Source organism: Grampus griseus (assembly GCF_964374135.1).
Source record: "Grampus griseus genome assembly, chromosome: 5".
Taxonomy (NCBI): domain Eukaryota; kingdom Metazoa; phylum Chordata; class Mammalia; order Artiodactyla; family Delphinidae; genus Grampus; species Grampus griseus.
The window spans coordinates 65,274,609-65,418,787 of record NC_138998.1 but is presented as its reverse complement, the minus strand read 5'-3'; positions in this window follow the sequence as shown (position 1 = coordinate 65,418,787).

Below are 144,179 nucleotides of genomic sequence, written 5' to 3'. Positions count from 1 at the left end.
AAATACCTAGAAACAAATGACAATGAAAACATGACGACCCAAAACCTATGGGATGCAGCAAAAGCAGTTTTAAGAGGGACGTTTATAGCAATACAATCCTACCTTAAGAAATAAGAAACATCTCAAATAAACAACCTAACCTTACAGCTAAAGCAATTAGAGAGAGAAGAATAAAAACCCCCAAATTTAGCAGAAGGAAAGAAATCATAAAGCTCAGATCAGAAATAAATGAAAAAGAAATGAAGGAAATGATAGCAAAGATCAATAAAAGTAAAAGTTGGTTCTTTGAGAAGATAAACAAAATTGGTAAACCATTAGCCAGACTCATCAAGAAAAAAAGGGAAAAGAATCAAATCAATAGAATGAGAAATGAAAAAGGAGAAGTAACAACTGACACTGCAGAAATACAAAAGATCATGAGAGATTACTACAAGCAGCTCTATGCCAATAAAATGGACAACCTGGAAGAAATGGACAAATTCTTAGAAATGCACAACCTGCCGAGACTGAATCAGGAAGAAATAGAAAATATGACAGAACAATCACAAGCACTGAAATTGAAACTGTGATTAAAAATCTTCCAACAAACAAAAGCCCAGGACCAGATGGCTTCACAGGTGAATTCTATCAAACATTTAGAGAAGAGCTATCACCTATCCTTCTCAAACTCTTCCAAAATATAGCAGAGGGAGGAACACTCCCAAGCTCATTCTACGAGGCCACTATCACCCTGATACCAAAACCAGACAAGGATGTCACAAAGAAAGAAAACTACAGGCCAATATCACTGATGAACATAGATGCAAAAATCCTTAACAAAATACTAGCAAACAGAATCCAACAGCACATTAAAAGGATCATACACCATGATCAAGTGGGGTTTATCCCAGGAATGCAAGGATTCTTCAATATACGCAAATTAGTCAATGTGATACACCATATTAACAAACTGAAGGAGAAAAACCATATGATCATCTCAATCGATGCAGAAAAAGCTTTCAACAAAATTCAACACCCATATATGATAAAAACCCTCGAGAATGTAGGCATAGAGGGAACTTTCCTCAACATAAAAAAGCCATATATGACAACCCCACAGCCAACATCGTCCTCAATGGTGAAAAACTGAAACCATTTCCACTAAGCTCAGGGACAAGACAAGGTTGCCCACTCTCACCACCATTATTCAACATAGTTTTGGAAGTTTTAGACACCACAATCAGAGAAGAGAAAGAAATAAAAGGAATCCAAATCGGAAAAGAAGAAGTAAAGCTGTCATGTTTGCAGATGACATGATACTATAACATAGAGAATCCTAAAGATGCCACCGGAAGACTACTAGATCTAATCAATGAATTTGGTAAAGTAGCAGGATACAAAATTAATGCACAGAAATCTCTAGCATTCCTATAAAATAATGATGAAAAATTTGAAACTGAAATTAAGAAAACACTCCCATTTACCATTTCAACAAAGAGAATAAAATATCTAGGAATAAACCTACCTAGGGAGACAAAAGACCTGTATGCAGAAAATTATGACACTGACGAAAAAAATTAAAGATGATACAAATAGATGGAGAGATATACCATGTTCTTGGATTGGAAGAATAATCATTGTGAAAATGACTCTACTACCCAAAGCAATCTACAGAGTCAATGCAATCCCTATCAAACTACGACTGGCATTTTTTAGAGCTAGAACAAAAAATTTCACAATTTGTATGGAAACGCAAAATACTCCAAATAGCCAAAGCAATCCTGAGAAAGAAAAACGGAGCTGGAGGAATCAGGCTCCCTGACTTCAGCTTATACTACAAAGCTACAGTAATCAAGATGGTATGGTACTGGCACAAAACCAGAAACATAGATCAATGGAACAGGATAGAAAGCCCAGAGATAAACCCACGCACACATGGCCACCTTATCTATGATAAAGAGGCAAGAATATACAATGGAGAAAAGACAGCCTTTTCAATAAGTGGTGCTGGGAAAACTGGACAGGTACATGTAAAAGTATGAAATTAGGACATTCCTTAACACCATGCGCAAAAATAAATTCAAAATGGATTAAAGACCTAAATGTAAGGCCAGACACTCTCAAACTCTTAGAGGAAAACATAGGCAGGGCTTCCCTGGTGGCGCAGTGGTTGAGAGTCCGCCTGCCGATGCAGAGCCCCGGTCCGGGAAGATCCCACATGCCGCGGAGCGGCTGGGCCCGTGAACCACGGCCGCTGAGCCTGCGCGTCCGGGGCCTGTGTTCCGCAACGGGAGAGGCCACCACAGTGAGAGGCCTGCGTACCGCAAAAAAAAAAAAAAAAAAAAAAAAAAAACATAGGCAGAACACTCTATGACATAAATCACAGCAAGATCCTTTTTGACCCACCTCCTAGCAAAATGGAAATAAAAACAAAAACAAATGGGACCTAATGAAACTTCAAAGCTTTTGCACAGCAAAGGAAACCATAAACAAGACCAAAAAACAACCCTCAGAATGGGACAAAATATTTGCAAATGAAGCAACTGACAAAGGATTAATCTCCAAAATTTACAAGCAGCTCATGCAGCTCAGTATCAAAAAACCAAACAACCCAATCTAAAAATGGGCAAAAGACCTAAATAGACATTCCTGCAAAGAAGATATACAGATTGCCAAGAAACACATGAAAGGATGCTCAACATCATTAATCATTAGAGAAATGCAAATCAAAACTACAATGAGATAACATCTCACACCCGTCAGAATGGCCATCATCAAAAAATCTAGAAACAATAAATGCTGGAGAGGGTGTAGGGAAAAGGGAACCCCCTTGCACTGTTGTTAGGAATGTAAATTGATACAGCCACTATGCAGAACAGTATGGAGGTTCCTTAAAACAGTAAAAATAGAACTACCATATGACCCAGCAATCCCACTACTGCGCATATACCCTGAGAAAACCATAATTCAAAAAGAGTCATGCACCAAAATGTCCATTGCAGCTCTATTTACAATAGCTAGGACATGGAAGCAACTGAAGTGTCCATCAACAGATGAATGGATAAAGAAGATGTGGCACATATATACAATGGAATATTACTCAGCCATAAAAAGAAACGAAATTGAGTTCTTTGTAGTGAGGTGGATGGACCTAGAGTCTGTCATACAGAGTGAAGTAAGTCAGAAAGAGAAAAACAAATACCGAATGCTAACACATATACATATGGAATTTAAGAAGGAAAAAAAAAAAAAAAGGCCATGAAGAACCTAGGGGCAAGATGGGAATAAAGACACAGACCTACTAGAGAATGGACTTGAAGATATGGGGAGGGGGAAGGGTAAGCTGTGACAAAGTGAGAAAGTGGCATGGACATATGTACACTACCAAATGTAAAATAGCTAGTGGGAAGCAGCCACATAGCACAGGGAGATCAGCTTGGTGCTTTGTGACCACCTAGAGGGGTGGGAGGGAGACACAAGAGGGAGGAGATATGGAGATATATGTATACATAGAGCTGATTCACTTTGTTTTACAGCAGAAATTAACACACCATTGTAAAGCAATTATACTCCAATAAAGATGTTAAAAAAAAATACACTAACAGTGGCTACCACTTACTGGGCACCAACGATGTCCCTGATATGTTGTATATTTGTTTTTAATGACCCTGACAGGAGGTGTCACTATCCTCATTACACAGATGAAGAAGTTGAGGGTGATAGAGATAAAGAACCGTGTTCAAAGTCACAGAGGCAGTGAATGACAAAAATAGGACCTGAAGCTGGATCTGCCAAGGATCACAGGTAACGACATGCTTATGATTCCACATCTAGAATTTGTCAGAACTAACTTGACATAGAGCACTTGGAAAATAGTTGTTTAATTAATTGACAAGAGAATAATAATTTCAGGAGATGAATAATGTTAGACTACGAGGATATTTCAGATCAAATCCAAAATCCTCATTTCCCAGACCACAGAACTTTGAAAAGTAAGGTGACCTATCTAAGGAACAAAGCAAGTCAGTGACAAAGCTGATATGAAAAATTAAGTCTCATGATCCCTGTTCCAACTGTTCCCTAGATCCTTGGACAAGACCACACGCCAGGCCCATGAACTAGTCTTTCAGCTACAGTGACCATGAGGTGCCCATCTTGGCCTTCCCTCTCCTTCTCTGGGTTCTGCTGGTTCTCCTCTGTTGCCCTCAAACCTTCTAGAAGAAGCCTCACCGTTGCTGCTGTAGCCCTGGTCAGAACGCAACATTCCAGCCACAGTGGTCAGAGTTTCCAGCCTCTGTCTCCAGGGCTGTGCTGGCTTCCAGGCAACGTCCGTGAGAAGTGCCTCTTCCACAGCTCAGTGCTACCCTTGGTCACCTGGGCCCCAGTGGTTCTGCTTATGCCAAGAATCTCACAAAATAGTTTTTAAACAAGACCTGCCAGCTTCCTCCACCCTGCCTACCCCAGTCCACACTAATTATAGGCACTCAAAGCCATTCAATGGAAAGAATGAACCATGCTGTCTTCTTTTTCTTGTCTTTCTCTTCCCAGACTCTGTCCCCACCCAAACTTCATCTCTCTCTCCCCCCAGTTATGTATGTGATAAGACACAAATACCCATAAATATTTCCTCCGTGTGTGTGTGTGTGAATGTGTATAAACGCAGCAGTGATGCTATAAGCAGTCAAATATTCTGTTATGCTCGGTATTAATTTGCTGGCCTCTTTTAAGGGTCAGTCACACAGTTAATGGCTACCACAGCTGCCTTTATTAAAGTTCTGACCACTGGAATTTCTCTCTCTGAGCTCAGAAATTCAAAGTAAATTGTAAAGCTTGACACAGAATCAGTCCGAGAAAAGGGCAGTGAGTGACAGGGCACCTGAGAGTATTTGTCTCTGTTGCTCAAGTACTATAAGATGTCGCAAGTCTTGAACTGGACTTGGAATCAGTTGTAGGGACTCCATTAATGGGGGTGTGTACAGGTAAAGCCCAGAAGACTTCCTGCAACCTTGAGGAGTTAGGCAGAGAATTCACCAACTGCTGTGTGGCCTTCTGACAAGAAGCCTAACAGGTTTCTAGGTTTTCATCTTACTGGGTGAAGTATATTAAAAAAAAAAAAAAAAAAAAAAAGAGTTCCACATATTCATCTTCCCTTGGTAGATCCTCTCAAAAGCTATGTAAGGTCCAGAGAGGTTAATTAATGATCTGTCCAAAAACATGCACCCAGGGATGGCAGAGCCAGGCAAGGACCCAGGTCTTCTCATGTGAAATAGCATGGCTTTCCTGTGCACATACTTACCTGCAGACCTTCTTTCCACATATGAGACACTCCCTCTCCTATTTTCCCGTCTTGTCACTCACCACTAACAGACGCCTCTCTGGAGAGACAGTTATAGAGTCTACTCTTCCCACTGAGCTGAGGCCAGTAGATACTGATAGCTTATTATCAAATGGCCTCCAACTCTTTAGAAATGAGTTTAACTCCCTCCTAAGTCTCTTTTTGATCTCAGAACAGAAATTAATTGAACCTAGATGACTCCCAGGCAAATTTCAACCTCTGTAGGCAGATAAATAGTACTACAAAAAGGAAGTTTCATCTATATGGAGTTACAACCAAGGAAACCTAAAACATGTAACACCATTAATGTTGTAGGACATTGTAAATTTTGACATACAGTTTTCACAAGGAAAGAAACTGGAAGAGAAGATAATTACATTGAGTGTGTGTATGTGTGTGTGTGTGGTGGATTTTTTTAATGGAAAGAAATACATCACTACATTTTAACAAAACTTGAGAATAGAGAGGTAATCTTTGTTACTAAAGGATACAGAGTAAATCCAGCAAGAGGTCTTCTTGGTCTGCATTTCCACCAAATTCTCTGTATCATTCAACACTTTATGACCATACTTTGTTCTTTTCTTCTATTCTTTCATTCAAACACGAATTTTGGCTTGCTTATTATGTGAGGACACGTTACCAGTTGAACCATATTCCCTGCCCCTGTACAATACTGACTCCTCAACATGTCCTGACTTGTCTTTTCATTTTCCTTCTTAAATTCTACATGTCTTCCTACCTTTCTAATTGCACTCTGTTACCTTTATGTCAGAAAGAGAAAAACAAATACTAACTCCTTTTTATCTCCTGCTTCTTAGGACATTTGCCAAGGCTAGTCCTTTGCTCTCACAATAATCCCTCTCCCATGCATTCTCTTTTCATCTCCTTTTTATTCATTCTCCTAGCCAGCTGATGACCTCCAAAACCACACTGCCACTTCTGTTCTTTCAACTACGTGCCAGTAGTGTGTCTGTTTTCCTAGATTTGTCTGTTTATATTTTGCCATTATCTCAAATCCAACTCATCCAAAGGGTATACATCATCTTCTTTCACCAGCTCATCTCAATTACAGTTATTCTTCCAGTTAGTCAGGCTGAAAAATTGGCATCATTTTTAACTTATTCTTCATTTTTACCTCTTATAATTAGAAAAGTCTGTCAAACACTGAAGTCTATTTATTCCTCTCTATACCTGCTGCCATTACCTTGTGAAGACTTGCTGGTCCACATGTGAATTATTGCAGTGGCTAGATTTGTGGCTTCCCAGTCTCTGGTCTCTTCTCACTCCAACCCACTCTGCATACCCCTTCGAGAAATTATTCCTTCAACACCATTTTCATCATGTCACTCCTCTACTCAGTTATCTGTAATGATTTTTTTATAAATAATTCTGAAGCTCCTTGTCAAGTTTTCAAAGCATACCATGTCATGGTATAATCCTGTTGACTAGATTAATCCCAGTACTACTCTACATGCACTTCCTCATCTACTCAGAGTGGCTTTCCTATTCTGTCATAAATATGCCACACACCACTTTGTATTTGCTCACGTAGGTCCCATTTTCCACAAGTGGCTCATTCTTGACCCTTCAAGTCTTGAAATTCAACTTATCCTTCAAGACCTAACCCGTGCTCCTCTTTCTTTAGGAACCTCTGTTGGTCAGCTGACAGTTTGCTCCCGGGTCCATCCTCTCCCTTCCCTTGTGCTTCCTGTATCATTACTAGGGAACTAGGCTCCTTTGCCCTCAAGCTCCTAGGTAGTTTTGGGCCCCAGAACCCATAGGAAAAGAGTAAAGGGGAAGAGGAAAACTAGCAGCATTTTTCTTTTCTTTCTTCTATGCTTTCTGTGATGTCTCCAATAATGGCTATGTCTCCTCCATGGCTCTGGCTAATATGGACAGTCCCAGCTTCTTAAGTCTGGAAACAACAACACCTTTCTTTGGTCCTACCAGGTTAAGGGTGGTTTTTGTTTTCCGTGTTACCTCAACAGACCCTGTTTGGTTTCTCAGCTCTTCTATCACAGGTATGGCCAATTCCCTACATTGAAATTCCCTCTATTTAAATATTTAGCATTTCTGTTTCCCTGTCCAGACTCAAGCAAAGTTGAACAGATAACTTTAAACATCCTTCCTTGCTCTAACAGTCTTTGTCCATTACCACATAATGTAGCCCTTTGTTATATAGGGGTTGGAATTGTGCAATACTTTTTCTCATTTATGCATTCATTCAACAGATGTCTATTAATATATATAATGTACATTCAACCATATCAGGTCTTGGAGGTTGAAGGGTGGGCACAAAAAACTATTGGGTACAAACCATTTATAATCTTGGTGGCAGGGAGAGTTATCCACACACAGGTCAAGCACCAACATAGCAGTACTTGGATAAGGGTAGAGTGAATGCAACAGAAAATGATCGCTGTCCATATTTAAATTTTTTGCCCTAAGAGATGGGGTTTTAAATATGTGCTTAGAGGATGAAGTTTATGTCCAGAAGGTCATTAAATATCAACTGGTTTATTTTTTCACTGTAGAAATTGCATATGGTATTACTGGGTTATGGGAAGTATAGAATGTCAACCAAAACCAAGAAAATCAAAAAGATTTATTTATTTGGCTGCTCTGGGTCTTAGTTGCAGCACATGGGATCTTTAGTTGTGGCATGCGAACTCTTAGTTGCAGCATGCATGTGGGATCTAGTTTCCTGACCAGGGATCGAACCCAGGTCCCCTGTATTGGGAGTGTGGAGTCTTAGCCACTGGGCCACCAGGGAAGTCCCTCAAAAAGATTTTTAAGGCCAAGAATCAAACACCAATTAATCCTTTCAAAAATTATTATTAGGTTGCATGGCTATTGAATTAATAATGAAAAGAGATCCTTAAAATGAAACAAATTATTTATTCATTTATTTTTGAACTATACTGGGTGCTGGTGAAAAAATGTAAGTCATGGTCTCTGCCCTTGAGAAGCTTACAATCTAGTATGGGACACAAACAAGTAAACAAACAATAATGTATAGCCTGATAATGATAATAATGGCTACCTACTATGTACCAAACATTACACTATTACTTTAATTATAAAAACAAACATTTTTGCAGATATTATTACCACATATCACATTATTATTGTACAAGAATAAATACATAAATAAAAACATAGACTCAGAAATTGAAACTTTGTTTAAAGGACACAGCTAGTGTGTGCTGGAGCCAAAATATTTAAACCTAAGTATGACTAAACTCAGAGTCATGAGTCACTAATTACAGTGCTTCATACTGTATCTGTCACCACCAGATCATTTTCCTTCATACAACCGTGAATTTATACAGCAATAAAGAGCTTATAGGACTTACCTTACAAAGGAGTTTAGACTACAACCTAGCTAAGGGAAAGAGCTTTCATTGCTAATCTCATGTTTCCTCTTCTTCCCTTATTCAGTAGGAGGTATGTAGGAAATTAAGAATGCATTTGTAGGACATTCTAATTATAGAAACACAATTTTAAGGAAAAAGGTTTCAGGAAAAATGTAATGAGACAGTGTTCTTCAGAGTAGATTAGCTGGAGAAAGTTTCTGTGACCAACTTTGTTGGGAAGAAACCAACTTTGTTAGCTTTGCTTGAGGAACATTGCATTAAATTTGAACCACTATATGTTTGGTTCTGTTCAGGTACAAAGTTGACAGTGCAATTTCTCAGTTCTCCAACTAAAACAAAGTTCAAGAAAACATGTAGTAAGAGATATTTGTGTTTCAACTAACCCATACTGAGTTCTTGAAAAGTGTAAGGTGTGAATAGCAATAGGCTGGCTCGACTGGAATTTATGTTTCTCTATGTCATTTTTTAATTGAGCTATAATTAACATACAATAAAATGAACAAATCTTAAGTGTTCAGTCCATTGAGTTTTGACAATTTTATACACCTGTATAGTCACCCCCTCAAATAAAATACTGAATAATTTCACCATCCCAGGAAGTTCCTTGTATCCTTTTCCGTCAATTCTTTCCACAGAGGCAACAACTTTCTAACGTCTAGCCCCATAGATTAGTTTCACCTGTTCTTGGGCTTTGCCTAGAATCAGATAGTATGTATTTTTCTTTTTCATGTAGCTCTTTTCAGTTAATATATTTTTTATGTCCACCCATGTTGTTATGTGTCAGAATAATTCATTATTCTTTATTGCTAAGTAGCATTCCATTGAATTAATATACCACAGTTTGTTTTCTTATTATCCTGAGAGAGGCATTTGCATTGTTCCCAGATTTTAGCTTTATTAATAGGTTTTCTAGAAACATTGTTGTTTAAGTTTTTGTGGACTTATGCTTCATACATTTTTGAGTAAATACCTACAGATGGAATTGCTCAGTCATGGGGTACATACACATTTAACTTTAGAAGAAATTGCAGAACATGTCTCCATAGCCGTGTACCATTTTACACTCCCAATAGCAATGTATGAGAGTTCCAGTTGCTCCACACCATCACTGACAATTTACTGTTGTTAGTCTTCTTGATTTTTGCCATTTATACCTTATCTCACTGTGGTTTTAATTTGCAGTAAGCACTTTGTCATGTGATTATTAGCCATTAATACATATTCTTTTGTGAAGTGTTTGCCCATTTGTCTACATTTAAAAAATTTAACTTCTTATCTAGTCTGATTCAACGTCATAATATTTAATTTGATAGTTCAGGTATTCATATATCGATTCCAGAATAAACAGTGATAGATTTGCCTAGGTGGTCCATTAGTGTATCCTTGGAAATTATTGGGCATGTTTTGCTTAGTTACATGACTTTACCTCTTCCAGTAATAATATATATGTATTTAAAAGCAGGGAAGGAGAGATATTAGCCCAGGGGTTAACAGAAACTTCCGTGTGGAATCATTAAATCACTTACTAACCATCTGCTTTTGGTGATGAGCCCATTCTGTTTTATTACAGAAGGTTTTTTGTAAAGAACAGTCTTAGTGACACATAATGCACGTATCTTAAAAATAAGTGATATTTGACAACCTATAGCTTGTTGAGAAAGGAGCAAACTAAGGTGATTCAAAGACCATTACAGCTGGAAGGGAACTTAAAGCTCATCTCAGCCAAACCACAAAGTTCTAGAAAAGACTGAGGCCCATAGACTTAAGTAACTTCCCAGCCAAGAACAGAACCCAGGTAATTTTACTTATAGCCCAATGTCCTTTCACCGTATTATGATGCCGTTAAAGAAAAGAAGTACTCTCATCTCATTTATAGTCCAAAGTATTAAAGAATGTCTAAACTCAGTAGAAGTTTAGAAAAATACTAAATGGAGAAATAAAAGCCAACAGAAAGGCTACTTGGAGTCACTAATAAAAATGTGGAATCTGAAGCCAGGAAACCCGGATTTGAATCCCAGCACTTTCACTCATTAACTGCACTTTAATATCCTCAACTGAAATTTGAGGTTGATGACAATAAATATGTTGTTGTATTGAGAAACAGAGCAGAAGTGTAAATTGGGAAGGGGATGTTGAAACAGAAGACCTGCTGGCCTCCAGAGCCAGAAGTCAGGAGTGGCAAAGAATAATGGGATAAAAGTGTTTTATGTAAGATGGGTGACAAAAACTAGGCTCACTGCTTGAGGCTAGGGATTTGCTGTAGGGGGTGTCCACATGCATAAGGGACAGGGGGGAAAAGAGTTGACAGTTTTATCCCTGAAGCTATGTTTTATAGTTTATAGAAAGCTGTGGAGCCAAGGAAGTAGGACTACAAAAACACAGCCTGATGTGGAAGTGAGCTAGAAACCCACTGACTCAAAGATTGGATCTTGGACTCTCCGGGTGGTCCAGTGGTTAAGAATCTGCCTGCCAATGCAGGGGACACAGGTTTGAGCCCTGGTCCGGGAATATCCCACATGCCACAGGGCAACTAAGCCCATGCGCCACAACTACTGAGACCGTGCACCACAACTACTGAATCCCATGTACCTAGAGCCCATGTTCTGCAACAAGAGAAGCCACTGCAATGAGAAGCCTGTGCACTACAACGAAGAGTACCCCCCACTCACCACAACTAGAGAAAGCCTGAGTGCAGCAACTAAGACCCAGTGCAGCCAAAAAATTAATTAATTAATTAATTATTTTAAAAATATTGGATCTCGATACCTCTAAAATCCCATAGAGCTGAAACCTTAAAATGCCATTATAATATCAGGCTTGGGACTGGGTTTATAGGAGAGGTAGTTTCAAAGGCCTGTGAAAATAAAAAACTACTGACTATGAAGAAAAAGAGACAAAAATAATCCCTCTGACTCAAAATTGGCCCATTAGCCCAAATTTGAAATGAAATGATGAAATCTGTAGCTAAGAAAGACAACCAATGAAATCAATGATTAGAACATGAATTAACTCTTTGTAAAATTAATTTTAAGAGACAGTGTGAAAAAGACTTAAATAAGAATGTTAGCCTAGCCAGAGATAAAGGAAGGCATAACATAATTAAAATGAACCAAAGATATGAACAAATGATAAATAATACAAGAATAAGTAGATATGACAATATGCACTTAATTGAAAAAGAACAGAACAGAGATAACAGAGATATAGAAATAGAAATATTAAAGAACAGTTAAGAACCATGGAGAATAAACTGAGATGCTCCAACACACATCTAATAGGAGTTACAGAAGAAGAGAAGAGAAGAAAGTTAAGAGAAATATCAGAGAAGTTTCCCAACTTAAAGAATAAAATAAGTTCTTAAAATAAAAAACACTCCAAATACCAATGTGGGTTAATAAGAACGAATCTACACTACAACACATGAAGCTGCAGAATTTCAGGGACTAAGAGAAAGGCCAAATTCTACAAATAACAATTATACTAATGGCATGAATGAAAAAATAACACATATTTGTGCTTATATTTCCTAAAAGAAACAAGGAAAGGATAAACCAGAAAATAATCAAATTGCTTACCTACCAGGGACACAAGGGACAAGGGAGAATGACACTTCTATGAGTATCCTTTTTTTGTAATGTTTAACATGTGAGATCATGTTAATTACCTACAAATTCAAAACATAAAATTAAATCAGCAAAGATGGGAAAGGGAACAATAAAACCAAGTACAAACAGAAATCAATGAACATAAGTATATCAAATGACTCACATAATCACATTAAATGGGAAAGAAAAAGAGCTTATTCAGGTAACTTTTGACACTGTCCTTTGTCTATATATCTTTCATCTAAAGAAAAAAAAAGAACTGGAAGCAAATCTTGAATTTTTTAAAATTGGTTTGTTTTCATAGTGTTATAACAATATTTAAATAATTTTTTTGTGTTATGGGATTGAACAAAAGAGTAAATATATTGAAATTTTGGGGAGCTAGCGTTCTTACTTGGAAGGAAGGGAATACAAACATGGAATGTGGGAAGGGGAGGATTAACTCTGTGGGGGTGAAATGGAATTGGAGGAACCAGTTTAAATTCATGATTTCATATGGATGTCTATTTCCTGGACCTGTCCACTGAAAGGTCTTGAAAGAATGACACTCCCATAGCAATGAACACAGCTAGTGCCCAGATCTTGGATTCTAAATATCATTCTCATTAAAGAAACCAGTGCTCCTTGGGAAGAATGGCTGATTCGAGAACTGGAACAGGGGAAGTACAAAATAAGTATGAAACATCTTGTGCCAGAAAGTTAAAAAGTATCTAAAAAATGGAGGCATATACAAATACATAAAAGTCTACTTGAAAGTGCTACCATTTTAAAATCTAGGACAATTTGAGTGTAAAAATTAATAAGGATTGTTGTGGATTATAACCAGTTGAATATAAGAATCCATCAATCCATACTAATAATAAATAGGCAGATGGATAGATAGATATAGTTGGATGGATGGATGGAAGGGTAGACAGTTAGATAGGAGAAATGCTTCCTTACAGATGAATGCCAACTGGTAAATATAGAAGAAATGATGAAATTGGAAAATAACAGTTTGAAACCATTATAGTAAAAATTAAATTTAGGCAAAAAGCAATAATGAATTTTGGCTAGAGGAAGGTAGTTTTGTGAGTAACAGGACATTTACAAATCTAGAAGTATATCACTACAAATTACTTATAAATTAAGAAAGGAAAAAGCTGGAGAAACCAAACACTTTACCCAAGTGATCAAAATTAACCTTACCAATGAATGGGAAACAAGACATGTGTGTCTGGATGTGAGGTCCCTGAGAAAGACACAATACCATTTATAGAGTAAACGAACCAAAAGGAATATTATCATGAGGGAACATCTGAAAAATTCATATTGGGGAACAATCTTTGAAACAGTGGACCAGTATTTTTCAAAATTATCAATGACATGAAAAACAAAACTGAAGATTTGTTCCCAATTAAAAGAAAATAAAGAGCCATGGCATCTAAATGCAATGTATGACTCTAGATTGGATCCTGAACTGGGGGAAAAATAACAGTTATAAAGGACATTATTAAGGCAGTTGACAATTCTAGAATATGATTTGTAGATAAAAGTATTGTATCAGTGTTAAATTTCCTCAACATGTTGATGAAAGAAGGGAAATCCTTGAGTAATAAGCTCATCTGTTATGCCTCTTCCTCCATATAGTTTAGAATCCAAGTTCAGTAAGAATATTAAATATTCATTTTCCCCCTTCATCACTGTCCAGTCTGCCTGATGAGGCCCAATATGGCCAACATTTCACATTTCCTGATCACTACTCCTCAACTAATTGAGGCTTAGCTGTATTCTTTACACACATGCCAAGGAGGAGAGAGATGATACAGGGCTTTAAGAGTCTGCAGCCTGCCTGAACCCAGCTCCGTGGAGACTTTCATAGAGATCCAGGTCCTGATTGTATTCGTGGGAACCGAAGCTGGATTGAATTGAGCACACAACCTAATTAACAGATTTTGAACCTTAGAAACCTTCATTATGCTAAAAATCCCACATCATCTTTTGAAGCTAAAAAAAAAAAAAAAATGTAGCTCTATTCATTACTTTATTGCAATAAGTGCATCATCTCTGCCTTTGAATATTCTGAGGCTAATGGTATGCCAAAGTATGCTGAAAAGAAAGATTCCAAATGTAAAATAGATAGCTAGTGGGAAGCAGCCGCATAGCACAGGGAGATCAGCTCGGTGCTTTATGACCTCCTAGAGGGGTGGGATAGGGAGGGTGGGAGGGAGACGCAACAGGGAGGAGATACGGAGATATATGTATACGTAGAGCTGATTCACTTTGTTATACAGCAGAAACCAACACACCACTGTAAAGCAATTATACTCCAATAAAGATGTTAACAAAAATAAAAAGGATTCATAATAGTTTTTCTTGTAGGGAGTTCTCTGTATGTATACACATATGCCAATGTGAATGAAATTTTTTATACCTGTGTGATGGCCTCTTTCAGCAGTGTGTGCACAAGGAGGTGTGTGTTTACAGATGCACACTGGTGTTTGTGGGTGTAGGTTCATGCCTCTGCACAGGCATGTGGACACCCCTGCACTGATGTATTTCTGTGTGTACATGAAAACTTACACACTGCTGAGTATAAGGTCGATAAACAATATAACTATTCAGGATCTCACAATTGCAAATGACATTAAATCAAACTGAAAACTGTTTAAGCAAAAAGGAAATTTACTGACACATTTAACTGAATTGTCCAAGGTTAGCTTTAAATCCCCATTTGGGAAAGGGAGAAGTAGGGACCCGCACCTGGTGGTGACTAATTCTCAGCACAATGCTGCTGAGCAGGAATGCCCAGGATTCCCTGACCAGGAGTTCTTGCTTTTGGTCAGCTGATCTGGGAGCCTCCGCTGAGCTCTCCCCAAGGCACTTTGCATTTTTTGAGTTTTAGGCTCTTTGCTTCTGGGGAATTCCTGGGGCAAATAAAAAATACAGAAGTCTTATCAAATCACCATATTTGAACCCAATAATTGGTCAGGGAATTTCTGTTTCCTAGCAACAAGCCTCTCTTCATCCCCTTCACCCTCAGCTTTGTGGTCTGTCTTGATCAGTCAAAGGCCAGTTTGAAACAGTGGTCTCCCAGGGAATCAAACTTCTTCAAGCCCTAATTTAATTTCCTGCCATATTTCTTGGGCCACTGCATTTGCTCATACTAACTGAAGATGAGGGACATCTGTTTTTTCAACACTAAGACTCTGGGATTCCTGGGTACTCAGATATCTGAAATTTCAAGTTATAGGTAGAAAGGGTTTTCAGAGCAGAACTGTATTGTCATTCTCTCTCTCTCTCTCTCTCTCTCTTTTCTTTTACTATGTGTTTATATAATTTAAATTATTATTGAGATTATTGTTGATTTACATGTGGTTATAAGACAAAGCACAGAGATATCCTCCAGACACTTTTCCCATTTTCCCCATTGGTAACATCTTGCAAAATTATAGTACATTACAATCAGAGTGTGTGGACTTTGATGATATAATCAAACCAATCTTATTCCAATTCCTCCAGTTTTACTTGTGATTATTTTTGTGGTGTGTGGTCTTTGGGTGTGTGTGTGTGTGTGTGTGTGTGTGTGTGTGTGTGTGTAAGAAAAGATGTTCAACATTACATCATTAAGGAGTTGCAAATTAAAAGAACATGGAGATAACACTATACACCTATTAGAATGATCAAAATTCCAAACACTGACAACGCCAATGCTGGTGAGAATGTGAAGCAATGGGGGCTCTCATTCATTACTGGTGGGAAAGCAAGATGGCACAACCACTTTGGCAGTTTCCCACAAAACTAAACACATTCTTACCATATAACCCAGCAATTATAATCCTTGACATTTGCCCAAATGAGTTGAAATCTATATCCACAAAGAGCCTGAGCATGTATGTTTATAGCATTTTATTCATAATTGCCAAAGCTTGGAAGCAAGCAAGTTGTCTTTCAATAGGTAAATGGGGAAATAAATGGTGGTACATCCATACAATGGAATATTATTCAGCACTAAAAAGAAATGAGCTATCAAGCCATGAAAAGACATAGAGGAAACTTAAATGCATATTAGTAAGTGAAAGAAACCAATTTGAAAGGCTACATATTTTTTGATACCAACTATATGACATTTTGGAAAAGCTTAAACTATGGAGACTTAAAGCAATCAGAATTTGCCAGGAGTTGTGGGGAGACAGGGATGAATAGGCATAGCACAGAGGATTTTTAGGGCAGAGAAACTATTCTGTATGATACTATAATGGTGAGAACATATCATTATATATTTGTCAAAATCCATAGACTATACAACTCCAAGAGTGAACCCTAATGTAGACTATGGACGTTGAGTGATAACAATGTGTCAATGTAGGTTCATTGATTATATTGTTATTGGTACAATAGCAAATGTACCACTCTGGTATGGGATGTTAATATTGGGGGAGGCTTTTGCGGGAGAGGGCGAGGAGGAAGTATGTGGATTTTCTCTCTACTTTCTACTCAGTTTTGCTGTGAATCTAAACCTGCACTAAAAATAAAGTCTATTAAAATAATTAGTTCGGCATATTTGTGTGGGTCTATCTCCAGGTTCTCAATTCTGTTCCATCGATCTATGTGTCTATCTGTCCATCAAAACCACACAGTCTTGATTACTATAGCTATATGCCTTAATAGAATGATTCCTCTCACTTTATTCTTCTTCACAAATTCCTTTGCTTATTCTAGAGTCTTTGGATTTCCATACAAATTTTGCAATAAGCTTGTCTATGTCTACAAAAGACAGTTCTGGGATATTGAAAGAAATACCATTTTAGGAGAATTAACACCTTTAAGATGTTGAGTCATCCAATCCATGAACACAGTATGCCTCTCCATTTATTTAGGTCTTACCTGATTTCCTTCACCAACATTTTGTAATTTTCATATTCTTACAAAAATTGTAACTATGTGAGGTTATGGATGTTAACTAAACTTATTGTGGTAATCATTTTACAATATATACATACATCAAATCATTGTGTTTTACACCTTAAACTTATACAATATTATAGGTCACTTATTTCTCAATAAAACTGGGGAAAAAACACCTGTTTTGTTAAGTGTAGACACATAAGTGTTTTATTTTCTTTGGAATGATTTTTGATTTGCAATACCCAATGAAAACTTTGAACTTTTAGGCTCAGGCAAGTTTCCTTGACAGATGTTTTACATATGCAGTCACAATTCACTGCTGGAGGAATTAAGTGCATCCTGTGTGACTGCACTAGGAGAAGACTCTTAGAAGCTTGTGCCTGGTTTCCTTCAAACTTTGCCCCATACACCATTCCCTTTGCTGATTCTGCTTTTTATCCCTTCACTATAATAAACTGGAACCAGGAGTATAAAAACTTGAGTCCTATGAGTCCTTCCAATGAATCACCAAACCTGTTTCTAATGTAAGCATTTTGGTGCTATAAATTTTCCTCTCAGGACTGTTTTAGATGACTCTTACATATTTTGGTGTATTGTATTTTTCAATATAATTTCGTTCTATATATTTTTTAATTTCCTTTGAGATTTTCTTTTTTACCAATGAATTATTTAGAAGTGTGTTATTTAACTACATAGTTAGAGATATTTATTTCCATTATGGTCAAAGAACACATGTTGTTAGATTTCAATTCTTGTCAATTTATTGAAATCTATTTTATGGTCCAAGATATGGTCTGTTTTGGTGAATGGTTCACAGGCACTTGAAAAAAAATTGTTTATATTCTGCTGCTGTTGAGTGGAGGATTTTTTTTTAATATGTCAATTAGATACTATTGGTTGATTATGTTATTCACATACCTTATATATATAAGATACTTTCTTATATATACTCTCTGATTTTCTGTCTAGGAATTCCATTATTTGCTGAGAGGAGGTGTTGAAGTCCTGAATTACAGATTTAACTATTTCTCCTTTCAGCAACATAAGTTTTTGCTTCATGTATTCTGAGGTTCTTTTGTTTAGTCTGTACACTCTAAGAATCATTATGTCTTGCTGGTGGATTGATCCTTTCATATGTAATTTAACTCTTTTTCCACTTTATCAAGTATTAATATACCCACACCTGCTTTTTTGTTTTGTTTTGTTTTGCTTTGCTTTGCTTAATGTTCTCATAGCATGTCTTTTTCCATACTTTTATTTTTGATATAGCTATGTCATTGAGTTTGAAGTGTATTTCTTATAAACAGTGTAGAGTTCTTATGTACTTATTTTTCTAATCAGCTCTGCCAATCTTTGCCTTTGATTGGTATATTTAGACCATTTACATTTAAGATAATTATTGATGTGCTAGTATTTAAGCCTGCCATTTTATTATTTGTTTTCTGTTTGCTTTCTGTGGTTCTTCTTTCTCTGTTTTTCTTTTCTTGCCTTCCTATGGGTTACATGAACTTTTTTATGATTCCATCTTGATTTATTTACAGTGTTTTTGAGAGTATTCCTTTTTATGGTTTTTGTAGGATTTCTTTGGGTATTACACAGATCATATATGGCACATCACATACTACTGGCATCAATATTTTACTACTTCAAGTGAGGTGTGACAACCTTTCTTCCATTTAGGTTCCTTTACCTTCCTCACTTTTAAATATCATTGTCTTGAGTATTAGATGATGTTACATAATGTTCTAATTTGTCCTTATGTATTGTTCTAAGAATACAATAACAATACAGGTAACATGTAAGAACCTCTGGAGCCAGACTGTCAAGGTTTGAATTGCAGATACACAGCTATGGACTGTATGATCTTAGAGAAATTATATAACCTCTCTATGCCTCAATTTCCTCATTTGTCAAATTGAAACAATAATATTATCTCTCTCACAGAGTTGCTGTAAGGATTTAATTGAGTTTATACATGTGAAGTTCTTAGAACCATGCCTAGTACATAGAAAGAGCTCCGTAAATATTATTGTTATTGTTAAGACCTCCTTATGTGCTAAACACTTGGGACTATGTCATATAATCCTCACAACAGACCTGTGAATTAGATAATATCATTATCCACATTTTAGATATTAGGAAACTGAGGCTTGACGTGATTAAATAACTTGCCCAAGATCACAGAGCTAGCAAATGATGGAGCCAATACTGGTACAAATCTGCCCTGGCACATCCTAATGATCTTGGAGTCTTTGTGCTAGTGTGCAGAGGGGCAAAACTAGATATGTTCATAGAAGGAGGATTGTCCTCATAAGACTTTCCTCAGCCTGTGTTTGCTACATCTTGCTCGTGAACTGGTCTCTGCACATATGGGCCTTCTCAAAGCCTCTGAGTGTGTCCTCTACTTAGTATATTTTGAGGTCCATTTCACCAATGCAGCCTGAGCAGCAAAAGCATAAATCATCCATCTCTTCCCCAGCCTCAGGAGTAAAGACGAAATGTGTGTGTTAAATACAGCTGCTGTAAGTTAGCCACATCCTGGGTAAATCACCTTTACAGAGAACCTACTGCTTTGCCAAGAAAGCATTAGCTTTAAAAAACCAGCATTAAGGATTATTTTTCTTAAAACAGTTTCATGATGCATGCCTCTTTCTTGAGGATGCTTATCTGTGGAGACTGTGTTAATCCTAACAGTACCTTGACCCTTCTAAATTCACTGATCCAGTGGGATGCTCTATGAGCCCCACAAAGTGGTCCACACACAGATATGTATGCATAGAGAATAACTTAGTTAGGTAGGATGTTTGGTACTATGTTATAATAACCAGCTAAATTCTTCATTTTCTACCTATTACACTGTCAGCTGAGGCCAGACCACTTTGTGGAGACTTTTTATGTCCCAAGATTACATGCTTTGATCACACAGAAGGAGTCCATTGATAAACTGGTCAGAGTTGGCTTCAAGGAGAACAAAACACAGGGTGGTGGGAAGATCCCAGGCTGCGAGGTTAAAACCTTGGCTCTAGCAAATATTTAAATTATTGTCAACTCTAAGGCCTCATTCTTCTTGTAGGAGTTGTGTAGGTGAAGGTGTATTAGGTAATATCTAAGGCACCTTTCTGGCCCAAAATCTGTGGGTGCAGAGCTCACCATCCAGGTAAAGAGTAGCCCAAATCAAATGAGTTTCAATTAACACTTTGGAGGTCCAAAAGTTCCTGACATACATATATTCTTATGTTAATACACATATAGAGATATGAACTGTGCCTCAGAAATAAGAAGCACAGTTGTTGTTGTTGTTTGGGTTTTTTTTAAATTTATTTTATTGAAGTATAGTTGATTTATAATGTTGTATTAATTTCTGCTGTACAGCAAAGTGATTCAGTTACACATATACATACATTCTTTTTCATATTCTTTTCCATTATGGTTTATCACAGGATATTGAATATAGTTCCCTGTGCTATACAGTAGGACCTTGCTGTTTATCCATCCTATATATAATAGTTTGCATCTGCTAATCCCAAACTCCCAATCCTTCCCTCCCCCACTCTCCCTCCCCCTTGGCAACCACAATTCTGGCGAATAGCTCTCTCTTGTCTTCTATCAGTGGGTCCATTTCTTCTGGTGTTTTATTTACTTATTTTTTTTTCAGCGAAAGGTTTGCCCACAGCTGTTAACACTTTCTCCCTTGGGCCACACAGAAGGGTGGTTGAAGAACTCACAGAAGGTGATGGGATTGTAAAAATGAGACCATAAAATGTGTAAAGAGCGATCATGTCTCTGTAGGAAGTGCATCTTCTCGCACATGCCGTCTTATTATCATCTCTGATGATTTTCTTTTTTTCTTGCCTCGTGTCTAGACAAAATAAAACTGCTGGAGGTTTCTGAAATAATTTCCAATCCGAAAATCTTCGTTTTCAAGGTATAGCCCAGAGGAGTTATTTTCTACTTCAATGATTTAGACCCAAAGAGACATGGCACACAAGCAGGCACCTCATGGCTGAAGCATACATCATATGCTGGCAACACAAACAGTAATAAGCCCAGGGCTTCAAATGCCACTGTATATAGAACATTTTTGGATTCACTCACTCATTTCCGAGGAATATTTTCTTGCTCAGCCTTTACTATGCTCCCAGCAACTCCCCAATCCTAATGGGCCTTAGAGAGCTTACAGAAAGCCTGATAGATGTGATGTCAAGCTGTTAATTTAGCAATGCTCCAAGGAAGAAGAGAGTGATTAATTCTTACACTTCAGAAATTATCCCTCTGGGTGGGGAGGGAGGGGGGAATCTCAAGATGCCGTTGGAAGAAGAAAGAGTTAGTGGGAGTAAAAAGCTTAGGCAGTTGAGATTACATACCTTCTTCGATATTCACCTGGCGTTGGTACTTCCCAAAGGTTCTGCCATCATTTTGATTAGTAGCCCCAGACAGTGCAGTCCCCAAAGGAGTCAGCACGAACCAGAGTAAAAACTAAAAATCCCGTCCTGGTCCAGGACTATGTATTCAAGCTGTCCATCTGTCAGCATTGAGAGAATGGTTCAACCATTCCAGATGGAGTTGCACACAAGCGAGGGAGAGAGAATAAACAGCCATACGTCTAGTATTACAACAATGGGAGTAGGCATGAAGTGCCCTGCATGTCCTCCTCTCCTTCTGGGTCCCACTTCTCTATGTCCTTCTGGTTGCTTCTGGAAACACTTCCTTTAAACTGGCTTCTTTAAAACTGAAATTTTGCCACCTGGTCTGCTTCTGGGACCACAACCCAAGTAGGGAACATTACTTAGAAAGAAGATGCAAAAGGAGATGACACTAAAGGCTGTGGCATTGATGACTTTAGACTGGAAACTGGGAGATGCTTTCCCATAGCCAATTGGTAACCTTGGAAAAGCACTTCCTACTTCTGGCCTAAGTGTTCATACACAGAACTTTTAATTTGGTCCAGAGAAACTACATAACTAAATACCAGGTAAGATTTCATAGGGAAAATGGATATTTATAGAAGACCACACATATATACATGTCTCAGTAATATACATGTTAAATCTCTTACATTGATATCAATTCTTATAGCATCCTTCTCCATCTAGTTGGCCTTGACAGAAAGAGCCATACCTATATTTTCAGAATAAAATAAAATAAAGCTGCCTGGATTCCAAGATCTTTCTCTGCCTTAAACAGGGGCTGTACTTGTTCCAATACTTTTTTTCTTCCCCTCGGGGTTCAATGAAGACTCAGGTGTTTTTGGTGGTAGTCTGGTGGTAGTCTGAGGTGGTATTAAGGGATGCAGTTGAAAGTGTTGACTAATAGCCATAAAACAAAAATTGCCTTCCCTGGACAGCTTCCACCACAGGGAAAGAAGAATGGAAAATGTCTTTAATCTTCAAACTTTTTAGAGAAACCAGTAAATCTTTTCAAGAAGCTTTAAAACCTCTGTTGTAATGTTTCTGTTATACAACCTTTGGATTTTCCCTGGTTTGTCAGATGAATCATTCCCTTTTCACTGTATTTCCCTGCTGGGTTTTTGACTTAAAGAATTCCCTGCATAACTACTCCCTACATCTCAGGCCAGGAAATTTTTCCTAGATATTTCCAAGAGAAACAGCTAACTCTGCCTCACATATTTAATCATTGGATCTTTGCAAGAGTCCTGAGAAGCAGACTTGATCATCCCTCTTACAGGACTGCATCGTGTTCTCTGAGCCCACACGGGCTGTGTGTAACTCAGTGCCCAAGAGGAACAGAGTTTACCAGCCATATCTGTCTGCCAATCAGTGGACTCTGAAATTAAATCTTACTGTCACTAACCTAGAAATTCAGTGTGCACACGAGGAACCACTGATCCCCAACCAAGACTCAACTGGGCTTTTGCCTCAGTTTCCTCAACTTGCTGATCCCCGCACCCTGCCTCTTCACAAGGCCCCAGGAGTCTGCTGACCTCCTACCAGTTCCATTCTGGGAGCGGTGTCCTAGCTGAGACCCTGAATCACTATGCTTGTACACCAGAAACTCACACAACATTGTAATTCAACTATACTTCAATAAAAATAATTTTTAGGAATTCCCTGGTGGTCCAGTGGTTAGGACTCCAAGCTTCTACTGCAGGGGGCAGGGGTTTGATCCCTAGTCGGGGAACTAAGATCCCACACAAAAAAATTATTTTTAAAGAAAAAGAATTTAATATTAATGACAATGATAATGATTAAAATTCTACCATTTAGCAGAGAATTACTCTCTTCCGGCTCCTATTCCATGCACTATACAAATATTTTCCCATTTTACAGATTAACAACTCAGGTTTAGAGAAATCAAGAAATCTGTTCCAGTATTACTGTTATAACTGACAGAGTCAAAATTGAATCTAAACATCTAATTCCAGTATCTGTTCTTTTTTCCACTTATACCACAAAATGTATAAATTCTGATCTTATTATTTAGAACATTTTGAGACTTATTGCCCTTCTTTCTCCTAGTGACCAATAGCCGTTATACAAACCATTTGCCCATGAAGATGAAATGAAAAACTGGACCCAGACATCAATGAATCTACTGTAATTCTTGCAATAGAATGCTGTGCAGTTGGCAATTCGATTGTATTAGCGCTGAACATAAAATCGTATTTTATTTGGGAAGTCCTTTTGTTTGGGAAGTCCTCTAGTATCCTTAGAACTGAAATATCATGTTTGCCATTCACGATATTTATCTTTACTGTAGTGCTTTAAAAATATATATATGAGCATTGGTTAAAAATAGACCTTAGCCAATGAAGGGCACGGTTAATAAATAAGCTCTCTAAGGGTATATTTCTGCTTATGCTAGATAAATTAGATCTTCCAGGGTAGCAGTTTTATTTGGTCATTTTCCAGGAGTACTAATGAATACTCTGATTGCCGGAAAGAGTTCATTTTCTTCACCCAGGATGAGCATTACACTTTCAAAGAACAATCAATCCCACTTTGACCTAAAATGTAATACTATGGCCCTTTTACGGTATACTAGCTTAGGTTTAAATGAATAAACTCTAATCCTTTGTTCTGATCACAGCCTGCCCCTTCTCAAAAATGTCCAGTGGCTCTCCACTTTCAACAGAAGTCCAAAGCTTCTGTCATTCTAGTTTCTTCTCAAGACCACCACCAACTGACTTGATTTCTTCCCCACCTCATGTAACCTAGACCACAGCTCTTTTCTGCCCAAAATAGTTCCTTCCGGCCTTTGCTATGCCTTTCTTAACCTGGGTCTCCTCTCTTACTCTTTACCATTTTTACGTATGAAAAACATACCTGTCTTTCAAGGCTCAACTCAAATTCCTTCTTTTTCATGATGTCCCATTTAATCTCTCCAGCTCCGAAGTCCCTGGGATACTTATCTCTTTCTTATAGTACAGGTCACAGGCTACCTTGTATTTATTAATTTATGTCCATGTCTCCTCTGTCTCTTTCCTGTTAATTCTTTGAGGAGATGTACTGATTTTAGACATCAAGATTCATTTATTTATCCAACATTCCCTAGATATCAGCTTTGTGCCTACTATTTATAGAAAACAGACACCAATGAAACACTAATATTGGGTCATGAGATAGAAAAATGAGACATGAAAAAAGTTCAGTTCCTTGTGTTAGTTCCCTCTCCTGGGTATAGCTCAAATGCTATAGATGGCACTCATCATTCAGAGACTTCATTATTTCGAAAGAGCCGGCTTTCTCCTCTGGTAATGAAAGTCACTTCTTGCAATGGCATTCTTGTGGAAACTTTTGGCTCCAGTCAGTAGCCATCTTTGGATCACAACCCAGCTACTACTTTTAAAGGGCAATTCAACCACTAGCCCCAAGCAGAGATGCCAATGTCACCGTGCCCTTCTCCAATTCAAAAGAGTGGGCGTCATAGAATTCCAGGGCCATTCCAGCACCAAAATTGAGGTGGTGAATGGCATGATCTCAATATACACAAGCCAGACCCTGCAGGAAGTTGTCGCCCAAAAAATTTCAACAAGCTAAGCACAGGATGGACTTTGGTGACAGACTGCTTCTTAGTAAATCAACAAATTGTTCTTTCACCTGGGGAAAATATGAAAAATAAAGAGAATACTTAATGTCACAGAAGGTCAAATCCCATAAAAGGCCTGCGTGATATGTGGTTCAAACTTGCCATGTTGGTGGATGGAAAAACTGAGCCTCAGAGAGAAATGGCTTGCTCTGGGTCACAGAGAAAGCCAGGGGAAGTGTTGGGAGCCTCTCCACAGCCTGACCCCCCGATTCCCCGTCTTGGGGTCGTTACAGTGCTCCTTTGTGTCCCTTTTCCTTTGCACCCTCTCCATATTTTTTCCTCAAAGAAAGAATCTTACTTTTGTAAAAACTCAGACTTCATTAGGCCCTATTATATTCAAGCCAGTATTTGATGCTTATCTCTTAGTTTGGATTTAGTCTGTGTATATTCTGGCCTCTGTTTTCTGAGCAGGACCCATTTATCTGTGACCTTAGAAGCGAGATGAAACTAGAAAGGCCTTATAGTTAGTAGGTGCAATAGTATTCTCTGTGGCCTGACAAAGGAGACTAAACAGTGGATGGTCAGTGTCACAAGTGGTGGTGGGAACCGGGCCTACTATGGCTAGTTGCCATTGTCCCCTTTATGTAGGTCTTTGGGCCAAGACCAGGGTTCTAGTGCCCATCCTGCTGGTGAGACACCGTGCATCTCACACAAGTAACTCTCCCCCTCTCTGGGCATCGGTTTCCTCCTCTGTAAAGTAAGGTTCCTCCCAGCCTTAGCAGATCATATGTTGTGATATAAAGCTTTATCTAAATGTCAAAAGAAACTATTGCATTTTCTATTTTTTTGGCATACTTTTCTTTGGGCAAGACTGAGTTCATTTTCACCAGGGATTGTCAAGTGTGCCCTAAGCAGCTGAGATATAAAGAAGCAGTCAGAAGCCCTGGACGTGAGAGTCAACTCTGACACTTGCTAACCCAGTTATTACGTAACCTCTCTAGGACGCTGTCTGCTCATCTGCAGACATGAGATGACAGACACCTTCCTCCTTGCTCTTCATTCAAAACCCATTTATTGAAAATCTACAGTGGACCAGGGTTGGCGTGAGGTTTTTGAGATGTAGCTATCTAAATAATCTATAAATTGTGAAACACCTTATAGATGGAAAATGTTACCAATATTTTTATTCACTTCTAATTTAAAACTTTTTATGTGTCTAGCAGACTTGGATGACTCAAAGGGGGATAAAATACATGCTAAGATGGTAGAAAAATAAATGCAACCAAAAAGCATGAAATTGGCAAAGACACTTATTCTTGATAACTTAAAAACTCATTAAAGTTGCAATCATGTCACCAAACTTCATCTTCTTTTGGCTTTCTGATACTTATTTGACCTAGGATAGTTTCCAATTCCTAAAGATGAGAATATTTTAGTGTTTCAATGTTTGGGGCCTCTTAAGGACATAACCAGCCCTGATACCCATCAGGTAACTCAATTCGCTTCAACCGTTGGTTATGGAGCACCCCACTACGTCAGGCCTCTAAGGCTGACATTAATGACCCAGAAGGATCCCAAGCTTAGGGGAGGGGGTGTTGATTTTTATAGCAGAATCCAGATTATTAGGCTTGAGATTTATGTCTGGATTTGTATCTGACATTCAGCATTCTAAAGAAATAAACAGACCTGAAGCAACAAGGACAAGACGGCTCTGTGTGTAAAGGTGAGGGCTCTGTGCAAGGCAGTTGCAGAATCTGCTGGGTTCCTCCCCCATTTGAAAGCCTAGCAGAGAGTAAGCTCAGGTGGTCCAGAAGAAGTTACTCTTCTCTGCCACCAGAGAGCCCCATCACCAGGTAATAGGGCAGAATATTGCCAACATCTGTGTGAATGACTCAGACTAGGAAGTTCCACCTCCCCACTTAAAGGTGGTAATCCATGCCACGAGCACCTCACCCCTGCCCTGTGTGTGATTTTGGTTCGCTCCCTAATTAATAACGGAAGTATCTCCCGCATATTGGAGGCTCCATGACATATGTTACTTAGTTAATCCTCACAGTAGTCCTGTGAATTAGGTAGTATTGCTAGTCGCCTTTGACAGAAAAGGAAATTGAGACTGAGCGTGGTTAAACAGTTTGCCCAAATCACACAGCTAGAAAGGGATAGAGTCAGGATTGGAACCGAGGCTGATTTCAAAGTTCAAATTCTTAGCCATAATGCTGTGTTTTCCCTGTTACCTGGATAACTCAAGCAGCTTTTAGTTCATCATCTTGGACCCGGCAGTGAGTTCAGAAAATGTAATGACCATGTTAAGTGAAACTTCAGCTTGTGAAATGATCCAGTTTCTAGAGGAAGGTGAACTCCTCTTTAACCAAGTGAGAGAAAGCAGAAAAGGGAGGAAGGGAGACGGGTGCTGTCCTAAAATAGCTGCGGCTGCTCTGCACTTCAGTAACCCCTCCCCCATTCTGTTTTCATCCATCATATCTAGAGCTGTGATGTTATGCAGATAAAGGGCAAAGGGGTCCCAGTTCAAGCTGCAGCTACTTTCAGCCTAAAATTGAGACAAGTCTGGAGAAGCCCACACCTATATAGAGGGGGTGCTCAGGACTGAACAGACCTGAGGAGTCTCCTGGGAAATAAGTCAGTCTAAGGAATGTTGCCAAAACCCAGGCAGAGATGCCTGAAACTGCATCTGAACTGGAAAGAGGAATAATATTGAAGACCACTCTTCACTCAGCTCAGTCCCCAGGGACTTGTGCCCAAATCCTGGGGAAAGAAGACTTGCAAGTAAACCTTTAATGGGACGTTTTCACCCATTGTCGCCATAAAGTTTTGGGTGTAAGGGGATAGATACACCACCATGGAAACAGTGTAAGAGACAAAGGCACAAAGAGGGGGAAGGGATTTTCTCCATCTCATAGACATCAGCAGGAGTAGCACCAGTATCAGTAGTGGTACCAGCTTTAGAAGGCAGGTAAAGAAATGCTCTTAATGGTGGACAGAACGGCATTTTGATTCCATTGGTGGATGCCAAGGACCTCGGCCACAGCAGGAAGGAAAGCAGTTTGCCTGAGGTGGGATTTAGAGGACAAGAGAAAAGCCCAAGAGAACCCTTGGCATAACTCTCTTGGCACCATCCACAGGGCATACCAGCAGCAGGGGCAGTGATGAAACTACCAGGGAAATGGGCACTTTGGCAACCATGACTGAGGAGGCTTATTTTTGCATCCGTAGGTGTACCTGTGGGGATGCTTAAAAATAATTGGTGGATGGTTAGAGAGTTGAGATCCAATATCTCACTCTTTTCTTGAATTTCTAGGGAGAGAGAAAAGTCAATTTAGTCTTCATTAATTCATCTTCATTAAAGTTCATTTTATTCCTCACCACGATGAGGACATCATATGGAAGATAAGATTTATAAGAAATGTGATCTCACTTCACAGAGGGAGGTGAGATCCGAGAGTTATAACCAGGTCCCAGGGAAACTCTCTTAAGGATGGGACAACGTCTCTTAAAGGAATGGATCAGTGGCCTGATTCCAGTGATTCTTGAGATTAACTTATTAGGGAATGCATATTTGTGGAGAGAATTCCATAGCAGGCTAGAGCTATGTTAGCTAACTTTTTGGAAGCCACTTCCAGCTCTAATGTTCTATGGTTCTTTGAAAAAAAAAAAAATCTGGAATGAGAGGGAGATATCTGAGAATGGTCTCCTTTCTGAGGTTCCCTCTGAATTGAGAGAAACTTCACTTATTTTCTTGGTTTTCCTGAAATGACAGGAAAACAAGGAAAATTTTTGTTTTAATAACTTGGTGTTCAAAACTAGATTTGTGGGCTTCCCTGGTGGTGCAGTTTGATTAAGAATCCGCTTGCCAGTGCAGGGGACATGGGTTCGAACGCTGGCCTGGGAAGATCTCTTAGTTGCCGCAGAGCAACTAAGCCTGCGAGTCACAACTACTGAGCCTGTGTGACACAACTACTGAAGCCTGTGTGCCTAGAGCCCAGGCTCCACAAGAGAAGCCACCACAAAGAGGAGCCCGTGCACTGTAACGAAGAGTAGCCCTCGCTTGCCGCAACTAGATAAAGCCTGCACAGCAATGAAGACCCAACACAGCCAAAAGTAAATAAATTAATTCATTATTAAATTAAAAAAAAAAATCACAGACCATTACTTAAAAAAGAAAAAAAAAACTAGAGTTGTGCTAAAACTGAAAAAACTTTGTGGCTCTTGGTACATGTTTTCACAGCCATATTCACTTACGGAGTTGCTTCCCTTTCACTATGTGAAGGGAAAGAGCAGAAGGGGGTCTCCAAACTTCTAAACCTCCTGTGGGCACTCAGAGATGTCATGGATTTCTCTTATTTGGCTGTCCCTGAAACCTATATTCTATCACCACCATCACCATTCCCCTGGGTTAAGAATTGCCTTCATCCTGTGCTAACAACACTTTTTTTAAATGCTCCACTATATTCCTAATACTTTTGATGTATTTAACTTCCTAGATAGTTTCCACAACAGAGCACTGAAAAGTTTGGAGAGTGCCGGGGATGGGGCAGTATATGGGCCTTGACAGTGTCCTAGGGCTAAGGTAGAATGGGGCAATTACACTCCAGATCCAGCAAGGAATACAAGCCTGCACACTCAGGAGAGCCTGCTCTAGCTTTATTATGTTTTGTTTCTCGCTGTTGTTTCCACCAAGCAACATCTCCCGACCCAAACTATAACGCTCTATCCTTGTATATGCCATCTATGGCTCCGTGTAAGTTTCTCTAGGGTATAGATCCAGAAGAGGAATTTCTGGCCATGAGATTTACACATATTCAATTTCCTGACAGATTGCTCTACAGAATGGCTCACCAGTTTACACTCCCACCAGCAGTGCATGGGGATTCTCATTTCCCCACATCTGTGCCAACAATGGTACCATCTGACTTTCTAATTTTTACCGATCTGGTGGGTGTAAAATGAGTCTCATTGTAGTTTTAATTTATATCCCTCTCATTGCTCGTGTTGTTGGGGATCTCTTCATGAACATGTAGGTAATTTGGGTTTCCCCTTCTGTGAATTGCCTATTCATAGTCTTTGCCAGTCCCTCTCTTTTTATTGTTGATTTGCGGGAATTGCTTAATTATTCTAGATATTAATCCCTTGTCAGTTTTAAATGCTGTAATTATCTTCTCCCAGTCTGTCTCCCATCTGCTACCTTTATCTACAGTGTCCTTCGCTGAACAGAAATTCTTAATTTTTAATGTAGTCAGATCCATTTTTCTCATTATGGTTTGGACTTTTTGGGTACTGTTCAAGAAACATTTCCCACCCCAAAGTCACCAGGCTGTCTTCCAACGTTTTCTCACTAGCTTATAATTTATCTATAAATTTAGGAGTTCAATGCATTAGAAATTTTATCAATTCTTATTTTTCTCTATTTATTAAGCCACTTTTGGCAATACTATATGCTAAAAAAATCCATCTTTCCTTCACTGAGTTATTGCATCAATCTAGTACATATAAGGACATCTAATCATTTATAATCCAAACTGAGAGAGATTTGAGAGTAAAGGGGTCTATTATTTGTAATTTTAGTAGGACAACAGGCACAAAGTTAGGACTTTGCCAGGCAAATTGGAATAGTCACCTTAATTTTATACCATGTATCATAAGGGACTGTTTATGGCTCTTTAATCTTTTCCATTATTCTATCTATCTGTTAATGTTACAGGCCGCATTGTTTCTTTTATGGTTATGTAGTAATACAGAGTACAACAAATATGCCCTTTTGCTTTTCTTTTCCAAAATTGTCATTTACTTGTGGACTTTTATTTTTCAAAATATATTTTAGACCCAGTATTTCAGATGTCTCTGCAGAAGTCTTGCTTACAATTCTAAGTGCAGTTTATTTAAGTTGGGAGAAATTTGACATCTTTAAAATGTTAAGTTATCCCATCCATGAACATGGTTTATCTCTACACTTATTTAGATCTTCTTGTATGCCTTTAGATAGAGACATTAATTTCTCCAAAATCATCTTATACAATTTTTATTAGGTTAATACACATATTTTAAAATTATATTGGTATACTGTGAATAACAAACACATTTTACTTATTTATTCCTGGTGTGAAAAATGCTGTTGGTTGTTGTATCCATCATTTATCCAAATTATGATTCTACACCAAATAGTATAAAAGGTTGTATTAGTTTCCATAAACGGTTATGTCATCTGAAACTCTTTCTCTTTCCAATATTGATCTCTCACTGTGTTTCCTGCTTTATTATACCAGTTATATTCTGTAGCATTAGGTTAACTAGTAGTGTAAATAAGGCTTTCTTGTCTTATATGAAACATGTCTAAAGTTCCTTCTTTAAATAAGATGTTTGCTGGAAACATTTCATATATAGCTTTTAGCTAGTTAGTGATGTACTTTCCTATGCCTATCTTTGTGAAAAAATTGTATAGTATGTAAAATTTGAATTTTATTCAGTAATTCTCTACCTCTATTGAATTAAGCATATGATTTATTTACTTAGTAAACTAATATGCTATTTACATTGATAATTTTTTGATGTGAAAAAGTTCCTGCATTGTTGAGTTAAACCATATAAGATCATAATGTGTTTTTTTTTAATTCATGTAATTTGTGATCTAATGATTACTTTGGAATTTTTACATCTATGTTTATAAATAAAACTGGCCTTTTTTTAACATATAACACTTTTATACAGTCAAAAATCAATGCTACACTAGCCTCAGAAAATAATTTAAACACTTCAGTCTTTTTTATTTTTTCATTATCTAGGACACCTGTATAAAGAGGATTATTTGTTTCTTAATTTTTATTTTAAGAAATCACTTACAAACTGTTTAGTAGAGGATAGAGGTTGGGATGGGGACTTTTCCAAGAACCATTTCAGTTTCTTTTATGATGTCTGAATGTTTTATTTATTTATTTTTGGCTATGTTGGCTCTTCTTTGCTGCATGTGGGTTTTCTCTAGTTGCGGTGAGCGGGGGCCACTCTTTGTTGCGGTGCGCAGGTTTCTCATTGCAGTGGCTTCTCTTGTTGCGGAGCACGGGCTCTAGGCACGTGGGCTTCAGTAGTTGTGGCATGCAGGCTCAGTAGTTGTGGCTCACAGGCTCTAGAGCGCAGGCTAAGTAGTTGTGGCTCAAGGGCTTAGTTGCTCTGCGGCATGTGGGATCTGCCCGGACCAGGGCTCAAACCTGCGTTCCCTGCATTGGCAGGCAGATTCTTAACCACTGTGCCATCAGGGAAGTCCCTATGATGTTTGAATTTGAAATTATTTTAATTTCAAATTTTCTATTTCTTTTTCTGCTGATTGTGGATTTTTTTTACAAAAATTTAATTATTCCATCTAGGTTTATCAGTTTATAGGTCTTTCATGTATTTACTGTTTTTGTAATCTCCTTTACACATATAATTTATATTACACTTATAATTATAATCATACATCTGCTCATTACATCTATAGTTATATCTTCCCATTTTGTATTTTTCTAACTTTTATTTTCTTTCTTATCAATATTACCAAGTACCTATATATATATTATTTATCTTATCAAATAATTAAAATTTATTTGTTTATTTGTGCTTATTTATATTTTTTTATTGTTTCTTATTTCATTAATTTTATTTTCTTCTTATTATTTCTTTCTTCCTCACTTATATGGGATAATATTATGTTGTTGCTATTTTTCTTCTTCAGTGGAAAATAAGTTTTTATTTTTATAGATGTTTTTAAAGCACCAAATTTCCTTCTAAATGCTGTTGTTCCAATCTTTTATTCCTTTTCTTCCTTTCATCTGTTTTAACTAAGAGTTTTCAAGGACTTCCCAACTCCAGATATTAATTTACCTTTATTCCACCATAGTTCTGTCATTTGTTGCTTTATACATTTGAACATACATTGTTACGTTGGAAGCAAATATGTTTATGATTGTTATATATCTTCATCTGTTGTTTGGGTTACCAGTATGTTACATCTATCTTTTTTTCCTGATGATAATTTTTCTCCATTTCTAATTTGTTCAAGTTTGAAATTGCTATTCTGACTTACTATCAGATTGTATTTGTCTAGTGATTTTTATGCCTTATTTTTAATCTTCCTGTACACTCTTCTTTAAATGTAGCTTATACAGATAACATAATGGTGTTTTTAATCCAAACTGAAAAGGTCTGTTTTTGGTGGGCAAGTATAATCATTTACATTTATTGTAACTACTACTTCGTTAGAACGTACTTCTACCAAATTGTTTTGTGTTTTTTATTTATAAAAATTTTATTTGTTTCCTATTTTCCCTCCCAATATACCTGTCATTGGATATGTCAAAATTTCTTCTGGTTGTTTGGAAATTATGCATTCGATTTTTAATATCCTGAAGTAATTCTTAAATTTTCAGGACACATACCTGTATTTAAATCACCAACAATTTAAAAGCTAATCAATATCTGTATATTTTCCTCAACCAGACAAATGCTTTAATGTGCTCTCATGAACCTTTTGTCTCCCCCTGCATCTCCCCAAACCTTGTGGGTATCACTGATAATCTATACATAGAATATTCTACATCTTTTTTCTTTTATTAAGAAGGATAGCAATTTTACTGTTACTTGCTTAGTTGTCTCCAATATCTGTTCTCCCTCTTTCCTATAGTGAGAGAACCCTGGCTTTTTTTATTTTATTTATTTTTTTTGCGGTACGCGGGCCTCTCCCTGCTGTGGCCTCTCCCATTGCGGAGCACAGGCTCCGGACGCACAGGCCCAGCGGCCATGGCTCACGGGCCCAGCCGCTCCGCGGCATGCGGGATCCTCCCAGACCAGGGCACGAACCCGTGTCCCCAGCATCGGCAGGCGGACTCCCAACCACTGCGCCACCAGGGAAGCCCAGCCCTGGCTTTTAATTGAGCACACAGCTACTCAAAATAAAGACTACATTTCCTAGCCTCATTTGCAGCATGACTATGTGATAAAGTTCTGGCCAAAGATATGTGAGAAATTATGTGTGCAATTTCTGGAACGTTTACTTCAAGAGAAGGAACATGATTAAATAAGTGGTGCTGGGAATGCTGGACATCTACATCTAAGACAATGAAATTAGAACTTTTTCTAACACCATATACAAATATAAACTCAAAATGGATTAAAGACCTAAATGTAAGACTGGAAACCATAAAACTCCTAGAGGAAAACATAAGCAGAACACTCTTTGACATAAATCGTAGAAATTGGGGGTGGGGGGTGGGGAGGGAAGAATCTGTCTCCTAAAGCAAAGGAAATGAAAGCAAAAATGAACAAATGGGACCTAATTAAACTTAAAAGCTTTTGCACAGCAAAGGAAACCACTGACAAAGCAAAAAGACAACCTACTGAGTGGGAGAAAATATTTGCAAATGATATGACCAAAATATATAAATAGCTCATACAATTCAACCTCCAAAAAAAAACAACCTAATTTAAAAATGGACAGAAGAACTGAATAGACATTTTTCCAAAGAGGAAATGCAGATGGCCAACAAGCACATGAAAAATGCTCAACATCACTAATCATCAGGGAAATGCAAAACAAACCCACAATAAGATGTCACCTCACACCTGTCAGAATGGCTATCATCAGAAAGAACACAAATAACAAATGTTGGTGAGGATGAGGAGAAAAGGGAACCCTCCTACACTGTAGGTGGGACTGTAAATTGTTGTAGCCACTGTGGAAAACAGTATGGAGGTTTCTCAAAAAACTAAAAATAGAACTACCATATGACCCAGCAATTCCACTCCTGAGTATATATCAAAAAAAAACCCCAAAAACACTAATTTGAAAAGAGACAGGCACCCCAATGTTCATAGCAGCATTATTTACAATTGCTAAACTATGGAAGCAACTTAAGTGTCCATCAGCAGATGAATGGATAAAGATGCGGTATATATATATATACACACACACAATGGGATACTACTCAGCCATAAAAGAGAATGAAATTTTGCCATTTCATTCTGGATGGACTTGGACGGCATTATGCTAAGTGAAATAAGTCAGAGAAATACAAATACTGTATGATATCACTTATATGTGATATACAAATATAAAAAATAAAAGAAACTAGTGAATATAACAAAACAGACTCACAGATATAGAGAACAAACTAATGACTACCAGTAGAGAGAGGGAAGAAGGGAGGGGCAAGATAGAGATAGCAGTACAAAGATAGAGGTACAAAGTATTATGTATAAAATAAGTAAGCTATATGAATATATTGTACAACACAGGGAATATTGCCAATATTTTATAATAAATATAAATGGAGTATAACCTTTTAAAATTGTGAATTACTATGTTGTACACCTATAACTTATATAATATTTTATGTCAACTATACTTCAAAAAAGAGAGAGAGAAGGGACATGACCTTTCTTTTCCTTTTCTTTCATCCAGCTGCTTGAAACATACTTTAGTTTTGAGACATTTTTGATCATTAATGTAACCAACATTTTTAAGAGGAAAGATGAACAAGCTATAAGCAGCCAGGATTCTTGACAATCCTGTGGAGCAAAACCATCCCACCAGTCCTGTACCACCTACCACTTGATTCTTCTTAGGAAAAAAATAACTCATCCCTTGTGTATTCGTTTTCTATTGTTCCTATAACCAACTGCCACAATCTTAGTGACTTAAATAAATTTATTATCATACAGTTTTGAAGATCAGAAGTCACAAAGTCATGGTGTAGACAGGGCTATATCCCTTCTGGTGGCCCTCAGGGAGAATCTGTTTCCTTGCCTTTTTCAACATCTAGAAGTTACCTGCATTACTTGGGTCGTGGACCCTTCTTTGGATCACTCCAATGTCTCCTTTGGGCATCGGATCTCCTGTTCTGACTCTGAGCCTCCTCCCTCCTTATATTACACTGGGCCCATCCACATAATCTATGGTAATCTCTTTATTTTAAAATCTGCAACATAACCCCATCTGCAAAGTCTCCTTTGCCAGGTAGTAACAATAGTCACGTGTTACAGAGATTAGGATGTGGACATCTTTCCAGGCACCGTTAAAATACCTATAATACCTTATTTAAATAACTGTTAACTTTGGATCAGTTTTACACATAGCTAGACCTAAATTCTAATATTCCCTTTTTTCCCAAACTCTATTAGATTCTTCTTATTATCCCTTGTTTTTATTATTTTTTTTGCTTCTTTTCTTGTTAAGATACTTCTTCCAAGAGTGCCTGCAGAGAAGATTGTTGTTTGGAAAACTCTCTTTGACATGTCATGTACAGTCTCTGTCTCCCCACTTCTCAAACAAGAGCTGCCTGAAATTTCCTCTCTTGGTCTTGACCATCCCTCCACAAAGCCAATCATCAACAGTATTAATAAAGAACCCAGTCTGTGAATATTTATATTTCAAGAGCCTAAAACAGTGCCTAGAACACACTACTTACTCAGTAAAATTTTGCTAAATGAAGCACTGAATTTGTTTTTATGTGACATCCACAGCAAAAAGAGAAAAGCCAACAACATAAGGGATATGGCAGGAGAGACGCTAGAAAAAAATATTCATTTACCTCTCAATATTGCATGCCTGGACTTCCAGAGATATGCACATCTATATAAAAAGGCTTGATATAAATGTATAAATATATATAACATCACTCACGCACATATCAAGTACATGTATACCATATATCCTGTAGATAGGAGTTGTCTTGCCCACTTTTCAACTTTACATAGTTTTCAGTGCCTTTTTTAAATTTTGTATTGAATATTTGCTCCAGCAATTGGTGATGGAGTGTCAACATTGACGACAAGAGACCTCTAATATTGTGGTCAAGGGCACAGACACTAGAGCCAGATACTCTGGGTTCAGGTGCTGAGTTTGTCTTTTACTAGCTATGTGACCTTAGATAAATTACTCAACATTTGTGTGCCTTAGTTTCCTCACCTGTCAAGTGGGATGACAGTGATAATAGAAGCTCATTGATAGGATTTATGAAGGGTTTAAATGAGTTAATAAACATAAAGCATTTAACTAGTTGCAAGTAGTAAGCTCTATAAGTGCTAGCTATTATTTTTTTAATGGCATTTATGAGGCCTTCAATCAATTTTAAGTGAGTAAATTAAATCACTTTTCCCTTATACTGTATTGTGAAGTTTGCAGGAGCAGCAGCGAAATAGAATCCATCCCATTCCATGAAAGATTGTCATAGACGATAATCTGCCCATTAACCTTTCTTTATGCCTCTAAGAGCAGTGGTCCACTCCCCTCCCTAGGGTGGACTAGAGTGGGGTGGGGAATGGGAGCATGTTTGGAGTAAACCCTCCAGCTCCTCTCTTTGCTTCTTCCCCTGCAGGGGGATTGCCTGCATTTAAATTTTAGTAATTTTAATTGGGAATAATCGTTGCAAGAATGGGAAACTGGTTGTAACTCAAAGCCAAATTATCCAGTCCAGATTTATTAGGGAAAATAAAAAGCTGAGCCCGGTGTATTTTGATTCCTGAGTCCAGTGACTATTCAAAACTCATCTGAGAAAAGGGTATGACTGACACCTCAGAGATAGTGTTGCCAGATAAAATAGAGGATGCTCAGTTAAATTCGAATTTAAATTTAACTATGTGTTGGTTTTGTTTTGCTTTTATTTTCGTCTTCTGCTAAATCTGACAACTCTATTCAGGAACTCCAATAATCATCTTACTCAATTCCCTCATTTTATGACGGGGAAACTGTGACATTGATGATGAAATAAAGTCTCTTCCATCTAGCAAATGGGGCCCGAGAGTCAAACCCAGGTCTTATTATGTCTTTTCTTAAGTGAAGCACAAAAAATGTCAGGAGTATTGAGGTTAAAAAGCAAGTAAAGGGGGGGAGAAACATCTCTGGTTTCTACCTCTGACCTAAAAATATCTTAAATTTGGGATTCAGCTTCCCAGTCATTTGTGAAGCCCTATACTACCTTATTGTTGTTCTTAAAATCATTGACCCATTAATTAAGATCTTGTAGGCCTGCTCTGGAAAAGCTTATTGAATTGCTTTTATCTGTTCTACAATAAACGACAGACAGAGGCAGTTTGACATTAATTACGTTAAAGCCCTATCCATCTCTATTGATGTTAGCTCCCGTGAAATGTTTTATAACATCAATATTTTATACTGTTTATTCCCTGCTCTTTTTATCAGAAACAGCAGCATCATAAAACACTGCACCTCTAAGTGAATCACATTTCCACAAGCCTGTTTTTGACTGTGAAATCACACCTCACACATAAACTGATTCTCTGTTTTTCTCCTTGAACAAATTTAAATTTCAATAAAGAGGTATTATTTTCTCTGGCTCCCTTAGCACAGGCTAGCAGACATTATCATATTAACAACTTTAGGACAGAAAAAAAAAATTTAATTTTCATTGAACTTCTTCCACAACTGTTCAACCCACCTAAAATAAATTCTCACATCCAACCCACTAAATCATTTTGTTTTTTCCATCGAAAACACTTATTCGATTCCATTTTCAATAAGAAGTAGACCATGACTGGGGACATGCAGAAACTTAAATTAGTCTCCCTTGCTCCTCTATTCTAAGATTCTTGCTGTTTTCTCTAAAACGCTTGTCATAATCTGCTCTGTAGGCAAACTATTTATGCATGTGTCTGTCTTGTCTGCTGGAATGGGAGCTCCCTGAGGGCACGGGCTATGTTGAACCCCAACCCACATAGTAAAAATAAAGTATTGTATTTGTTTATCACTTCTCTGTTTACAAAGACAAATGACCATGCTAACTGCCGTTTATTGAGCTTACCACACTTCAGGCCATGTGCTCAGCATCTTATCCAAAGTATATCACAACAATACTGAGTAGTGAGAAATATTAGCACACCTCCCTTACAGGTTAAAAACAAAACAAAACAAAACTGAGGCTTCAGGGATAATTCAAAACAACTAGAAAATGCTAGAGCAGGAATTTAAATCTAGATCTCTTTGCACCAGAAGTTCTTTGTTTGCTTAATCGTTAGTTATAATGGGTTATAGACCTCAGATGTGAGACCATGACTGTGATCCTTCTCCATCCTTCACTTGGTACCAAGGAGTGCAAAAGCAAACGCATAGAGAGTGATGCTAGGGCCCTGGAGAAGAGATCATTAAGTGACACGACTGGTCATCTTCCAAGGCTTGATTATCTGACCTTTCACTGTTTTCCCCACCTTTATACAGTGGGCAATATGAAGAATGCCCAAGGGTCTACCTCAAGCGCCAGTGTTACGTGGCAAGTAGGGCACTGGAATGGGGATCAGGGAGCTGGAAGCCTGGTCCTGACACTATAATTTACCAGAGTTTCTCCATCTGTAAAATCATGAGATCAAACTGTATAATCAAAATATAGATAACAGCTGTATCTTCCTATAATCCATGGGAATATGAGCTTCCTGAGAAACCCAGCAACTGGCACACAGTAAGTCCTCAATAATAAATACTTGGATAAAGTAATGAATACATGAGTGAATAACAAAAATATGGCTCTTACTCCACACAGATAAGGTTTCCCTTCACTTCAGTGCATGAGAGAGGATGCGAGCTCACTGTTTGCAATGCTGGTGTTTTTAAGCCTTCCAACACACTTCCATCTGGCCCTGGTTTTCCATTTTTCCAATCTGAAACAACTTTTCCCACTCACTGGAATCACTTCTTATGTTTACAAAACAGATGATTTGGTGATTTTACATAATTCATCCTAAACATAGACTAACTCAAACTGAGTCCAAGTGCCATCCACCAGCAGCAGGGAACATTGCATTGGATGTAAAAAAAAAACGATTCTGTATGCCTTTGAAAACCTAGCGAAAACTGCAACCTGACAATATTTTTAATCTCAATAATGTTGCCTCTGTGAGCTTGTCCTGCATACACCCTGCATGCGTTTACATTCCTATACAGGGTTTATAGTGTTTTGGTCCATTACAGACGGGTTGTTCAAGTGAATCCAGAAAAATGAGATTTTTAAGCATAGTTCTGGCTTTCTATTTACTTACCTTACTTAGTCCAGATGTAAACTTTTAGAACAGCTGCATCCCTGATGCAAAGGATTTACTGGTTGCTTACAGGCATTCTGGGTTTCTGGTGGGGTATATTTTGAGTTTCTCTTGGCAGGGTCAGCGGAGGCAGAGTGGAGCAGGCTGAAATCTAGTTGTTTACAGAAGTAGGCCTGAGAGATAAATGTAGTGGAACCACAGGCGTCATTAAGTGAAAAACTTTTATTTTCTGGTTGGTCAGGGAAAAAAGAAAGTGTTGATTTGGGATTTTTGTCTAGTGCTTTCCCACCTTCACTATATAAGCAAACATTTATAGAGCATGCCAGGTACCTTTCTAAGCACCTTACATATACTGACTCATGTAAAACTCATAACACTTTGATCAGCCCTGCCTTTTTTTTTTTTTTTTTTTTTTTGCGGTACGTGGGCCTCTCACTGTTATGGCCTCTCCCGTTGCAGAGCACAGCCTCCAGACGGGCAGGCTCAGCGGCCATGGCTCACGGGTCTAGCCGCTCCGCGGCATGTGGGATCTTTCCAGACCGGGACACAAACCCGCGTCCCCTGCATTGGCAGAAGGACTCTCAACCACTGCAGCACCAGGGAAGCCCCTTTGCCTTTCTTACAAAGAAACAAAAGCCCCGAAAAGTAATTCCATTTGCCAAAAGTTATTCAGTTATATAAGTGGTATAAATCAGGTTTGAAACCAGACAGCCTGGTTGACAGTCGATGCTCTTACCAACCATACCGTACGTACCAAGCTGTATCTGGACTATCCATTCTTGATTATTTCAGTGGCTTCCTAACCAGCCTCCTTACTTCCCACCTAATACCCACACCTTCCAACCCATCCTTCACCAGCATAATCTGCTTATAATGTAGCTTTGACCCATGTCGTTCCCCAGCTCAAAATTCTTCAGTGGCTCTCAGCCATCTTCCCAAGTCAAGTGATACATCCTCACCCTGCTACTCCAAGGCTCTATAACTCTGTCCCACCTCCTTTTTCAACCTATTTCCTGTATCTCTACCTCCACAAGTATTCTGTTCCAGCTAAACTTAAACCCTACTTGCCACTCCCAAAACACAGTTTTGATTTTTCTATGTCCATGATCTTGTCCATAGGGCATGGAAAACCCTCCCCAATACCAAGTCTAATATAAACCTCACCTGCCTTCCAGTGTGCAAAAATCCCATGCTGTCTGTCATGGTCTGAATTAAATCCCCCTAAAATTCATATGTTGAAGCCCTAACCCCCAGTGTGACTATATTTGGAGATAGGACCTCTAAGAAGGTAAGTAAGGTTAAATGAGGTCATAAGGCTGTGTCTAAATCCAATATGTCTCATGTCTTTATAAGAAGAGGAAGAGACACCAGGGATGCACACGCAGAGGAAAGGCCATGTGAGGACACAGCAAGGAAGCGGCCATTTGCAAGCCAGGAAGAAAGGCCTTCCCAGACCTCTCTGGCACCTTGATCTCAGACTTCTAGCCTCCTCAAGTATAAAAAAATACATTTCCGTTGTTTAAGCCACCCAGTCTGTGCTATTTTGTTATAGCATCCCAAGTAGACTAATGCACTCTCCCTTACTCCTTAAGGTAGGGATTCTCAATCTTGTGTTCAGTGACTGTTTTTGAGTCCTTTAAATTTTGGTAATGCCCTAATAGCAGACTAAAAATTAAAAAAAAGAAAAAAAACTCAAAAAATCACTATTAAAATCAAAACGATCACTTCTGAGGAAAAAGTGTCTTTGAATGTTTAAATATCACATTTTTTTGCACTTTTTCTGGGTCGTTGTACTGAGCTGTATTTGTTTTTATTTTAGACACGTTGACTGATCTGATAGTACTTTCTTAAATATTTGGAAGACAACATTCTTACATATTCTAGAGAACATTCCAGAAAGCAAGCACAGGATTGATTATGCCAAGTCTCTTCCTTCTCACTGTCAGTAAGTTTCTCCCTGCTCTTACCCTTATTTCAGGTGAGATGTCAATCACTGGAGTGTGTGTAATCACTAAGACCACAATTTAGTTTAACACTGTTCACATTTCATCAGCACTCCTGAAAAGCACACCAGCAAACCAGTTAAGAATTACTGCATTTGGGCAATGACCATCTGAGAATCACAGGATAACACTATAGGTAAATATTAGGCATAAATATTAGATTTACTTCTCTTGGCAAAGGACTTTGCATTAATAAATGAATAGAAACAAAGGACCAGAAAGTGTTGGTAAGTAGAAGGAAAGATTACAGGGTGATTTTGGTGTAGTTTTCTTTTTTTAATGTCTCTCTGCATTTCCAAATTTTCTCTGGTGATCAAGGATTACTTTTAGAATCATGGGGAGGGGGAGGGAAGAAATTTTTACTGAATAGAATTCCTAGCTCTCTAGTCTCCAGGGTCCTTCCTTATAGGATGTCAATGGGTCTTCCTTCCATAATTAGCACGTTTCTTGCCCTGCTCCTTGGTCTAGCATCCACCCTTAAGCATCATTTACATTCACCAGGTCAATGTCCTTTCCCTCAGGTCAGTCAAATAATTTACCATATTAATGGGAACTAATGAATTAGTAGGGTTCAGTGCGCTACAACCCTGATTAATACATCTGAATTTTGATCATGTCTTCAAAAAACACCCCCCAAATTTGGATTTTCTAGCCTTAGTACTAGCCAGTGGTCCATGAAAGTATGGGTGGGGCTAGAGCAGCCTTCTAATCACTAACCAGAATGTGGTCGCTTATTCAGTAGCTCTTCTCTGTGCTGGAATAAATCATTAGTCCTGTGGTATCAAACAGACAGCTGCAGCACCACGCCAAATTGCAAGGCCCTAATTAATTCCCTTAACCTTTCTCGTAACCACTTTTGCTGATCCACTCACTGTCAATCTGGAGAAGTCAAGAGGCCTTAGAGAGACAAGAGAAAGTATTGAGATGTCTATGCCTTACCCTGCTGGGACACAATAAAGCATAATGCTTAAGGACTCTATTCAAACAAACAGATTTTGTTTTGATTTGTTTTGTTTTACTTAGCACATCTTAAATTCCAAATGGACTTGCCCCATGACTGTTCCCTTTACCATACCCATTTGATGCCTTCCAGAGCCCATACACCCTGCCATGCATCATGCATGGAGCAAGAACAATCTCTGACAGCAAAGAGCAAACCCAAAATAAGAATGACATTACTTTAGAGCCTGCCAGGCATCCTCCCAGCCCAAGGAAGACAGTAAAAATTCTTGCTTTGAAAGAAGGCAGAGGATACCAGTTAATTTCTCATTGAGACATTCCACTATTTAGTTAAAATAAAATAGTGCCACAGCTTGGGTTAGAACTATATTTCAGAAGCCCAGGCCAGGGTTACTGTCACCACATTAATGATTCTCAACCTTGGCTGCACGTTGGAATTACCTATAAAACTTTAATAATTACCAATGTCCAGACACACCCCAAGAGATTCTGATTTAATTGGTGTGGAGTATGGCCTGTGTATCAAGACCTTTAAAAGATCCCCAGGTGAATCTGGTATGCGGCCAAGCTTGCAAACCACTGATCACAGTGTACTGCCTCTCCTAGTGACTAATGGCCAACCATCCAGGTCCCATAGATAGTGAATGAAATAGTAGATGGACCTACAATTTTCACCCCAGCTTCCCCTCTCTGCCCCCTCTCCCTATTCGCATATGTGCATGTACATACTTAACAAAACGAGTTGTTTATTTAACCAGTGGCTGTTGCATGTGTCATTGCATTTGGTACAGTGGCTTTAATTTAATAGATGCCCAATGCTGAAGGAATTGAATTAGTTTACTAATGATTTGTTTATATAGGCCTATATTTAAAATTTCCTTCTACTCTTAAGCCTTTTAAGAGTAATAAAAATATCCCCAAGGGTAGAAGAGAATTAGATGACTTTTTTATAAAAAGACAACACATAAAGGGAATTTCCTTCCCAACTCAAAGTAGAATCTCCTTGGCCAAGTGCACATGCCCAGAAACACTTTTGTTAACTACTTAAAATAAGGGAACATAACTCCCAGCTGATTTCTCTTCCTTATAGAATCGTTAATGCTTAAAAGGTCACAAAAGCAAAGCTGTCAGCAGGATTTTCCTGGATGTGTAGATGCTCAACTTTGGCTGAATCATCAGTAAAAATGATAATTTCCTCTTCATTTAGAATTTTTCTTTGAACACACCTCAAAATACCCCTGGAGCGCCCTGAAGAGGGTCATAAGTTCCGCCTCAGAGCCTGATTTGCAGATACCTCACCCCAGCTCCCCAGTCACCTCTCACCTGCTCCACTGGGAAATCAGTAATTGCTTAATTAAGACTATGAGCCCCCACTATGCATCAGACACTTTACCGGACACCGAGGTGATGAAAGATCTATGAGTTCAAGCAGTTTATGATCTGATGCATAAGAACAGATGTACAATTCTGGAATGGACTCTAAAGTATTCTATGGGGTGTTGGCTTCAAATTCCAGAGAGACAGACAGACAGAGCAAGGTGGGCCAGGGTAGGCGGAGAAAGCTTCCAAGGGCAAATTCCCAGCTCCAGACTTCTAGTGGTATGTGTATTTGCACTGAGTACAGGCCTCTGGGCAGGCATTTGAGGAGATAATGGCTAGATGAAAAGGAAGAAGCTTTCCCAGCTGGCTCGAAAGGACATCTGAAGAGCAGGTTCCTAAAGAGTTCTGCTCCATGCAATCATTGAGGGTCCATGCTATCTTGTGACTCTCCCCTCCTCTGCATCCCTGGGTTCCTCACCATTCAGCCAGATGGTGAGTCCTAGGAGAGATGGGATCAATGAGAAAGGTTCTTAAGGGCCAAGCCTGGAAGTGGACACATGACTTCTATTCTTATTCCATTGGTCATAACTCAGTCATGTGGTCACCCTGGACCACAAGATGAGAAAAATTTGTCTCCAAGCTCAGGAAGAGGAGAATAAATCAATATTAAAGACTAGTAACAGCTTGCACCACAGTGTGCTGTTCTGGCCATCAAACTTCCAGTTTACTTTTTTCAACATATTGAACACACTTACATCCTCCCCAAAAAACACAACACCAAGTCCCATCCAGTCACTGCACCAAACTCAAAGTCCAGGATGTCTGAATCCATCCTCTCTGTCCAATCTCGATATATCTCCTCGTGGTCCAGCGACCTACAAGCTACATGGAATATATAATAGTGAATAAGGAAGGATTACCAAAATAGAAATACTCACTCAACAAAAAAGAAGAATGGGAGACATGCAAAAGTGACGCATCCACATTAATTCCTAAATCTCTCTAGGAAGGCATTTTGAAGGCCTCCTACTATGCGGGTGGTGAAGGTTAGTTGACTAGATGTTGAAGCTGCCCTTGGGAAGAGCTCTCCTGTCTATTTGTTTCTATGACAGCTGGCTCCCTCTCTGGGAAGTTCTTGCCTGTCCACTACCCTATGGCCATATCTGAAGTGAATGTGCTCTTTTGGAGCTGTCCAAATTTCACAGCCAATTCGCTGCTGGTATAAATATGAGAACCTGAAGAAAATAGAGCAGCATTTTCAATCCTGGATCATAGTTTCTCTGACATTACAATGCACTAGAAAATTTGATAGGTTTATAATCTATTTGCTTCTTGTCAGTTCCTCATGCAAATACACACACTCAAGGTCTTTCCTAGAGAGAGGAGAGATGAATGTTGGTGAGCATTACTGGTTTCTGCTATAACTACCCAGTGTGTAAGAAAGGGGGGGAGATAAGAATATGCATTTATATTTACTTGTTATTTTAAAAATAAACAGTAGAATGATAAGTACAATGAGCAAGGGAACACAAAGTGAATAGAGACAGGGTGGGAACAAGATTCTCAGTTTATATCTGTTGACACTGTCTGGATTTTCGAAACACATAACTGTAATATTACCATTATGCAAAAATGTATTATTATTTCTAAAAAATAGCAACTTTTAAAATGTACATAAAGAAAACCTGGTGCTCACATACATCCCAATAGCCTGTCTTCCTTCAGCTCTTCAGAAGCATCAGTTCTCTTTGTGGGCTTCACTGACAGTGTTTATTTTCCCTAAATTTTGCTCAGATAAAAATGTGAGCACATTGAATCAGGGGCAAGAACCAGGTGGTAAGATTCACTCCGAAATCCTCAGCTTCTCTCCAGCTCCCCAGAGGAGTGATGGCAAGACCTAAACGTATAGCTACAGGTACACCTAAAAAATTACAACAAGGAAAACTCTGAGGAAAAAATAAGCCATGGCATTCTCTGGCATACATGAAGGGTCTTTTTAAAAAGTTACAATTGGGGAATTCCCTGGCGGTTCAGTGGTTAAGGAATTGGCGCTTTCACTGCCAGGGCCCAGGTTCAATCTCTGGTCGGGAACTAAGATCCCACAAGCCACTCGGTGTGGCCAAAAAAAAAAGTCACATTTGGGTAAGTAGAGGAAAGGAGAAAGGACTTCTCAGACTAGCCTACAAGACAAGAGGAAACTGTGAAACCAACACATCCAAGGATCAAATGAAATCTCTAATTCATACCCAGACACCAAAAATGAAGCAGGGATTACACAGGGTCCTACTCTTAGAAGGGCCCAATCTTGGTTTAGTGCTCACTCTACCATCTTGAAATTCTTAATAATTTTTTAACGTAAAGCTGTATAGTCTCATTTTGCACTGTCCCCCACACATTATGGAGCCAGTCCTGCTCTTAGATAAAATTTTCATATCTTACTAGAGCTTATAAGACTTTCCTAACCAGGTCCATTTTCTCTGTCTTGTCAGCCACTCATCTTGCTCTTTCTGTCTGAAAACACACACACACACACACGCACATGCATGACTCAAACATTTGCACCCCATCGCCAGCCCTTTATTAAAATACTATTCAATCTGTAGATCTCTGTTTCAACATTATTTTCTCTGCCTTGTCACACTCCATTCCATAATTAGTCCCAATCACAGGCTATCTCTGCTGCTCCAATATGGCACTCATCTCCCTCTATGGTAACTGTTATTTGCTTTTCTGTATCTTTCAGAGAATGCTAAGATCCATGCCACTGTGTACTACTTCATCCACAGTGTATTATATAGCTCCTATAATACTATGGATATATGTACCTAATACTTCATAGTGAATGGTTAACAAACAGTAATTGTCTTTTTAAATTTTTTTCAAAAGAAATAAATATGCAAATGCTAAATAAAAGAAAAATAATGAAGCAGGGGACTAGGCAACACAAAATGACTCTGAAGTCAGTCAATATACTAGGCACAGCTCTGCGACAGCATTCCACAGTGATGAGCTACAATAAGTCTCCGTAAGTTTAGAAGCGCGGTCTTAAAGAAGAGGGCGGAAACTTGGTCTGTATGGTCCCAGGCAACAGAAGTATAAGCCTAGATGAAAGTTCCAAAGTGTCCCCAATTAAGAAAGTTTAAAAACAGTGGTCCAGACATGGAATGCACTGCTTTGCATTTTGAGGAAGGAGTGCCACGGAGGCCTGGGGCTGCACTAGCCGGAGAGCTGCAGGAGCCCTTGGGGCCAGGAGGTCTTTCAGTCCATGCCAACCCTGAAGCCCGGGGACTCAACACCTTGTGGATGACTTTGGCACTGTAACTCTCTCTCATTCTCTCCCTTTCTGTGCCACTGCTTGAACACTGTGCCTGGGACGTGGTGTGGACCAAGCAGTAAGTAGTACACAAACACAATCACTGTTTCTGAAACCACAGCTGCAGGAGACAACGGCATGTGAAAAAAAAAGTGTTTGTTTCACCTTTAACACAACTAAGGGGATAAGCTGTGGGGAACACATGACAGAACCTCATTTGGAAGATTCAAAAGCCATTAAAAAGATAATAATAACAGCTAATATTATTAAATTCTTAAACATATATGCTAGGTGTAGTTAAGTGTTTTTTATATTTTAAGTCATTTAATCCTCGAAGGAAGTGGCCTTTGAGCAAGTGCTTAAAAAATAAAAAAAGAAACTGACATTCAATATAGTGGGCAGGTAGAACATAATGACTGAATTCAGGCCCTGGGTGAAGCCTGTGTTGGTTCAGAGCAAGGTCCCAATAATGTCCTCTAATCCTTTTTGGTACTGGAGAATTCTGGCTCAATATTCATCAGATGAAGGGTGACATCTACAGACATGAAACATGTAGATTCAGAAAACTCCTTAGGGTCATCATTTATCAGCGTATAGCTACAGGGAGAATGGAGTAAGCAGAGTTTTGTTTTGGTTTTTGGTTTTTTGGGGGTTTTTTTGCAGTACGCGGGCCTGTCACTGTCGTGGCCTCTCCAGTTGCGGAGCACAGGCTCCGGACGCGCAGGCTCAGCGGCCATGGCTCACAGGCCCAGCCGCTCCGCGGCATGTGGGATCTTCCCGGACCGGGGCACGAACCTGTGTCCCCTGCATCGGCAGGCGGACTCTCAACCACTGCGCCACCAGGGAAGCCCATGTTTTTTGGTTTTTGTTTGCCTTTTGTTTGTTTGTTTTTAAGTTCTTGAGTTTGGAGAGACATTTGGAGAGCTTGGTATGAAGTACTCTGTTCTATAGCTGGAGCTGCTAAACCTTCAAGGATAGACTTAAATGTTTTTGTTGTGGTTGTTGAGCATGAAGATAAATAGATTGAGCCAACCTGATTGGCAAGACTCTCCACAGCTCAACAACTCGTATCTAAGAATTACAAATAACTCCAAATCACAAACTCCTAAAAAAGAGTTTGTAGTCTAACAGCAAAGGAGAATGGTGAAGACAGGGACTAGAAGCCAGAGAATCCTGCCTTCAAATCCAAATTTTGCTACAAGTGTTGATAACACTTGGACACAATCTCTAATCCTCCCATTCAGCAAGACTCTTGTGATGGATGTGAAAAGACATGTCTTTGATCCCCCTGCAAGGAAGGTTTTTTCGCTCCAGTTGCCGGGATTGCTGTCACAAGTCACCTCCAGCAGCCAACCCTCATGGATTGCCTCTCATGAAGAGCTGCCTTACCCAAGGTGATACCCTTCCTATTGTGGCACACATCCAAGAATGAAGGCTGGGCTGTAAAGGCCTGGCCATTACAGTCAAGGTGGGACAACTCTGATGGACCACTTTAGCTCCAGAGCTCCTTGCGGTATTAGCTGAAACTATCAGTCAACTGTGTTCCCTATGGCCGCTCCACTTCTCCCTCTGCCTACTCCTGCGTTGGCCCCCTCCCTCCCACAGGCACTGATCCCAAGGGTGCTCCCTAGTAAACATACTGGTAACTAATCTCTGTATCAGAATCTGCTTCCCAGAGAACTCAAGCTTCCATGGTCACTAGTATTTATCTGCATCATCCTTCAATAAAACAAAGGTCAAGAGGGCTTCCGGGAAGATGGAGGAAGAGTAAGAGGCGGAGATCACCTTCCTCCACACAGATACACCAGAAATACATCTACACGTGGAACAACTCCTACAGAACACCTACTGAACGCTGGCAGAAGACCTCAGACCTCCCAAAAGGCAAGAACCTCCCCACGTACCTGGGTAGGGCAAAAGGAAAAAAGAAAAAACAGAGACAAACGGATAGGGACGGGACCTGCACCAGTGGGAGGGAGCTGTGAAGGAGGAAAAGTTTCCACACACTAGGAAGCCCCTTCGTGGGCGGAGACTGCGGGTGGCGGAGCGGGGAAGCTTCGGAGCCGCGGAGGAGAGCGCAGCAACAGGGGTGCGGGGGGCAAAGTGGAGAGATTCCCGCACAGAGGATCGGTGCCGACAGACCGGCACTCACCAGCCCGAGAGGCTTGTCGGCTCCCCCGCTGGGGCGGGCGGGGCTGCGAGCTGAGGCTCGGGTTTCGGTCAGAGCGCAGGGAGAGGACTGAGGTTGGCGGCGTGAACACAGCCTGCAGGGGGTTAGTGCACCACGCCTAGCCGGGAGGGAGTCCGGGGAAAAGTCTGGACCTGACGAAGAGGCAAGAGACTTTTTCTTCCCTCTTTGTTTCCTGGTGCGCGAGGAGAGGGGATTAAGAGCGCTGCTTAAAGGAGCTCCAGAGACGGGCGCGAGCCGCGGTTAAAAGCGCGGACCCCAGAGATGGGCATGAGACACTAAGGCTCCTGCTGCCGCCACCAAGAAGCCTGTGTGCGAGCACAGGTCACTATCCACACCTCCCCTCCCGGGAGCCTGTGCAGCCCGCCACTGCCAGGGTCCCGGGATCCAGGGACAATTTCCCCGGGAGAACGCACAGCGCGCCTCAGGCTGGTGCAACGTTACGGTGGCCTCTGCCGCCGCACGCTCGCCCCGCCCTCCGTGCCCCTCCCTCGCCCCCCCCCCCCCCACCGGCCTGAGTGAGCCAGAGTCCCCGAATCAGTGGCTCCTTTAACCCTGTCCTGTCTGAGCGAAGAACAGACGCCCTCCGGCGACCTACACGCAGAGGCGGGGCCAAATCCAAAGCTGAGCCCCGGGGAGCTGTGAGAACAAAGAAGAGAAAGGGAAATCTCTCCCAGCAGCCTCAGAACCAGCGGATTAAACCTCCACAATCAAATTGATAATTGAGGAGGTGGACTTTGAAAGCAAGATTTATGATTTTTTCCCTTTTTCCTCTTTTTGTGAGTGTATGTGTATGCTTCTGTGTGAGATTTTGTCTGTATAGCTTTGCTTCCACCATTTGTCCTAGGGTTCTATCCATCCGTTTTTTTTTTAATCTTTTTCTACTCTTAATAATTATTTTTTTTATTTTAATAACTATTATATTTTATCTTTATTTTATTTCACTTTATCTTCTTTCTTTCTTTTTTTCCTTCCTTCCCTCCTTCCTTCCTCCCTCCCTCCCTCCTTTCCTTTTCTCTTTCTTTCTTTCTTTCCTTTCTTTCTTTCTTTCTTCTTCTACTAATTTTTTCTTTCTACTTTTTCTCCCTTTTATTCTGAGCCATGTGGATGAAAGGCTCTTGGTGCTGCAGCCAGGAGTCAGTGCTGTGCCTCTGAGGTGGGAGAGCCAACGTCAGGACACTGGTCCACAAGAGACCTCCCAGCTCCACATAATATCAAACGGTGAAAATCTCCCAGAGATCTCCATCTCAGCATCAGCACCCAGCTTCACTCAACGACCAGCAAGCTACAGTGCTGGATATCCTATGCCAAACAACTAGCAAGACAGGAAAACAACCCCACCCATTAGCAGAGAGGCTGCCTAAAATCATAATAAGTCCACAGACACCCCAAAACACACCACCAGACATGGACTTGCCCACCAGAAAGACAAGATCCAGCCTCATCCACCAGAACACGGGCACTAGTCCTCTCCACCAGGAAGCCTACACAACCCACTGAACCAACCTAAGCCACTGGGGATAGACACCAAAAACAACGGGAACTACAAACCTGCAAGCATGCAAAAAGGAGACCCCAAACACAGTAAGATAAGCAAAATGAGAAGACAGAAAAATGCACAGCAGATGAAGGAGCAAGACAAAAACCCACCAGACCTAACAAATGAAGAGGAAATAGGCAGTCGACCTGAAAAAGAATTCAGAATGATGACAGTAAAGATGATCCAAAATCTTGGAAATAGAATGGACAAAATGCAAGAAACATTTAACAAGGACCTAGAAGAACTAAAGATGAAACAAACAACAATGAACAACACAATAAATGAAATTAATAATTCTCTAGAAGGGATCAATAGCAGAATAACTGAGGCAGAAGAACGGATAAGTGACCTGGAAGATAAAATAGTGGAAATAACTACTGCAGAGCAGAATAAAGAAAAAAGAATGAAAAGAACTGAGGACAGTCTCAGAGACCTCTGGGACAACATTAAATGCACCAACATTCGAATTAGAGGGGTTCCAGAGGAAGAAGAGAAAAAGAAAGGGTCTGAGAAAATATTTGAAGAGATTATAGTTGAAAACTTCCCTAATATGGGAATGAAATAGTTAATCAAGTCCAGGAAGCACAGAGAGTCCCATACAGGATAAATCCAAGGAGAAACACGTCAAGACACATATTAATCAAACTGTCAAAAATTAAATACAAAGAAAACATATTAAAAGCAGCAAGGGAAAAACAACAAAAAACACACAAGGGAATCCCCATAAGGTTAACAGCTGATCTTTCAGCAGAAACTCTGCAAGCCAGAAGGGACTGGCAGGACATATTTAAAGTGACGAAGGAGAAAAACCTGCAACCAAGACTACTCTACCCAGCAAGGATCTCATTCAGATTTGATGGAGAAATTAAAACCTTTACAGAAAAGCAAAAGCTGAGAGTTCAGCACGACCAAACCAGCTTTACAACAACTGCTAAAGGAACTTCTCTAGGCAAGAAACACAAGAGAAGGAAAAGACCTACAATAACAAACCCAAAACAATTAAGAAAATGGGAATAGGAACGTACATATCGATAATTACCTTAAATGTAAATGGACTAAATGCTCCCACCAAAAGACACCGATTGGCTGAATGGATACAAAAACAAGACCCATATATTTGCTGTCTACAAGAGACCCACTTCAGACCTAGAGACACATACAGACTGAAAGTAAGGGGTTGGAAAAAGATATTTCATGTAAATGGAAACCAAAAGAAAGCTGGAGTAGCAATTCTCATATCAGACAAAACAGACTTTAAAATAAAGACCATTAGAAGAGAAAAAGAAGGACACTACATAATGATCAAGGGATCAATCCAAGAAGATATAACAATTGTAAATATTTATGCACCCAACATAGGAGCACCTCAATATATAAGGCTAATACTAACAGCCATAAAAGGGGAAATCGACAGTAACACATTCATGGTAGGGGACTTTAACACCCCACTTTCACCAATGGACAGATCATCCAAAATGAAAATAAATAAGGAAACACAAGCTTTAAATGATACATTAAACAAGATGGACTTAATTGATATTTTTAGGACAATCCATCCAAAAACAACAGAATACACATTCTTCTCAAGTGCTCATGGAACATTCTCCAGGATAGATCATATCTTGGGTCACAAATCAAGCCCTGGTAAATTTAAGAAAATTGAAATTGTATCAAGTATCTTTTCCGACCACAACGCTATAAGACTAGATATCAATTACAGGGAAAGATCTGTAAAAAATACAAACACATGGAGGCTAAACAATGCACTACTTAATAACGAAGTCATCACTGAAGAAATCAAAGAGGAAATAAAAAAATACCTAGAAACAAATGACAATGGAGACACGACGACCCAAAATCTATGGGATGCAGCAAAAGCAGTTCTAAGAGGGACGTTTATAGCAATACAATCCTACCTTAGGAAACAGGGAACATCTCGAATAAACAACCTAACCTTGCACCTAAAACAATTAGAGAAAGAAGAACCAAAAAAACCCAAAAGTTAGCAGAAGGAAAGAAATCATAAAAATCAGATCAGAAATAAATGAGAAAGAAATGAAGGAAATGATAGCAAAGATCAATAAAACTAAAAGCTGGTTCTTTGAGAAGATAAACAAAATTGATAAACCATTAGCCAGACTCATGAAGAAAGAAAGGGAGAAGACTCAAATCAATAGAATGAGAAATGAAAAAGGAGAAGTAACAGCTGACACTACAGAAATACAAAGGATCATGAGAGATTACTACAAGCAACTCTATGCCAATCAAATGGACAACCTGGAAGAAATGGACAAATTCTTAGAAATTCACAACCTGCCAAGACTGAATCAGGAAGAAATAGAAAATATGAACAGACCAATCACAAGCACTGAAATTGAAACTGTGATTAAAAATTTTCCAGCAAACAAAATCCCAGGACCAGATGGCTTCACAAGCAAATTCTATCAAACATTTAGAGAAGAGCTAACACCTATCCTTCTCAAACTCTTCCAAAATATAGCAGAGGGGGGAACACTCCCAAACTCATTCTACGAGGCCACCATCACCCTGATACCAAAACCAGACAAGGATGTCACAAAGAAAGAAAACTATAGGCCAATATCACTGATGAACATAGATGCAAAAATCCTCAACAAAATACTAGCAAACAGAATCCAACGGCACATTAAACGGATCATACATCAAGATCCAATGGGGTTTATTCCAGGAATGCAAGGATTCTTCAATATCAATCAAATCAACGTGATACACCATATTAACAAATTGAAGGAGAAAAACCATATGATCATCTCAATAGATGCAGAGAAAGCTTTCGACAAAATTCAACACCCATTTATGATCAAAACCTTGCAGAAAGTAGGCATAGAGGGATCTTTCCTCAACATAATAAAGGCCATATATGACAAACCCACAGCCAACATCGTCCTCAATGGTGAAAAACTGAAACCATTTCCACTAAGATCAGGAACAAGACAAGGTTGCCCACTCTCACCACTCTTATTCAACATAGTTTTGGAAGTTTTAGCCACAGCAATCAGAGAAGAAAAGGAAATAAAAGGAATCCAAATCAGAAAAGAAGAAGTAAAGCTGTCACTGTTTGCAGATGACATGATACTATACATAAAGAATCCTAAAGATGCTACCAGAAAACTAGTAGAGCTGATCAATGAATTTGGTAAAGTAGCAGGATACAAAATTAATGCACAGAAATCTCTGGCATTCCTATACACTAAATGATGAAAAATCTGAAAGTGAAATCAAGAAAACACTCCCATTTACCATTGCAACAAAAAGAATAAAATATCTAGGAATAAACCTACCTAAGGAGACAAAAGACCTGTATGCAGAAAACTATAAGACACTGATGAAAGAAATTAAGATGATACAAATAGATGGAGAGATATACCATGTTCTTGGATTGGAATAATAATCATTGTGAAAATGACTCTACTACCCAAAGCAATCTACAGATTCAATGCAATCCCTATCAAACTACCACTGGCATTTTTCACAGAACTAGAACAAAAAATTTCACAATTTGTATGGAAACACAAAAGGCCCCAAATAGCCAAAGCAATCCTGAGAAAGAAAAACAAAGCTGGAGGAATCAGGCTCCCTGACTTCAGGCTATACTACAAAGCTACAGTAATCAAGACAGTATGGTACTGGCACAAAAACAGAAAGATAGATCAATGGAACGGATAGAAAGCCCAGAGATAAACCCATGCACATATGGTCACCTTATCTTTGATAAAGGAGGCAGGAATGTACAGTGGAGAAAGGACAGCCTCTTCAACAAGTGGTGCTGGGAAAACTGGACAGGTACATGTAAAAGTATGAGATTAGATCACTTCCTAACACCATACACAAAAATAAGCTCAAAATGGATTAAAGACCCAAATGTAAGGCCAGAAACGATCAAACTCTTAGAGGAAAACATAGGCAGAACACTCTATGACATAAATCACAGCAAGATCCTTTTTGACCCACCTCCTAGGGAAATGGAAATAAAAACAAAAATAAACAAATGGGACCTAATGAAACTTCAAAGCTTTTGCACAGAAAAGGAAACCATAAACAAGACCAAAATACAACCCTGAGAATGGGAGAAAATATTTGCAAATGAAGCAACTGACAAAGGATTAATCTCCAAAATTTATAAGCAACTCATGCAGCTCAATATCAAAAAAACAAACAACCCAATCCAAAAATGGGTAGAAGACCTAAATAAACATTTCTCCAAAGAAGATATACAGACTGCCAACAAACACATGAAAGAATGCTCAACATCATTAATCATTAGAGAAATGCAAATCAAAACTACAATGAGGTATCATCTCACACCAGTCAGAATGGCCATCATCAAAAAATCTAGAAACAATAAATGCTGGAGAGGGTGTGGAGAAAAGGGAACCCTCTTGCACTGTTGGCAGGAATGTAAATTGATACAGCTACTGTGGAGAACAGTATGGAGGTTCCTTATAAAACTACAAATAGAACTACCATATGACACAGCAATCCCTCTACTGGGCACATACCCTGAGAAAACCATAATTCAAAAAGAGTCAAGTACCAAAATGTTCATTGCAGCTCTATTTACAATAGCCCAGAGATGCAAACAACCTAAGTGTCCATCATTGGATGAATGGATAAAGAAGATGTGGCACATATATCCAATGGAATATTTATTACTCAGCCATAAAAAGAAATGAAATTGAGCTATTTGTAATGAGGTGGATAGACCTAGAGTCTGTCATACAGAGTGAAGTAAGTCAGAAAGAGAAAGACAAATACCATATGCTAACACATATATACGAAATTTAAGAAAAAAAATGTCATGAAGAACCTAGAGGTAAGACAGGAATAAAGACACAGACCTACTAGAGAATGGACTTGAGGATATGGGGAGGGGCAAGGGTAAGCTGTGACAAAGCGTGAGAGAGGCATGGACATATATACACTAACAAACGTAAGGTAGATAGCTAGTGGGAAGCAGCCGTATAGCACAGGGAGATCAGCTTAGTGCTTTGTGACCACCTGGAGGGGTGGGATAGGGAGGGTGGGAGGGAGGGAGACAGAAGAGGGAAGAGATATGGGAACATATGTATATGTATAACTGATTCACTTTGTTATAAAGCAGAAACTAACACACTATTGTAAAGCAATTATACTCCAATAAAGATGTTAAAAAAAAAAGGTCAAATTTGCATGGAGTGACCTTGAAAAATTAGTTTACCTCTTTGGGCCTCAGTTTCCATCTGTAAAATGGGGGCACTGCATATAAGGGCTCTTCTATATGTATGAGCCCATATAATATGTGGAATTTTCCCAGTTACCAGCAGAACAAAAAGCCCTACCTACGCAGTGTGAATCCAGAAACTGAAAAATTCACCTTGATTTAAAATATTACATTTCTGACCCAGGTCTCTAATGCCTACAGAGTCACATTTCTGCTCCATGATTTAGACTTCAGGTTTGTCAATAGCTAAAATACATTAAACTGGTATTAATTCAAATAAAAATGTTATACTGTAGGATGTAATATGTAACCTTCATGGTAACCACAAAGAGAATAGATATAGAATACACACAAAAGGTAATGAGAAAGAAACTTAAGCATTTCATTACCAAAAATAGAACTAAACACAAAATAAGAAAGCAATGCAGGAAATGAGGAACAAAAATGTATACCACATACTGAAAACAAATAGCAAAATAACAGAAATAAGACCTTACTTATCAGTGATTAAATATAAATGGAGTCAGTTCTCCAGTCAAAAGAGAGACTGCATCAGAATTGATGAAAACTCATTACCCAACTGTATGCTGTTTATGGGAGACTCACTTTAGCTCCAAAGACACAAACAGATTGAAAGTAAAAGTTTTAACAAAATTGACAAGGCTTTACCCACCTGTACTGAAAGATAAGAGAGAAGAATCTAATCACTGAAATCAGATATGAAAGTGGAGACATTACTATCTACTCTATAGAAATTATAAAAGGGTATATGAACAATTGTATGCAAACAGATTTGTTAACCTAGAAAAAATGAACAAATTTTAGAAATACAAAATCTACCAAGACTAAATCATGAAGAAATATAAAATCTGAATTGAATCTATAACTAGTAGTGAAAATCAGTTTCAAAAATCTCCCAGCAAAGAAAACCACTGGTCCTGAGAGCTTTACTGATGAATTCTAACAAACAAATAACTAATACCAATCCTTCTCAAAATTTTCCAAAATACTAAAGAGGAGGGAATAGCTTCTAACTCATTCTATAAGGCCAGTGTTACCATGATTCCAAACCCAGATAAAGTCACAAGAAGAAGGAAAAAAAAAAAAAACGGATTAATATCCCTTATGAACACTGATGCAAATATCTTCAACAAAATACTAGCCAACCAAATTCAGCAGCATATTAAAAAGATTACACACCATGACCAAGTGGAATTTATTCTTGGAATGCAAGGATGGGTCAAGAGATGAAAATTGATCAATAAAATACACCTCATTAACAGAATGAAGAAAAAAAAAAACAAATGATTATCTCAATTGATGCAGAAAAGCATTCGACAAAATTCAACACCCTGTCATGATAAAAACGCTCAACAAACTAGAAATAGAAAGAAACTATCTCAACATAACAAAAGTCACATATGGAAAACCCACAGTGAACATCATAATCAAGGATGAGACACTAAAAGTTTTTCCTCTAAGATCAAGAATAATGCCAGGATGTCAAATTTAAACATTTCTAAATAAAGTAAAATCAAAATGCAATAAAATTGGAAAGGAAGAAGTAAAATTATCTCTGTTCTCAGATGATATAATCTTATATGTAGAAAACTTCAGAAATTCCACACACACACACACACACACACACCAAAACAAAACCTGTTGAAACTAATAAATGAATTCAGCAAAGCAGCAGGATTCAAGATCAACGAGCAAAAATCAATTGCATTTCTATATACTAGCGATGAAAAATCTTAAATACAAAAACAAGTTCATTTACAATAGAATAAAATACTTAGGAATTAACCAAGTAGGTGAAAGATTTGTACAATAAAAACTACACAATAGTGGTGAAAGAAATTGAAGACATAAATAAATGGAAACACATCCATGTTTATGAATTGGAATATTTAATATTATTAAGATATCAATAGTACCCAAAGCAATCTACAGATTCAATGCCATCCTTATCAAAACTCCCAATAATTTTCTTGCAGAAATAAAAAATCCACCCTAAAATACATATGGAATATCAAGGGACCCCAAATAGCCAAAACAATCTTGAAAAAGAACAAAGGTGCAAGACCTGATTTCAGAACTTACTACAAAGCTACAGTAATCAAACCATGTGGTACTAGAATAAAAACAGACATATACACCAATGGAATAGAATAAAGAGTCCAAGAATAAACTCGTGCATATATGATCAAATAATTTTTGACAAGGGTGTCAAGACCATTCAATGGGGAAAGAACTATTCAACAAATAGTTCTGGATATCCACATGCAAAAGAATGAAGTTGGATCCTTACCTAACACCATATACAAAAATTAACTCAAAGTTGGTCAAAGACCTAAATGTAAGACCTAAAACTATAAAACTCTTAGAAGATAAAGTAGCACAAAAGCTTCATGACATTGGATTTGACAGTGATTTATTGGATATGACACCATAGGCACAGGCAACAAAAGAAAAAATTGATAAATTGAAATTCATGTATATTTAAAAAATTTGTATATCAAAATATCAACAGAGTAAAAAGGCAACCCACAGAAAGGAAAAAAAATATTTGCAAGTCATATATCTGGTAAGAAATTAATTTCCAGAGTATATGAAGAATTCCTAAAACTCAGCAATAAAAAGACAACTCAATTCAAAAATGGTCAAAGGACTTGAGTAGACATTTCTACAAAGAAGACATACAGGTAACCAATAAGCACATGAAAAGATGCTCAATATCACTAAGCATTAGAAAAACGTAAATCAAAACTGCAATAAGTTACCACCTCACACCCATTACAATGGCTACTACCAAAAAACAAAAACAACAAGTGTTGGTGAGGGTGTGGCAAAATTGGAACCCTTGTGCACTGTTCGTGGGTGATTATAATGGTATAGCTGCTGAGAAAACAGTATAGCAGTTCCTCAAGAAAATTAAAAATACAATTAACATATGGATGATCTGGCAATTCAGCTTCTGTGTATATACCCAAAAGAATTGAAAACAGGATCTCGAAGAAATATGTGTACACCCATGTTCATAGCAGCATTATTCACAATAGCAAAACACAGATGTGACCCAAGTGTCCATCAACAGATGAATGGTTAAACAAAATGTGGTATATACATACAATGAAATGGTATTCAACCTTAAAAAGGAAAGAAATTCTTCAATATGTTATCACATGGATGAAACTTGAACATTATGCTAAGAGAACTAAGCCAGTGACAGAAAGACAAATACTGTATGATTACACTTATACTAGGTACTTAGAGTAGTCAAAATTATAGAGACAGACAGCAGACTGGTGGTTGCTAGGGGCTGGGGAGAGGGGAGAGTGAGGAGTTGTTTCATGGGTACAGAGTATTTGGTTTTACAAGAAGAAAAATGGTTAAGGAGATGGATGGTGGTGATGGTTGCACAACATCACCAATGTATTTAATATCCCTAAACTGTACACTTAAAAGTGGTTAAGATGGTAAACTTTATGTGATAGATATTTTACCACTGGGAAAAAAAAGTTTCTTCAAGGGAAAACATTCTTCTCCTTCCCCGTCTTTTGGTTTCTTTGTTTTATTTTTGGTTTTGTTTTTGCTGTTTCTCTTTCTAGCTTCAATATCTCAACACAAATTTATTGAACCTGAGGAACACCTAAATGAGTGAATACACATCCCTGGTTGGGAAGATTTGATATATTATGTTGTTAACATTCTCCAAAATTTATTTTTACATTTAATATTATTCCAGTCAAAATTTGAAGGTCTTTTTGAAACGAGTGTTCTTTGGAAGACTTACACACCCAGAAATAAAATGGGATTATAGAGCTACAATTCTTTAAATAGTGGAGCAGGAACACAGAGATGGGTAAGTAGAATGGAGAAGAAAGCTAAAAAAACAGAGCCAAACACGTATAATAATTATGTATTTACATTAAAAACGAGGTAAATGCATTGCATTTTTAAAATCCAGTCATCTGTATACTTATATAGGAATTTCTGTAGGTATATCTCAATAATTTGAGAGGGCAAGCATTTTAAATTAGAGAAGAAATAAAAGATTCAATCGTTAAAGTGTATTGATCAATTTAACTATTTTGAAAAATAAAACCTTAGATATTAAACTTATACCATAGACTAAAATAAATTTTAGTTTAATTAACCCTTTAAAAATATGACTGATATTTATATGATATCAGTATAAGGCAGGCAGCTGTAATATAGTAAAAGATGTACACATTGAATCCAACAACAATCCACTGGTCAAATAAATTAGATTGAAGCATATGTAGCAGTAAACAGTTGTTACAAATTGAAAAAAAAAAGTCAAATACTCCAATAGAATAATGGCCAATGGCTAATTTTTATATATAACTTTCAGTCTACTCAATACTTTTAAAATATCAGTTTAATCAGTAGGGACGTGTTATTTTTTTCTATCAAATTGGTAAATTTGTTTCTCTTTTTCTTTATGATAATGTCCAAATTTGGCTACAGTGTGAGGAAATACACAACTAGTGGAAGTATAAACTGGTTTAATCTTTGGCAATATGTAGCAAAAGCCTTACATCTTGCATCTTCCAGAGTATTTGAGCCAGCAAATCCAACTGTAGGAATTTATCTTAAATAAATAATCATATGGAAAAATAGGTATGTATGTGAAAATTGTTTACTACAGTACTATAGTTAATAGAGATTATTGGAAATAATCAATGTTTGACAAAGGGGAAAATCAATTATATAATCTATAATGTATTCATATAATGGATATCATACAGCCATTACAATTATTTAATAAATGCAATAACTTTCATTTCTTGCCAGACATTTTTCTAAGTGCTTTACATGTGTTAATTCATTCAATCCTTATGAAATCCTATGAGATATATACTACTTATCCTTCATGAGGAAATGGGCAAAGAAGTTAATTTGACCTATATCCACGGTTAGGAAGTGGCAGGATGGAGTACAAAGTTGAGCAGTGTAGCTCAAGAGCTACAACTCCTAACCACCATGCACAATCCCATATTGTGGTGAAGGAATATTTAACACTCTGCAGAAATGCTTTGCTCCCTTCAGAATCGTATCTCTTTTTCAGTAGCTCTTATTATAGGCATGCCATGAGTGCTATGATCAATGAAGAGTGTTCAGACACAAAAAGCCATTTTTTTGTTCACGTCAAGAATCCAAGAGGCATCCTTAATTCTTCCTAATCTCCCACCCCTATGCCATCTAGTCCAACAGAAAGTCCTATTATCCGTACCTCCAAAGTATGTCCCAGATATGACCACTTCCTTCCTTCACTGTTCCCACCCAACAACAAGACAGTTTTTACATTCATTTGAAAGATCTCAATATCTCCCTAATTTGGTCTCACTGCCTCTACTCTTAATCCTATGATCTTTCCCACACAACAGTCAAAAAGATATCTTTCTTTTTTAATATTTATTTACTTATTTGGTTGCTCCAGGTCTTAGTTGCGGCAGGCGGGCTCCTTAGTTGTGGCATGCAAACTCTTAGTTGCAGCATACATGTGGGATCTAGTTCCCTGACCAGGGATCGAACCCAGGGGCCCTGCATTGGGACCTTGGAGTCTTATCCACTGCACCACCAGGGAAGTCCCAAAAGATACCTTTTTTTTTTTTAAACATCTTTATTGGAGTATAATTGCTTTACAATGGTGTGTTAGTTTCTGCTTTAAAACAAAGTGAATCAGCTATACATATACATATATCCCCATATCCCCTCCCTCTTGCGTCTCCCTCCCACCCTCCCTATCCCACCCCTCTAGGTGGTCACAAAGCACTGAGCTGATCTCGCTGTGCTATGCGGCATCTTCCCACTAGCTATCTCTTACATTTGGTAGTATATATAAGTCCATGCCACTCTCTTACTTCGTCCCAGCTTACCCTTCCCACTCCCCGTGTCCTCAAGTCCATTCTCTACGTCTGCATCTTTATTCCTGTCCTGCCCCTAGGTTCTTCAGAACCTTTTGGGTTTTTTTAAGATTCCATATATATATACATATGTTAGCATATGGTATTTATTTTTCTCTTTCTGACTTCACTCTGTATGACAGACTCTAGGTCCATCCACCTCACTACAAATAACTCAATTTCGTTTCTTTTTATGGCTAATATTCCATTGTATATATGTGCCACATCTTTATCCATTCATCCGATGATGGACACTTAGGTTGTTTCCATCTCCGGGCTATTGTAAATAGAGCTGCAATGAACATTTTGGTACATGGTTCTTTCTGAATTACGGTTTTCTCAGGGTATATGCCCAGTAGTGGGATTGCTGGGTCATATGGTAGTTCTATTTGTAGTTTTTTACGGAATCTCCATACCGTTCTCCACAGTGGCTGTATCAATTTACATTCCCACCAACAGTGCAAGAGGGTTCCTTTTTCTCCACACCCTCTCCAGCATTTATTGTTTGTAGATTTTTTGATGATGGCCATTCTAACTGGTGTGAGATGATATCTCATTGCAGTTTCAATTTGCATTTCTCTAATGATTAGTGATGTTGAGCATCCTTTCATGTGTTTGTTGGCAATCTGTATATCGTCTTTGGAGAAATGTCCATTTAGGTCTTCTACCCATTTTTGGATTGGGTTGTTTGTTTTTTATATTGAGCTGCATGAGCTGCTTGTATATTTTGGAGATTAATCCTTTGTCAGTTCCTTCATTTGCAAAAATTTTCTCCCATTCTGAGGGTTGTCTTTTCGTCTTGTTTATGGTTTCCTTTTCTGTGCAAAAGCTTTGAAGTTTCATTAGGTCCCATTTGTTTGTTTTTTTTTTATTTCCATTTCTCTAGGAGGTGGGTCAAAAAGGATCTTGCTGTGATTTATGTCATAGAGTGTTCTACCTATGTTTTCCTCTTAGAGTTTGAGAGTGTCTGTCCTTACATTTAGGTCTTCAATCCATTTGGAGTTTATTTTTGTGTATGGTGGTAGGGAGTGTTCTAATTTCATTCTTTTAAACATAGCTGTCCAGTTTTCCCAGTACCACTCACTGAAGAGGCTGTCTTTTCTCCACTGTATATTCTTGCCTCCTTTATCAAAAATAAGGTGACCATATGTGTGTGGGTTTATCTCTGGGCTTTCTATCCTGTTCCATTGATCTATATTTCTGTTTTTGTGCCAGTACCATACTATCTTGACTACTGTAGCTTTGTAGTGTAGTCTGAGGTCCGAAGCCTGATTCCTCCAGCTCCATTTTTCTTTCTCAAGATTGCTTTGGCTATTTGGGGTCTTTGGTGTTTCCAAACAAATTGTGAAATTTTTTGTTCTAGTTCTGTGAAAAATGCCATTGGTAGTTTGATAGGGATTGCATTGAATCTGTAGATTGCTTTGTGTGGTAGAGTCATTTTCACAATGTTGATTCTTCCAATCCAAGAACATGGTATATCTCTCCATCTGTTTGTATCATCTTTAATTTCTTCCATCAGTGTCTTATAGTTTTCTGCATACAGGTCTTTTGTCTCCTTAGGTAGGTTTATTCCTAGGTATTTTATTCTTTTTGTTGCAGTGGTAACTGGGAGTGTTTCCTTAATTTCTCTTTCAGATTTTTCATCATTAGTGTATAGGAATGAAAGAGATTTCTCTGCATTAATTTTGTATCCTGAAACTTTACCAAATTCATTGATTAGCTCTACTAGTTTTCTGGTAGCATCTTTAGGATTCCCTGTGTATAGTATCATGTCATCAAAAGATATGTATTTTTAATGTGATTCAGAACATATCACTCTCTGACTCAAAATCATGTAGTGTCTTCACCCAAATTCTTTACCATAGCCTTCAAAAGCCCTAGCATGCTCTGGTTCCCTCCTATCTTTCATCATATAATAGCATATTTGCTTCCTGTGTTCCAGCCATATTGACCTTCTAGATGTTTTTCATACAAGTCAAGCTTGTTTGCATTTAGGAATCTTCATGTACACACTTTTCCTTTCTCTCAATCTTTTCAAGACTGCCTCCTCCTCCTATTTCCAGCTACAGCTCACATTCTACCTCCTCACAAAGGTCTTTCCTTAAAACCTAATTTGAAATACACCTCATTACTCTTTAACCACGCCACAGTTTTATTATTTACATCTAAATTATGTTACTCTTGTATTTCACACATTTGTATGTTGGCTGTCTACTCCCACAAGAACATAAGTTTCACATACTTTAAACCATTAACCCCCCAGAACCTAAAATAGTGTCTGGCACATAGTAAAAATTCCATACATTTTTAGTTGAACAAATGAGTGAATGAATATGAATTTTTTTATTTGTCCCTGAATTGTTTTCACTCACAACACTTCCAACACCGAATGTGTGTTTTTTTTTCCTCATGTTAACCAATTCTGACACCAACTGGATGTGTTACATTTCAATTCTGACACTAACTACCCCAAGTTAGCTTTCAGGGCTCAGTTCCACAAGACTGTCCCCACTTCAGATGCCAGCCCTAAGTATTGGATCCTCAAGTTACCCATGCTTCTGTCTAACTTAGCTACAAGTTTAAGGGTTCCCATAACCACCCCCCCAAACCCCATCCCCCTGCAAGTTTCAATATTTGCTAGAACAACATACAGAACACAAGAAAATGCTTTACTTACTATTATCAGTTTGTTATAAAGTCTACAACTCAGGAACAGCCAAGCGGAAGAGATGCATAGGACAAGCTACTGCAGGGTGACGTGGAGGCACAGAGCTTCCATGCTTTCTCCAGAACACCACCCTCCCAGAACCCTGCTGTGTTCACCAACCTGGAAGCTTTCTAAATCTCATTGTTCAAAAATGTTTATAGAGCTTAATCTCCGACCACACCCTACCCCTTCCTGGATAGGCTGAAAGTTCCAACCCTCTATTCTCTTGGTCTTTCTTGTGACCAGCCCCATCCTTGAGCTGTTTAGAAGCCCTATCATAAATCCCTTCATTAGCATAAACTCAAGTGTTATGAATAAACAAAAGACATTTCTACCATTCAGGAAATTCCATGGGTTTTAGGAGCTTTGTGTGTCTCAAGAACTGAGACAAAGACCAAATATATTTTTATATTATATCACAGTCTCTAAGAGTAAAGTGAAATCCTGGTGTGAAGAAAAAGGGTATATCTCTAAGGTAAAGCAAACTGAGGGAGAAGAAGAATCATACATCTCAAACAAGACACTGGGGGAGGAAGCGGAGGGCATCTGGGGATGGCAGGAGGAGGCAAGGAAGATTGCAGATGAACTGCCGAGGGGAAAGTCTCCCTCTTTTGAGTTGGTAATAGGCAACAAGATGCATAGGAGATCACTCCTGAACTATAGTCATTCAGATGTTCCTTCCCTGGATATATCACCAGGAGCTAGAAAAATAACAACTCTTTTCAGGAACCTGAAACTTTGTGCTAGTTCTTTGAGGCTGCAGGGTAAGTATCTCAGACAGTGAGCTAATTGGGCAAAATACAGGGTGACCAACACATCCTAGTTTACCTGAAACTCCCAGTTTTAAAACGGAAATTCCCATGTCCCAGAAACCTCCTCAGCCCCTGGCAAACTAGGATAATTGGTCACCCTAAAAGATCAGAACTTTGCATGTTCATAAGCAAAACTTTATATTTTTCTATCTTTGACTTGAGTTCCCTATAGCTTTCCTCAGACTTTAATATATTTAAAAATCCCAGGAGCAACTTTCTGCAATATACAGAAATTAAGAGTGCTTAAAAGGGACCATCTGATGGTGTCAGTGTGATTATAGTGAGTGAGCCCCAGGGGAAAAATGACATATAAGGAAACAGAATTGGTGCTTCTTGGCCTAGCGATTCTCCTACCTATGCCAAATCTTGAAGACATTTTGCCAAGAAAAAAATGAATGGAGAGAAGGAGAAAAACATAAATGATTTTAGAAACTTTTAGCTTTTAGAAACTTGTTTGTCCATGTAGTTCTGGATCTTTTTCATTCATTATGATAGGCACCACAAGTACACTTCCAACCTCAAGTGTTATGTGTTTTGGATTGGGGAGATTTTATAAAACTGATACTTGAATCATTTCTTCTCCACTGTTTACTCTGGTCTTTCTGGAGTGCCTAGTTGTTGGGTGTTAGAGCTTATGGTTTTATCTTCTAATTTTCTTTTGTTTTCTCTTGTATTGATGGTCTCTGTGCTTTTATTCTAATAACTGGCTTATTTCCTTAATTTTATATTTCAACTATTTTTCAGACATTTTTATTGTCATATTTTTAATTTCTCAGAAACTCTGTCTTATTCTCTGGTTGTTTTTGTTTTATCTTTAAATATATTAATATAAAACATCTTTGTCTTATTTTGGGGATGTTTTATTTCTTCTTACCTCTCTGAGGAAACTATTTATAGTATTTTAGTTGGCTTTTCTATTAAGTCTGCTTGTTTCAAATTCCTTTTTGTTATTTATTTATTTATTTATTCTGTTTTGTGAGAGACTCTTCTCAGATGTTTCTCTTTTTCCTTGGAATTGTCTGTTTCCTTTGCCAAATTTTCTGTTAGTCTGAGAAATTTCTCTTGTTGCTAATAAAGAACTCTTTATATATTAAAAATATTGTAGGCAACCATTTTCCTACTGAATAATCATTTGTCTTATTTGAATATCTGTATAGAAAATTTTTAATTTTATGTGGTTAAATTTAGTTGTCATTTTATTCAGAAGTTTGGGTAATATTGAGGCCAGCCTTCCATAATCCAAGATTGTATTTCATAAAATGTTACATTTTTTTCTAAAACATTTATTTTTTTAACATTTACATTGTTATTCCATCTGAGACTAATTCTGGTGTAAAAAGTGAAGTAAAGGGCTTCCCTGGTGGTGCAGTGGTTGAGAGTCTGCCTGCCGATGCAGGGGACGCGGGTTCATGCCCAGGTCCGGGAAGATCCCACATGCCGCGGAGTGGCTAGGCCCGTGAGCCATGGCCACTGAGCCTGCGCGTCCGGAGCCTGTGCTCCGCAATGGGAGAGGCCACAACCTCTCGCATGAGAGGCCCGCGTACCGCAAAAAAAAAAAAAAAAAAAAGCGAAGTAAAGGTTCCACTTTGTTTTTTCCCAGATGACCAGGTACATGTCCTAACATAATTTATTGAGAAATTCACTGATTTGAAGGGTTACATTTAGCTGAATATCTTAGAAACCTGATCAAAGTGCTTAAATCAAGTAGGTGTTTTTCCCCATATTTAACCAGAAAGCTGAAAATAAAAAAAGTCTCGTAGTGGATTTTGTAATGTCATTAATATCCTAGTCTCTCTCTATTATTCTCTTCCTTGTAAACTTTATTTTCATGATTGCTTCAAGTCATATAAAGACTGTCTGACCCCTTACATAAAATCAGCTTATTCAGGGAGGAAGGGAGAAACGAGAGGATAAAGAGAATAAAGGGAAGGAGAAGTATCTTATGGATCTTCTTAGGAGTATCTCATGAACAATATTTGCTGCAAGAGAGGCTAGAAAATAATTTTTTAAGCTATATGTATTGCTGCCCTAAACAAATATTAGGCTTCCATTAATAAAAGAAAAAGGGAGAATAAATTTTGGATGCACTACTAACAGTTTTGTGTACTAAATTGTTACCTGTGGACTTGGTAGATGACCTAGTGCATTTGCCTACATATAAAATAATAATGCAGAGTATTTTATAAAGCTGTTAGAGCACATGGGGATTAATTAGTTATATGTACTTAAAAATGAAGAAAATTAATAAGGCAATCATTAACTCCAGGAAAACCAAAGAACTGTATAGAAAAACTCAAGCAATCAAGATTTACTATTTATCTCAACAATCAACCTTGCTTCTATAATCATGATAATGTAAATATTGAAGTCTTTCTGACTTCAGGAGAAAAGAAAAAACATTTCAAACAGCCTTGAAAGTTCCCATTTTTCCATCCTTGCTCATCTCCTGGGTTCCAGGTTACAGTGCATCAAGGACCTCTGTGAGGAGACTAGTAACAAGAGGAATATCACAGACTCTATGGATTCCAGTGGACTTCACATCATTTAGGACACTCTCCAGCTTAACTTTTCTCTACAGAGTCCCTGATAAATGGTTACTTGCCTTTTGCTTGAACATATCCACATATCCACTGACAGGGAGCTCACTATTCCTCCAGACAGTCTATTCAATTCCTGGACAGCTCTAATCACTGCCAAATCATTTCTTATAATTAGGTTAATGTCAACCAATTCTACTTCACTCTAGTCACCCTTTTCTGCTCCATAAAGTTTTACAGTATATGTTCAATTCCTCTTTCACAAGAAAGCAATCAGTTATTTGAATATTATTGTCAAGCTACTCACTCATAATCCTCCCCATGTCAAACTCTTCCTCAGGCTCAATCATTTGATATGGTTTCACATTCCAGTGACATTTTGGGCATCTTCTTTTGGATGCACTTCATCCAGTTAATGTCCCTCTTAAAATACGGCACTAGAACAGAACACGATTGCCAGATGGAGTGGGAAAAAATATGAAATACAAAGTTTCTGAATTTCACATTATATTTAGAAGGTACCTTGTAATATGTTTCCTTTAGGGGTCTTTTTGGAGATCTTTTGGCAAAAGATAGGACTGTTTGTCTTTATAAAAACTTATGGAAAACCATGCATTTCATCCCCCAGACTTTTACCAAAGACATCTGTCCCCTTTCACTATCCACAATGCTAAAAAAGTGCCCAAATCTAGGCATGGAGTGGAAGAGAACAGGGTCTGAGTGAGTCATCCTCTCTTTCACGAATCAAAGGAGAATTGTAAACTAGGATTCTTTTAACAATGTTGAATATCAAAGAAGTCCAGGATGAGATCTTTTTCCAACACCCTGCCCTGCCCACAAGAGACCATGTCCCAATTTGCTGGATTCAAACAGCCAGGCTCTGTTTCTGATCTGCAGCTTGTCAGTATTCTTTTTCTTCGTATCTACTCATTCCTCTTCTTTATACTCATTTAGAATACACTAATGGAAGTAGCCTGCCACGAGGCTTTCCTTTCTGCCACTTTCTCTCGGGAAATGTGATTAAAGAACTTGGAGTGGGCTGTTTTACGCACAAATATTCCGACAGTCTCTTAGCGATAAATGGCTGTCGCTTCTATTATCTGTCTGGCTTTGAGTTCTATTATCTGTTGTGAATTGTTGCAGGGCTCTGTAAAACAGTTTTTAAGCAGCCTCATTACTCCCTTCCACACCTTCTGCTCCATCTGAGAGTGCTGCTGCTGTGATTGCTGGGTAATGTTTGCCATTAGACAAGGCACATAAAAGAATCAAGTTATGACTAATTCACTTGATGGCTGTGTGCCCTGTGTCATGCTCATTAACACCTCTCGACTTCATTATTAAAGAGAATCACAGAGCAGATCTCAGTGGGCTCACATTTATACTATAGTATGCTTTATTTTTCCATCTGAGCCACATCCTTAACACCAACTTCTCCTGATCACCCTTACATTCTACCCCAGGCCTATTCCACTCAGCCACACTTAACTAGGTCTTTCACTGAATAAATAAATGTGTATGGGGGTCTGTTGCCGAGAGGCCTTTAGGTTATCTGGAAATGTGAGTTTATGCCCTCTGAAGAATCATCCAACCAACCTTCAACTGAAAAAGTCATCAGACATGCTCCTGATGGAAGTCCAAAGGGAAAACAATAACACCTTAAAATACTGACGTCTACTCAGCCCTTTTGTAATTATTATTTAATTTGAAGTTTACAACCACTTTTTGTGGTAGACTGAACAAATAGTACTCTATCAGTAGCTTGAATACTAGATTTTCTAACTCTGAAGAAGCATCATATAGAAGACAAACAGGTTATCTACAATTACAATGCTGGGCAAAATAAAAAGCAATAGTATTATTTATGCTCGACTTTCCCAAGCTTAGTGATCAAAGTAATGGCAAAAGAAGAGAGAGAGTATTTTCCTTAGTACTGACTCATAATGTTCTCATCCAAGATTATAGGGGCGTCATACTTAGCTGCCTTAATCATTAACTCCAGCTGAACAGTCGTAAGTTCATATGGTAACTATGACTATTGTTCACTATTATCTAGGTATCCTCTACTTCTGAGTCCACGGAGGATTTGACTTGGCCATGAAATGTGAGTGGAAGTGACAAGCATGATTTTCACGTGGAAACATTTATTTGCAGATGCTTTCATCTATAGCTTAGCTCTTCCCTTGCCATGAGAATTACAGAAGCATGTAACCATATGGCGATACCATAAGATCTAAACACCCTAAGATACTGAGTTAGCACGTGGGAGACAGCAGCTCTGGAGAAACACTTGGACTTTTAGTAGAATTTGAATGAGCACTAGACAAAATTTTGTTATGATAAATTACTATGATTTTGGAGTTGTTTGTTATCACAGAGTGTATAGTCTATACTGACTGATGTAGTTTTCATTTGCTCTAGATGTATCATAAAATTAAGCCATTTGTGGAAAAGGAAAATAAAATGCAGCATGGCTGAAGGCAAAAGGAAATAACTGAACTTAAAGTCAAAAGTTCAAATCCACTCTACGACATGAACTCTGCCGGGTACCAAATAATGGTTGGCAAGGTTTTACAATGCACAAGGACAACCATCTGGTATGGACAAGTGACATCTGAAATCTAATCCATGTTTTTCTCATCATGGTTCAGTGCTATGCCCAAGAGTGGGTACCTTTCTCCAATTTGCACAAAAGTGCTTTATGTGAAAGTCGATCTCACTTACTTTTTTTTTTTTTTTTTTTTTTTTGCGGTACGCGGGCCTCTCACTGCTGTGGCCTCTTGCGTTGCAGAGCAGTCTCCGGACGCGCAGGCTCAGCGGCCATGGCTCACGGGCCCAGCCGCTCCGCGGCATGTGGGATCTTCCCGGACCGGGGCACGAACCCACGTCCCCTGCATCGGCAGGCGGACTCTCAACCACTGCGCCACCAGAGAAGCCTTCACTAACCTTTTAGATGTCCTATGAGCCATCACTTAACTTCTCTGAAGTTTTCATTTTTTTCTCATCTTTAACATATGAACAAAAATCTTCACCTCTTTGTCTGTTAGGAAATTTAAATTAAATAAGAGATATAAAAGTGCATATATAGTATCCATATGATAGACCAATAGCATTCAAACCTGAAGCGTTAACTTTGATTGTTGAAAGAGCCCTTCAGAAAATGTGGAGGTAATGTTTGTATCACAAATGACCACTTTTCAAACTCTGTGGTTTGGGAAGCTTCACAAATGTGAGTTACATTGCACTGGTTCCAGTGTTATGATAACATGTGTTTCCAAGTGACAGAAATCTGGTTTGAACTAATTTAGTAAAAAAGAGAAGGGGGGGTGAGTGGGAAGAGAGTGGTAATTGGTTCACATAAACAAAACAAGATTTGAGTAAGCAAACCACCAGAAGAGGAGAGATGAAGCTGGACTCTGAAACAACTAGTATCAGGGACTTGAACATGACCATACCCCTCTCTTTTTTCATGTCTTTTTCTTTTTTGCTCTCTTCCTCTCTATTTGTCACTTTCCTTTCCCCTCACTGCAAACTTGCTTGTTCCAGATAACAAGAAACAGAGCTGCAAAGGTTTCTTGAATTTTCCACCAGAAGATAAAGACTTACTCTCTTTCTCAACAACATTTCAAGAAATTCCAGAAATAATTCTGATGGCCTAGTCTGATCAAGGACACACACTTAGACCAATAAATCATTTCCACATAAGAAAACACCCTGGGACTTCCCTGGTGGCTCAATGGTTAAGAATTGCCTGCCAATGCAGGGGACACGGGTTCAATCCCTGGTCTGGGAAGATCCCACATGCCGCAGAGCAACTAAGTCCATGCACCACAACTACTGAGCCTGCATTCTAGAGTCCGTGAGCCACAACTACTGAGCCCATGTGCCACAACTGCTGAAGCCCACGTGTTCTAGGGCCCACATGCCACAACTACTGAGCCCATGTGCTGCAACTACTGAAGCCCACGCACCTAGAGCCCGTGCTCCGCAACGAGAAGCCACCACAATGAGAAGCTCGTGCACCGCAGCGAAGAGTAGCCCCCACTCACTGCAACTAGAGAAAACCCACACACAGCAATGAAGCCCCAACACAGCGAAAAAAAAAAAGAAGAAAAGAATACACCCTGACTGCCCCAATTTGAGTAATATACCATCCATGGACCAATAAACTGGCCAAAAATGGGATCAGGGTCATAGAAAATCATGGTAGCCCCAACTAAAACCAATCAGTTGGAATGGAAGAAGAAACAAAGAAATGAAAAATATAGATTAGAAAATACTATAGATGTCCAGTTTAGATAGTAATTTAAGGTGAATCAGGTCGGTAATGTGAAAGTAACAAAAACAAATTCAACATTCTGATGGGAAAGGAAGATCAAATTATCTTTATAATGGGTTCAGTGACAGAATTTAGCAATGTATTTCTAGTTGTTTGAGTAATTTTCCAGAAAGACAGACTGTCTGGGCCAGCTGGATGTTTTCCCATCCATTACCTCTCCCATTATGGGGCACTATCCACTCATCAGGGAGATTTAGATGAACCAGAAGCCATTTAACTACATTTCTCAGAATCCCCTTTGTTATATAGTTCTAGATAGAGTTTGTCAATAAGAAAAACTCACATGAGATTTTGGAAGGCAGATGTGATTTAGGAGGTCAAGGTGGCCACACAGAGGGCCAGAGGAAAGTAACACAGCCAAACAAAACACTCGATTGGGAGCTTTCCCTGAGACTCAAGAATTACAGCAGTTTCCGGGTGAAATCTTTGAAACTACTCATTACAGGGTTTCAGGCTGTTTCTCTGATATTTTCACTGCACCCTTCCTAATCTTCCCTTTCCCAGAAAAATCTCGAATTCCTATATTAAAATATTATTCTATATTCTACATAGAATTAAAAAACTCTATTCTTTATATAATTCAATATTATATACACTTATATTCAATATAAAACATACTCCTGCATTGCTTAGACTGACTCTGGTTTCCTGTCCTAACAAGACTGGTACAGGTGAAGATCCAGTTTGGTACAGGTGAAGATACAGTTAGATGCAAGTAAAGAGATTCTAGGCTGGTTCACTATAAAGTACAAGAATCAGAGTGAATTTGGTGAAGAAAAAGAATGAAAGATAGAATCGGGGGATTGATCGCCCAGTAAAATAATACAGCAAATCTCAGGATGCAACATGACAGAAAGAATATACTTACCTATAAAATGTCCAAGTTTTTTTTCTTGTGCTACAAAGAATGTTAAGTGGGACAACTGGTAACTGTAAGATTAGATAATATTGTATCAATGTTAATTTCCTGATTTTGATAATATACCACGGTTATGTAAAAGAATATTTTTGTTTTCAGGGTATACATACAGAAGTCGTTAGGTTTTGCAACTTATTCTCAAATGGTTCAAAGAAATTGGGTGGAAAGAGAGAGAGAAAAGAAGGAAAAGAAAAGAAAACTGGAATTCCCAATACTACCCAGCAGTAACAAGGAGAGGAGCTCACCAATTGTGTGTCAATGGAGACCAAGTTGGGAACTTAGCTTCCAGCCCTACGTGGCAGTAGCAATGCAGCGTCCTCCCCTCTCCATGCCTAAGTCGACTCAGTAAAAGAAAGCTAAAACAGAAGGTTTTAGTAAGATCCAGTTTCTCATAACATAGTTCCAAAATGTCCAAGTTTCAACTAAAAAAGAAAACAACCCACTCATGCCAACTACAAGGAAGATCTCAAATTGAATGAAAGAAGACAATCAATAAATGCCAACACTGAGATGACAGTGATGTTAGAACTATCTGACAAATATTGTAAAGCAGCCATCATAAAAATGCTTCAGTGAGCAATTATAAACACAGTTGAAGCACATGACAAAATAGGAAGTGCTAGCAAAAAAATAGGTCTCAGCAAGAAACAGAAAATACCTCCCCTCCCCAAAATTAAAATTTTAGAACTTAAAAATACAATAACTGATATTTTAAAACTCAATGGATGGGATTAACAGCAAAATGGAGGGAATATATTAATTAGTGAACTTTAAGAACAGTAGAAATTACCCAATCTAAACAAAAGAGAAAAACAGACTGAGAGAAAATGAGCAAAGTCTCAAGTACCTCTCAAAGTCTCAAGCAAAGTCTCAAAGTCTCAAATATAACAAAAGATCTAACATTTGTGTAACTGGAGTTCTAGAAGGAAAGAGAAAAAGGGTGGGACTGAAAAAATACTTGAAGAATTAAGCCTGAAAACTTCCCAAATTTGTCAAAGAAAATGAAAAAAAAAACCAAAACACATAAATTTCCAGATTCAAGAAACTGAGCAAACCCAAAGAAGGAAAAAAACAAAGAAATCCCCAACAAGATGTATCATAGTCAAAGTTATGAAAATTGAATACAAAGAAAAAAATATTTGAAAGCAGCAAAAGAGAACCAAAAGCAAACCTCTATGAAAAACACCATTCAAATTACAGTGGATTTCTCAGCAAGAGCAAGTGGAAGCCAGAGCAAGTTGCATAACATTTTCCAGCATAAATAAAAGAACTGTCAATCCAGAATCCAATGTTCAGTGAAAATGTTTTTCAGAAGTGAAAGGGAAATCAAGACATTCTCAGAAACAGGAAAATTAAAAGAATTTGTCATCAGAAGACCTACCATAACAGAATGGCTACGGAAGTTCTCTAAAGAGAAAAGAAATAATAAAAGAAGGAATACCAGGAAGGGAGAAAGTACATGTAAGAAAAAATATGGATAAATAAAAATAGACTATCCCTCTCCTCTTTTCCAAATTATTCTTGTTTTCTAAATTATTTTTGACAGTTGAAACAAAAAATCATAACACTATGTGACGAGTATCTAAAGGTATGTAGAGAAAATGTTTAAGAAGTTATATTTTAAGTGGGGGAAGGCAGAGAAATATACAGGGAGGTAAGGTTTCATATGTCACTCAGACTGGTAAAATGACACCAATAAACAGTGATAAGTTATGTGCATATAATGTAAAACCTAGAGCAACCACTGAAACATCTATAAAAAGAGATAACATTCAGTTATAAGTCACAATTCTAGTTATTACTTTAAAATGTATATCTCAGAAATAACTAAATTTCCTTGTCAATTGCATTATTATGAACTTTCACCAAATCTTTAACCATGGTCATTTTTAAGTCTTTTGTCATTTACAGACAGTTCTGGGTGTACTCTGATGCTTTTGCAAATATGTTCCTACAAAAGGGTTTCATCTTCAAGGAATTCATGGAAAAGACCCTGACAAGTACAGGTTTCTGGTAACTGACTATACTGCTGAACTGAATGAATAAGCATTTTCAGAACTCTAATGGAAAACTGATGAACTCATAAAACTGCTAACGAAAGATCAAGATGAAAAAAAAATTAATTACATGGGACTGAGTGAACTGATGAGGATGATTATAATTTTTGTGACTTTCTGTTTGAATTAAAAAAAAATCCCTCAAGGACTCAGAGGCAAAAAATATACAAATCAATTTTCACTGCAAAGTAAAAGAGCTGTTACAGTGGAGGATTACTGGACTGAATGTCAATATTATGACATAGTATGAGTGTGTTTCATGTTTGGTAATTGCAATCATTGTTGCTTTTGTTGTGGTCATCCATTTACAATGCTTGGTGTCAGTCTATTTATCTCTTGTAAAAATAAAATACAGTGTGTGTGTGTGTGTGTGTGTGTGTGTGTGTGTGTGTGGAAAAAAAATGAGAGGGCAGGATATTCACCCCCAGAAAATGAAGAGGGGGTTGGGGGAAGGAAACCAAGGAAGGATGAAAATCAGGGACATAGCCTGCAAAATAAATGGCTAGCATTTCATATTTTTATGGTTTGGAAATAGAGGTCTTCAGAACACTGAAAATAAAAAGAGAGATAACATTCAGAAAAGCTATAGAAAAATCAAAATGGAATTCTAAAAAACTTTCAAGTAACCCAGGGGACATTAGGAAAAACAAAAACAGAAACAAAAAATAGACTAAAAAGACAACAAAAAAAAATGGCAATCTTAACCCTAAGATGTCAATAATTATAGTAAATGTAAACAGGCTAAATACATTAACAAAAGGCAGAGATTGACAGAGAAGAAAAGAAGAAAAAAGTGATATAAATCATGCAACTTGATATTAAGGCTCAGTATATACTTTCATTAATCAATTCAGTTTAGTATTCATAGAGGAATAGACACATAGATCTATGGAACAAGATAGAGAACCAAGAATTAGATTCACAAAAATATGCCCAGCTGATTTTTGACAAAGGTACAAAAACAATTCAATGGAGGAAAGACACCCTTTTCAATGTATGATGCTGGAGTAACTGGACATCTACAAGCAAAACTAAATAAATAAAAAGAGGGCTTCCCTGGTGGCGCAGTGGTTGAGAGTCCGCCTGCCGATGCAGGGGACATGGGTTCGTGCCCCGGTCCGGAAAGATCCCACATGCTGCGGAGCGGCTGGGCCCATGAGCCATGGCCGCTGAGCCTGCGCGTCCGGAGCCCATGCTCCGCAACGGGAGAGGCCACGACAGTGAGAGGCCCGCGTACCGCAAAAAAAATAATAAATAAAATTAAAAAATAAATAAATAAAAAGAACTTCAATATAATCCTCACATCATCTTATATAGAAATTAACTCAAATGGATTATGGACTTAAATGTAAAATAGAAAACTACAAACTTTTATTTTAAAAAATAGGAAAAAGTCTTCAGTATCTCGGGCTAGGCAAGAATTCTTAAAATTGACACTAAAAACATGATCCTTAAGGAGAAACAAATGATAAAGTGGACTTCATCAAAATTAAACTCTTATTCCAGGAAAGACTTAGGCTATGGTAGAACAAGATACAGACTGGGAACAAATATTCACAAACCTCATATACAACAAAGGACTATTATCTAGGATATATAAAAACTCTCACAACTCAATAGTAAAAACAAACAAACAAGTAAGCATTTAAAAGATGTCCATTGTCATTTGCTAAGAAATTTACATCAATACCATAATAAGCTATCACTACACATCTATCAGAATGGCTTAAATAAAAAGTAGTGACCACACCAAATGCTGGTGAAGCTGCAGAGAAACTGGATCACTCATACAGTGCTGGTGGGAATGTAAAATGGCACAGTTACTTTGGAAACAGCTTGGCTATTTCTTTCAAAACTAAACATGTAATTACCATACAAACCAGCAATTGTACTCCTGGGCATTTATCCCAAATAAATGAAGACTTGTATTCATTCAAAACCTTACACACAAAGTAAGGTTTATGGCACTGTGTTAGTTTCTAGTGCTGCCATAACAAAGTTGCACAAACTGGGTGGCTTTAAAAACAAAAATTTATTATCTCACAGTTTGGGATGCAGAAATCCAAGATCAAGGTGTCAGCAGAGTTGCTTCCTTGGGAGGGTCATAAGAGAGACTCTGTTCCATGCCTCTTACCTAGCTTCTGGCAGTTTGCTGGCCATTCTTAGTGCTTCTTGACTTGTGGAAGCATAACCCGAATCTCTGACTTCATGTTCACATGGTGCTCTCTCTGTGTGCATGCCTGTGTCCAAATTTACCTTTTTTATGAGAAAAGTGAAACTGGATCAGGGCCCATCCTAATGACCTCATTTTTACTTGATTACTTCTGTATAGATGCTGTTTTCAAATACAGTTATATTCTGAGGTACTCGGGGCTAAGACATCAACATACGAATTCTGGGGAGATGAAATTCAATTTATAACAAGCACCTTTATTTGTAATATTCCAATACTGGAAACAATCCCGATGTCTTTCAATAGGCAAATATTTAAACAAACTGTGGTATGTCCATACCATGGAGTATTACTCAGCAATGAAAAGGGGGAGGGGGATCTATTGATACACACAAGAACCTGGATGACTCCCCAGAAAATTATGCTAAGTGAAAAAAGCCAACCCCAAAAGATTACATACTGTATGATTCTATAACATTCTCAAAATTATAAAATTGTAAAAATAGAGAACAGATTAATGGCTGCCAGGGGTTAAGGAGATAAGAGGGCGAGCCAGAAATGGGTATGGCTAAAAGGGGAATAAGAAGGATCCTTGTGGGAATGGAATGTTCTGTATCTTGACTCTATGAAAGTCAAAAATCCTGGTCATAATATTGTGCTATAGTTTGGAAGGTCTTAGCATAGGTAGAAACAGGGTAAAGCATACGCGGGATCTCTCTGTATTGTTTTTTATAACTGCATGTCAATTTTAAGTTATCTCAAAATAAATTTTTTAATACATACATAAATACATAAATTAAATATCAGTTTTAAGTTTGTGCTATTTTTCTCAGATTGCAATAATCATATATGACAAAAGCTTAAGACTTAGAAAATAAAGGATAATACATGGGGAAACATTTTTAAATCACTCATAATACACATAAGGTTGGACTGTTATTTCTAAAAAGTAATGAGGTTACAATACATACATCTGGGATCACCCTTCCCCTTTAAGGGGAAGACAAGATTGAGTCAAGTACATCCTTACTTCCATGTCCCTTTCAGTGTTCTATAAGAATTGAAACAGGCTCCCCAGATTTCTGTTCTTGCCTGGAGATAGGAGCAAGAAGTGATTAGAGCTCACAGATGCCTGTGTTTCTGAAGTCCTGCTTCGGTTGAACCAGTTCTGTTTGTGGATCATCTATCAATTCTGCTCATGACATATCCAAGTTGTTGCAGTCCCACCCCTTTCCTAATACTCTACTCTCTGGAGATAGGTATGTGCTTAATATGTTTTACTAATGATCAAAGGAAGGAAACTGAAGAGAGAACTACATCATACCAACAAAAATGTACTAAAACTGAACACCAGACTTCTTTGTTCTAGAAAGCCTTTGATTCTCCCACAACTGGATATTGTCACTGTCCAACTTTCTCCTGAGGTCTTCAGCCTTATGCTACCTTCTAACATCTTGTCTTTTCCCTCTTATTCGTTCACTTTTCTTCCCACATTCCCAAATTCCTATTCATCATTTATTCAAAGAAGGTTTCCTTCTCCTTTGTTGTTCTAACTCCTGGTAGCCCATGACCTCTGAGTATCACTTTTCCAATAAGCATCTTGTCAAGGATTTTTCTAAACTAAGACATTTTCTTCCTTAAGAGAAATTCCTGTACCGTTTGTTAAGGAAACCCATCTATTTCACTTACCACAGTACAAAAGTATATGGTCTCAGTGGATTCTGACTAGCCATGTGTCAAGGGACATTATCTAGAGACAGAGGTGATCAAATACTCTGATCTTTGGTTTCTCTGAATCATTACTAATATTGGCCTGTTCCAAACTGGTTAAGTTTGGGGAAATGAAGGATTTCAACAATCATTACATGAAAAAATAATAATGCTAATAAGCGAGGATATCTGCTACAGTCATTCTTCCTTCTTTCTTGTTAACAAAAGCCAATGTTGCCTGAGCAGTGATATGCCAAATCCCAAAGTATCAATCATGATGGACATTATGAGCTGGACTGTATCTCCCCAGAACTCAGACTATATTGAATCCCCATTACCTCAGAATGTGACTATATTTGGAGATAGGGTCTTTAAAGAGGTAATCAAGTTGAAATGAAGTCATTAATGCATTAGAGTGGGGCTTTGTCCATTATGACTGGTGTCCTTATAAGAAGAGGAGATTAAGACACAGACACACATAGAGGAATGACCATATGAAGCACAGGTAGAAGACAGTTATATACAACCCAAGAAGAGATGACTCAAAAAATAAATAAATAAAAAATAAACAACCCTGTGGACACTTTGACCTTGGACTTCTAGCCTCCAGAATCATGAAAAAATTCATTTCTGTTGTCTGAGCCACCCTGTCTTTGTTACGGGTGGCACTCTGTTATGGCAGCCTTGAGAAACGAATACAATGGCTCCAAGTCAATCATGGAAATGTATTTATATTTTGCATATGGCCTGGTTATGAAAAATTAGGTATAACAGGAAGTCTTTAAGAGCTTTCCAAAAACTCTTATGTTGTGCTTTAGACATTATTCTATGAAGATATGATGCTTGGAACTGTAATAGCCATCTTGAAAGCGTGAAAGAAATACAAAGAAAATTCCAGGAACGTGGGTCTTAACCTTTGACACTGATGAACTGCTGATCCAACCCAAGAACTGCTAATCTCTGGATGTCTTATTTTGTAAGTTTCATTAATAAATCTGAACTGTTTGGATTGGTTTTGAGAGGTACTCACTATGTGCAGCCAAAAGCATCCAACTGTTACACCTGTAAGTACTGCTACAACTGTTTTCATGTGAAGTCAGTCCCATTCTTTGTCTGAAATCTGAAAGACTCATTCTCAGAGGTAATATTAGTACAGCAACCACCAGAATGAATTTCAACACGTTTCAGAAAGTGGAGGGAAATGGATAGAGGTACACTAAAAAAATACCATTAAATTGTATCTAAAGCCTTTTGGTAGAAGGTATTCCCTCCCTAGTCTTGGCATATTAATTCCTTCATTCCAGAAACATTTCCCAAGCATCGTCTACTTATACTATGTTGGTGCCATTTCCATTGAAAGAGATATTGGGCTTATTTATACTTTTTCCTGACTCTGGTTCAAGATTGTTTACTGTGTATATGGAGACTAAATATTTCAGCAAGACCCCTTTGGCTGACGAACAGAACCAACTGAGTGAGGTAAAACCTGGCCTGGTGACTTTGGCTCCAAAAGCAGCCGGACACTGTGCCTTCCACTTTCTTCCCCACGCAATGATAGAGCATCCACACCGGCCCTATCAGAAAATACCTGAAGGGACAATGTTAAAATGCACAGTCAGTTGGTGGCCACAGAGGGACGGTGCAGCTGTGAGTCTCTGCTCCGGGGAGCCTCGCAGTGGCACAGGCTGCTTTCCAGAGAACAATACCGTTTGCAAAAGCACGCTGACGCCACCGACACACGGTCAAGCGCCATTCTCCCTTGAGTCTTGCTGCTCCAGAGGTGAGAAAACAGCTGACAAAACTGGTGGCAAGTTAACTCATCCTTCTGAACCAAGCAATTCATAGCTGGAGTGAAGAGGGAAAAGTAGAATAAGCCTTGGGTTTTTGTTTTTGTATGTATGTGTGTGATGACAGCCAAGGAATCATTATCTTCTTTCCAGGTGCCCAATAACTGAACAGCCACTTTTGAGGGAACCAACGCTACCAGCTCAGTATTGTTGTTACCCCATTAAGGGGTGGGTAGAGGCTGGCAGTGAGACAGACTGTTTTAATTGGCCTCCTCCTGGAAGGGAAAGCGCCGAACGTTTGCGGAATGCTTATTCGAGCCAGTTTCAGAGTCATAAAAGTGCATCTTTGATACACAGAGAGTTTATGTTCTTCATAAAAATGCTAATTGCAATCTTTGCAGAAAGGAGTGGCTTGAATGCTTACCCCTTCAGCTTTTTAATATGAATACGGTTTACTATGTGGATGACCTTGTATTCATTAACAAGGGACAAGGCTTAAGTCCTCTCTGCAGCCTTACAAAACCCACTTCAAGGATTCTACCACTGCGAGTCTGAGAGCATTCAAACTCTTTTCATGGAAAACTGGAAAGCAATCTATTTGTTTCTTTAAAAAAAAATCTCTTAATACAAATACAGAGGGGGAGTTTAGAATATTTTTTTCCTTCAGTGAGTATGTTTTTCCAAGGTCAATTTGGAGATTCTTCCTATTTGGCTGAGAAAAACTGGAGCCCCAGTAAGCGTGTTCACAGCCCTCTCTGTGGCTTGGAAGCCTTCCCCACCTACAGATGCTACAAGAAGTTGCTGATGTTTCTCCAGGGCCCCACTATTTGCTTCTCTCGCTACAGAGAAGGAAGGCAGGGTGATGAATGAGGTTTTATTTATCCTGCGGGATGACTCATTCAAGGAGACTTTCCAACCCAGAATCCTCATCTTTCTTTGCTCTATTCATCCACACCCCCAGCCCCTTTTAGTTTTTGGTCCTTGGGTGGGTTTCCATTCACCCTCTCCTGTTGAGCTCTCCCTCCAATCTCAAAAAAATAATAAGAATTTTTTTTAAGTTAAACTTCCCACAATTGCACTCAATTTACTCTGGGAACGCATTTAAAGGGCACGGGTTTTGAAACATGATCAACAAAATAATCAGTCTGGGTTACATTAAATACCATCTTTCCAGACTGAGCCAAGCCTTAAGAGGGAAAACAGCTCCCTTCGATCCCTCCCACCATGAATGGGACTCTGTTTCTCAAAAGGCTTTATTGAATATTTCCCGAAATGATGTCGTCTTTCCAACCGGGACTATGCGCAGTCTTTCTCAGAACCCCGTCCCATCTTTGGTCCAGCTGAAGGCAGGTGTTACCCAACAGCGTTGGGCTTCTCTGCTGCTCACAGCGTCTCCACAGCAGATGCTCTGTATTCTCAGGAATCCTGCTCTTTTTTTTTTTTTTTTTTGAAAAGGGGTGGGGTGAGGAGACACTAAACAGAAGGGAATCAAAACAAAGTAGACTAACTGGACCGACAAAACATCACATCATCTAACCAGTTTTTACTGCAGCCACACATCCAGGAGATCAAATGTCAAAATCTGGGTTCATAAAACCAATTTCTAACATCTCTATCATCTTTTCTAATTAATTAGAAAACATACAAGATATTGCTCTTTAAATTTTGTCCTTCCCCATCTGCAAATTAGACAAAGAGAAAGAAGGAACACAGAGCAGTAATATTTCTTATGAGATGCTGCTGCCCAGTCACATAATAAAATAGTCATATGGAAATCGTCTCTTCTGCCTGTTCTAGGCCTGGCACAGTCCGGTACTGACCAAGGAGCCTGGGTTAATAGCAGCTTCTGTGGACTGCATCTTATAGGAGGTCAGGCTCTACCCCAGGCAAAAGTGACCAAGGCTGGGAGGGATCAGACAAATCAGACGGTGTGTTAGGGAAAGCAGGGGGTTTTTTGTTTTGATTTGGTTTGTTTTTTTGGTTTCTTTTGAGTGTAACTGCTTTACAATGTTGCGTTAGTTTCCGCTGTACAACGAAGTGAATCAGCCATATATGTACATACATCCCCTCCCTCTTGGACCTCCCTCCCACCGCCGCCCCCATCCCACCCACCTAGGTCATCACACAGCACCGAGCTGAGCTCCCTGTGCTATATCATAGGTTCCCACTAGCTATCTATTTTACACATGGTAGCGTATTTCAAAACAAGGGTTTTAAACTCAAGGAAGGCATTCTACAAATACCAAGTTTAGGTCAAGGCTAGCATCACAGAGCCAAGAGTTCACAGCCAAATTAATCAGTATCGAATGCTACTATGCTCTCCTAAAGAGAGGACAGGTACTTAATGGGGGGTGGGGGGTGAAGCTGGTGAGTATGTTATAGTTGTGAGGAGAGGAGAGGTCTTCCTAGAAGTATTGATATCTGCATTAATGAACGTGTCTTTAATTAACCAAGTGAAGAATTGCTGGGTGTCATGAGGTGAAAAAAAGTAACAAAGGAAGTAAGAACCACAATAGCAAGAGTATGGAGACAATAAACAGCATAGTATGAGGGAGAAGCACAAGAATATATAAATGATGAATGAACGAACGGCACGAAATGAGTAAGTAATGGCAAAGGGCATTGATGGCATTTGAGAAGGAAAGCAACAGAGTCAGATAAATAAATATAGCAAGAATGTGTTGCAGGATCTTGGGAGAGTCATAAGACAGAGAAACCTGTGACCTCCCCTGTTTTACTCCTGTGGTCACACTATGTGCAGTTTTATAATTTGAAAATTTTAATGTATATCTTCTCCCAGGTACAATTCTTTTTTGTCTTCACCATGTCGGCATCCCCAACACCAGCTAGATATCTAGCACATAGGAAATATGCAATCAATGTCTGTGTTAAACACATGAGTATATGGATAAATGAATATAGAAAGTGTATAGAAACCCAGAGCAATGACAGCCACGATAGAAACAGAGATAAACCCAGGCAAGTCTCTAGGAGGTGTTAAAACCCATAGCACTTGGTGATTGATTCGATTTGAGGAACAAAGAGGGAGAAGTCAAAGGTGACAGTTTAGGAACTCAGTGTCTGAGTAAATTCCACAGGTTTGGGTGGAGATGATAGGGGGCTACATTCTCAGAACCCAGAGAAAGACCAGGTCCAGATGGAGAGGAGGTTGGCTTTGGTCCTGCTGAGTTAGGGTAGTGATAGTTTTTGCTGGAATGTCTAAAAGAGCTAAAAATACAGAACTGGGGCTCAGAAAAGAGGTCAAAGCTAAAGAGAGAGGTTTGATTTTACCTGTGGAGAGTTTGTTCGTTAAAGCTATGGGCAAGGATGAACTTGTCCAAGAGGGTGGACAGAGAAGAAAAAGCAAAGACAGAGCCTTAGGGAGGGTGGCAAGGTGAGCTGGTGTCTGAAGCTTGGGGACTGTGTCTTGATATCCTGATTCAGTTATCTGATCTCTCAGCCACCCAACCAAGCCAGAAAACAGCGCAGATCCTTGTCCTGCCTAGGGAGAGGAGGCCTTTAAATGCATGTGGCATTCCAGCCCTTCACTACAATCAACAGTTCCCGCATTAACAATTAACAGCCACAGAGCAGCTCAAAGATTGCCACTCGAGCCTGTACCTTGCAAACTTATTTTTCCCTCTGATGCTCTTTCGTGTCTGACAATGTTATTAAAATGAAAGGATTTTTTTTTTTTAATGAGCTGGAAGGAAATCCATTTAACCAAATTGTTCGAAAAAGGAATAAAACACATCAAGACTCTTTGCTTTGCGCCAATCCACCAATATAGGATCCTGCAAAAACCTTCTTATGTAAATATTTACAAGGAGAGTAAAAAAGGAAAGTGGTTTGGGGAGCAACCAGATGGAATAATACAAGAACAAACTTGAATACAGTCAAAATGGGATTCGGCAACAACAGGGCATCCTCTCAGGGATCTACTACTGCCTGGGGGGAGAGCAAAGAAAAATACAGAGTTAAAAAGAAAACCAGCTCTGGGAGAGCATCTCTTGAGCCCCATTTCAGCTAATTTCTGAAAACTGGGTTTTTGTTTTTATAAAATCTTCAAAAACCAATTATAGCAGGCTCCCTAATAATAACATGTATGAATTAATTCATTATTCATCACTCCTCCGGAACCAACCTCTACCCTCTCCCGAAGTCTTTCAAAAGATGCCATTTTTGTGCCTGGGGGTCCATGAGCAGGAGTGGGGCTTCCTCCTGGGTTGTGAGCCTACGATGCTTTCTCAGTTTTCATTTCTCCATCTGCCTTGGGTAGTTTGATTACAAAGAAAGGGTCATTAACAAATATATCAATTATATAATGTTTCTGTAACTGCTTTCCTGCCCTCCCCTCCCCTCTCCCTGGGTTTCCAGTGCAACCCTCTTCCAACTCAGGGAACATTTGAAGCGAGCTTGGCACACAATGCATTTTGCAAACAAACCACAGAATAACATGATGGTAAAAATGTGAGCTGCAAATTTAATAAATAAGGAAATAAAGAAGTGCGTAACCACAGAGGCTTGTCTGGTTCCTCGGCCCTCTGACCACAGAGGCCCTCTGCAGCCTGTCCTCACTAGCGGGGAGGCCAGGAAACTGGGAAGACACTTCAGCCTTGCCCAGGGGTCTCAGGGGTGGAAGTTACACAGAAATAGATTTTTTTCTCTCTCTCTCACTGTGAGGTAGACAGTTCTATGTCAAAGCTATCCAACAACAAAAGATATCACCAGAGAGTGGGAGAGGTGGGCTTCTTGCCACCGTTGTCTCAGATTCACCCACCATTTTTGAGCACATAATAGGGGTCTGTGTCTCAATGCATTCACAGGACATCTCTTTAGTAAGCTGGGGAAGAGGATATGATGAGTTCTATTATGCAGATGAGCAAACTGAAGCCCATCAAGAAACAAGCAGAGGTCAGATGACAACATTTCACAGATGCTATAAAATCTCCCTAATAACTGGAATGGGGGAAGGGAGCATAGAAGAGCCATGTGTGATTTTTGTTTTGTTTCGTTTCGGGGTTTTTTTGAGTTTTTTTGCGGTATGCGGGCCTCTCACTGTTGTGGCCTCTCCCGTTGCAGAGCACACAGGCTCCGGACGCGCAGGCTCAGTGGCCATGGCTCACGGGCCCAGCCGCTCCGCGGCACGCGGGATCTTCCCGGACTGGGGCACGATCCCGTGTCCCCTGCATCGGCGGGCAGACTCTCAACCACTGCGCCACCAGGGAAGCCCGCCATGTGTGATTTTTAACCCTGCTTTCAAGACTGGCTGCTGACACTATTTATAATAGCCAGGACATGGGCAACCTAAATGTCCATCAACAGAGGAATAGATAAAGAAGATGTGGTACATATATACAAGGGAATATTGCTCAGCCATAAAAAGGAACGAAATTGGGTCATTTGTAGAGACGTGAATGGACCTGGAGAGTTTCATACAGAGTAAAGTAAGTCAGAGAAAAACAAATATTGTATATTAATGCATATATGTGAAATCTAGAAAAATGGTGTAGATGACCTTATTTCCCAAGCAGAAATAGAGACACAGACGTAGAGAACAAATATGTGGGTACCAAGGGGGAAAGGAGTGGGGTGGAAGGAATTGGGAAATTGGGATTGATACATATACACCATTGATTCTATGTATAAAATAGACAACTGATGGGAACATACTGTACAGCACAGGGAACTCAACGCACTGTGGTGTCTTAAATGGGAGGGAAATCCAAAAGGGAGGGGATACATGTATATCTATGGCTGATTCATTATGCTGAGCAGTAGAAGCTAGCACAACATTGTAAAGCAACTATACTCCAATAAAAATTAATTTAAAAAAATTAAATGTATCCAGAAGACAAAAAAAAAGACTGGCTACTGAGATATCGTCATTTACAAAGATTTTGAGATGAAAACACCAAAGTCAAAACACCAGGCTTGCCAAGTTTTTCCCTAACTTTTACTTTGAAATCCTGATGGCCCCAAACTCCTCTTCACCAGAAGACTTCTGTGGCTGATGGGTTCTGCTAAGAGTATGACCACTACAGTCCAATCAAAGATGCAATGGGAAGCTGAAGGTTGGGCCTGAAACTGAATAATAGAGTGCAAAATTTTTGATTCAGGGCCCAGAATCCAGTATTCACTAATTTTTTATGCCCTAGGACAGGGCTTAAGTATCAGGAATAGAAAACAGAATCCCTCATGTTTAATATTCACAGAGACAGCAGCCTGCTAGGCACTTTAGTTGGACCTCCTGCATCACACAACCATAGAGGACCCCATTCACTGCATGGTCATATGAATAGTGTTGGGCAGTACACATGACCTGCAGTGCCATTCAGGAAAGTCTGTCTTCAAGGAGATACAAAAAAGAAAAAAAATTAAGAAAAACACAACCTCAAATAAGTTAACAATCAAATGAGGGAGACAGATGTGGATGCAAATGATGCTTAGAGGTGGGGGTAGTTATAAGCGCAATGTATAGGCTGAGAATGAAACCACTGTCCAGTTTACTAATCTCACATCAATTAATGCTTTTGGTTGTCACAACTACTCCATGAATAAGAGGTATTATCCCCTTTTTTTCCAAAGAGGAAAACAGAGTTTCAAAGTAGGAAAGTGAGGGACTTCCCTGGTGGCACAGTGGTTAAGAATCCGCCTGCCCATGCAGGGGACGCGGGTTCGAGCCCCAGTCCGGGAAGATCCCACATACCACAGAGCAACTAAGCCCGTGAGCCACAACTACTGAGCCTGTGCTCTAGAGCCCACGAGCCACAACTACTGAGCCCATGTACCACAACTACTGAAGCCCATGGGCCTAGAGCCCATGCTCTGCAACGAGAAGCCACTGCAATGAGAAGCCCACACACCACAATGAAGAGTAACCCCCATCTGCCGCAACTAGAGAAAGCCCGCACGCAGCAACAAAGACCCAACATGGCCATAAATAAATAAATAAGACTCAGTGCTTCCTTGTAAAAAAAAAATAACAATAAAAAAACATAACAATAGAAAAACAAAGTAGGAAAGTGATTTTTCTAAAATCTCTGGCTCTTAGGTAGGAAGCTAAGCCCAGCCCAGGTCCCAAGGCCCCGCCTCAGAGCCCCTCCCCTGCCCCTCCCTGTCATGTTGGAAATGCTGTAGAGAGGGAACAATAGCATCAGGGTGCCTGCTGCTAAAAGCCACAGTCAGGGAAGAAAGAAAAGAAACTTTAAGAATGCAGGAGGCATAGAGATGATGCAAAGGAGACTGGAAGATGGGGTTGTGACATATCATGACTCACAGCACTTCTGGATTTATTAAAAGTCAAACCACATTATTCCTTGTCTAGAAGGTAACATTCCAAATGCTGAAGCTTTCTGGCTTTAATACAAATTTTATTGTAACTCAATTGGGAAGGAACTCTTGCTAAAATCGATTATGCATTTGTCTGTATTCTAAAACAAAGCATAAAGAATATAAACTGGCCGTTTCTGAAAGGACTAGAGGCTGTCATTTTCTTCACTGAACTCTAACGTCAGATGACATTCTAGAGGACTCTCTCAATTTCAGGACTGCTTGACTCCCACACTCGACCCAGAATGCTGTGATTTTTCCATTCTTGAGGATTTGTGGTAGGGTTTTGTTTTGATCTTCTGTCTCCTCTGTTATCAAGCCATCCCCCTTGTATTTCTCTCCATTTTCAACAGCCTACTTGTAGTAGTCCCTTCTCTCACTTTTAATTTGCTGGTTTTGGTCTCATGTGTATTTATAGGTGACCAAATTTATTAGCAGTTTGTATAAACTAAAAGTAATCAAGCTCTGAGTGAAGACTACAGCCCATCAGCAAACCGTAAACATTTGTGCATTAAGCGTGAGCCCTTCTTGCGGCTGTGCCCGCGTCCTTTGCTCTTACTTGCAGGGTTTACTTGTGTTCTTCAATGAGTGGCCTTCAAGATCTAAGTCAAGTAAAACCTCCTTCAGAAGACATCCCATGAGTCCCCAGCAGAAATCACCTCTGCCTCTGAACTCCCAAACCACCAGATGTGCCTCTGGGGCGGGGTGGGGGGCACACTGCCTATCTCTGGGTTATCGTCAGTGGGGCTGCTCCCTCTACTACAATGGAAGTGTAAAGACATGATTTGCACTTGACTTGTCTTTAATATCTTCCCCCAACCAGGGCTTTGTCCATCGTGAAGACATACATGTTGTCTTTAAGGGGATTTCATCCTAGTAGAAGAGGCAAAAGGGAAGAGGGAAAAGGGGAAAAGTTGGTGGGGAAGGAAGATAGGGAGGAGATGGGGAAGGGAAGAAGAGAAATAAGGGTGGTAGACCCTTTATTCCATTAGCTCAGTTTGTTTTTCCAAACCAGCTATCAGCAGTACCAAGTGGGGCCATTTCTGGCATTTCCTGAGTCTCTTGCTGGATTCTGTCCAGTGGCTGCCAACAAATGTAGGCAGTTGTCACCAGAGCTAGGACAGAGGACTGAACGTGGGCACCCAGGTGAGCGCCCCCCCCAGGCCTGCCTGAAAGGACACCAAAGGCCAGGAGGTGCGTGCGCGCACACATACACACCCGCTGCCTGGAGGCTCCCGGGAGGAGAGGGCTGTCCCAGCTGGCAGGAGGCTATACAGTCCAGTCACTGCAGGCTATGCCTTTTCCTGGCTCCACAGCGCTGAGCTCATCCTGGGGTGAGCTCACCAGAGGCCCTCCCGCTTTCTCACAGATATTCAAACGAGCGAATGTTTTATTTTAAAAGACTTTGTTTGGGGCTTACCTGGTGGCGCAATGGTTGAGAGTCCGCCTGCTGATGCAGGGGACACGGGTTCGAGCCCCGGTCCAGGAAGATCCCACATGGCGTGGAGCAACTGGGCCCGTGAGCCACAACTACTGAACCTGTGCGTCCGGAGCCTGTGCTCTGCAGCAAGAGAGGCCGCGACGGTGAAAGGCCCGCGCACCGCGATGAAGAGTGGCCCCCGCTTGCCACAGCTAGAGAAAGCCCTCGCACAGAAACGAAGACCCAACACAGCAAAAATAATAAAATTAATTAATTAATAAAAGACTTTGTTTAAAAACATGGTCTCAGAACTTTCTCTATTCCTCCTGCTCTCATGCTTACCAATGCCAGAGTAAGAAAACTAGGCCAGTTTGAAATCAACAAAATGAAAGTTGTTAAACATTTGGTTGGACTCCCAATATATGCCCTATGAATATCCCCGCTTTGGAACTTCCACAACCTGTCTTCTTCCAGATTTGCTGTTAAGTGAATTGATATTCTGATTCACCACGGTATCTTCCCAATGTGCGAAGCATGGTGTTGCCACATAGCATTCGCCTTTTAAGCTCTCGTGGCTCGGATGCTGCAAAGTCTCTCTGTTGTTTTGACCTTTCCAGTACCTACTTTCTCCTATTCCGGCAGCAGCACTTCACTTTTCCTTTAGAGAACCACCGCTCCGGCTCTCAATCCACGTGGTTTATGAAGAACTGACCTCACCCCTCTAGGCTCTATTTGTGGAGGAGACCCAGGCTTGGCCAATCAGCATATCTAAACTTGCTGGCCACAGTGACCGACCCAGATGGGCACATGCCCGTGTCACTCCATAGAGAGTTAATTGTGGAAGTTTTGCCAAAATTACTTGGGGAAAATAAAACAACTTCCCGTTACCGTTTGTGAACTGATAGGCTATAAACCTGCAGCTGCTGAGAAACACCAAGAAAAAGATGCTTGATAAAGAAGCCAGCACAGAGAAAACCATAGCTGATGGAAAAAGAGAAACATCGTTCTGATTTTCTCACTGGCTATCTGTTGCAATTATTTCGTTAGGTGGCCAAAGCGTGATTTTTCACTTAGTCGACTTTGAGTTGGGTTTCTGTTTGTTGCAACCAAAAGTGTCCTGATTAGTACAGGTGCAGAGACACATGTAATATAAAATTCTTATCGTTACAATGTTTTATAGTTTGTAAAGTACCATCATATACATTATCTCATTTAAATATCATAAAAATTCCCAAAGGTGGCTATTATCATGTTCCCTATTTAATAAATGAGAAAATGGAGATTAACGAAATGACCTAAGCTCTGGTAGCCAGTAGGTACCAGAGCCAGGACTGAAATCTTGTGTTCCTACTCTAAATCCAGTGTCACCCACCCTTGTTACAATCAAAAGGAGGCAAGGTGAGCCCGTGTATAACGTTAAATAGCACAAAACATGACAGTCCGTTCGATGGTAAAATATACCAAATAAGGCAGCATTTGTTTGGCGGAAACATTGATGGTTCTTAGAGTAAATGATGTGTATCCTCAGGGGAGAGAGTGCTGAGGACTGGCCGGCATTAGGAGAACGTATGGAGGGGAAGGGATTGCACTGCTGGTAAATTTTCCTAGAGGATTTTAAGGCATCTGGGTGTATCACATTCAGAAAGGCCTCTAAAAAGTCTTCTAGTCCAATCCCATCTTTTTACAAAAAATAAATAAATAAGTAAATAATAAAATAAATAAGGAAATAGTAGGATTGGTAGGAGAAAGGGGTTTGTTATTATTATTATTGTATTATTGGTCTTTCACTGACTATCTACTGACTTCCAGGCTCTATTTATGTACATTATCAACACTGCAAGTTAAGTATTATTATCCCCATTTTCCAGATTTGGAAAGCAAAACCCAAAAGTTTTTTCCTTGGTTCTTTTGTACAAGCTGTGCTTTTACCACAGATGCCCTTCCTTTTTTATCCAAATAAGGAGCACCTTCTTATCTTCCAAGATGTCCCTGAAGACGCCTTCCACAGAGACTTCTCTACCCTCCACTCAAGCACCAACGAACCCTGACAAAGCACAACACTTCATTAGACCTAGAGGTTTCCATTCACCCATCCGTCTCCCCTCTACCAGACTGTGGGTTCCTTGAGGTTAGATACTTTATTTTATTTATCTTTGCATACCCAGTACCTGGCTTAAAAGCTGGCACCAGAGCTGATGAGAGGAGTGAGAGAATGAGAGAAGAAAAAACAGAGGACACAGCCTTAAGTTTAGGGACATGCCCAAAGTTAGGAGGCTGTGAAAGAACTGAAGACGGTCAGGATGGAGATGTTTAAGTAGAACCAGAGTAACGTTGGGTCTCAGGAAACACTGGGAAAGAATGTCAAAAGTATGCAATGCTGCTGAGAGATGCAAGAAAACCGACAGGAGAGGTCAGACAGTGGATAACCATGCTGGTTTTGCAACCTGCTGGTAATTCTTTGGAACAAATTATCAGGGCTTTTAGATTTATTGAGAGAAAAGCTTTTTTCTGCAAGCGATCTGGAGGATTTATAAAGTTGAGCGATGGTGTAATTACACTTCTGTCTGGTTTGCCTAAATGACCTAGGGTGAAAGACCTTTGGGGCTTCCGGTTTGTTTCCATCTTCAGAGCAGAGAGACGGGCTGTAGCAGCTTCGCTCTCCTGGGGAAAACCCAGCACAAACGATAGCGAAGCACATTTCGTATGCCAAGGATATCAGGGTTCAAAACCAAAGTGCAAGCCAAACTGATAATAAGTTTCACCAGGGTTTAGTTAAACTCATAGGTGAGAAATTCTTAATGGATTACTTAAAAAAAAAAAAATCTAGAAATACAGGAGCGACTCCCCTCGTTTTAGTTGTTGCAGTGAGAGAGACAACCCAGGTCCTTCTCCAGAATACTCTCCCTGGCCACTATCAGAGACCCAGTCCGGGGTGGATTAGCCTTGGGTCTCTTCCCAGGGGGAGGAAAGAAGAATAAAGCAGAAGACCTAATTTCAGTGTTTCTTCTGACCGGAGGTGTAGTGGTTACGCAAGACATTTCCCTGCTCTGAACCTCGATGTTTCTACCTGTGAAGTGGGTAGTGTAATAATAGCTGTACCACAGGGCTGGTGTGGGAATCCAGCAAGATACTGGCCTTAAAAATTATTTCTAAACTCTAAAGTGTTATCCCAATACTACAAATTTCCAGCCTGGTAGAACTGCTTTCTTTACCAGTAGAGGTAAACGGTGGAAAGTGCCCCAAAGTGTGAAGTCCAAACCCACACAACTCAATCTTTTTTCCATTTATCTTTTGACCTTTAGGATTCATTAATCTCAGTATAAGCATCTGCTGAGATAGGGATTTACATTTTTATTCTTTCATCACTTATTTACTGAATACCTATTATATGCTAAACAGTGTTCTAAGCACTGGACATATGAAGGGAAGAAAAACAATAGTAAAAGTAATAATAACAACAACAATAAATACCCAGTACTCCTTGAGCATTGTCTATGTTCCAGGCTCTGTATTAAGCAGCTGACATGTACTCCCACATTTAATCTTTATAACACAATAGGAGTTGGGCATATCTATTAACTTCATATCATGGATGAGAAAACTAAGACTTGAAGACATTCAGTAATTTGCCCAAAGTCACACAGTAAGTGGCAAAGCCAGGGCTAGAACTAGGACTGCCGCAGGCTGCCGTGCTAGAGTGTCGCAGTGGACAGACAGTACCCTTCCTCTCACAGCACTTGCAGACTAACCGAGGGTGCAGACAGGTCGTCGGGCAATGACAGTAATTGCCTTCATGGGGAGCACCTGGGGAGAGCAACCCCCTCAGGCAGGGGAACATGCAGGCCTGCTGCCCTGTGCCTGCCGGCCAGGATCTGAGGCAGAAGGCAGCGCCTGACTCTAACCGGATACTTTCAGTACGGAATATTTTCCTCTGAAATGGTTACAACCTTTTAGATCTAATCATAATACGACCCCCTCACGTAGGGCTTCATGTTTCTGACCTCTGTTTACAAGGTATTTTACACTCATGATCTCATTTGATCCCACAGTGATGTAAGGATGGGCAGGGCTGGGACAGTTAGCTCCATTTTACAGCTAAGAAAACGGAGGCCCTGAGAGAGAAGGGTCCCGAGTCATTCCAAGTAGCAGACCGGGACTTCAAACTAAATCATCAGACTCAAGTCCAGGCTCTACCTAATACCATCTAGCATCTTGGTCCAGAAGATGTGACAAACTGAATTACCTCTCTTGTCAAACCTGCAGATGTGTTACAACAGACCTCAGAGTAGGGTTTTGAAGTTCTTCTTTCCATAAACCTATCATTTTTTAGGTAAAGCTGCTTTGTAGTTATAGAGTGTCTTTCGTGACTTCTAAACACTTTCAGCCTCAGAGTTCAGAGAATTTTGTACCCCCAGGATTACTTAGCCATTAACTTTGATTTTCCCCAACCTTGTCTACTGTGATCATCTAATGTGATCACCTTAGTAATTTTAAAACATTGCTGATCACAGTACATATCACTTAGGGATGTCTGGCACACACAGAGCACATCAGTATCAGAAATGCACTGTACTTATTCTCTGGGGCAAGGAGAGCCCTCCAAGCAGATTTTTCCATGGGTCTGAGCTTAAGAATAGCATTAGGATATGAAATCGATTTCCAAGTATCATGAAAAAGTCTTCAGAGACTTTGAACACATTTTCTACTTGCTGAATATAGTCAATATAGTTTTAAATACCAGAATATGTTATTTATTTCCACCATTTCTCTCTCCCTCTTTCCCTTCATCCCCAAAAGGCACCCAGCCATCTTGCCAGGGCAAACTCCATGCAGGCTGTCACTTTTATAGTGATTAACACTTGGTAAGGACAAAAATTATTACCACTGACTTCTATGTGTCTTAGTAGTTATGAAGGATAAGAAGGTGATGAATGAGGGGGTTCTATATAGAGGTCTGAAAGCTATTAATGGAAATATAAGGCTCTTTCTCTTCTAAATCTTATCCAGGATTGTTCATGTAACCAAACATCCCTGAGTTTGATTTCTGTCGGTCCTGGGCATGTCGGAGAGTTTCTGGGATGACCAAGCTGAACCACCGATTCCTTTTCTTAGGAGACTCAGGTTGAAATACTTTGTTATTCATCAAACTCAAAATTTGAATATGTGATCTGAAATGTATAAGTATCTTTACAGTGACCACAGAGCAGAAATCCAATGCAACCTGTAAAACCCTGGGCATATGACGATTGCCAGGAGGGGAGGGTGTGGAAGGGAAGGCCCAGCCAGACTGCAATTTGAATACATATCTGAAGGATTCAAGGCTACTAGGGCAAGCCACTAGACATTCTAACCCTGTAACTGAGCACTGCCGAAATCGCTACTCTATCCTCCAAAGCTATCCTTTGAAAAGAGCACAGCTCTGATCATGGTACTCAGCAGTTCAAAATTCATCCCTTTCCATCTGACTCCAGAGTGGTCCATGTTGTTTGTCGCAGATGTGATTCCCTCCACCTGGAATGCCCCCTCAGACTTTTTCTCCCTGGAAAACTCCTACATCCTGATCTCCAGCAAGCTCAAATGTCACCCCCTCTGAGAACTCTTCCCTAACTACCAGTACAGTTAGTTGTTCCTGCCTCTGTGCCCCCTTAGCACTTTGTACATACCTCCAGGCTAGAAGTAACTGTTGCATTGTAATGTTTTATAGGTCTCTCTCCTTGGCTACATTAGACTAATATCATACCATATATATATACATATACATACATATACATATACATATATATATATATCCTCTGTGTCATACACAATGGCTGACACATAGCAGGCACTTAAATGTTCGATAAAAGAAAGAAAAGAGAAAAAAGGAAGAAAGAGAGAGAAGAAATCAGGGAGGAAGGAAAGGAATGGAGAGGTGGAAGGCAGGGAAAGAAAGGAGAATGAAGGAGGGAGAAGGAAACAGAAGAAAGAATGAAAGGAACTTTGTTTTCCCAACTGATAATCCTACTGTGAAATAGGAATAATCTCTCCTCCCTCTTTGCAGATACGAAGAATCCATATTTATTTCACATTCTCTCAATTAAGTTGCTCATTTGGATCTACTAAGACATTTATTGATTCTTGGTTTTCTATTGATTCTGAAGAGGTCCTTAGGAAGATTTGATAAGTGTAGAAAAGATAAATAAGTGTACAACTAATAAACTCTAGATTACATAAGCAAACATTACTTAATTACATTCCTATTAATACACAGACTCTGTAATGAATCTTGAGGCATTTAATTATCAATTTGACAAGATAATCTAAGGGTAGTCGATGATTATACCAGTAAATTGTTTTTAAAAAATCACTGACAATTATTAAGTCTTGTAACAGACATCAAATTAACTTGCTGGAGCTGTCTGGTTAAATAGACAGCAGTTAATTATGAGGTACTTACACATGCCTCACATTTTAATGTGCAAGCCTTTTAAATCATGTAACGTCGAAAATGTTGTGTAAGGGAACAGTTTACCCATGGGGAATAGTCCTGTTCTGTGCAGTGTGGCCACTGGACAGCAGGAGCATTATCTGTGATGTCCAGTCTGGCTTGTCCCACTTTTCACCTTGGAACAGAAAAACAGAACTCCCTGAGAAACAATGATTGTCATATGCAGTCCGGCCTCTGAGGCCATTCAAACTCTCTCTCTCAAAAGAAGCGATGGAAAAGTGGTCACATGACAAAAGTTTAGGATAATAGTGGTAACATTTGCTACCTTATGAGCACCAGCTATGGGCCAGACACCACGCAAGATGCTTTATATGGACTATCTCTTTTACGGTCAAAAGGTAGAAAATCCCATCAATAGGCAGGTTTCCCTCGGAACACTTAGTGGAGGAGGAGGCATAAGAAATTACATGTACCAGGCCACTGAGATGACTTCATCTTAGCTCAAAAGAAGGCTTCTGGCCACAAAGTCTGGAACCAGACACAGAGCAATGGTCCCAGTGTTGAAGACATAAACCCAGCCAAAGATCATTTACTTTTCAGGAATCCCAAGTACCTACTTTTCCAACTCTTCTCCAACCTGGATTCTGTGGTCCCAGGAGACACCTATTTCCCCATGGCTGGGCCACTTTTTATTTAATGAGCAGAGGAAAGGTGAGACTTTATAAAGCATCTTTATTCTGACCCTCACAGTTCCAGGTTTGACATTCTTTCTGGAGACTGACTTATTCACCCTATATCTTACTATCATCAAAACCCACAAACTAAACACTGGCACAAACTAAACACTCAAGAGAGTATTTCTTGAATTGAAATGAATTGAACTGAATAGGATTGGACTGGATTGAATTGGATTGATTAGATTGGACTGGATTGGATTGGATTGGATTGGACTGGATGGGCCTGCACTGGATTGCAATCCATTGGACTGGACTAATGGAATTGAACCTTGTAAGGAAGGAGAACAGACTCTAGAACCTATGTTTCTTTACTTTTAGGCCAAGGCACTTTCACTGATAATAAAGCAGCGTGAGAACTATGCAGGGACTCTGTCGTCAGACTACAAAGTCCTAAGTTAAAAGTTCTAAGTTCCTAAGTGGTGATCAGTGCCAACACTTATCAGCTCCGTGATGTAGGGTAAATTCCTTAATCTCCTTGTACCTCCCTGAGTAAAGCTAGGACAATCGTTGTACATACTTTATAGTACTGCTATGAAGATCTATTCAATTAAGTCCTTGGAATAATGCCTGGCACATAGAATGCACTATATAAATGTTTTTAAAATAAAAATAACTTTTAAAAAATCATCACTTTGAATTGTATTCCACTTTACATTTTACACAGCCCTTTCACATATGGCAATTCACATCACAGATGCATTGGAAGGATTATCCCTATTAATCTCCATCTTGCGAATAAGAAAACCAAGGCTCATAAAAGCAAGTGCAGATCAAGAAGTCAAGCAGAACGTAAATAATCATAGGACTTGAGCCCAGTTCTGTCTTATTTAAGGCATATTTTCAGTTCAGTTCAGTATGATATCTCTGATAGTTTTCATATGTAGTCCTGACTGCGGTGTATGCTGTTAGTTGCCTGATAGGCAAGAGTTAAGTAAAGTCATAGCATCCTCAGTGTTACTGGAATAGCCTTTTTCTTACCCAGTACTCAGCAAAGCAAAGGATTGCAGCCTGGACTAAGGTGAAAGGTCTGTGATGCAGTGTGATAGAAACAGCTCCACTGAAGGAGTCAGGAAACCTGAATTCTGGCCTTGACTCAACCACTAACTTTTGTCATACTGATAACTAAGATTGATCGAGGGCTTACTCTGTGCCATGCACTATATTCATATCTGTTAAACCTCACAGCAAACTGTGGGCATTGAGACTTTTATTATTCCATTTTTCAGGTGAGGAAAGCAAGGTATAGAGTAAAGAAGTAACCTGTTCAGGTCAAATTGCTAGTAAGTGCCAGAATAAATCTTATTTGTAGAATGAGGGCATTAGACCACTATGACCTCAAAGGTACTTTCCAACCCAGTCCATCCATAATTCAGGGAGTTCTTGCCTAATCCTCAGTCCCCTGGGAGGTAATTCTGTGGTTCTGAGCAATGCTACATCAAACCTGAGACATCTCAAGGTCTCCCAGGACACCAAGGTTGAAAAACTGGTGAACTGTTGCATAACGTGGGATTTTTCTAATCATTGAAAGAATGAAACTTAAGTGAAAAATAGTCAGAAAATAAAAAACCCAACTCTCCCCCAGCTTACCAATTTCACGTATACATTTATTGTATTTGTAATCATGAAGTTCATTCCATTTTGCATTTTTCTTTCTTCACTTAATTTACTATCACAAACATTTTTCCAATAATTATGGCTAAAATTCTTCATAATTATCATTTTCATGACTATTTAAACAATCAGCAATAACTACCAGATGATATTTGACCAAAATATCATAATAAAATAATTACCCTTTTGCAAAATTATTTAAGCAGTTTGAGGCGTATTTTTTAAATATATAATGCTGCAATGAACCTCTTTGTGCAGTTCATTTTTCTCCTCAGGTATGTTGTTTCTATAGCATACATTCCCCAGAAGGCAAGGCTAAGCAAAAGGCATACCTATGTTTGTGGCTCATACACTCTGTAAAGACAGAGTGTAATGTTGATAGTGACCACAAATGGCCCTGCATTGATAAAATCTTAAGACAATGAACAGTGAATCTGGTTCCAGATTTTGAGTGAGTATTACTGGTTTGCTAAGGTGAGCAAACATTAATTTAATAGAGGTTTTGAATGCTGAATTCTTGGTGATTGGCTTCAAGGGGGAAAAGGTCTGTAAAAAGTGCTTACAAGAAACAGACTTACAGGAGTAAAATGAGATTTTATGGGGAGTTTAAAAAGGCCAAACCTTCAAGAGATTAGTACTCAGGAGACATAAGCAAACCAGTTCTCTTGGACCCCACTGGGATAGTTTTATCTTAATACTAAAGAAACACACTGCCATCAGTGTCAGCTAATCAGAAAATGTGGTTAAAGTTGGGAATCATCTGATATATTTTAACTTAAGACATTCTATTTGCCAGTCAGTAGGCCAAGTCCCTTCTCTAAGCATACCTTTTCTAATTCCAGAGTTCCTTCTCATTTTTCTTGACTAAACCACTCCCATGACATATACTCTATTATTTCCAGTTTCAAGTGTTTTTGTTTTTATTTTGTCTGCTTTTGTTTTGTTTGTCTTAATGGAGGAAATCTTTAAAAACTTGCAGAATTCTTCTAGATTTTAATTTTTGTCATCCTTTACAGTTGTTTCACCCACAAATTGACTATAGAGTATTTTTTGGCAACTCATCCCCTTTAAGCCTTTCCAAAGCAATTAATTATCACTGAAACAATCTCTTTATTTTCACACTCATACTTCATTTGTTTGCATAATATATAAGTTATATAATTACATTAACTGATACAATTGGCATAAATAAGTTTGGGGGGAAAAAGTCAACTGACCCTTGGTAAGCATACAGTTCACCTGATGGGAGGAGATGGGCACAGGGCACCAGAGAGCAGCCTCACAGCCATGAGTATTTAGTGTGCCGTGGGCATCTGTCAGAATGCTTTACAAAGGGAATTGAGGGCTTCTGTCAGCTAAGTGGGAGTTACGTCTACTGACTAATGAGTGTTCCTCAACATGGCAGAGGAGAGAATGAGAACTGAATTCCTGTACCCTGAATGCAGAAGCAGTATATATCTGCTGTCTCCATGTCAACAAGGCTAAAGAGACACTAAGTGTAACTCTATGAAAAGAGTTAGAGCTTACATCCTTCACTTTCTTGGAAACCTAATTCTAAGGTTAACTTGGTGATTTGTATGAATTTGGGGGTGATCCTAGACCCTTCTGGTGAAATCTAAGGAGGTTTTTTCTCTCTCGCCAAGAAAATTCACAGAAGCGTTAACAACTACATGCAGCTTCAGAAAGCTCATAGGTCTCCTGGTGCAGCCTGATCCTATAGGATTCTGAAGATCCCCAAATAGGGATTACTATTCTAAAAGGGAGGAGTGCTTTTGTAATGGTAACAGTGCCACCATTTGGGAGGAACTCTGTGCCAAAATACAATGTACACTTGAAAATCTTAAACATTAGCTCTGGACCAGCCCTTAGAGATCACGTAGTTTCCCTCATCTTAATAAATTGGGGCTCTGTCCATGAAACAGTGCTCAGAACAGAATAAATTATTTTTCTGTACTCTACTAGCTTAAGAAAATAACCTCTCCAATGGCTAGTGAACAGGGCCGTAGGTGTATTTGAAGCCTAAATATCTGGCCAGAATCCATCTTCCAGATTCACTGAAGGTGAGAGATTCTGGAAGGTGTAAGAATTGGATCCTGAAACTAGAGCACCAGCAAAAGGTCCTGGGCTCCACTTCAAGCTTTACTACAAAGTCACTGATGCTGGAAGTCATTTCTATTCATGTTTAATTAGTCCCATTAGATAGTTTGACTAGGAAATTTCTAAGATTCATTACCAATTCCCAAAAAGACGTCTGGGTTTTCCTCCTTTTCTTGGCCTTTTTTCCCTTTCGCACAACCCAGAGATGATGGCCACTAGGGGTCAGACTTGCGAGAAAGAGCCCAAGTCTTGGTTTTTGTTTTGGTTTTTTTAAATTGGGAGAAAATGAGAGATCTCTAGCCTGGCAAGTAGCACCATGTTTAAACTCTTTCAACATGGGAGACTCTATAATAGTCTTAAGACTTCTAAGAAACAGAGGTTTCCACAACCCTCTCTTCCAAGAAAGCCTTCCTTATAGTTAACGTAGATCTCTCAAATATAATTTGAGTCTCTTACTGCAGTGCTTCAGTGGATACTGGTAATTCGTGGCTGTTATCCTCTGGGTAAGATGCATGTTCTTCTGAGCAAGCATCAGTTTATGTCTCACTCTTTCAATAAATACCACCTAACCACCTGACACTGTTCACAGGATACACAGACATGGACCAGCCCTCAGAGAGTTTTGATGATCTCCAACAACTCTGGTGTTGGCTCTAAAGTTCAGTAATGAAATGAGATTACGTGTCATTTTCTTAGGTAGGGCCTCATTTTACATTTTTCAAAATAGAGGAGTCACAGTAAATGTCCCTTAAGCCTCTTTCAGGTCTATGGCTGTAGGATTCTATGGTTCTACTTGCTGGGCTATTCTAATCCTTGTAGCCTTCTTTCAGAATTCTTTCTTTCAACCATCTTAACTATGCTTTATACTTTGTTTCCCCTCAAAACGTGTCCATATTTTATGCCTCAGATGCACCTTTTCTCTAAGTATTCTTCTCACCCAGAGTTTACCATTTGCACTCATTTTCCAGGCTCTGTTCACCTAGGAGCACAGAGGGTGCCCTGGCAGAAGGAGAGCCCAGACACATGCTCCTCAGCTGGACACAGCACAAGACCCTCAGCCTCTTCCCATCCCACAAGGAGCTTGGTTTAGTTGTTGTCTTGTTTTTAAAATACTTGTTCTATATTATAAATTCTCTGTATATGTGTAAAAATTTCAACCAATAAAAAAGTGTCTAGGGCTTCCCTGGTGGCGCAGTGGTTGAGGGTCCGCCTGCCGATGCAGGGGACACGGGTTCGTGCCCCGGTCCGGGAGGATCCCACATGCCGTGGAGAGGCTGGGCCCGTAAGCCATGGCCGCTGAGCCTGTGCGTCCAGAGCCTGTGCTCCGCAAAGGGAGGGGCCACAACAGTGAGAGGCCCACGTACCGCAAAAAAAAAAAAAGTATCCACATTCAAGAAAAAAATTTCCCATTTCTTCCTCTTGCTCCAGTTGCATGTCTCATAGGTAAAGACTATAAGCATTTTGGTGACTTTACCTCCATATTTTTTCTTTTTGTACACACACACGCAAGCTTTTTGTTTTTACCAATTCAGAACTCTCAAGGAGGTATGCGCGCCGCTTACTAAAGATAGCTTTTTAGTGGGAATGAACAAACCGCCAATACATACAGTAACAAGAACGAGTAACTGAAAACATTACATTGAATGAAATTAGACTCATACAGACATGTACATACTATATTATTCCATTTATATGAAGTTCTAGAACAGGTCAAACTAACCTATGGTGAAAAAAATCAGAATAGAGTTCCTCCCTAGTTGGGGAAGACAGGGATTGACTGGGACGGGACATGTGAGAACCTTAAAGGGTGATGTTAATATGCTATATATCCTAGTAGCGGTTTGGGATACACAGATGTACTATATGTCAAAATTCAGTGAATGTGTAATTAAGACTGTTCATTTCATTGTATATAAATGTATATTAAAAGAAAAAAGTCAACAAATATTGATCTCTAGCTAATGATATTCATGCTGAAGAATTTAAGAAGTGTACTGTTATCTGCAGTATCTGCTATCTTTGAAATACATAAAGTGTGGATTGATGGATAAAGGAATGGATAAACAGATAAATGATAAAGCAAGTTGGTAAAATGTTAATGGTAGAATCTAAGAAGTGGATATATGGGTGTTATGAAATTATTTCATCTTTGCTGTAGGTTTAAATTTTTTCACAATAAATGGAAAAAAAGAGTGCCTTAAAAATGTTTTAAACATACAAATAGAATAGACTATTATTGATAACTGATTATTATTATTGATAATAACGATAAGTCATCACATTTTTGAGCCCTTAAGAAATAGCATAAAAGCGAGAGGCCCAATGCTGTCCTCTAGATCCTCACAAATTAGTAGCTACGTCATTCACATAGGCTCCAGGAAGAAGAAAAAACTCTCAGGAAATAATAGTAATAGCTATGATATATTGGACACTCCTGCTATAAACTTCAAATACATTATGTTGCTAAATCCTTTCACTGTGAAACATATTAGTTTTCCTATTTTAAGGAAAAACACGATAATAAGGCTTGGACTTAAGGCAACTAATTCAAAATCACATGACCAGTGAACGGCTGGGCCAGGATTAAAATTGAGTCTTACATAACCCCAAAGCCCATGTTCTGCTCACTAGAGTACACTCTCTCTCACACAATGCCCCTCCTGGCCTCTGTCTGCCAGGGAGAACCACAGACCTGGCCTCAAGGAATGCAGAGGATGCAGAGAGAGGGGTCCCCAAAGTTATAATGGAGCAGCAGCTGTCTTGGTCACTTGGACTGCTGTGGTGATGGCTAAAGTTAGCTCCAGAAACCCTCAGCATCCATCAGTGCAGGCTTCGACATGAAGTGACAGCCTCAGGCTTTGTAGAGGAAGTTAAAGGCAGTAAACTCTAAGCCAGCAGTAAAAATTAAATGTGTTCCGATGTGTTGGATCAAAACTTGGAAACCTCATGGGTTCCACCCTCCCCCTTCCCTACATAACAGCTGCACATGTTTGTTTTATTTCTCTCACATCTGGCCAGCCCATGTGTAAACAGAATGAAGGGTCAGTGTGAGGATCTCTGAACTCCTCATTTCTCATAGCCTCTTAAGGATATAGTGAAATGGGACAGAGCCTGAGTTAGGAAACGTTTTTTAATTTCATTGGGATTTAAGCAGCAGTTTCCAAAGGCACGTTAGGATCTCTTACATATGGGTCCTTTTTCACGCCTTTGTAGGGAGGCAGTGTTGGGGAGTGGTGAGACCTCTGGATTGAGAATTGGATGACCCAGATTCCCATCCGGGCTCCTCCAATAACTGCCCTTGAACTTTTGGGAGATTTTTTCTTTCTAGGTCTCATTGTACCATCTGGGTTATAAGAGGGTGAAATCCTCTCTAAGGTTTCATCCAGCTTTAATATTCCATTTTTCAGCATAATTTCAGTGTTTACCATATTACTGCCTCTATTTATTCAGTGAGTATATTCCTAGCCACTGCCTTTCCATTGTCTGCATGGTACTTCAAAGAGTATCAACCCCCAAAACTTTGTAAAGTTCAGTAACTTTCGCCTTGTTTCCCTCCAAAGAAAATGTTAGAACTAAACTCAGTGCTAAAGATAGGGTTCAATCTACCAATTATTGCTTCTGTTGAAAAAGCTAATTATTTAAGCAAGATCTTTTGCCTTGTTCAAAATTATAAGCAGATTAAGTATTTGCTGAGCCTGATTTTTAATGTGAAATGTATGACTTTGATATTCAAACATACTTTTAAAAAATTCAATACATTTTCATTTCCTAAAAACTAGATCAAGGTAAAGTTCTTGTTTAAAATAAGCATGCTATTAGCCTTGATAAATGAAATGCAAACAAAATAATGCATTATGAATTTATAAATATACCTTTAATATAAGGTAACGACTGTTGACTTAATTTAGTGAGCAATGAATGGCTGATGACAGTTTTTAATCTAAGGAGTAATACAATCTGAGATTAGAAATTGAGTTATTTTAAGAAATTGCTCTTTGAAACCCAGCCATTAGGCCTCAAGAAAGTAGAATCCATAATTTTATGCCCATTTCACTAGACCTAGTTTCCCCTCTTTAAATCCTATTTTTCCACCCCAAGATGATCTTTTAGGCTGAATTACCACGGTGGATTCTTTCCCCAAATACTAATCAGCAAGATGAGACAAAAGAAAGAAATTGAAATAGAGGGAATGAGAAATGGAGAGGCAAGAGAACCTCGTGAAATGGATCTATCTTATTGTGAGCTTGTATTTAAATAGGGGGAGCTCGGAGCTTCCCTGAAGGGGAACCCATGTCTCAAGGAAATCCCAATCCTTTTTCATCCTTTCAGAGTCCCCGTTGGCCCCATTTCCAAGATGGTTGAGACTGCTGGGGCCTGATCCAGTCCAGCAGAGGGCACTCTTGGAACAGAATTAAGGACAGTGGTGGGAAACTCTGGGAGGACAATCTCAACCTCCTTCAACACAGGGCTGGCTGGTGTTATCTGAGCCTTCTGCGCTGACCTGAAAGACAGATCACTGGTCCTTCTTGCCTTGTCATGTAGAATTCTGCCATAGTCCAGTTAAACTGCTGAAGACCCCATTTTCCAGTTCTACCTCTCTTCCCACTACCAAGAAAAAAAAAATGACTAACTGATCCTTAAAAGATAGGAAATGAGCTAAGAAATGTGGCATCCAGGTGACTGCACAGAAAAGCTGCTGAGAGCTGAGAAATCAGGAAAAGGTTAACCAGGTTTGGTATGTGTCAGGGAGAGTCAAAGCAGCTTAAGCAAAATCACCTGTCTGCCTCTCCTTACCTCACCATCCACAAGAAAATACCTACTTTTTTTTAAGTGGTGGCAGATATCATGGATAGAGCCCAAATAATGACACAAAATGAACCTTAAATTAGGAATGGGTAGCAGAAATCCACAAAGGTTTTTGAGCCCAAGGATGATGCAATCAAAGCTTAGCAACTGGGTCACCTAGCAGAAGATTTATCCATTGCAACCCAGCTAGTAGCCAAAAATAAGCACCAAGGAATAGTGCAGATCTGGGGTCCAGCCCTGCCTCTGAGGCTTCTTGGCTCTGTGTCTTGGGCCAAGTCCCTTGGGTAAGTCTCTTTAAGCCTCATTTTCTTCGTCTATCAACTGAAGGAACTGAATCACACAATCTGTCAGATTCGTTTCACATTTTATATTCAGAGTATGGGTTTCTAGCATCTTAGAATTACAATTTAAAATATTTGGGGGGAATCCATGTACGGCAGGTTAAGGGTAGCTGTCCATTCATTCAATCACTCATTATTCAGTGAACACACATGTCCTTCACAGGACAGAAGAACTTGTGTCAGACTTTCAGCCACATCGCCACTCCCCTCCAGATATGCCCTTCATTCACCAGGAGTAGGGTTGTGGTGTGGGGCTACAGGTAAGGGAGAAAACATCAGTTTCTTAGCTGGTTTATAGACTCTGAGGTGGATTGTGGAGCTCCATCAGTCAACTCATGTAGAGACTTGTAGGCAAATAGAACATGAGTACTAAAAGGGACCTCAAAGTTCAACTGCTCTCCCCCATCATTTGATAAACGCTCAGACACAGATCTCAAGACAACATAGTAATTGATAGAATCATCCTGGATTATTTAGTGAAAATGTCACTTTCACCATATAACCTCCATACCTGCTAATCCCATAAACTCACTGGATTATTTAGATTTTCTTCTTCCAATTATTATTGGGTCCTTGCACTGCTTACAGAAAACCACAATCCCTTCAAAACTTCTGACACAAAACCGCAACTCAAACAAAGGAGCACTAAGAAAATAGTTTGAGTAAAGGACGTTTTCACTAGGGATGCTCTGATATTTTGATATTTTGCTTCAACTAAAGTTAGGAGGGGTTCAGTCAGTTCACTCGTCATAAGTGGACTTATTTCTCCACTTCACACAATGACTCAGATCCAGCTGAACCCTCATTTATTTATTTATTCACTTATTTACACAAATGTGGAAAAAAATTTTTAGGAAGCTTACAATAAAAAGCATACATATTTTTATAAGATTTTTAAAAATTAATTTATTAGTTATATTTGGTTGCATTGGGTCTTCGTTGCTGCGTGAGGGCTTTCTCTAGTTGTGGCGAGCGTGGGCCACTCTTTGTTGCAGTGCGTAGGTTTCTCATTGTGGTGGCTTCTCTTGTTGCGGAGCAGGGGCTCTAGGCCGTGCAGGCTTCAGTAGTTGCAGCACGTGGGCTCAGTAGTTGTGGCTCGCAGGCTCTAGAGCACAGGCTCAGCAGTTGTGGTGCGTGGGCCCAGCCACTCCATGGCATGTGGGATCCTCCCGGACCAGGGCCCGAACCCGTGTCCCCTGCATCGGCAGGCGGACTCTCAACCACTGCACCACCAGGGAAGCCCAAGCATATGTATTTTTAAATCCAACTATAAGACAGGAGCATACATTCAATTATCCCTGAACCTAAAGGAACTATTGCAAACCCCCAAATGGCCCCCCAAAACCCCACTTTTAATAATATATTCTTCTTTACTATATGAGTTCACCGAGGGTTTTCTATGTGGGTCTTTACCTAAGAACCATTAAGTAATTTAACAGACGATGTCCCAATAGCACCTTCATACTAAAGAATCTTCTAGGTGCCAGTCTTATAGTGGACCTGGGTAAATGGCAAGGCATATTGTCAAGTCGTATTTTAAAGGCAGAGTTCTGAGGCCCCAAACCACGTAGTCCTGGATGGTATAAGCCTTCCTGGAAACCTAACACAGGAGAGGGCAAGATCCAAAGCATCTTGAGGGGCAGCCGGTTAGCATGAACCTCAATTCAGTCTTCTCAAACAGCAGCTGTCTCAGCCCGACTAGGAAGTAGGCAGCAGACAAGTCTAGACAGAGGTTGCTGACCAGGCCTTAAATCCAGATGTGCTGTGTTGGGACCTGAAGAAAGATCTCCAGGTTCTGGACAAACAGGGAGTCCTCCAGACCTGCTTAAGCTCTTAAGACTGCTCAGGCTTCCTACCTGAAGACCAAGGCTGCCAGACATAGCTTTGTGTCTAACAGAGCAGTTACCACCTCCCCCCTCACACACACACACGTGCGCGCATACACACACACACACGCGCGCGCGCGCGCGCACATGCACGCACACAGGCTATTTCCTGATGGTCTTTACTGTAGCATCACAGCATGTTCAAGTTACTCAGGGCCATTTTACCCATTTATTTTACAGAGATGGAAACAGAAGCTCAGATGGAGGGGAGCTGCCATGCGCTTGAGGCCAAACTGGGATGTGACAGATGACAGCTCCAGAGTCTGCCTCTCCATCTGACAGATGTGTCTCACTAAAACACACTGCAGATCGTGCCGTGCCGCGACGCAGTCCCCTCCACTGATCCCCCGTGGCCCTCAGGAGAGAGTGCAAATGTCCCCACCCAGCATTAAAGCCCTCCGTACAATAGCCCTGTTTGCTTTTTATTGCCATCTCCCTGTTCCCCTTCTTGATCGCTCCCATGACTCTCACTCCCACTCAAACAGCCCAGACTCATTCCCAGCTCCATCTCCAGACTGATTCTCCCGCCCACTTCCAGTTTCAGAGAGGTCGTTCTCAGTGAACTGAGGTGTTCCAGAAACTAAGGCAGCATCCTAAAATGGCTTCACATACCCTCCATGTGTGCCCCTCCAGGGAGTCCAACATACACGGGCAGGACATTTTTACTTTTAATCATACTTTTTTGTATAATTACCAAGGCCTCTTAAAGCCTCAGCCCCCTCCTGTGTGGTAGGAGTGGCAAATACACCCATTTTATAGGGGAGATGAAGGAAGTGAGACCCAATGCCGAGAAAGGGCATATGATTCATGCTCCAGAAAGCAGTGAGTCAGAGAAGGCGAAAGAAGACCCAGCCTTCCTGACGCTGGTGCCCCATTCTCAAAGCCAGGCATCTTGCCTGCTGTTATTTCCAAAAGCTTGGTGTCTTTAAAAATAAGTCAACAAACACTCAGCCCAACAGGCTGACTTTTGAGAAAACTTATGATGCAAAAGGCAAGAGACCATATCCTTCCTACCCTCTGAGCCATACCTAGAATGTTAACTACATATTTTGTAATAAAGCAACTCTGAGCTTTCCAAGTTGTAACCTCCTAAGGCAACTACGTAAATGAAAGTAATTCTGAAGAGTGGGACCGTTAAAGAAACTGGGCAAGACCACAAATCCAGCTGAGGCTGGAAATGGGGGCTTCATCCCACAGACCGAGTGACCTTCTCTAGCGTTTGATACCTATTTCCAACACCTGGCAGCTGTCCGACTATTGAGGGGCTGAGAAGCATGGAAGAATTGGAGTGAGCCACTTCTAGTTGGGTCAGAACATCTGTAATCTTGGAAAGGCTTGTCAAAAAGAAAGTGGCAGTAAGTCCTTCCGTAGTTCTTCCCGAGGGAAGAAGAGAACCAAATGCCTCCAGGCTGGAGAAAAAGGTAGGGCTGAGAGCCCCCAGGGAATTGGGTAAGAAACAGCTCTTATATATTCTTCACAACAGTTCACACACTTATTAAGTCTACTCGTGTGCCAGGTACTTGGATAGAGACCTGAAGCAAGGTGACCACAGCATTGATCATCCAAACCAGAGCACTCCAGAGTGAAAGAGGGAGCCATTAATTATACTAGGGCAACGGGCATAAAGTAGGAAGGCAAACCAGGATATTTGGTCACCTTAACCTTCAGAGCTGAGATCAACAATAAAGGGTCCCTATTCATAGAGAAATGTCTACTCCATAAGAAGGATATAATAAGCACAAAGATGGCTAGTTATACTGAGACAGTATTAAAAAGTCCCAAGAAGAGTTGAAAGAGAAAGATATCACATCTCTAGACTCTTTCGAAAGAGGAGTTGTCATTTGAGCTGAGTTTTGAGGGATGCAAAGGATCTGCATGTATGGTAATGAAATGTCAGTCTTCCAGGTGACTGTAAAAAAGAAACTTTGGTCAATCTCCAGTGACAGGGGAGCGTGGGCCTCCATGGGACATGGTGAGGAGGTAGACTGTATCTGCTGTGGCTGCAGTGGAGGGCGGAGTGAACCCAGTCAGGGATGAGACAGGAAGAATGCTGATGCCCGGTTGGACTTGGTTTTAATTTTGTGAACACCACCAGGGATGAGCTGTCCTCCTTTCCTAAGTGGGGTTGCATAAATCAGCTTTCCCGGTCTTGGACTTGGGGTGGGACTACCCAGATGTTCAGACTCACAGGGCATAGGCTGCTGCCGTTGTCACCAGGCCAACTGTCTTCCCTCCACTACGTAAGGGTGTCTCATCATTTGAGGAACTGCTCGACCTCTTCTGGTTTCAGTACCAAGCACTTTCTCTCTCCATCCCGCCGCTGGAGAAGTGGGTTTGGACGTTAGGGGGAAGTGTCTGTTTGGCAATCCAACAGGGCTAGACAGCTTGGGGGGGGTGGATTTTAAGGGCTTTCCCCTTGTGAGCATTCAAACCTGTGAAGCTTCTTGGTGAGACTACTTCTATTCCTATTTTTCAGGAGTACACACGAGTCCAGAAGAAGTTTGGACCTTGGGGCTTTCAGAGGAGTCAAGAGAGACAGAACATCTGTGCATCTGTGACACTTAAGCAGAGCTTTGCAGTTTGTAAGTGACATTCACATTTGAGCCTCACAATTTTGTGAGATAGGTCAGGAAGGTGTTATTGTGGCCGACAGTTGACATATAAGGGAATGAAGGAGCAGAGAAATGGGTGACTCATCCAAGGTCACGCAGCAAGTGACAGAGCTCAAGTCTCCTGGAGCCAGGCCCTGTATGCAGGCGGCCACCCCACAGCCTGTTCTCAGAAAGGAGACGAGAGGAGGGGAAAGAGGAAGAGGAGGCCGAGTGGGAGGAGGGAAGGAGGAAGAGGGAGCGTCGCAGAAGAGGGATGGCAAACCCTTCCCTCTAGACGTGGGGTCCGGGACGGACCTAAAACCTTCTCCCTTAATCCTTTACCATTCCAGTTCCATTTTTCCTCCTGGACCCAATAAAATGGGCCCGAGGCCGTGCGGTAGGGAAGGGCTGCCGGGTAACGTCTTCCCAGAGACGCGAGCTGGGCCCCGCGGGGTGGCCCGGCCTTTCAAAGGCCACTTGTACACTGGGACGCGGCGCAGGGGCGGCCGGAGAGCCCGGGCCAGGAGGAGGGGCCAGGCCTGCCTTTGGTGCCTAGAAATCAAAGCAGCCAACCTTGGGCTTTTTCTTCCCCTCACACTGAGGCACTTTTATTGGCGAGATGAAGGGAGGCAAAGCGGGCCTACAGTCCTCGCTTTGCTTTTGGAGGTTAATGACCCAGTTAGCAGCTCTTGGCTGCGTTTCCGACATTTTGCAGACATCAAGCCCCGCGTCTCTGCCAAGTACATTCTGTTCCCTGGAGCTCATCCAATGCATCTCAGATTACTATGTAATGCGACAAAGAGGGAGAGGTGGCTGGGAGGGGCGGCAGGGAGGGCGGGGGAGCGGGCGGGAGCGGGGAGGGCGGGACGCCGGAGCGGCGGGGCGGGGTGAGGGGGACGCCAGCCTAAATATAGCTCTCCTGCACACGCAGCCGCAAGGTGAGGATGCGGAGGGCGCCGGGGCCCCGGCAATAAGTGAAGGAATCCTGCGGCCGAGAGCCAGGCCCCCGACCCGGGGCGTCGGTGGGGTGGGGGCCGCCAGGGACTCCGGGCGCGGAGGGCGGGGAGAGGAATGATAAGGGGAGGGCCTAAGGGAATAGGCCCCGCCCCGAAGCCCTTCCCCCTGCAGCGCCAGCTGTGGCCGCAGCCCGCACGCTAATTATAGACGTGAATGGAAAGCGGCAGCTTTTGAATGATCGTGTTGCTCGCGCTGCCTTTGGAGGCTGAGGAGCAGGTGCTGCCCCGCTAGATACAAAGTGATTCATTTAAAAGCCCTCTGTCACGCACGCACGCTCACCGACGTGCACAAATCCTCTGGCTCTCTCCCACCACCTCCAGGCAGTGCTTCCAGAATTGGTTTTAAGAGGCCTGGGCCCCGGGGTGTGGGACAGAGACGGGGGTGCGGGGGGGGGGGGCTTTTCCTGTCTCTTTCACCCATCCTTCGAAAACTCCCCGTGAATAACAAGAACCTTAGGCCTTTTCAAGCTGTGGGAAAGTAGCATCTTGTTTTACGGATGGTGAAACTGAGGCTGGGAGAGAAGCTGGGATGTCCCCAGGGCACAGGATGAGTCAGTGCAGAGCCAAGAGAGCCCGGTTGCCTGACGGCCTCTCCCTTTCCCTTACCAGGTTGGAACCTGAGCAGAGTTCACTTCAGTGACATTCATTTCCAGGCATGGAGCCTTCCTACGTACATCCATCCTTCCCCCTCCTTTCCCGGTTCAGCTCCTCCCCCATCCTCCCCCGCACCTCCACCCGCTCCTACACAGAAAACTTGCTAGTGCCAGCTGATTCTCACTGGTAGGTTTAATACTTCCAGGCCTGGAAACTGGGTAACATGGAAACCATGCCCATCTTCCTGTCAGGTTTGTGGGAGTCAACCTGATGTGCCCTCTGTCAGCATAACCACGGCATAACCACGTCCCAAGGAATTCCACAGGCGGCAAAACCTAGACGTTGTGCCCCTAGCACCCACAGTGGGCCGAGTGCTCTCACGAACATCATGACCTAACCCAGGCCACACAAGCACAGTAGAAAGTCATATGTCCATTTCACAGAGTCCCTGTAGAAATGGAGTGTCGGAGGGGGAAGTGACCTGCTCACAATAATCTGCTGATGAGTGGCCAAGTTGGGAGCCAAACCCCAGACTCCCACCCATGTCCTGGGGTGTGTCCAGTACTCGTGCTGTGGTCTGCAAGGGGGGGCAAGGATCCACCTAGTCATAGAAAGGGGTCGCTCAAAGTGACCTGGGCATCTCCAGCGTGACCGCTGGCCTCCCCTCCCCATGATCTTGGGTCACTGCCCCAAATTCTTGCCTCCATCCTAGGCCATGGCATGAAACTGGGCACAAACAGCTGCTGCTTTCCCTAGGGCCAGAAGTCTCCAAGCCTACTCACTGCTCCTGATTCCAAAAAAAAGGCCAGCCTCACTCACTCTGGGACTTATCCTAGCCCCTTACCTTTGGTGACCACTGTGGACATAACTCTTTGCCTGTGTCTCCCTGGTGCCCTGAAGATCTCCACCAGATGGATGAATAAAGGAGCAACAACAAGTACCACGCTGAAAAAAAAAGAGAGAGGGAATAGGTGTGCAGGATATTCTAATTGTTTTGCACTTGCCTCTTGGAAGCAAGGCACTGTGTCCTGGTCTTTGTAAGTCCCCACCCTGCCCAACATACACAGGGTCCAGCCCAACGAACTGAGCAGAGCAGACCCACAGATGTTAAAGAATCATAAAACTGTCACATGGCTGAGGAAATTTGTATATACCTAGGCTGGCCATTGTCATGTGTCTCTGACAACACAGATGAGTGGTTCAAGCCATATACAAGACCAGGCTCTGCCCTGATCAGTTGTACGATATTGAGAATATCGTACAATTCTAATCTCTAGTTCTCAGTTTTCTCATCTGTGAAATGGGCATGATTATACTTCTCTAGTTCTCAGTTTCTCTCTAGTTCTCAGTTTAATCTCTCTAGCTCTCAGTTTTCTCATCTGTAAAATGGGCATGATTATACTTCATAGAGGTCTAACCGAGCAGTACTGGCAGTGCTGATCCTATGTGAATGATTGTCTCTACAATCACTACCTAGTTTGGAACCCACATTCAGCTATGGGTAAGTTTTTTAACCTCCACATGCCTTAATGTCCTCATGTATAATAAGATGAGGATGATAAGAGTACCTCTCTTATAGTGTTGCATGAATTAAATGAGCTGATAGATGTAGAGGGCTGGAGATAGTGCTTGGCACAGAGTAAGTGCTCAGTACACATGGCTGTTCTTTTTACTGGAGTTAGATCTAATATATGGATCTCATATATGGAAAGTCCCTAGCATATCGCCTAGCAGAGTGTCAGCACCTAGTAATAATAATAACTATTATTATTTCCTCACCTATAAAATGAGATTGTAATAGCTCCTCTCACACAGGATTGTTCTGAGGATTAACTTAGAGAATATCAATATATATGAACTCTCTTTGTAAAACTATACAGGACTGTTCACATGCTTCACTATTAACTGTATTATTGGGGTACTGATTCAACACATCTTGTGTGTTACCTGCACCTCTTATTTGAGATTCAGAGATAAACAATATCCATGTGTTCAAGGGGCAGATAAGTATGTAAGGCCTAGGATGGGTATAACTATATATAACTATCCCACACCAGGCAGAGGGTGATGAGCTCTCTGACTAGCACAATAAAGCGAATGCCATGAGGCATCAGGGAAGGAAGGCAAGCAGATACGCTGAGGCAGAAAGAGGAGTTCAGGAATGGCTGCAGCAAGGATACAGGTGCATAAACAGAACCTGGATGGATGAGCAGGATCTGGACAAGTGAGGATAGAGGTGAGAGATAGAGGTGAGAGAAAGACATTCCTACTAAAGGGATCAGAAAGAGCAAAGGCCCAAAGCAGGAATAGAAAGGGGGTAATTGCAGAACTGCAAGCACGTCCGTGTTCAGAGAACAGAGGCTGACAGAGAAGGGCCGGGGAGGTAAGCTAGGAGGCCAGGCAGCATAGTCCCAGGGAGCCCAAGAGGGCCCTGTGATCCTCACTGATGACATGGAGGAACGATGTGCTGGGGACAGTCTAGGGATGAGGATTCATGGTCAAACTGAAGAATCCCATGTAGCAGAAGTGCAGACAGAATGGAGGAATGCTTTTGCAGGGCCAGAGCTGAAACGGCAGGAACTGGGATGGTTTCATAGCTCCTTCAGAGCACCTCTCAGATTTCATAATTGTATATTTACTTTTGTGTTTCGTTCTTTTTTTTTTTTGCGGTACGCGGGCCTCTCACTGTTGTGGCCTCTCCTGTTGCGGAGCACAGGCTCCGGACGCGCAGGCCCAGCGGCCATGGCTCACGAGCTCAGCCGCTCCGCGGCATGTGGGACCTTCCCGGACCGGGACACGAACTCGCGTCCCCTGCATCGGCAGGTGGACTCTCAACCACTGCGCCACCAGGGAAGCCCTTGTGTTTCGTTCTTTATTTTGACATGTAAGCTCCCTGAGTGATGAGAGTAAGAGTCTTTCTTTTCTTATTTATCCCCAGTGTCTGCCATGGTGACTGACACATAGTAGGAGCTCAATAAAGACTCACTGAGCACATGTATGCTCCCTTGATTCCAAGGCCAAAAGCACCACCCACGTGGTCCAAAAGCAGTCAAAGGATTCTCCGAGGTTTTTCCTACCTTTTGCTTCAGCAAACAGGTGTCCCCAGGGTTAAAAATTCGCTGCACAGGAGAGCTGGACTTATTTCACAATCCTTCAGATAGGTCTATTTTTAGAAAATAAGATCAGAAAGAACTGGGAAAGAAGGGAAAAGAAGAAACCTGGAGCAGATATAAAACTCCTCCTGTAACTCTCCATCTCTTACCTAGTTACCTTAATTAGCATCTTCTGTTTTTAGTCCTTGCTTTCTAAAAAAGGAAAAAAAGAAGAGGAAGGGAAGAAAGAAAGAGAGAAGAAAAGAAATTACCCAAGAAAGCTGTGAGTGTGAGCAACTGGTTTTGTTGTCTTCTCTACCCCTCTATGACCTGGATCCCTTCCCAGCTCAAGTTGGGAAGCAGAAAAGAAATGCAACTGGTTTCAGTTGTTAAGGATTTGGGACAGGCATCTGGCTGACAGAAACTTTACCTACTCTCTTATTTCAGCCTTCTCTAAAATATCAATGTCATTGCCTTTCTTCCTCTCTCTTGGGATGGTAATTTGGTGCTACGGTTCCTGATCAGAGGCACAGAAGGCCAGAGGTGGAACAAACAGAACCTAGAGATTATTTGGTTCAACTCCTTTATGTTATAAATGAGAAAACCAAAGAAAAAGAGAGAGGCAATGAATTCTCCAAGATCATCCAGCTCCCCTGTGATGGAGAACAGGACCCAAGACTTCAAATTGCAAGTTTAGTGCTCTTTCCATACTCCATGAAACCCCCTTTAATGAAGTAACATTCATATGGTATCACATTCATATTTCCCTGAAAAAAAAATAATAAAGATAGCTTTGAAAGAAGCAGATCTGGGTTTGAATCCCAGTTCTACTATACACTAGCTATGTAACCTTAGGCAAGAAGCCGGATCTTCTACAATAATAATAGCCATCACTGCTGGGCACCGATCCTGTGTCAAGCAAAGGAAAGTTAAGAAACTGGTCCAAGGCGGTACAAGTTTGAACCCAGCTTAGTCTTATTCTAAATGCCAGGAGTTTCCCATTGTACTACACTGCTTCTCTATGCTTCAGATTTCTCATCTGTAAAATATGGGATATTTTTAAGAATAAATGAGATTAAAAGTGCCTAGAACTGGGCTTCCCTGGTGGCGCAGTGGTTGAGAGTCCGCCTGCCGATGCAGGGGACGCGGGTTCGTGCCCCGGTCCGGGAGGATCCCACGTGCCGCGGAGCGGCTGGGCCCGTGGGCCATGGTCGCTGAGCCTGCGCGTCCGGAGCCTGTGCTCCGCAACGGGAGAGGCCGCAACAGTGAGAGGCCCGCGTACCGCAAAAAAAAAAAAAAAAAAAAAGTGCCTAGAACTGTACTTGATGTATACAGTAGGTGCTCTATAAACAACAGCTATCATTATTTTGAACAACACATCTTGAATACATGTTACACCTGAGGTCTTACCATTTTGATTACAGTATATTACTCAAGAATGTTAGCTCCTATCAGTCATCATCACCATACTCATCAGCCTCCCCACTCCCAGTCTCAGCTTTCCCCTGATGTGTTCTCTCAAGGGGTTGGGTTCCAAACATGGAAGATCTAAGCAGAACAGGTAAGGCAGTGTGGGACCTGAACCCACCTACTGGTGCTGGAATGCTGAGCAGACAACTCAGGTCTGGCAACAGAGCTACAGCCATTCACAGACCAGGCAACCGAGTATCCAAGTACAGATCCTCTGGGGGGCAGAGTACAGGGATTTGAGATGGGCAAAGCCAAAGGCAGACAGACCATGGCTTCAAAGACCAAATCATGGGAGCAAGGTCCGAGTTACCATTTCTGGCAAAAGCCAGACAAGATGGTAGCTAGGAGGAAATAAACCTGGGTAGGAAGATCACCAGAAAAAGAACATAAAAACCAGGATTAAAGCAAAAACCAGTTGGAAGCAACAGAGATTAAAATGGACCTAGGGGGACTTCCCTGTTGGCGCAGTGGTTAAGAATCTGCCTGCCAATGCAGGGAACCCGGGTTCGAGCCCTGGTCCGGGAAGATCCCACATGCCACGGAGCAACTAAGCCCGTGCGCCACAACTCCTGAGCCTGCACTCTACAGCCCGTGAGCCACAAGTGCTGAAGCCCGCCCGCCTAGAGTCCGTGCTCCGCAACAAGAGAAGCCACCGCAATAAGCCCACTCACCTCAACGAAAGAAAGTCCACGCGTAGCGACAAAGACCCAACGCAGCCAAAAATAAATTAATTTTTTAAAATTAAAAAATAAAATGGACCTAGGGCTTCTGAACATGACAGATGAGTCTTTTATTCCCCCTCTGATTATAAAATCTAATAAATAACCATGGAATTGTCTTGGTTATATAAATAACCATGATATTATTTGTGGATACATCGTTTGGAGTGAAAGTACGAAAACATTCGTGGGAATGATACCTACCAAATTCAAATAGTGTTTTCCTTGGTAGAGAGTAGGAGGGAAAGAAGGAGGGAGGAAGAGGAAATGGCAGGTGGGGGCTTTAACTATGTGTGTTACATTTAATTTCTTTTACGAAAAAAGAGATCTGAAGCAAATATGGCAAAATGTTAGCATCTGTTAATTCTGATGGTGAGTACATGACATCTGTTATATCTTTTCGGTACGGTTACATAGTTAATAACTTAAAATAAAAATATAAAGCATAAATGTATTTAAAATCTAATAAATTGTATTAATATGTAATCACTGTAGAAAATCTGGGGATTTCATGAATAATAACATAGGAAGATAATGAGTTTTAAAAGTTATGATGTTGGTTAGCTGACGTGATATTTCTCAGGTAAGACAATAGGTCTTAATCCAGTGAGATTCATAGAAGAAGTTCGTGGTAGGTTTGCACGCTGACAGTCCATATATGTGTGTTAGGAGGAAGACTTCAGGATTCTTCAAATCATACTATCTGGCCAACTATTCCAGAAGTGCCCAACTGTTGATCCCTAACCTGGCTGGCCAGAAAGTCCCATTTTAAGATAAGAACCAAGATGTTATACTCTCATACAGAAAGAAAATCTAAAGAGACTGCTGGACCATCAAAGCTAATGTTACAAACGTCACAAACTAGAATTCATGGATGGAAACCCAGCAAGGATATGAAGAACAGAACACCCCCATCAACCACTGCATCTGATTGACATTTACAGAACACCCTGCCCAACAAGAGCAGAATACACATCCTTTTCAAGTGCACATGAAACATTCACCAAGATGGACTATATCCTGGGTCGTAAACCTTCTGGATGTCTCCCATGAAACAGGGACCTTCAGACCCTCACTCAGAAATGAGTCTCATTTTACATAAAATTGATGGACCATCTGGAGTCTCTGATCACAGCATGACAGAAGAGAAAAACAGAATTGCTTCCCGATGGGCGACACTCATCAGTAATAGCGGGCTGCCAAGCCATTTGGGAGGAGACAAAAGAGCTATAAAATACAGACGCAAGGGCCCAGAGCTTAGCAGTCGAGGGCCATCTAGTTCAGGGCCAAAGCATAACAGGCCCAGAGGTGCCCGAGGCACTCCTGTACTAATACACTCAGTGGTTTAGTAGAAAGAGCACATGTGAGTCAGCTGAAGAGGGTTTGGGCTTGGCTCTACCACTAACCCACAAGAGGCTGTGGGCCGGTCCCTTTCACTTCTCTTTTCTGAGAACTGGCTTCCTCTTGGGCAAAATGGAGTCACTAGAATCTAGTGGCTAGGTCTCCAAGTTGATTTCCACTTCTACCTCTCTGTGACTATTTTTGTGTTCATTCTAATACCCCTGGGTCTTCAAAGAAAGGATAAATAATTCTTGGTGACTTTTGTGTTCGAGAGCAGGGCACAGTGTGAGACCTCAGAGGGCGTGTTTGCTTTCATGCCCTGGCTCGTTCCCCTCCACAGTCAGAAGCATGCTCACAAGTATCCCGAAGGGTTCCACAAGGACATATTTACAAACAGCTTCCAGAAAGCATTAAAATGGCAAAAACAAGCCTTGCAAGAGAAATTCTGTATACCAGACAATTTAATTCGGAACAATGAACCACATGAGGGTGTATAAATAACTAATTACGCTGGACAACATGAACAGCTTTTGGGGATGATTGCAAAATTGGGGAGGAAGGAAATGTGATGGGTATTTATATATTTGGGCTTCAGTCAAAGATTTCATATTCACTCTTAAGCAATTTGACTTGCAAAATTAGCTCAAACTAGAACACGGTCAAACGACTTGAAACTGGCAGCAGGTCTGCTATCGAAGGGGGAATGTTTGTGCCCAAGCGTCCAGGAGACTGGAATGGAGGGCTGGGTGCACGCCCGTGCCGTCTCTGCAGGATGTTCCGTGAGAGGTGCCTTGGTCTCCACAATGACCCTGAGGAGGAAAGACTGTTCAGGGGCGTTTGTAGTAAGTAGTTTCAATGGGAAGTCAAACTCATCTTGATATCACACAAGCACATATTCCTGGACGCTCAGTTCCACGTTTTTCCTGAGTCTGTACTGTGTGATCAGTACTCTGCCAAGTCCTGGAGATACAGCGATTGGATCTCTGTAAGAAGCACTGAGATACCTCACTCACCACTGTGTGTCTGGTGCCTACCTCTGCCTCTGGTACCTATATACCAGGTGTGCAGAAATACTCGTCTGACCAGTGAATTGTTGAATGAAATGAGTAACACACAGTCCTTACCTAAACAGAATGCTCGGTCTAGTGGATGACATAAAACTGGGCAGTTCTCTCTAATACAGAGTGGGTGTCAATAGTGTGATCACCAAGGTGCCAAGGGCTCTGTGAACACAGAGGAGAAGGAGTAGTCAATTCCGACCTTAGGGGCTGGCAAGGCTCTTTCCTTCCTGCTGCAGTGTCCTCACACACCCATTTCCCTCTTGATACTCTCTGCTAAGTCCTATTCATTGTCATAACATCACTTCCAGATTTGAGCAGGACCTTGAAAAAGATTCTGACAAAGAGAGATTTAGGAGAAGAGAATTCTAGGAGGATACAGTAGCATGACCAGAAGCAAAGAAAGAGGAAAATGCAGATAAGAGGGACTGAAATGGTCCCCAGGAGCAGACCTGTCTTCCCCACAAATGACACACTAAGGAATGGCAGGGGGAACCTCAGTGATTTTTGAGGTAGAGAAATAAAAGTACCAGAGCTGGAACTTAAAAAAGTGGCTCAAGAAGCTTTCTGAAGGATTGATTGGTGGAAAGAGAAACTGGAGAGAAAAAGAAAATTAGAAGGCTGCTAAAGTAATCCGTGGAAAAAGGGATGGGGGTCTGACCAGGGCAGCCCAAGTAGGAATGAAAAGATCAAAGACAAGGCTGCAGAATGATTGAAAGGAATCAACATGTGAGGAGACAGGAGACGGAGAACCCAGCAAGAACCCTCAAGTTTCTGCCTGGGAGACTGGCTTCAGGGAATGGAACTGTGAGCAGAGATTGCAAAGCAGCAAAAGGAGAACGAGTTTGGGAATGAAGTAAGAGTTTGATAGGGACACAGCCAGCGTTGGAGGTGCTGAAGAGCCATTAACGGGAACCACCCCCAGACACGTGCAGATCAGGAGTAAGATGCGGACTTAGGCGGCACCTGCCCAGAGTGGGTACCTCCATGTTCCCTGCACAACAGCTCAGCCTGAGCCTCAGACAGTGACCCCCAATCCTCCAGGATGCTAGAACCCTCTTTCTGCGCTTTTGCTGGAAACAGCGCAGGCACACCCTGCTTGTTATTCAGTCATTGGCACACATGGAAGCACTGCTCTTGGATCCTGGAAAATCACCTGTCTCACTTGAAAAGCTTTTTGACTGTCTCTCCTTTTGCTGGGTTCTTCCAACCAGTGCATGTAGCCTGGGCTGTCCCAGCCCACACTCCGAGCGAGACAGGAAGGAAGGGGGCAGGGCACAACCATTAAAAGAATGACACAACCATTAAGAGTGGGATACGACATAAACTGGTTAGAACCTACTAGGTCCAAGATGGCAGAAGATTCAACTTCCGGTAGACCTTGGGCCTCATTCTACACTCATTGTAATAATTAGCATGCTAAATACACACCCGCAGGCGCCATGACCGTTCCAAGGCTGACCATAAAAGGGCAAAAAGTGGGTGGTGCCCCAATTCCTGGAAATCCCCACCCTTCTCCAAGATAGACTATTCTTCCCACTCATTAGCCTATGAAACTACCCAGCCCAGAAAAACTAACCTCCCCAGGGTCACCCCCCGCATTCTGAGATGGCCCACACTCTGCCAATAGAATGCGTATCTAAACGCAACCCCTTTCACATTACAGTGGATCGCTCTTGAATTCTTTCCTGCGGGAGGCCAAGGACCCTCCCTTGGTGGCCCGTCCCAGGGGCTCACCCGAGACCTGGGACGTGACCATCCTCTTGCACCCCAATTTTCCAGCAACACAAGCAGCCACAGCTAAATTCCCCCTCACCGTGTTGAGCCAAAGAAAAAATGGACTTGGCAGAAAAAGAACACAAACAAAACCCCCACATAGCTAGAAAGCATCCTCCCCCCCTCGCAGAAACTTCAGCTTTGACTGACAGAAAGATTACACCCCTAAGTTTTTCCAAACGTAAATAATAAGGAAACGCAGCCAAGTGCCAGATGGCTGTGAACGAATTGCCCAAGGTGAGGGGCACCACACGGTTAGTTGGTCATGACAATGGACAGAGAGAACATTGTTTCTCACCAGTTGTCCAGGGTCAGGCACAGGGAGGGAGAGGCCAGACCGATGCAGACACCCTCCGCTCTCAAGGAGTTTTTCCTTGAAAGAGAAAAACAAAGGCAGGATGAGAACTCCCCCAGCTGCTTCCTCCAGGAGATCTGCTGCAGCAGAAGTCGCCCCTCACAGATCTGCCAAGAAGGAAGCTTTGAAATTACTACTGACGAGGACACAGGGTCAGAAGTTCCTAGAATTACTTCCTACTTGAATCAAAGAAGCGCAGGAAGAGAAGGGGGTCTGCCATCAGATGTGAGTGATTTTGAACCCTGGCCCACACTCCGATCCCCTGGAGAGCTTGACTACCTCTGGAAGTGAAGGGGGATCCTGCCCAGCAGCCTGACAGCACAAACCATTTGCTCTTTTCAAGGCCCCAAAGTGTTTAGCTTGAGCCTTTAGATGGGAGTAAGAACATTACTGCCCTAGGGCAGGGCCACAGCACCCTTCTCCACCTCTCTAAGGGATGCCCATTATTTTCGTCTTAATTTCAAAATTATTTCTCTTGTCTTTGATGTTGGTATTCTTCTTCTTACCGTGGGAGGCAGCAAATTTGGATTTGGAAAAGGCCCGAGGTTAAAACCCACTCTGCCACTGGCAGGCCTTTTTGGTTTCCCTGCTGAGGGTTCCCAGGCCCTTCTGAGGAATAGATGATACTGGATGTGCACATGGGAAAGGGCTTTGTGCCTTTATGCACTCCACACATTAGAGATCATAATCGTGCACTGACTAAACCTGTCAGGTGAGTTTTCTTCCTCCTCAACTGCTGCTCCGTTTCCCCTGAGGGTCATGCAATGTGCTAAGTGGCCGTCACCTGCCTTCTCCGGCTGCTTTCTCTCTGTCTCTGTCTCCGGTGGAACTGACATGTCTACGGAGCACGAGGCTGCTCAGCATCTCCAGTCTGTGAGAGCTGCTTGTGTGGCTGATGTTAGAGCAAATTAGACAGGAAAATAAAGCAGAATGATTCCCACCATTAATATAATCCATGGGTGAGCTGTGACAGGGCGAGAGAGAGGCATGGACATATACACACTAACAAACGTAAGGTAGATAGCTAGTGGGAAGCAGCCGCATGGCACAGGGATATTGGCTCGGTGCTTTGTGACCGCCTGGAGGGGTGGGATAGGGAGGGTGGGAGGGAGGGAGACGCAAGAGGGAAGAGATATGGGAACATATGCATATGTATAACTGATTCACTTTGTTATAAAGCAGAAACTCACACACCATTGTAAAGCAATTATACCCCAATAAAGATGTTAAAAAAATATATATATATATATATAATCCATAACGAAGCACAGCTGATCAGAGGACGCTAGATCAACCAACCTTGCCTAGAACATTCTCAAATAAAGGGAGTTCATTCGGATGGATGGGAACTTGGAGGCAGATGGTCCTGGGTTCCAGTCTCAGAGCCAGTTCTGGCTGGGTCACTCCAACAGGGACACCTAACTTCTCACATTGTCCTTATCAATATAATGTGGTTAATGATAATAACTAATGAAAAGAGTTAGCAATATTAAATTAAATGAGATAGTAACTGTGGAAGTGTCTGTCACATAATAAGTCCCCAGACTTATGGGTTTCCTTCCTTCCTCACAGGACCAGAGGAAAAAAGTAATAGCAACAATGACAGTAGACGCTAATGTCTATAGAGCATTTGTGATCTAGCAGGTGCTGTTCTAGGAGCCTCACTTGTATTGACTCAATCTTCACAACTCTTTCCATCCTCATGTGACAGATGGGTGAGCTCAGTGAGATTAAGCACGTACTTGAGGCCAAGTAGCTCTCGGGAGCAGAGTCAGGGTTGAACGCAGGTAGTCTGACACTCAAGCATTGCGCTTACCCATCATGCTCTAGTGTTTCCCATGATCACGGATAATAACCCACAAGGGCGCTTTCTGCTTTGTTCTGAGATTTGATGCATAGGCTTTTCCCCTCTCATTAATATAAAATGGCTTTCTAGAAAATATATATTCTAATTAGTTTTTTTAATATTGCAAATGTGCTTTCCTGTCATTTATAATGACTCAGCTTCTGACAAGTTTGTTAATTGAATGCTATTTTTCCCCCACCTAAACCTCCTCGGCAAAGTTCACACGTGTCATGCAGTTATTTATGGTTTCAATATCCTATATGTAAACTGAAGAATGTTTACTAAAGTTAGAATTAGCAGTGATTGATTTGATTTCCCTGAGTCGGTAACTGGGGAAATGAACAGGTAATTTAGTATTTACAGAAGAAGGTCAGGCATGGTTTCTGGGAGGGGCCCCCAGATCGCTTCCAGAAGACTTTGCTCAGCCTTGTCTCCCCCAAAACTACCCCACTGTGGATCAGGAGAGAAAAGCACCGCCTCTACATTTGCTTCTGCCTGATTCACTTTTCTCCCTGTGATGGGATCTACTCTTGACACCTCCACAGACACTGTTGCCTGTGGAATAAAACCAAGCCTCAGCTAGGCCTCAAGGGTCCTCCACACTTGTCTAATATTCCAGACTGCTTCTCCAAAACTGTCTTCTACCACACTCTAGACTCTGCTCTTCCCCAGTCACTCAATGATCCCTCCTTCCCCCGGGCCTTTGCACAGGCGGGGCCTTCCCCCTTCCACTCTGCCCAAGTTCTAGTAAATGTTCAAGACGGTTTAACCTGCGCCTTCCCCACATGTATGTCCCAGATACCCCCAGTTCAGAATTATTTTTCTTGCTTGAGTTTCCCACTGAATAAAACTTTGTTAACATTTTAGAATTCATCACTGATCATCCTGAGTTGTGTGTGTGTGTGTGTGTGTTCCTTTCACCAGAGCAAACCTATAACTGGCAGGGTGAAGGTCACATTCATCTCTAATCACCGTCACAGTCCTTCATCAACACAATCCCTGTGAAAGGAAGCTTTCAATAAATGTCAGTTTACTTGAATTGAGCTTCTCACACAGCAGAGTGAAACCACTTCGTGCTTTTGCTTGAGCTGAGAGTCTACCCTAGAGGCTAAACCAGCCAAGGAACTTTTTCCACAGTGACTATGAGGCAACTTCAGCCACCAATCTCTGAGAGTTGGAAAGAAAACTCTTCTTCAAGCATCTGGAGATTTACTTAACTAAAAGAGTCATTCCACCAGAACGTGTGATTGTGATTTCTCTTATTATCCAGGGTATGAATAAGAATCATTATCATGATAAGTTAGTGGCAAGAGTCATTGATTTATACAAAGGAAAATTAATAATGCACCATGAAATTGTATTTATAGAAACTTATTCAGGCATTCTTTGCACATACTCTCTAATAATAAGAATTTGGACTTCCCTGGTGGCGCAGTGGTTAAGAATCCACCTGCCAATGCAGGGAACATGGGTTCAAGCCCTCGTCCGAGAAGATCCCACATGCCACGGAGCAACTAAGCCCGTGCGCCACAACTACTGAGCCTGCACTCTAGAGCCCACAAGCCACAACTACTGAGCCCACGTGCCACAACTACTGAAGCCCACGCGCCTAGAGCCCGTGCTCTGCAACGAGAGGCCACCGCAATGAGAAGCCCGCGCGCCAGAATGAAGAGTAGCCCCCGCTCACCACAACTAGAGAAAGCCCGCATGCAGCAACGAAGACCCAACGCAGCCAAAAATAAATAAATAAATAAAAATAACCACACAGATATTTTTTAAAAAAAGAGTTCACTCTGTAGCATTTTACAATTGGTATATCAACCTATGATTTCATCCTCATACCAATCTAGAGAACCTGGACTCATTGACAATTTACAGATAAGCAAATCTAAGTCCAGGCAGACCAAGAGACAAAGAATTATTAAGTGCTAGACTTGGGCCTCCAACTCAGGACCCCTGACCTTATGCTGGATTATCTTCTCCCAGACGTTGTGCTATAGACTGAATGTTTGTGTCCCCCCGCAAAATTCATATGTTGCAATCTAATCCCCAGTGTGATGGTATTAGGAAGTGGAGCTTTTGGGAGGTGAATGGGTCATGAGAGTGGAACCCTCATGAATGGGATGAGTGCCCTTATAAAAGGGACCCCAGGGAGACCCCTTGCCTCTTCTTCCAGGGACATGACAGCCATCTACGAACCAAGAAGCGGCCCTTCACCAGACACTGAATCTGCCAGTGCCTTGTTCTTGGACTTCCAGCCTCCAGAACTCAGACACAAATGTCTGTTTTTTAAGTTATCCAGTCCGTGGTTTGTTATAGCAGACTGAACAGACTAGGACACATTGCCAAGGGTGGAACCTCCAAAAGGTACGTTAGTCAGGTGAGCAGCTTCCTCTCCAGGCACCGGGGGTCTTGTCCGAGGCCTGGGTGTATACTGTTGGTGCCACCCTAGCTACCCTTGGGCAAGCACACTTTAGGAGTCTCGATGCTGTGGAATTGCTCATCCCCAGGTGTTTCGGTATCTATGGCTCTCTAGACTTCTGAGAACATCTCAGGGCCTTACTTTCAAGTTTTGTATCCAAGTCCCCTACATTCAAGAAATAATGTTATATCCTTACTCTCTAAACCCCCCCTTCTCCCTGTCACCTTCACCCTGCACCATACACTGCCTTCTTCTTTCAACTATCTTCTTTCAAACTGAAATTAGCGACATAACTGTACCCAGAGGATGGGTTGTTCCAAGTGAGCTCAATCTGCATCTAACTCGGTAGAACATCAGTTCACAAGATAAACTCCCCAGTTACACAGAAGAGGGCTCGGCACACAGAAAGCACTCGGTATATATCATTGCTGAGGAAAGTTAAATAAACAAGAAATAATAATATTAATCAGCATGTTATTTAGATATGGGGAGGTAATCACCATCAAAACTAGAGCCAGGATGGTTAGACATCCTTGCCTCTGAGTAAAATGACTCATGGTGGGAGGGACATAAATCAGGAGCGTATTGCCTTTATTATATGCCTTCCGCAGTATTTGACTTCAGGGAGGAGTCAGCCTAATCCCAGCCGAAGTCTTTTTTTGGCCTTTCTACCTGTTAACCACATCTTCCCCACCTGAAGATGGAAAACCGCCCACTGGGGAGCCCGATGTTTGCACCTGTTTTAACCATGTGTGGCTGTATTAACTTTAACAAAAATTCAAACATTCAGTATATTTTACAGATCAGTCTGTTTATATGCTTTGCACCTGCGGTTTCTGGGTTGCATAAACAAAGGACCAAAAGCCTCTAGCAAGCATCCTTTCTTCACTCTCTTTCCTGTAGCCTAGAACAATGAGACCAAATGGAAGAAATAAGCAAACACCAAAAGAGAGAAGCACAGCCCTTTCACAAGCTCGACAGTGTTTCTTTCAGAATGGTTTACTAAGCCATCTCCCCATCAATTTTCTCATGATCCTGGGCCCAGTGTCCACTGAAGTTCCAAACCACCCCTTATGTCTCCTGCTGTCCACACTGAATCTGAGGCCTCCTTAGCCCGTGCAGAGGGCAGAGGGAGCGTCCCTCCAGGCTGGTCTCATAGAAGGAGCCCAGGACACGTCTGTAGGGCTTCTAATTAGCCGGATGCTGAGGCTGAGTGTGGATGACGTGCCATGCTGGAAATGACACAATTTAAACAAAAGCCCCAAATAAACGTTTAAGTCTGAAATTAAACAAGAGTGACAAAGAGGAGTGGGTAGAAGCAAGATGTGGGCTCTGGATGTCTCTGAACAAGTCACTCCTCTGGACCACAGGCTGCGACTCCTCACAAGAGGAGGACAAAACCCTGCCTCGCCAGCCTCATAGGCTGGCTGTGATCCTCAGAGGAGATGGAGGGTGTTAAAGAGTCTGGGGAGCTATAAGGCTCTGTATATTTTGAAAGTTTCTGTTACCATGCATTGGGCTGGAAAGAGGAGAAACTGTTTTAGTTTTCCCTGGTCTGGAACTTTGAGTCACAAAGCAGCTAACTCAGCAGCTTTGGGGCAGACGTAGGGTAGGAATCCTGGCCTCCTGCCTCTGGTCCTAGCTGTTAACATCCAGCACGTTGCTCTAGAATAGGATTCACCCTATAGACGTCAGCTTTAAAAGCCAGCCCAGAGGGGCCGACGGCTGCTCGCCAGGCCCTCCCCGCAGGACCCCAGACGACAGTCGCGCTGACTCTCTGAAACCTGTGCTTTCTCCCCAGGCTTAAACTTTCAGAGCCAGGTTCAGAAAAGAGGCACTGAGGGCCTCCCGTTTCTGGGGAAGGTTCATGGCATTTAGCTGAATCCCAACAACCCTGTGAGGCAGGAGCAGTTAGCACCCCATTTTCAAGATGAGGAGCCCAGATGTCTTCAGCCTGAGCTCCTGGGCTTTATGGTGACTGGACGTGGGGCCAGGAAACTAGCTGCGAGGTATCAGAACCCAGCTCCAGGCTAGACTGGGCCAGAAGTGGTGGATAACCCACCATCCTCCCTCCCTGCAAAGCACTTACTCTCCAGGGAAGTTCTAGAGGCTTCTGGGAGGAGCTTCTTTAACCCAGCAATAAGAGTGCTGCCAGCCTAGGGGAGACGTCAAGAGGGCCTGTCTGTTCCTCTGCTCGAAGGGGCCCTTGCAGGGGATGGTTATACCCGGGACACATCTCCAGGGTCTCCGTCTGGCAGAGTACCCTCTCCGGGTGACCTGCCCACGTCAATCGGACTCAGGCTGAATGGGCATGGCCTGCGCGGATTCCCAGCCAGCCACAGCCTCGTCTGAGACCTCCGAGTTCCCGGTATGCACCCGGGAACAATGACAATAGGTTCTAGGAGAGGGTCTCTTGGTCTCTGGTCAATACAGGACTCAGGAGAGAGGGCTGTCACCCTGAAGCTGAAGCAGCCGTTATATTCTCTAAAGATCTCTGGAGGCCATGCAGTCTTTGTCTCAGTGTTTGTTCTATCCAGCTCAGCATTTGATATAGGTTCCAGCTCAGGACTAGGGGATACTGGCTCTAGGACACCCTTAAGCTAAGAATTGCATTGAATCTCTGCATCTGGAGGAAGCTCTGGAGTCAAGGCTGGGGTCCCAGATAGAATGCACTCTTCCACTGATAGTGGGTGCAATCGTTCCCACAGGCCTAACAGACAGCCCTGCCCCTGCTCTCTCCAGGTAGCTCAACCTCTTACAGTTATGCTTCAGGGCAGCCCCTGGGCTCTTCAGCTCCCACCTGGGCCACAGGGAGGCAGGTGGACCTCGGGGTGGGGGGGGGGGTGAGAGGCTCACAGCCTCCTCCCGCCTCTCTGACCATGGCCTGGGACTTCTGGGTCTGGGTTTAGGAGAGTCAGTCTGTGGCTGTGGGACCCGGGTTTCGGAGAAGCACTGAGGCCTGAGCCTCTCACCCGCGCGGGGAGGGGCTCCAGGAGGGCTGAGGGTGTGAGGGGCCAGCTCAGGGTTGCTGTGGGGGAGGATGGCAAGCTACGCTCAGGCTTCTTGTCTCCTTAGCCTCTGGGCCTTCAGGAAGGAAGTCGCCTGGCTTCCCTGACCCCTGGCAGTGGGCTGGCAGGGATCGAATTCTGATAGTGGCATTCTGAAAGCGCAGCTGGACACAGCCAGGGCAGGCAAGGATCCTCCCTGGGCCTCTACCCATACGCAGGCCATGAAAGGGATCTGTGGGGGCTGGAGATGCGTAGGACCTCGGCAGGGTGAAGGCTGCAAGGCTGGGGCAGTCACAGACTTTCAGGCCTCAGAGTCTGAGGTGTCTTGGAGGGTTCTGGGCACCAACCTGAACTGGAGGTGATTCCGAGAGAATCTGTGTATCCTCTAGGGCCAGAGAGCGGGAGAGAATTTGGGAATGCCTGCAACCTGATGTGTTTGGCTGGAGAGCTCCAGGAGCCGCTTCCTCCCCTACAGTCTCTGGAAATAAACCCCTGGGCCGGTCTCTCATTCTGGGCTTTCCTGGGTCTAGCAGGAGAGGCCATTGCTGGGCAGAGGCCTGTCAAATTCTTCTGGCACAAATCCAGGAGCCACAGGTGAAAGGACTAGGTTGTGAGAGTGTGCTTTAGAGCAGCTGTCCTGAACGGATCGGGAGGGCCTGGAAGGTTCAAGAAACCGTCAAGCCCTTCCACTCCACAACGCTTCCCCCAAAGGCTACAGGAAGGCCAGGCTTGTGGGCACAAGCACCTTGGCAGGAGAACACAAATCTAGGCAAAGGGAGAAGGCTGCCAGGCCACCTACTTATTCAGGAAGGTCCTTGGGGGGTCCTGGGAGACAAGCAGAGCATGGCAGTGTGGCTGGGGACAAGCAGTGAGCAGAGATTCAAGCAGTGATGGGGGTTGGGAGACCTGGAAGCAAGTACACGTTCCCACACCTAGGTCAGCTTTGGGGGCAGGCCAGGTCCCGCTAAAATGGGAAATGTGAGAGGTCAAGGATATTAGCTGGAAGGTAGGATTCTACTCCATGAGTTTATAAAGGCAGGGCCCCAGGCCAAGGAGGAGCAAGGTTAGCCCCAGGTTCCAAACGCAGGCAGCGGAATCACAGCACCCGGGCCAAAGGGGTGAAGCAGCCACGGGGACTTGGTGCTTATTTCCCAGAACTACTGATCCCGGGCTTCTTAAATCCTAACTGATTTTTTCCTTAATAAAAATAGCATTTATGCACCAAAGAACCTAGGGCCAGGCTGAGCCATTACAGGGTCTACATGGCATCTGGCACAAGTTACTGGAAAGAGGATGGAGAGCCCAACTCCATCACTAATTCTCTGTTCGGCCTTTAATAAACCCCATCACCCCCTCGGGCCTTCGTGACCTCATGTGTGAAAAGAGGGTGTTGGATCACAGCAGAGGTTTCCAAACTGCTGTCTGGGAAGCCCAGCGATCTGAGGAGGGGTCTCAAGGGGTCAGATAAGACGGAAGCTAGAAAAGGAGGCCAAAGCCCCGTACCCACAACCGCCTAGAGCACTTCCATTTTTCAGTTTAATACGTTAGATTTCCATATAAGATTTTCTGCGGAAGCCGCAACAAGAAAAGGAACGAAAAGGAAAGGAGAGGGGGAAATAAAGACTAGAAAAGAAAAGGAAAGAAAGGAGACAAGACAAATAAGGGTTCTGAGCTGGATCACCTCCAAGCTCTTTCAGTCTTGTCCTTCTCTGACTCACCATGACGCTCTCCTGCTCACATTTTCAAGAACCACTTCTGTTCCTTCCTGCCACCCTCTCAGGGAAGCAACCATACATAAGCCCAGAAAAAGCCACTGGTGAGATCTCATTTCCCAGCTCGGAGGAGTGCTGGCGCACACAGGAGGAAACTGGGGAGTTTATGTGGGCTGGGAGGGAGGAGATTTGAGGCCCTGAGCTGTAAATCAGGCTCAGAGGTTTGGACTCCCTGCCGCGTGACCTTCAGATGCCCCCTCCACTCCAGAAGCCGGCACGCTAACATCCAGGCCCAGGGAAACATGCCCAGCTCCCAGGCTGCCCCTGAAAGCTGGGCCCACTCTCAGGAATTGTTTTGATTTTTCAGGGAAAACGAGTCCAAGCCAAACCTTCCCTCCCAAAAACAACACAGGCAGGGATTTTCGATGTGCTTGGGAGATGGAGGTTTGGGTGGCTCTTTGCCATTGCCCCCGGCCGGGAAGACCAACAGATAACATCCATACCTGAATCGGTACAGATGGCTCCTAATTGCGATTTCTTTCTATTCTAAACGCCTCCCACTCCTACCGAGTCTCAGGACTTCCTATTTTAAATGGGTTTGCTCTCCCATTTGCCAGCCTCACTGCATGGTTGCACGTCCATCGATACCCAGCCCACGAGTCCAGGAATTCCACAGTCGCCTGGAGATGTGGCAGTCCAGCCCGAACTGGGGGCCTCCTTTATGCGCGCACACGCCACCCAGCCAGGGCGCTCTGCCGCCCTCTCACACAAGAGGAGGGTAGGTGGAAGCTACCTAGGATGGTGGGATGAAATCTGGACGAGGAGTCAAGAGTAGGATTCCCTGGGGCCATCACAGCTGGACCCTCCCTGCATGTGAGCCTCGGTGGATCACCTGCCCTTTCCAGGCCTGTTTCCTCCTCTGTGAAATGAGGGAGATCCCTCACTCACTCAACCAGCATTTACCATGTGCCTGCTTCCTGGTGAAGTGGTTCTCCTTGACCAAGGTCACAGCCCAAGGAATGGCATGAAAGCCACATCAGTCAAATTAACTCTGGAGTTCAGTAGGGTATCTGATGTCAAAACGGTTCTGCCTGCGTAAAGGAAATGAATTAGATGTATTCTCATCCCTGGGAAAGCTAACGGTGTAGGGAAGGAGAGTGTGACATCGAGGGATAATCACCTAACAGGGTGGTAAATGCTGTGAGAGGCTGCTCTTACAGTGCGTCCCAGAAGAAGGGACAGCTAAGTTGAATTTTAAAGGCTGAGCACCAAGCAGCGGAAACAGGTGGAGAGAAGAATGTGGGAAGGGTCGAGTTTGGAGAATTTCAAGTAATTAACCAAGGACGGGATGCCCTCCGGGTGAGAAGGGCAGAGGAAGTAAGAGATGGAGTAAATCAGATCTCCAGGGGCCTGTGTCCATCAGGCTATGTGTGTTTCAGGTTATGGGCTACTATTTTTGTTGCTGTTGCTGTCATTTCCTGAAGGGAGTGGGGAAACACTAAAATGCAGGGGAATAAGATAATCACATTTGTATTCTAGAAGTCACACTCTGGCCGTCTTGTAGGGCATGGTTTGGAGAGGAAGAGAAATGGAAGACAGGGAGATCACTCTGGAAGCAAAAGCAAGAGGAGATGGTGTCACACCCCATGTCAGGCAGGACCGGAGTGAAGAAGGAAGCGCAATCCAAGAAGAGAGTAAGGGCTGTGACTAGATGAGCATCCTCCACTGCTGACTTTCTAGGACTCGACAGCTAAAGAAGTCTCCCGGCACACATTCCACCTCCCATTTTTATCCATCCCTCCTCCCATCTCCCACACACCGCGAAGTCTGGCCGGACCCTCCCACTCCCAGGCTTGGATAATAGGTGTGGCAGCAGGCCCAGGAGTTCCCGCCATCCCTTCCACCAGCATGTTCTGCTGCCTGAGCAGTTGGCTGCCACCATGAGTGTTAATTGGAGAGACATCTGAGGTGACCAGACTGGTGACGCCGCTGCCATGATAGACGCACTCCATCTGCTCCAACAAGGCGCGTCTCCTGCACACAGGAGGCCGGCCCCACTCCCTGGGCCTGGGACTTGTTAGAAGTGAGACTCAAAGAAGTTAGATTCACGGGCTTCGAAACTGAAAACCGCCTCTGAGAACGTCGAACCCAAGCCGCTCGGTTGGTGAGGAGGAAACTAAGGCCCCGTGCCACCCAGGCTTACTCTTGGAGCTCAGGGCTAGGACGTCTGCTGACCTGTCCCCTGTCCTTTCTTTGTACGTGGGTAAGGTGGGAAGCCGGAGACTGAGTGTCTAAAATCATGAGCTGACCAGTATGGGTCCCTCCACAGATCTGCTCAAACTCTCCATGAACTGGTAAGTGTCGTGACTTGAGTTTAGGATGAAATTTTCATGGAACCTATCCATTTCTTGGAAAATTTTCATGGAAGTTTATTCTATGATCTAGCTGGAAGGGACTTCAGAAATAGTCCAGGCCAATGGTTTTCTCACTGGTATTCATTTATTTGGGTTTTGTTTTTGTTTTGTTTTAATACTAGAGCCTTTTTCAGATAATGAAACTGAGGTTCAGAAAGGGTAGCACTTGGGTAAGATGACGTAAATTTAAGTGATGAAGTTACAAAATATGGTTGGAACCCATATTTTGGAACCCCAAGCACATAGTTCACATCCGTTATCTTATTTGGTCGTCGCGACTACTCCCTCTGCCGTCCACCCCCAGTTCCACCATGGATGAGGACAGAGAGGAGAAAGTTCCGTGGTGAATAGTGTCTGTCTTATTTTAAGCTCTAAAATCTTCCAGAACAGACTCTTTTAATATTGCCTGATCAATGTATGGTAGTTTGTAATTAAGTATTCACTTTCACGTATATAATCTCATGTTCACTGTGAAGAATGTCACATATGCCATTTTACAGAAGGCAGAATATAGAGAAATGGGGGAGTCCCATCCAGGGACCCTCGTACCCGGGAGTTACCGTGCATCCTGAGAGAGTACCCCCACCCTCCTCAGTTGCCTTTTGTGGACTGAACTCCAGGGTGAAGGAGAACTGAGCTGCTGAGCTGAAGAGATGCTAATCTGCAGCATCACAAATAGCACCGCAACTTCCTTGATCTTGGTTCATCAGCAGGGAGATATAAGTCATCAAAGAGACCAATCTGAGATCTGTAATTAACGAGGAGCCAAAGCATCCTGAGGAACCAGCAGTGATTGGAGGTCTCAGTGAAGAGAAGAAGGATGTCTCCTTTCTGAGAGTCAGCCAACACCAGGAAGCCCCAGCTTGGCCTCCTCTGCTGCCCAGATGCTGAGAAGGTAAATACGTTGGACCAGGCCTGCCGAAGGACAAAGGTGAAGCTGTGTGGCGGGCCCTAACATCAGCAGGGTCGGCAATGCAGGTAAGATTGGATGCCAGAGGACCAACAAGGTGCTCCTAGGAGACCCTGGTCATCTGTGGGCCTGAGGCGCATCCTCCATCTGGGTGGGGATGGAGGACCATGCCTAGGAGGGGCTCAGGACTCTTGTCAACATCCCTCCACCTGGACAGTTTCAGAATAGGTTAAATCTGGCTATAGTGACCCTGAGAGGGAGAGAAAAGCAATGGAAAATGCAGCTATAAGCAGGGCCATGGTTTTTTATGGAAGGGGGCTTGAAAGGCATTCTAATTTAGCCTATTTTTGGTCATGTGGTGATTGAGTCACTTGGCAATGACAGCTGCCTGATTCTTGGAAGCAGCTAACAACCCTCCCACGGCAATAATAGTGATAAAAATAATAAGAATAGCAGTGGTAATTATTAGTATAAATATATATTAAAATAACTACTATTACTTTAAGGACAGTTAACAGATATAAACAGGTTTTAGTCCACAACAGTCTTTACTGTTCATTATTGCATTTGCTTTTCACAAAACCCACAGTTGGTAGGCAAGGCAGGAATGGTAACCACGCCCATTTTACAGAAGAAGAAACTGAGGCCCAGAGACCAGGACTGGATTCCCTAAATTGTACAGTAAATTAGTGGCAGAGCAGCCAGGATTTGGAGGTGGAAGAAGGGAGGAGGAACGTTGAATAATCTGGACCTGCTAAGTCCCAACGAAGAGGGATGCAGATTTCCCTTTGGAAGGGATGCATAGTGTTCATCCTCCTGGGTAAGGTGGCCTTGGAAGGATACACTGTTGAATGGGGAGTCAATATCCCCAAAGAACCAGCTGTGTATGCGGAATGTGCTTTAAGAGGAACACCTTAAAAAAGGGAGATTCCCGGGACTTCCCCGGCCATCCAGTGGTTAAGGCTCTGTGCTTCCACCGCAGGGGGTGCAGGTTCCAATCTCTGGTCGAGGAGTTAAGATCCCGCATGCATGGCCAAGAATAAATAAATAAATAAATAAGTAAATAAATAAGTAAATAAAAAGGGAGATTCCGGTCTCTGGGCCTTGAGCACAGAGTGGACAACACTCACAGCTGCCCTGGCCTCACCTACGTGATAGATGCCACAAGACCAATGGAATAGAATGAATAAGCTGCTTATACACACCTCCGGCATGGCTCTTAAAGATCACGCTTGGGCCTCCCTGGTGGCGCAGTGGTTGAGAGTCCGCCTGCCGATGTAGGGGACACGAGTTCGTGCCGCGGTCCGGGAGGATCCCACATGCCGTGGGGCGGCTGGGCCCGTGAGCCATGGCCGCTGCGCCTGCGCGTTCTGAGCCTGCGCGTTCTGAGCCTGCGCGTCCGGAGCCTGTGCTCCGCAGCAGGAGAGGCCACAACAGAGAGAGGCCCGCGTACCGGAAAAAAAAAAAAAAAAGATCACGCTTACCCCCTGCCCTGTCAGCTGCCGCTGCTCTGATGGGAGGAGCTTCTTGATGTCCAACACTTTATTTCTTCTTTGTCTTCGGTGCCTATTACATTGCAGTGATCAGTACGTGTTGATTTCATGTGTGCGTAAAGAAATAGATGGATATACCAAGAGGCACCTGAGCTGGAGGCTGGGGAGACATGAAATGCAACTCTTGACCGAGATAACCTGCTTTTTGGTGCCAAGAACTTGGTCTCTGTGTGTCTTCCCCTATGAGACCACTAATATTTACTCCCTTGGAAAGTTCAGTGAGAACAAAAACCACATGTAGTCTGAGAGACAAAAGGTTAGATAGCGGCATGAACCCCAAGGCATCACTGATAGGCTCTGCTTAATAAATGCCACACAGATGCCGTCCCCCTCCACGTTAGGCCTGGCATCATTTCTAACCTGATGAAAACCCAGCTACCTGAAATGATGCCCGTTTAGCTGTTCCAGCCCACCTGGCTTCACACGTACAACAGTTTCAATCTAGTTCTGGGACTTCACCCAAAAGACCATTTGATTTAAATGCAAATACCCCAAACAGGGCATTTGATTTAAATTCAAAGGCATAATAGGCATCTACATGTGCAGAGCTCTGTGTTAGGCACCCAGGGGATAAGACCATTAATCTGATTGGTCCGTGCTCTCTAAGAGTTTGCAATATTACGAAGGACCGGATAGTACCAGGCAAATAATAAATAAATGCTAAGTAGAGAATATTAGTTTCTTCTTGCAGCTTTAAAAAATTACCACAGGGGCTTCCCTGGTGGCGCAGTGGTTGGGAGTCCACCTGCCGATGCAGGGGACACGGGTTCGTGCCCCGGTCCGGGAAGATCCCACATGGCGTGGATCGGCTGGGCCCGTGAGCCATGGCCTCTGAGCCTGCGCGTCCGGAGCCTGTGCTCTGCAACGGGAGAGGCCACAACAGTGAGAGGCCCGCGTACCGCCAAAAAAAAAAAAAAAAAAAAAAAAATTACCACATACTTCATGGCTTCAAGTGACACAAATGCCTTATCATATAGTTCTCTAGGTCAGAAATTTAAAAAGGGGCAACTGGGCTGCATTTTTTCTGGATGCTCTAGGGGAGAATCTCCTTCCTTACCTTCTCCAGCTTAGAGAGGCGACCTGCATTTCTTCGCTCCTGGTCCCCTTTCTCCATCTTCAAAGCCAACAGAATGGCAGCTTCTTTTCTCTCTGACCTTCTTCCGCCCTTTTATAAGGACCACTGTGATTACACTGGGTCCACCTGGATAATCTAGGATAATTTTCCCATTTCAAGATCTTAACTTAATTGCATCTGCAAAGTTCCTTTTGCCATGTGAGGTGACATGGTCACAGGTTCTGGGCATTAGGACATGGGCATTATTGGGGGCCACGATTCTGTCGAGCACATAAAGGAACAGTTAGAAGCTTTGGGGGTACAAAGAAAACCATAGTAAATTCCAACAAGAGGCTTGAGGGTCAGAAGGGCGTCACAAAGGAGACAACATTTGAACTGATCTTGAGGGATAGGTAGGATTTTATAGGGTGAGAGGACAGAAGAAACGATGACAAATAATCTGGTGAGAGTGGAATATAAGATCTATTTGGAGGCGTCCCTGGTGGCGCAGTGGTTGAGAGTCCACCTGCCGATGCAGGGGACACGGGTTCGTGCCCCGGTCCGGGAAGATCCCACATGCCGCGGAGCGGCTGGTCCCGTGAGCCATGGCCGCTGAGCCTGCGCGTCCGGAGCCTGTGCTCCACAATGGGAGATGTCACAACAGCGAGAGAGGCCCGCGTACCGCAAAAAAAAAAAAAAAAAAAAAAAAAAAAAAGATCTATTTGGGAGGGAAGCACTGGGAGAAGAGGCTAATGGTATTGTTTAGGCCAAACTGAGGAGCACCGCCAATGCCATGTGAAGCCCTTTGTGTCCTCTATGCAGGAAGACCTCAAACATTTTTTAGAAATGTCCTGTCCTTCTGAAAGATCATTTTCGCAACAGCATGGAGGATGTATAAGAGAGGAAGAATGTACAAGAGAGGGTAAGGCGACCAGTTTGAAGTTGTTGTAATAGCCAAAGCAATAAAAATGACGACCTTGGCAACGGTCTGGAAAGAGGGGAAGATGTAGAGATACTGAAGAAGTAAATTTGTGAGGACTTGGTAATTAATTATATACAGAAGGTTAGGAACATGGAAGAGGTAGAGCTATAAATGCAGTAACTTGAACTGATACCCTTATGTTGATTGTTAATTAGATGAACCACTAGCTAAAATGCATATGGGAAAAGGAGCAGGTTCGGGGAAGGAAGGGGATGGGTTCAGTTTAGGACATGCTGTTGAATCCAAGGTGCCTGTGGGGCTTCCAGGTGGAGATGCCAGCAGAGAAGCGGAGTTTCAGAATTGGACAATAATTGACAGAACAAGACCCCTTGCATTTGGCTGCCTCCCATCTGTCCGGTACTAGGGTCATAGCTAACATAAGGTTTTGAAATGAGTTGCTGAGAATTGTCATCACACGGCAGAAATTCCAGTTCTCAAGATTGAAGGAAGCATGACAAGAAGACACACTGCCACCTCCAGGCTAGTGATTCTCAGACATGAGATTTTCACATGTCACAACGAGGGAGCAATTGTGGGTGCTGTTCTCAAAGAATCAGGAACAGAACCCCTGTGTATCCGTGACCAAAGCCAGCCTGTGTGGGGCTCAGGTTATGAGCAGAGGCAGAGAAGAGTGGGTGAGAAGACAGAGCTCTCTAGGAGTGGGCTTACTCTCCTCCATTTGTACGCGTTCCAGCTCAACCCTCCTTCTACTTTCCTGCCTCTATGACTTATGACCTCCCCTTCCACTTAGATTGCCTTTTCTTCTTCCCATCAAGGCTCAGCTCAAAGGCCACTTCCTCTGGAAAGCCTTCCATGGTTCACCTCCAAGGACATAATACTCTTTCCTTACCCTTGGTTGTATATTTTTTGTGATTTCCTGCCTGTAGTATCTATTACGATCATCTGTGTTATAAGTATTATAATTAGTATTATAATGATCCGTGTATTTAAGGCTCTCTTTCTCACCTCACTCAGAATTTCTTGAGAGTGCAGATTTTGCCTCATCTACTGCTGTGAGCATGCCAGCACCTTACGTAATGCCCTATACACTGTCAGTGCTCCGTAAATGCAGGATGAATGGATAAAAATAGTTGTTTGGGCATTTGTGTTATTCCCTCCTCTCTCTCCCACCCTTTGATAAACAGACTTTGAGTGACATCCTTATGGGAAGGGGTCAGTTCTTACTAAACTCCCAAAGCCTCTCTTATGGATACCTTTCAGATGACTGGAAATCCATCAAACATTGTTGAACTCACTTGGGCTGATGACTTATGACTTTAGCAAAGAGACATAGAATAATGAGGCCTGGCATATACTTATGTTGAAGCAATATGCCATGAGACATATTTAGGGCAGGAACTCTGACTGTCTGATTCTCATCAGTAGCCCCATACTTTGTGTTTGTCATATTCTAAGTACCCAATATTTGTTGAGTATTTGACTACCTATAAAATAGAAAAAGGTTGGGGAGTAAGAAGAGATAATTTCTAGGAAAATTCTGTCTCTCCTAACTGTACAACTGTACATGTCAATCTGTATACCTCTGATGCCCTTGGAAGTTCTGAAATGAAATATAAATTTACGTCTCCATCATTATTGCAGTGACATGTTCTTTGATATATAGTTGGTGGCCTAATTCTTCTTCAAGCCTCTTGAAAATTCTACCAATAACATCGTTTGTTTTTGTTAAGGACTATAATTTAAAATGCATTTTCTCACTTGATCCTACAAGCACCTATGGGGAAAAGTATTATTATCTTATTTTACAAGTGAGAAAACTCAAAGCTCAGTGGGGTAAAGTGATTAGCCCAGGGTCACACAGCCAAGCTGTGAGGCTCCAGGTATCTTGATCCCAAGTTCTATGCTTTCCCCCTAGATCTCACTGCATCTTAGCCACCAGTAAGGTAAAGCTCTATACTGTATGAAAAACAGTATGTGCAAGACAAATTCTCCAGTCTGCAGTTGCTACCTCGCCCATGCTGGCATAAGCAGGTGGGTTCACTGGGCCAGTGAATTCTTCTCTCTCTCAATGCAAAGTCAGTCCAGCTGTGTCAATACTCTGGCCTGTGAGGCCCAGGGACTCTGGTCACAGAGGTAGAGAACTTTATAGTGAAAAATAGAAGAGTACCTAGATATCACCTACTTTTACCTGAGGCATGAAGAGGAAGTGACTTCCGAGTTCTCCTGAGTCCAGATCTTGTCTCACGAAGACACATGGGGCAATCAAAACTGGATTCTCTGCCTTAGGAAAAAAGTGAGCCTGGCCTGCATTTGCCCTGACCTGGTGGGGAAAGTCTGAATTAATGAGGCAACAAAGACTAAGAGCTCCTTCTCTCTGGGAGTAAAGGAGTGTGCAACCCTAGGTCCTTCAGAGCAAATCCCACAGCAAAGATGCTCTCAGGAGCCTGGGGGAATTGAAGCCTCATCCCTTGAGGAGTGTGACAACCTGAGAGTCTCTGCTCCAAGCCACAAGCTGCCTCTGCCTATGCAGGTGGGCTAGAACAGGCCAGGCCCATAGGTAAACCTGAGTGGTGCCCCAGGAGAGGTCCTACCTCAAGACCCCCAGATCTAGATGGCCTCTAGGGGACACAAGGTACGGGACTTGATTTTTCCCTGAACTCGATAAAAAGTCAAGCTCAGGTCCTCCATTTTCTCCTCTGTAGAGTGTTGCAGGACAGCCAGGGGAATTAAGTGATTTCATCATTGACAGACACTAGCCCATTGGAACATTACTGTTTTATCTTTACTTCTAAAAAAGCCAACCACTTAATCCATAAACAAGGCAAGAGAAAGGTGTTTTCTGATTTTTGGCATTAAACAGGATTTTCTCCGTCAGTGCTTAAAGCACTCTACACACCGTTGGCATTTGTAATTTATTAAATGTCTTCATAGTCATTATATCACTTCACCCTGCTAGTAACTCTGTGAGGGAGACAAGCCAGGTTCTCATTCATTCACCGGGTAGTTACTAGGTAATGAAAAGGCTTTGCTCTGTGCCAGCAGCTATGCTAGATGTTGGGATCACGTGTGCAAAAGGTGGCAGAAGGGGAAACTGAGGCTCAGGAAGACGATGCGATTTTTCCTAGGAGTACAGAGGTACTCTGCAGGGGAACTGGAGCCCAGAGCCAGTTCTGCCATGTGGCCTTTTCCTTGTCTACACACACCTCACTGCCCATTTCTGCACACAGAAATTCAAAAGGATGATCATCTCTCCCTCTTCCTTTCTTCTCCTAATTTACATATTGCTAAATGATGAAATTATACAGTACATAATTCCACAGCAACTCTGCTGCTTAAAAAAAATTGGGAATGGAGTAATTAGGCAGAAAGTATTCTCAATTAGGCAGTAGATTCTGTTTCTAAAGCAGTAAATGGGGAAGAGATATTTTTTAACTGTCTCTTGCATACATTGCCACAGAATGATTGCTGCCTTGGAGAGCAGCAGCGCGGCTCTGAAATGGAACCCTCTGGTCTGGCCTCCAAGCAGTATTTTGTATCTGAGTTTCCTGCCTAGTTGGACTCTCAGATTTCAAAGGTAACCTCACACTTGCGAATCTTTGGAACAACGTGGCAGTCAAGACCACCACTTAATTCTAGGTGTCTTCTCTAGATTTCTTTGTGTATTTTGAGGTTGGAAATGTGAAAAGTCCAGAGGTCTTGCCTTTGTGCTGGGAAGCAGCAGAAAATGATGGAAAGTATCTGGGTTTTCTGGAGCTGATCTTGAATTCCTGAGCTGCCACCTCCAAGTTGGGTGGCCTTACAGAATGCTACCTCTCTGAACTTTAGCTCTCTGGGCTAACGAACACTGGGTAATTCCAGCCCCGAAATAATAGTGAGGATGCTGGGAGGTAATAGTAGTAAGTGTGAGGACATGATTTTAGTTCCCAAACAGTCCTTTCCTGGTCTTATCCGCACCTGAACATCTATAATCCCCTGTAATGTTCTCTCAAACTATTTCTGAGCAGCCTGAGGGGGTGACTCACACATGCTCTCATACACAGCATCATTTGGAATATGTCATTTTGCCCCTTCTAGTTCCTTCTGTTGACTCTAGCGATGAACTGAGGCAGAATCTCCATGCTGCCACCCCAAATTCAAGTTCATGTAACTGTCAAAGGTGCGGACGGCACTCATAGTGGTGCCCTGAAAGCATTAGAGCTACCTTGTGCTGCCTCCTTCTATGCTTTATAGGCTGAGGTTCCATGGGCCCCTACTGGAGCTGCCTGGCGTTCCTAATCCTCACAGACTTTCATGAAACCTTGCTTCAGGTTTATTGCGAGCATCCATTCTCCTGAATTCTGGCATGAGTTGAGGCAAATGGGTACCATATTCTGAGAATGGCCCCTCTCCTTTCCCAAGGTTCCCGTCCTATGGACCGTTGTCCTCATCCCTCTCCCATCCCTTCGAAGCCTTCCTTCCCAGCAGGTTTCTTGGTCACCACTGCAAATAGTCACCTGCTGACCTAGCCCACAGACCTTCCAGTCCTCTGCCGACAGGTCTGCATCCTAGGCTAGGATGAACTCAGCCTAGCTGCAGGTCAACGTTTCCATATCACAGATGTCCACACTACATACATACACGTGTATATATACATATACTATACATATATATATATATATATATATATAAATCCACAGATAATAAATTGTTATATTGTGCTATACTGGCAACTGGAGGATACAACTTAGCTGAATACAAGTAACTATGGGGTAGATTTTTAGGCTGTCAGGCTAGAGTTGCTTTCTCTCAGACCTTGAAAAGTGCACAAGAAGCATAGGCTGTTGCAGGGACACGGAATGGGCATCAGCTGTACTGCACTCTTTCAAGTATGAGCGCCACCCATGTGAAATCCATTTCCATAATTCAAATACTCAAGCCAAAGGCTGCTGGGGTACCCGGAACCTCAGCTGGACTGGGACCTCTCAGAGGTGGGTCCTCTCATTTGCAGAAGCACTCAGATGTCCCTCGCCAGACCAGTGGCCATCAGCCCAGCAATGCCTGGCAAGGTCTGCAGCATCCTGCTTGGAGGTTTTTCTCTTAGAAGGTGACGCAGAAACTCCTTAAATGAAGAGAACCGAAGACAATAGATCACTTCCTATGTCCATTTCACAGAGGAAGACAGTATTTCAAGGAAGCGGATGTTTTAAGTCTACACAGATTTCCACTTAGCCTCTGACCTCTTCTACTGCTGCCGTAAATCTGACGACTGCCCAGCTGCCAGCTTCCCAGACGGCATTCCTCTGCCATGCCCCTCTAGGAGAAGAAAAAGTGCACCAGAGGAGAGAGAGACTGTCTCAGGCAAGGTCTCTGTGAACAAAGCAAATGGTTGTAGCATGACATTAATGAGAAGCTGAAGGGGGTGAGGAAGAAAGGGGGTGTGCGTGTGCAGGCACATGTGCGGATGTGTGTGCCCCTTGAAGCCCTGTCCTTCTAATGATCGTTTCTTCTTGGTACCTCAACTGGGGTTGGAATTGTTGCTTAGGAATCAGTTCTGAGGTTGCAGTTATGGCAGTAATTTTGTTTTAAAACACTTTATGATTTCAAAATTGGATTTCAATCTTATCCCTAGTCACCAACAGACTAAGTGACCTTGAACAATTCATTTAACCCCTCGAGTCTCATTTTTTTTGCATAGCTGAGAAAAATGCATTTATCCCACAGCATACATGGAGCACCCACTCTGTACCAGGCTCTCTGCTAGTTGTGGTGTTTTGCGGGGGGAGGGGAAGAAAGGAAATAAGCAACACTTTCTAGCAAGTTCTAGTGGGACCGCTTGATTCTTAACACTCTCCTCTCTCGGCTTGCGTGGCACCATTTGCTTTCTCTGGGATCAGAACCTGTCTGGCCCCCACTCCCGATCTCATCTTTCCCTGCACAAG